At 40.2% G+C, this 143357-nt stretch overlaps 10 protein-coding genes and 2 pseudogenes across 12 annotated transcripts in view; 2 read left to right on the top strand and 10 right to left on the bottom strand.

Moving 5' to 3' along the window:
• Nucleotides 1-2277, bottom strand: part of LOC149107733 (uncharacterized protein F54H12.2-like) — a 2559-nt gene extending 282 nt beyond the window's left edge. The window contains exon 1 of the mRNA XM_089295865.1: nt 1-2277. This exon is cut by the window's left edge and continues 282 nt beyond it. Within this exon, the coding sequence (XP_089151991.1) occupies nt 441-1823 (1383 nt within the window). The 5' untranslated portion in view covers nt 1824-2277 and the 3' untranslated portion in view covers nt 1-440.
• Nucleotides 2278-10176: 7899 nt separating this feature from the next.
• On the top strand, nt 10177-11525 carry LOC149107732 (uncharacterized). Its single transcript, XM_089295882.1, has 2 exons — nt 10177-11155; nt 11229-11525. The coding sequence occupies exons 1-2, from the start codon at nt 11126-11128 to the stop codon at nt 11523-11525; spliced, it is 327 nt and encodes a 108-aa protein (XP_089152008.1). The 5' UTR covers nt 10177-11125.
• A 3719-nt stretch (nt 11526-15244) lies between these two features.
• On the bottom strand, nt 15245-16541 carry LOC149107731 (uncharacterized; annotated as a pseudogene).
• Nucleotides 16542-27087: 10546 nt separating this feature from the next.
• On the bottom strand, nt 27088-31122 carry LOC149107730 (uncharacterized). The gene is made up of 2 exons (XM_089295883.1): nt 31003-31122; nt 27088-27554 (listed from the first exon to the last, which is right to left on the bottom strand). Exons 1-2 carry the CDS (start codon nt 31120-31122, stop codon nt 27489-27491), a joined length of 186 nt encoding a protein of 61 aa, XP_089152009.1. The 3' UTR covers nt 27088-27488.
• A 14250-nt stretch (nt 31123-45372) lies between these two features.
• LOC149107729 (uncharacterized) lies at nt 45373-56810 on the bottom strand (annotated as a pseudogene). Its single transcript, XR_016209205.1, has 10 exons — nt 56736-56810; nt 55495-56091; nt 54384-54555; nt 53551-53808; nt 52649-52877; nt 51252-51506; nt 49250-49435; nt 48228-48350; nt 46618-46749; nt 45373-46231 (listed from the first exon to the last, which is right to left on the bottom strand). The product of XR_016209205.1 is annotated as an uncharacterized LOC149107729 (transcript).
• A 401-nt stretch (nt 56811-57211) lies between these two features.
• On the bottom strand, nt 57212-59961 carry LOC110050544 (beta-2 adrenergic receptor-like). The gene has a single exon (XM_020756470.2). It carries the CDS (start codon nt 59564-59566, stop codon nt 58676-58678), a length of 891 nt encoding a protein of 296 aa, XP_020612129.2. The 5' UTR covers nt 59567-59961; the 3' UTR covers nt 57212-58675.
• A 4483-nt stretch (nt 59962-64444) lies between these two features.
• LOC110050519 (adrenocorticotropic hormone receptor-like) lies at nt 64445-66370 on the bottom strand. The gene is made up of 2 exons (XM_020756444.2): nt 66286-66370; nt 64445-65519 (listed from the first exon to the last, which is right to left on the bottom strand). The coding sequence occupies exon 2, from the start codon at nt 65490-65492 to the stop codon at nt 64596-64598; it is 897 nt and encodes a 298-aa protein (XP_020612103.2). The 5' UTR covers nt 65493-65519; nt 66286-66370; the 3' UTR covers nt 64445-64595.
• Nucleotides 66371-70257: 3887 nt separating this feature from the next.
• LOC110050560 (uncharacterized) lies at nt 70258-76453 on the bottom strand. The gene is made up of 5 exons (XM_020756487.2): nt 76317-76453; nt 75485-75551; nt 75113-75227; nt 73250-74815; nt 70258-72673 (listed from the first exon to the last, which is right to left on the bottom strand). The coding sequence occupies exons 2-5, from the start codon at nt 75485-75487 to the stop codon at nt 71742-71744; spliced, it is 2616 nt and encodes an 871-aa protein (XP_020612146.2). The 5' UTR covers nt 75488-75551; nt 76317-76453; the 3' UTR covers nt 70258-71741.
• A 3557-nt stretch (nt 76454-80010) lies between these two features.
• On the bottom strand, nt 80011-112050 carry LOC110050516 (leucine-rich repeat serine/threonine-protein kinase 1-like). Of its 2 annotated transcripts, none has more exons than XM_020756441.2 (26): nt 111900-112050; nt 110036-110717; nt 108950-109231; nt 105533-105848; nt 104658-104900; nt 103781-104007; nt 102970-103079; nt 102424-102527; nt 101799-101942; nt 100970-101140; nt 100274-100531; nt 99459-99618; nt 98543-98766; nt 97685-97834; nt 96056-96307; nt 94723-94861; nt 92459-92891; nt 92135-92336; nt 91526-91750; nt 89917-90141; nt 88331-88503; nt 87621-87784; nt 86987-87195; nt 85490-85633; nt 84522-84695; nt 80011-83706 (listed from the first exon to the last, which is right to left on the bottom strand). In XM_020756441.2, the coding sequence occupies exons 1-26, from the start codon at nt 111922-111924 to the stop codon at nt 81931-81933; spliced, it is 7212 nt and encodes a 2403-aa protein (XP_020612100.2). In that variant the 5' UTR covers nt 111925-112050; the 3' UTR covers nt 80011-81930. The 2 variants fall into 2 exon arrangements, with proteins under 2 accessions (XP_020612100.2, XP_020612099.2); XM_020756440.2 differs by lacking the exon at nt 111900-112050 and adding an exon at nt 111606-111854.
• Nucleotides 112051-112142: 92 nt separating this feature from the next.
• Nucleotides 112143-134424, top strand: LOC110050522 (structural maintenance of chromosomes protein 5-like). Its single transcript, XM_089295856.1, has 31 exons — nt 112143-112365; nt 113302-113363; nt 115557-115636; nt 116377-116429; nt 117469-117634; nt 118320-118382; nt 118550-118621; nt 119138-119278; nt 119779-119940; nt 120246-120317; nt 120479-120540; nt 121117-121192; nt 121514-121631; nt 122704-122858; nt 123299-123412; nt 123793-123887; nt 125028-125160; nt 126147-126194; nt 127247-127308; nt 127848-127914; nt 128056-128157; nt 128851-129042; nt 129639-129761; nt 129845-129970; nt 130713-130808; nt 130958-131011; nt 131337-131398; nt 131529-131634; nt 131946-132131; nt 132971-133066; nt 133155-134424. Exons 1-31 carry the CDS (start codon nt 112214-112216, stop codon nt 133287-133289), a joined length of 3231 nt encoding a protein of 1076 aa, XP_089151982.1. The 5' UTR covers nt 112143-112213; the 3' UTR covers nt 133290-134424.
• Nucleotides 134425-135422: 998 nt separating this feature from the next.
• On the bottom strand, nt 135423-137722 carry LOC110050557 (uncharacterized). Its single transcript, XM_020756484.2, has 2 exons — nt 137253-137722; nt 135423-136841 (listed from the first exon to the last, which is right to left on the bottom strand). Exons 1-2 carry the CDS (start codon nt 137446-137448, stop codon nt 135691-135693), a joined length of 1347 nt encoding a protein of 448 aa, XP_020612143.2. The 5' UTR covers nt 137449-137722; the 3' UTR covers nt 135423-135690.
• Nucleotides 137723-138433: 711 nt separating this feature from the next.
• LOC110050556 (extracellular calcium-sensing receptor-like) lies at nt 138434-141899 on the bottom strand. Its single transcript, XM_020756483.2, has one exon. It carries the CDS (start codon nt 141824-141826, stop codon nt 139187-139189), a length of 2640 nt encoding a protein of 879 aa, XP_020612142.2. The 5' UTR covers nt 141827-141899; the 3' UTR covers nt 138434-139186.
• Between the last annotated feature and the right edge of the window lie 1458 nt (nt 141900-143357).

Genomic DNA, 143357 nt, shown 5'->3' with positions numbered 1-143357 from the left:
CGTTTTTCTTAAAACGACTCAAGAACGAGTTCATGTCACGACCTTCGGCTCGGTCGATCAGGAACATCAAGGCGTAGTCGCCGCAACTCTGACTGAACAGGGACTGTAAACTCTTGCCGTTGTAAATATGGTACTTGAAATGACGGTCCAACCACGCTTGGAGAGGTTGGACGGTTCCGTACGCGTCCAACGGTAGACCGTAACTGTCCAGGATCTCGCACTTGTCCTTGTAGGCCCACAAAGCGATCCAATGCATGCCCGGTTTGTCGTGAGGGTCCGTGTTCACGATGTAAGCGGTCGGTCCTTCTTGAGGGACTGTCCTGGGAAGACGATCGCAAGGGACCGTCCCGTAAAAGACACATCGTAGTGACGGATTCGTTCGTGCCAAATGATCCAATTGTAAATTATTCAAGGCTACTTTCTCCATTGTTTCTTCTCTCTCATTGATACACGTCGTAGGTGACCACTCGGTTCTCGTTGACTTCAAGCAAGTTCTCGAATTCAGCGTACAACAAGACGGTCAGGTTTTCTCCCGGGTTGGCTCCAAAATCAATCACCACACGCAGCTCGCCTGACTGCTTGGGGTTCAACACTGGACTGTCCAAACATCCGTTGGCTGTGTTGTCAAATACAAATAGGTTGGTTCTCTTGCCGTGACCCCAGTCCACTTTTCGGACCATGTTTCCTTTTCCACGACACAAGGCTCCCGAGGCTTGGAGGAATCTGTAGTAGCCTCTCTGATCTTTTTCGTCCCCATCGTGATCGAGCTCCAAGGTCTCGTAGGGGTATTCTTCACCTCTCACCAATTGTTTGATGGAGGAGATATTGAATCTTCCAAAATTGAACGGACTCTCCGTGATGGTTCCATTGAAGGCAGCTTGTTTCAACATCCCTACTACTAACCGATTAGGTAGCTGATTGTGGAAAGGATTGTTGCACTCGAAATGACGATCGTCGCTGGGATGAGAGTAAGTACGAATTTCTCCTCTGACCGTGGGGTAAGTGACCACTCTTCCACTTTTCATGTTAGACATGACTTCTCGGTACACAGAGGGAGTCACTCTCACTTGAGACAGGAATAATCTCACATTCACGTCGGGTTCGGTCAGTCTCAGAGAAGTGGCACCGCCCCATCGGATGGTCCACAGAGCGGGGTCATTGAAGTACATGTCTATCTGGATCTGCACGCCGGGTACCATTAACTTGCTGAGATGAAACACTTCCAGGTAAGGTTTGAACCTCAAAGTCACTCTCTTTCCACCGATGAACTGGACTCGTGCATCGACCAAGTTCTTGAGATCTTGTGGTAGCGCTTTGTAATCATTGTGAGCTGGATTTAGCTTATTTGCAGTCAATTGATCTGCATCTCCGTCGTCGGGTACGCCGAGACAATTGTACCACCCATTGGGTGCCAGGATCGTTTCACCGTCGTCTCGGTCGTAGTTCAACAGCGCTTCTAGGTAGGCTTTGTAGTGGTAAGTATCGGTCTGAGGGCTGATGAGAGTCCCATTCAATCTCACATTGATCTGTTTGAAGAGGGTGTTGGCAATATTGTTGGCGAGTCCCATGACATCCGCAGCCAGCAGATTCGAAGCGTCACTTTTCTTGACACCCCATTCCACTTCAAAGAAACTCTCGTTCAAGTCGATAAAGTCTTCCTGAGGGTCGACTTGAAACGTTACAGGGTTGATGCCCGTATTGAACGGATTGATTCTCACCACACGGCGAGACGCCATGCTCAGATCCGTGGGAGGGACACTGAACATGTTCAGGCGAGGGTTACGAACCCCCGCCGACCTGGCATGAGCCACCATGTCCGTCATCGTCGTCGTCTACGTCGTTTCCTTCTCACCGCGGACTTTACCCAACGATAGTTTGGAAGTTTTGAGCGTGCGCGGAGGATCGAACCACCTTTATACGTACGTACCCCTCCAGGGATACGCCTCACACGTCTCGAGTAGATGGGAATCATAGTCCAAAGAGGTCTTTTCTCACTCTTTTGGACAACGCCCGTTGGATCTCTTGCGTCGCTTTACGTTTCACGGCTCGGGTCGCTCCTCTCTTGACCCCTGCGAGTCCTCCTCTCCAATTGGGCTTTCTTCCTTTGCCGCCCGCATTTAAACCTTTCACACCCTCCATGGCAGCCTCGCTCAAAACGTCTCTTAGAATGGTAGGACCTCGTTTCTTGGCTTCTCTCCAGATGGGTCCGAATCCGTCTCCAGATTGCTTGATTTTATCGGGCTGAAATCGTACTAGGGTTCCACCGATCATTCTTTCTTGAAGTGTAACGTCACGATCGTATTGCCGATACCAAACTTCACTAGTTTACCAGTTGTCTCAGCCACTTGCACCTCTATAATGTCTAGGACGTCTTTGCGCACGGGAATATATTGAATGTGGTAAGGTTCAAAATACTGAGTACCTTCACCTTTTCGAATCAAGTTGACCTCTCTCAGTAAATCGGTGACTTGATTCCCCACCACGCTACTGCCTCCCACGTCGGAGTACACGAACAGGGGACGCGAAGTGCTCCCCACCACAGCTTCAAACGCCTTGTTCAGGTTCAGAAAACGCCAATTGCAATAGACGCTGAGTCTCATAAAAGTTTCAGTCGATACTTCCGTTAAGACTGTCCAAAAAACAGGTGATCCACTCGGGTCGCGTAAGTCACCTTGGGCGGCAATGTTGGGAATTTCATCTTTGAAGAATTCGATCTGCAAGTTAGGTCCCAGTTCGTACGTAATTGGGTACGTAGTTCCCTTCTTAATGAGCCATCCCATTTTAATAGCCAGGTCAACATTGAATTGTAATATAGGCACGTCTGTGGGTTCTCGTAAGGTATCCTCATTGTTTGTGACCAATTCATTGCCTTCCCACTTGAAGTCTACGTAGGTTCTCTTCCCATCAGACGTGACATATTTGGCGCCTAATTTGGGTCCATTGTCCGCAAAGATGCGTTGTCTCTGGAAAAAGGCGATCATGGATTTCATGAATCCAACTCCATCCACGTTTTGGAACACCTCTTTGAGAGCCTCCGTATCGAATCGTGTGGCTCCCAGATTATATCCGCTACTGCCGAGGCGTCGCCACAAGTAAGAGGCCAAGGTGACTTTTTTATCGTCAGGATCGGACGGCGACAAGGCTAGAAGCGTCACTTGATCATCCGGCAAGGTGATGCTGCTCAGACCCACTTTCCATCCTAGTCCCTCCAGGCGTATGGGATTAGGCAACCTGATCTTGAAATTGTTCGCCACGTTTTTAGGAAACTCTTTCTTACTGCTGTGACTGGGTAAGCTGACGTAAAAACTCATCCTTTCTTGAAATGCAGTGTGATCGTGGTCACGCCCGATGCAAAGTCCACCAGTTTTCCGTCGTCCTCAGATACTTGCACCTCGACAATGTCCAAGACGGACGATCGCACCGGTAGATATAGGATGTGTCTCGGTTGAAAGTCGACGACGTTCGTGTCGTAATGAACTTGTTTCAACAGATCCGTGACTTGATTCCCCGTCACCATGCTCTGTCCCACATTCGAATACACGAACAAGGAACGACGGTTCCTACAGAACGCCTCTTCGTAACTACGATCCAGGTTCGTGAACACCCAATTGATGAAACAACTCAAATGTAAGGCTCTCGCGTCGATCCTGTAAAAAATCTCGTCCCCATTATTCGTGGCCACGACCAAGTCCGTGGCATTGGGTACGACCTCGGTGGGAAATTCTTTTCTCAAGTTGGGTCCCATGACGTAACCAGGTTGTCCGTTTTGCAACGTTCCAAGCTTGATCCATTTCATCTTCTTGGCCAATTCCATGCCGATGGACATCTGTGGATACCTCGCATTATCATTGATCTTGAGAGTGGTGCACGTTCTCGAGTTGTCGATGACGCATTCTCCATGCTCGGCCCGACGCATGACCGTGTACAGCAATTCGGTGGGATCGTTGGCGTTGCTCTTTTTCTTGAACATTTGCAGACCGTGCACCGTTTGATCCCTCAAACCCATCATGTATCGATCTCGTATAATGTTCATGAACTCGGTACCGGTACTAGGCGTGAAGTCCAAATCACCTTCTTTAATCTGGATCGTTTCTTCTGTGTAGAGGTTGTGTCGAGGATTTAACAGCACCAACCACCAGAATTGAAACAGAATATTATCTTCATAGTCCATCTTACGCACCGCAGACGGAAACGAGAGGTCGCTGACACCCACTTTCCATCCCGGTTCTCTCAACTGCAACGGGTTCGGCAGACGGTTCTTGAAACTGTTGGCCTTGTTGTCCGGAAACTCGTTCGTGCTGGCATTGCTCATCACCTGCACGTAAAGTTCACGGGGAGACTCACCCATCCTTAAAGTGTAATGTCACCGAGGTCACTCCCGAGGAAAAATCAACCAGTGTTCCATCGTTCTCGGCCAATTGCACCTCTAATATATCCATCACGTTGCTTCGTACGGGTTTATATTGTATGTGGGTGGGTTCGAAGTTGACCTTGTCAGGGTCATGAGGGACTTCTCTCAAGAGATCCGTCACGCGATTCCCCGTGATCGTGCTGCGTCCTACATTCGAATACAAGTACATGGGTGGCCGAATACTATGACTGACTTGGACGTCACCCCCATAGTGCTCATCGTAGATCTCGTCCAGATAATCAATGCGCCAATTGCAATAGGGACTGAGCTGTAAGGACCCGTCGTTCGTGATGTTCCAAAAATTCGTGGATTGCACATTGAGTTGATCCTTCCAATCGGTTTTGAAAGCGGGTACCACATCGTCCTTGAAGAGTTTAACCACGTGATGACCCAATCTGTAATTGGATAGTCCAGGCTTTTCCACCCACTTGAGTTTCTTGACCAATTCAGGACCAAACCATATTTTCGGACGCAATAGTACCGTGTTACCTGGAGTTTCATCGAGGAAGGTATCCGTATTGTCGATGATTAATGTGTCCCCTTCCCATCGAAACACCGCGTAGTACTTCTTCCCGTCTGGAGTGCGTAGAGTTTCTTTTTCATTTTCCATGAAGTGCGTCAGACGATCTTGGTAACGACCCACCAAGTATCGCATGAGCGATTTACCACTCGTGACTTTGACTCGGTCCTCGTGCAGATCTGACCCACGGACGGTAAAAGTGTTACGGTACGGTCGTTGAAACCAACTACCATCGGAATCCTGAGTTTGTGATTCCATACTCCATTTAAATTCCAAAAGTTTGTCGTCGTCTTCGAATAGGTGGGGTCGGTGAGGTAGCTGTTGGAAACGTCGAGGGGGTGGAGGCGGATAAGAAACACTACTCAAACCCACTTTCCACTCCTTGTCGGACTCAAACAGGAGCGGGTTCGGCAGGCGGTTCTTGAAACTGTTGGCCTTGTTGTCCGGAAACTCACTGGTGCTAGCATTGCTCATCAAATGTACGTAAAAGTCTCTCATTGTTTCTTAGTCTTGGGCTTTTGGGTCACGTACAAGCCTTTTTTATCCACCCAACTGTCGTACTTGACTGGCCAACCTTTCCAGCGCACCAAGACTTTATCCCCTTTTCGTTTGACGATCTTCTCGATGCGGAACAGATCGTCGTCTTTCACGTTCACCTTTTGCAAATCCTGTGCGTAAAACGTGCCCTCGACCGTCGTGCCGTCCCATTCTTCCACTTTGTACGTGGTGACCTTCCCAGGACGCACTCGACGTATCACAAACACCTCCTCGGTCCAACCGGGTAAATACCCTTTCTTGAACTGACGGAACTTCTTGTTCAATCTCACACGATCCCCGACGTTGAGTGTCGGTCGTCTCGATGTTTTACCCTTTTTCTTTCCGTAAAGAGTCTCCCAGACGTCCTCGCTATTGTCTAAAGTCACTTTGTCAGGAGCCATCTTGATACTGCGATGATACGATCGATTGTACCCTCGGACTAGATCTTGTAACACAGGTACAAACTTCAACGTATTCTTCACGGTGAAGTACCGGTACAAACGTTCTTTCAGGGTCCGATTGAACCGTTCCACCACGCTGGCTTTCGTATCCCCCCGAGTCGAAAAATGATGAATGCCTTTCTGCTTCATCAAATCCTGAAACGTCTTATTGTAGAATTCCTTCCCGTCGTCCGTCTGGAGATTGAGTGGTTTTCTATCTCCTTTCAAGATCTTAGCCATACCCTCCGTCACCGCTTTACCCGTCTTGCTCTTCAAGGGCTGGACCCAGGCATGCTTGGAAAACACGTCCACGACCGTCAAGAGATAACGGTACCCTCGATTGTACCTGGCAATGTTGCTCACCTCGATCAGGTCGGCCGTCCACTGCTCGTCGATACCGAACACTACCACCGGGGCTGTGGGAAACCTACGACGTCTGGGTTTGTGCAACGTGTACCCCAAATCACGCTGCAGGACCTCTCTTGCACGGGGTACCGAGATCTTATTTGCCTTAGCGAATCGCGTCAGACCACCCAGACTACCGGGTCTGGAAGGATCCCTATACCGTCCCAGTAACGTTCCGGTCGAAAGCGGCTTTTGCTTCTTCTTTTGACCTTTCTTCATAGTCTATAAAGTTTGTACACGCACCGTCTCCACAACTCGAAACGTTGCTCCCGTACCTCGAGATACTTCTTAAATGAATCGGGCTGGCGTTTCAACCACAAGATATAAACGACAAAACGCATCACGTTGGGTTCGACGTCGGTATAGTCAAACACCTCCAAGGGAGAATCGCTTAAATCGTAAGGGATGGGTTCACCCTGCCCGTATCGTGCATAGACACTAGCGCACTTGTAACACAAGGTCGTCCAACACCATCGATCGGCTAGGGTCGTGCACATTCTCGAGATGAACCAACTCAAAGCATGAGACATGATGATCATTTTAAACCCAATTTTTTATTCAAACTTTCTTATATAGGTACAAAACGTCGTGCCTGATTGGTTCTTACGTAAAAATAGACTCTGATTGGATAACACGAAAAAGAAGGCAAAAATACCTAGTCTGAATCTGTAAAGTAATCAACGTGTTCCTTGATCTTAAGATCTCGTCCGTACTCATTATCACAGTCTTCCTCGTAGGTATCCATCGCATAATATTTACAATTTTTCCTGCAACATTCCCCTTTACCGGGTCTCCACTTCAGGGCTTCAACCTCGTTCCCCTTCACATAGAATGCTTGCCGCATACTCTCCTTACACTCACCACACAGGTCATCCTCATCCTCTTCAATGGCACGAAAGAAAAACCGATCCTTCCACAGATTACGTTGATGCATGAGATCGTAGATCAACTCCTCCAACTTCAGACACGTTTCCCTGTAATCTCCCTTTCTGAAAGTCAGTAACTCTGCCACCCTGGGACTCTCGTCGGACTCCAACACCCGTCGTGATAGGTCACGAGCAAAACGTAAGGGTTCAAACAGATCACGGATGGCCTCACTCATCATGAACGTGAGGTGATTCGTGGCGATCAAACAGACACGCTCAGCGTCCACGATGGGATCACGACAAGGAACGAATTTGAATTGACCACTACCACTTCTGTACATCACGCGACACCACTCACCACAGAACAAAAACACGTGTTCGTTCTTCTTCATCATCTCCAAAATCGTACCACCCCAGTCAGGACGACGTCTCATCAAGAGCTCAAAAGACCACAGACTATCAGGTATTTGACCTAAAGGCTCAAAGAGATTGTCAAAAATGTACATGTCCACTCGGACATCCTGAATGGCATCGAGATCTCTTAACGTGTGTACCTTCTGATCCAATATCTGATTCATGAGGTCACCAATCTGGTTCGAGTTGCTATAGTAATTCATCTCTGCACCCCCTCAGACAAACTCGTTAAACTTCTTTCCTTCTCGATCCGCTCGCTTCGTGATCTCCAAGCCAGACAAATGAGGATAGCAATCACGCACACCCCAGTCAATCAAGTGCCTCTGGAGCCTATAGTACAAAGGAGAGACAAGACGTGTCTCCAAATCAATGATCCTAGCGTGTAAAGGGTATTTTTTGCCTTCTGTTTCGACTGAATCCACTACGGCATAAGCTCTATTCAGCTGCTCTCTCAGATCTTCAAGGATCTCTTGCAAGTCTCTCTCATCCAAAATCCTAGGATTCATCACCGCGAATGATTTTCACTGCGTCGTGCGTGCTCCTTTTATACCCCACGCGTCACCTCCACATTTACTCAGTACGCGTACTTTCACGGATCACGCGCTCATTTTTAAACCAATCGAAATGAAGACAATCACATGACACGACTCTGATTGGGTTGTCAAAATTGCCTATAAATTAGAAACGCGTATTCCAACACGAGTCACTCTTCAACAGAAGTCGTCATGGATTCACTCACAGAACCCGTCAAGAAAAAGAAAAAAATGTCCAAAAAGAAACTGGAACTGCACTTACCCAAGAGAGTGGAAAGAGAAGGTAAACTACAATCCACTTTAGATAGATGGTTATTTAAAAAACCTCGTGCCAGACTCCGTTTCAAAGAACGCGTCCTACTCAAAGAGATCACCCCGGACTCTGTCAGTTGGGCCACCGTCCCTCTCAAAGGCTTCTCGGAACCCTTGAGCGCCTTTTCGATCCAACGCCAAGAAGTCAAACGCCAAATGAAAAGTAACCATGCCCAGCGAAGGCAAAGACTGACACTCAAAAACATTCGAAAAACCAGACACGTCCTAGAAACCATGCTAAGAGAAAACACCTTGATGGGATACTAACTCTATATTTCATCATATAGACAATGAAAAGCTACCTGCCATTCAAGGTGGATGCATGACCGTGATCAGTGAATCACCTCCTCGAACCGTGCAAGTCCTGGAGCCCCTGGGACTCGATAGGTTCAAGAAAGACAACCTCATAGAACTACCGCCTGAAGTGGATCACCGAGGAGAATCAACCGAAGTCCAAGTGTTGGAGGAATTCGATCCCGATCAGTTCCTGAACCAAATGACCCCCCAAGTTCCCATCTGCCCACGATGTATGGTACCCATGAAATACGGGTGTGTGAAAACCAAAGAAGGGGGTACCTGGTTTGAGTATTACCGATGTCCCTCTGAACGATTCTACACCAAGTGTTATGTGACCTGTGGTGTTAACGAAGGTGTGAGTGCCTACCTGAAACGCGTCGACGAACAGACCCACCCCTGCTACAGGAACATCGACCCAGCCCGTTTCCGATGTCTATGCAACAAGTCCCTGGTCTTAGCCACCTCCCACTCCCAGTCCAACCCAGACAGACTCTATCTCAAGTGTCCCAAGCGTATTTGCAAGTTCTTTCAATGGATCAACGAATACCCGCGCGGGATAGCACAAGACATATTGATTCATGGACAGAACCCCAACTAAGAATGGCAGGGTAGCGCAGTGGAAGCGCGTTGGGCTCATAACCCAGAGGTCCGAGGATCGAAACCTCGCCCCGCCCATTTTAACACAGACACAGTTTTTTTTAAAAACACTCCGTTTTTTATTTTTTCTACACATTAAGTAAACTATCATTTGCATCTATCATAGATCTCATTGTCACTTGATTACATTGGTTAAATGTGTCGTAATAAAAGTTAATTACATGGACATAGCGTTTCGCCGTCTTCTTTTGTTTTCGAGTCCACGTAGACTGGAACGGTTCGAAACCGTAGCATAACATCATTCGGTGGAACGTGATCCTGTCCACAGGCGGCTTTACTGACTGGTTCCAAACAAGGTTCTTGCGAATAGCCTTGATGGCATTAAACAATGTTCTTCCAAACACTTTCTCAGCAACGCGATATTGGCGTCTGCTGCGCGTCCAATTCTCCCGCTGTTCGTCCACGAAGCACAGGATCTGGTGCAACATCACCTCGAGCTGACTGGAGTCATTAAAACGAATGAACCACCGACGGCCCGACAACAAATCTCGGATCGGGAAATCCATTGCTTCGTAAAGGCGGGTCCATGGCTCGTCCATCATATAAATCGCCTCATCGTAGGTCACATCAGGTTTTCTCGGCACGTGGTTTTGCAGGCCAATCTCTCTCAAGGCCATGATAGCGCTCAATACAAGTTCAATGACTCAGAGTGAAGAGCGGACGAGGTCGATCCGCTTTATAAAGTCACAAAACAACCAATCACAGCTCAAGTAGATGTCACGTGGTCTGAGTAGACCCAGGGGATAGGGGGGTATCCCCCCAACCACGCCCTCCGGTCGTAGACTGGACACTATCTTGCCGTGACTATAAAACGATCTGACCGTTCACTCCAAGTCATTCAACTTGAATGGGAGCCCATTACAGAAGACTCTGGACCGTCACGTTGCTGTATCTTCTCAACGTCCCAAGTGAGTAATGGAATCGTTAGAGCATTGTAATTACGAGTTAAGCACCTTGAGAAATAGAGTGAGTGAGTGGATGGAGGATGAAGAAGAAGAGACCCCTTTGTACAGGGACCTAGAAAACCTTTTAGGTTTCATCGGGGTGGCTCTGGACGCAGTCGATCTTTTATCCCTCGAAGAGAGTATGACGGGCGCCGACGAGGACGATATAAATGATCTAGTGATTCATGTAGACTGGGTACGAAACGTCTACCGACAATTATTATGAAAATATTTTTTCAGACATGGAACACGACCATTGCTACGTATGCAAACAAAAAAGACCATGCTGCCGCAAACCAATCCTCGAATTGGGTAGAAATGGGACCCACGACAAATCAATACGCCCCGTCAAGGGACAGTTGAGAGAAGCCTGGGGACTAGGGTGCGTATGGAAAACCTGTTGCGGGGCCATCTATGGCATGTACATCGACACGGAAACTAACCGTTACGAACCCGTCTTCCTGGGAAACCACTATGCTGAGGCCCTGTCACGTGTCAATCATGTTAAATCGTTCTTGTAAATAAAAGGGCGCAGGTCACTAGGATCTTGCACACGTCCCACTATGTAAGTCGTGTCCAATAAAAATGTTGTTGTTCCATTTTTCAGACTCATGTCATTCGCTAACCCAAAGTGTCTATGGTGTAAGGAAGGATTCACCCCTAATCACAGTATCAACGACTACTTTGTGAGCATTTGTTGCGACCAATTCTATCACGGAACCTGTAGATCACGCCACTCGCCAACACACTGCCCTCATTGCAAAACCGTGAATTTCGGTGAACCTCACGATGACCTCCCCAAAACCAAGTCCTAAAGAGGTAAGCGCTTCAACGGTCTAAAACGGTTAAAAATTGATTCGTGGCCCTTAAAAAATTTTTATTTTTTCCCTAGAGACCCCTGGCCTGTAAAATCAAATTAGATGAACCACACCCAGGCGAAGATGTCACGCTCCTCTTCCTAGCCCAACATTTTCCCTACCCGTGGTACCTGAGAAAAGACCTCTCAGACCTATGGCCCTTCGGACGCGTGTTCGAATCCTCCTCAGGCCTTCACGGAGAATTTATTGCCCCACAGACCATGATGCTATCCCTCGTGCACCTAGGAACCCATGACGTGCAAGCCCTAGGCATGATGAAAGATATCACACAACAAACCATGTATATTCTCTCGTTAAAGGATCTTTATTAAAAAATGTTTTTTCACTCTGTGGGTTGTCGTGGTGAAATTTCCTTCACAAATGCTTGGTACGCCAACTCTTCTCTATCGGTAGCATCGCCCCTCCACTCCTTCCATCCTGCCAAAAATCCATCCGGCAAATTCTCCAAACACACAGGGTCATTAAACGATCTTGACGTGTCCGCAAGCATCTTATCAGACAGCATTCTTCGGAACCTCATCGCCTCATCCGCCAGCTTCGTCACTTCTTTCTTCAGGACAACATCCATGGCGTCAGAAATGGCAGTACTCATTATCCTTCCAAGAATACCCTCATGAACTGCATTCAACGCTCTCTCTGCAAAGTCTTTGTCGCTCGGCAACACCTCTTCAGCAACACTCTCCACCTTCGCCTTGATATCCCTTGTTGGCAACCTCATTCTTGTCGATACACAAAAAACAATACTCGATACTCACGCAAACCCCTTTTTTATAACTCCTATACGAACCTCGATTTCAGGCATTGGCTAGCGCCCTATTTGGACATGCACGTGACCTTCTATGCGCATGCGCGACCTATTTTATAAATAGGCGCCATCTTGTTTATGCAAATTAGCAAATCCTGCAATCTGATTGGTCGAGAGCCTTTTTTAATGAGATGCATCGCCTTCTGATTGGCTACGGCCCCTATGGGCGTCCTATACTACTAATATTCGACCCTTGCCGAGTTATTTTTTATTTTTATGGACAGGGACTCTTAAGACCAACGGTGGGCGATTTTTCTAACCTTTTTATGGCCTGACGTTAAATTAATACCCTGGTTCAGACCTGCCGTAGTTCTCTAGTTCAGAATGATGTTAAAGTTATTGTGAATGGCTTTAATTGCTGGTCTTATCGATAATGATGAAAAAAGTAGCTTCTTCTAAAAAACATACCTAATTCAAGACTAGAGTGCAAAAACCATACCCAGTTTGAGACCAAAATGGCCAAAATCGATGCTCTACTTCTGACTAAAATGTCTTTAAAAAAGCATGGCCCTATTGTGTCTGACGCTGGATATACCTATATAGCAGATATAAGGGAGCAACCCCCCTCCCCTAGGGCAGAGTCAAAGTGAAGTATCACAAGTAAAAATATTTCGAAGCGCGTTGACTGTAATAACTGATACAGGTATAGACAACTTAAATTAATTAGGCCTTCCTCTTTTACAATAGGTTCAGTACCAAACCTCACCTGGACGAAAAACACATTAGCACATATCCCCCTTACCCCAGGACTTTCATGCACAAGATATCAAAACCCCAGCCTTTCTCAGACTTTGAATGAATGTCTTTGCGGAAACAAAACACTATTTCTTCCTGAGAAATAGCTTCTTGTTGTTGTTTAGAGTTCAATTTGGCAGTCAGAGGTTTTGTTTTGAAGTCGCATTACTTGAGCAAGGACGAGACAAGAAACTTAACCACATATGGAGCCTGGTTTCCTATCTAAATTAAATTGAGACCAGACTGATGGGAATGAGTGCTCTAACCATACATACAAGATGCTCACCAAGTTTAGGGAAGTTAAAGGGTAATTAGATTGTAACACTACACCCATTCCAAAAGGGACAAAGAAGAAACATTACTATTGTTAAAGTAAATAGATACCCCAACAAACGCAAACCAACAATAAAAACCAAATCAAGGCCAATATCAAAATTTAAACATCATCAGTAGCAAACGCAGCAACAAAAACTACTTAGCTTTCTCTGATGTACTCATGAATCTATTTTAAAGTGTCCAAGCAGATTGAATGAGATCAGTAAAAGAGCTATACTCTGAACATAGCCGCATTTAAAGGTTAATTGGTCCAATATATGTCAAATTATATGTCTGATGTGTGACCTATTCCAGTTTTGCCCTATTCTGCTCAAATGATGGTGTTCTCTGTTTTCTTCGATCATCAAATTTGCAAAATTTTCCAGGGTTCTTTCCTTCCGTTGAAAAATTAAAGCGACTCTTAACAGTTTGTGAGATAAATTTAGCTAATTATGAATAACTAACACTGATTTGCACTCACTACTTTTACTGAGTCGCCAGAATGAAAAAAAAACCGTCGATAACGGGAGATTTACCTGTCATAATAATAAACAGAGAAAAGTAAAGCAGATTGATTTTTCTACCAACGGTTCTTGCAGTCAATCAATTATGTGACTTTATCATTCGCGTGACTTCTAGATTACGCTCAAAAACTGAAAAACAAACAAAACAAAAACAAAACAAAAAACTCTTATGCGATATTTATTGATGCAAATTCCTTCCAGTGTAAATTATAGGTATTATACATCGCTTACATATACATCTTATATGTGGATGACACGGTATCAGTCACCAACAGCTTACAGTTTATAACCTTACCGTGTTCAGTCTCTCGATCCTAGGACGAAATTGAATCAAAAGTGATAGAATCTGAAAAACAAAAGCAAGTGCAAATTAGAATTGAAAAAGTTTCAAATGTTGTGCGAAACAATCGAATTAAATCACTTCTTGTAAAGTATGTAACAGCTTTTGCTATCTCCGTTTTATTGTTAGATACTGACAGTGCAGTCCAATGCCTTTCAAAGGATATTGCGTTGTTGACCATAGTTAATAGATTGGAATGATTATGAAGCCCGACAAAGTTCTTCGCCGTATGTTTTTGTCCTCATTTTGGCCTTAACCATGCATAAAACACTTACTTACTTACTTACTTAATCCTCTTCGTTCCTAAGTGGAACATAGGTCCTCAACTAGCGCGCGCCACCTAACCCTATTTTGTGCAGTGCCTTTTGCCTCATTCCACGTAACATGCTTCGCCGCCAACTCTGCCATTCTCGTGCGCCTCCAGCTGTTTTGGGGTCTCCCTCTCTTTCGCTTCCCCTGTGGGTTCCACTCTAGTGCCCTCTTGACTACGTGTCCATCTGGTTTCCTCAGTGTGTGGCCGATCCAGCCCCAAGCTCTCTGTCTTATCTCTTCCTCTATCGGTCGTTGCCCTGTTTGACTCCAAAGGTCCTTGTTGCTGATTTTTCTAGGCCACCAAATCCGCAAGATGTTCCTCAGGCTCTTATTGATAAACACTTGCAACTTCTGCTCCAATCCCTTGGTCAGCCTCCAAGTTTCAGAACCATACAAGAGCACCGCCTTCACATTTGTCCCAAAGACTCTCAGCTTGGTCTTGGTTGTTAGTGCCGTGGATCGCCATATTGGTCTCAGCATCGCAAATGCCTGTCTTGCCTTTCCAATTCGTGCCTGAATGTCCTCGTCAGTGCCTCCCTTCTTGCTTACAATGCTCCCAAGGTATGTGAACTCATCCACTTCCTCAACCCGCTTCCCAGCTACCGACACAACATCACCACGTTTGGTACCAATACGCATCAGCTTTGTCTTGGTGGCATTGATCTTCAGGCCTACCTTCGCACTTTGTACCTCCAAGGCTCGTGTCTTATCCCTCATATCCTGTATTCTGTGCGACAGTAGGGCCAGATCATCGGCAAAGTCAAGATCTTCTAATGATGTCGTAAAGTTCCACTGAATACCTCTTTTCCTGTCAAAGGCTGTCCTCGTCACCCAATCCAGGGCGACCAGAAACAGCAAGGGAGATAGCAGGCAGCCTTGTCTTACCCCGGTCCTCATATCCAATGGTTGAGTCTTCTGTCCATTGTGTACCACCTGTGCGGAGAAACCCTCATAGAGAACTCTGATGATGGTGACTATCTTGTCAGGCAACCCGTAGTGCCGCAACAACCTCCACAAAACATCTCTACTGATACTATCGAAGGCCTTCTCAAAATCGATAAAGTTGATGTACAAGGAGGACTGCCACTCGATACTCTGTTCTATAATAATCCGCAGTGTTACTATTTGATCCGTGCAGCTTCGACCTGCTCGAAAGCCCGCCTGTTCCTCTCTCAGCTTTTCGTCCAACGCAATCTTGATGCGCTCCAGGATCACTCTGCAAAACACCTTACTTGCCATGTTCAGCAACATAATGCCACGCCAGTTTTTACAGTAGCTCAAATCACCTTTCTTGGGCAGCTTGATTAGCAGACCTTTTCTCCACTCCTCTGGTATCTTCTCCTCATTCCATATCCTGTTGCAGAGGCCCAGGAGAACCTCCTCTGATGTGTCCCCTCCCGCCTTAATTGCCTCTGGTGGAATATCGTCACATCCTGCAGCCTTCCCGTTTTTTAACTTCTTTATAGCATTCTTGATTTCAATACGTGTAACGTGACCTGTCCTGATGTTAAGCTCGTCATTTGGCTCCACCTCTGGCGGGTTGATCGGCTCCTCATGGTTAAGCACTGTTTGAAAGTGCTCCCTCCACCGGTGCATCTCCTCCTCTGCTGTCCTGAGCAACACGCCTGCCTCATTTCTCACTGGCTTACAAGTATTCTGGATCCTCCCACTTAGCTTTCTAGTGATCTCGTACAAAGTCCTTGCATCACCTCTCTTTCCAGCCTCCTCAGCTCTCTCAGCTTCTGCTTCCACATACGCCCTCTTGTCTCTCCTACACCTCCTCTTCACCTCCCTATTTAACTCTTGATATCTTTTACTTGCCTCTCTCTTCTGGTTTCTTGTTCTGGCCATGTTTATGGTGTTTTTTGCCACCTTTCGCTGCTCGATTAACTCCCAAGTCTCCTTGCTGATCCACTCCTTCCTGTTTGCCTTTGCCCTACCCAGCACCTGCTCGCAGGTCTCCACATAACCTTGTTCAATCTGCCTCCATTCATCATCCACTGACAGTTCCTCCTCCTCCATCAACTGCTGCAGACCCTCAAATCTGTTATGTAGTGCTAGCTTGAATGCGTTCCTAACCTCCAGATCTTTCAGCTTGCTGACCTCAAAACGCACTCGGCCACTATTCCCCTTTCTCACTTTGGCAATCCTTAGCCTGACTTTTGCCATCAACAGGTGGTGGTCTGACCCAACGTCTGCTCCACGCATCGCGCGAACGTCCTGCAGTGAGCTCCTCCATCTCTTGCTAAATGCCAGGTGGTCGATCTGATTCACAATACCACCATCAGGAGACCTCCATGTCCGTAATTATTTCTGTTTCATAGACTATGTAACTCAACTGAACGGGTTCGGTTATGTGACTTATGCATAGTGTATGATGGTAAAACGAAAGAGTAGTTAGAGTCGTGGACCTTCCAACATAAATCTTGACATCTTTGTTTGATCTTTTAAAGCTTGTCGGGCTTCAAAATTATCCCTCCACTAGCCATGCGCTAAATGAATACAATTTACATTCCTCGCCTTCCTATCATAGAAACTGACTGACTTTTCTGAAGAGAAATAGGACAAGTAAAGAAGCATGGCTTTTGCAATAGATCTGTCGCAATTTTTCACATTTATTATTTGTGAGTGATCATTTCATAATATACTTTGCAGGATTTCACTGATTTCCTTCTGTCGCCTTCTCATGGCAATAATATCAGTTCACAGAACCAAAAACTTTCCCATTCTTACAGGAAACGATTGAGTTTGCGATCAATCCTCGCTTTTTAATTGTCTGAATGTCGTGACTATCATAATCGGGGTATGAATACATATTATTCTAACTGGTCAAGATAGGAACCAGACGATGCAAAGTTAGCAAGAGCTCATAGGTGTACGAGCTGGGGTGGGGGAGGGGGGGGGGGGGACGAGGGGGCTGCAGCCAGCTACGGAAAGTTACGTAATTTTTCGGGGAAAACGGTCATGATTCGGGCAACGACACTTAGAGAAAACATTACAAAGTAATGCTGTTGATGTGATTTCCAAAACTCGCAAAAAAACTTTCTACTTTTTATGAAGCTCTGTGTGATTACATGTATATGCTCGACCGGGTGTCTGTAGGTCGTTGAGTGGTTTCTTCAGTGGGTTGGCAACCTGGAGAGAGAGGTGAACACGTCAGATTTGGCTGACCCTATGATCATGGCCATGATGAGGTCGCGGCGAAAGAAGCGGGCAAATGCACAAAATTTTCGAAAATGGCGGCGTCACCTGTAGTTGATGCAACTTTTTGAGGCGGATTTCTCCTATCATTCCGGCTTCAAATGGTGTTGTATTTGGGTCTCAAGGAGTAATTATCATTTTTCTTTCTTGAGAGGTAAGTAGATTTTAATTATAACTGAAAAATCTTGCATGAAATGTATTTAAAGTGTTACAGTCATCACTCTCCGATGGAAATATGTGGGGCAAAATTTTGACTATTCGCCCTGTAAAATTGCCTTTTTTTACGTGATCGATAACTTAAAGAAACGTGTAACGTGGTCACAGAAGAGCTTATATGTGTAGGAAAACATTGTAATTGAAGATGATTTTGAAGAATCGATAGTAAAAATGATCAGTCCACTTGAGTATGAAATATCTGCGTTCTCGTGCTCGGCACATATTCTGCAACAGGCCTAGCAAACAGAAATATCCACAATGAGGGAAATGAGAACTTTCACAAACAAGAACTTAGGTTTAATTATTTAAATAAGACTTAAAGCCTGCCTACTGCATAACGGTGGTTAAAATGCAGACAAAGGATAAAATAAATATGCAGACTGCAGACTTTTTAAGAAATATCCCATTTCCTTTTATAGAGAGCTAAGTGCTCCGGTTAGCCTGAAATATACAGCTCGTATTAGCCGATGTAAGGTTAGCTCATTCTCTCTATGACTGAAAATTGGAATATGACATTCTTAAAAAGTCCGCAGTCTAGTCTTGTTAGACTTTTCTTTAAACATTTTGACATACAAGGCCCTCTCTCTTCTTACATAGGCCTCTTTCATGCTGCTTAAACCGTAGGCTGGTAGTTTGGAGTATATTCAACTTCCCATGGGGAGCTTCTGTGGAGGAGAGAGTATAAGGCCCCATTTATATGGTCTTAAGTACTGGAGACATCCCTATCAGACCCTTCTGAGGCAACTTTATCAAGTTTTTATGTGAAATGAAGTTGTCCCTCCAGGATTACTTAAGCCCTTTTTCATATTCCAGTGCTCAGCTATCATTCTTTGTTTGGCTTCCTTTCAGTCATTTGATCACTGCGAGGTTTTGTGAGTTAATTTTGATTTCTTCATACGATGAGTTGTCCCAGGTAGGGCAGTCATAGTATTTTGATGAAAAAAGGTTACCAGGCCTACCAGGGTTACCCTGGTTATGTTGCCAAGGGTGACTTGTGTTTCACTTTCTCAACAAAATGGTGAAAGATGGCTCGTTCAGGGTCACTGGGGCAAGGGCTTTCTTGGTTACCTAAGACCAAATAAGGGGCCTCACTGTCGGCTGGAATCATGTATGCTTATATAACAAAATTTGAGTTCCAAACTCTGGTCAACTTGAGTTCCTATTGCTGGATCTTATTATGTTTACAAAACTGGCACAGTTGATCAGCAAAATTTGAAGTTTGATTTATTTCAATTCCTAAACAATATTGTAACTTTTCTCTATCTAAGGATCCAAAAATGCTTCATGCAGAGTGTTTGTTGTAGTTTGTTTGATACGCTTCAGAAATTTTATTTTTCCTTTGTGCAGGTGAGGGTGCTGAAAAAATTTCTTTATGTGAATCTGAAGACCTCAATTCAATGCATTGATACTGGAAATGAGCTATTCGATGTTTTATAAATTATGATATTAGCACCATGTACATTACCGCATTGTATCTGCTTGGACGGGACTTAGAAGGTGGATGGGGTTGGATTAATTAATTATGAGAATTACTTTTTCAATCATAAATACATATTGAGTTCCTGGTGCTAGATCTCATTAGGAAATTTATCTTTTAGTTTACATTTTCTGTTAAAAAGAGTTAGGGGCGATGTAAAGACCAAAGAGGGAAGGGAGGTGATATAAACATTTACTCCAATTTTCAACTGGTGATTATTAAGAGGAGTCTTATTTAATCTTTTTAAACCTTAGGTTACCATCCTCCACCACCTTTGCAAGACCATTCAAGCAGGCCCCATCTCTGGCAATACACGCAATCACCATGGAAAGCTATCCATTTATTGTCATCGTACTGTCAATTAAACATTTAAAACCCAATCTTGTGGGTTTTTTTGGTTTTTTTTTTTTTTTGTTATTTGCTGAAAATGTACGCTTATCATTCTCTTGAAGCCAATAATAAACTCATCAATACAAAAAGCAACAGGGAACCTGGGATGGATGGCGCTGGGGAGAAATCAGGCTTTGGGTTCATGGTTACAAGTAAAACCTCTGTGACACTTTTCTCTAGAATATTTCTTTGTAGGTCAGTTTAAACTTAATGTAAAATAATTGTTAAAGCTATCTTTATTTACATAAGATTTATGATGAAAATTAAAAGCATAAAGTATAAAGAAAATAACTGATTATCATTTCAAAGAGAGGCAATAAAGCTATTACAGTTTCTCAAGACAGATACTATTAGAAAACAAGGGGTTTGGTTATAATAAGAGATCACCTGATATTGATCTTTCCAGCTTTGTCTTAACCTTCCTTACCGGACTCTTTGTTTTGGCAACAAGTCATTTTCGCTTAACAAGTTTCTCCTGGATAAGGTAACTGTTATTGCCAATGGCTTAGCATAGGAAATGTCCCTGTTTGTATTTTCTTTCCTCTTTAATTCACTTGCTGCTTGGAACCAGATTCTGTATTTTTTAGTTCTTTCCATATAACATCCTACGCAGTTTTCTTTTACAGCCTATACAAGTTTAATTGAACTCACTGTGATATTAAAAAAAAAATTAGAACCCAAAGCACCAGTTTAGGATACCTTTCTTGTCAGAGGTGCGAGACGAGAAATAGCTTTGCACTGCATGCGGACACCCGAAGAAACAGATCCGCTCCGATCTCATATTTGACGAACATTTTGACATGAAATAACGCACCTTTCTGCCAAGAGGTCTCATCCATGTTATTCTGAATATCATCCGTTTCATCTAGGTCTCCCGTACAGTGATTTTATATCATTTTACCACTTAAAATATCCACACGTCTGCTCGGCTTGCGTCAGTTGGTTGGCCTCGCTGAAGAAAATGTTATCGTTGACAGTTTTGCGGATAATTTAGCGCAGAAAAATAATTCCTTGGTACATTATTTACTTTAATTTCTAACCCAGCATATGACTTGATAGTTCAAATGTCTTTGTAAGGGAGCATTTTCCATCAAATACTTTCTCATATTTCGAGGGATTCGAGTATTGATAAGCGTTACGTTATCGTCTACAAAATGAAGGGTTTAAACCCACTGATCATTTTTATGCATATGTTAAATGATTCGTTTTCATCACCATTCAAACGTTTTAAACCATATCAAGATCATATTTTTGCGTTCATGTTGTTCATTGTTAGGTTTTCCAGATATCGCCCATGAAACGAGCACAAAGTTTCACATTTAAATCACGTTTTCAATACACCGATTCCAGAAAAAACCGGAAGTTGCACGCAAGCGAGGCTTAATAGCCCTCGAGCTTTCAAAATGGCGGGCGAAATGCTGGGGAAGAACGAAAAAATTCGAATGTATGTAGGTTAGAGCTAGTTGTCTGGAGCAAATGTGGTAAAGAAAAGGAAAAGGGTTGGACACAAGTGTTGTGCGGCTGCAAACTCTAATAATCGAAGCAAAAACCGACCTGATTTATCATTTCCACGACTGAGTTTCCTTCGGACAAGCTAGCCAGATAAACAAAGAAGAAAAAAGTGGGAAACACATATGCAAAGGGGAGATGTCTATTTTACCTCGTAGGAAATAATTTTTGTTGTTCCGAGCACTTCTTGCCAAGTGATTTTAAACTGAGTACACTTTTTGAAACTGGAAGCCGTACCCTCGGCTTTCCCTCGGGCAAAAGTTGATGAGGAATCTCTGCGTAGAGCGAAATATGTCATGCATCTGAGTCTAGCATATGAATACCCATCAGCTTCAATCAACTTAGGAATTAATCAGTTTTCATGCCTCTGAGGTAAACAAAAAACGTTTCCCAAAAACAATGTTGAATGTGGAAGAACATTAGTGATTTAAATACAGCCATTGATGAATTTTGAATATTTTTTACTCGCTTAATATTTCAGCAAGATCTGGCTTTTAGGTTTAATGTTTAAGAACCAGCAGTGTCAGATAAATTATTGCATGGGCCAATTTCCTGTACTTAATGTTGGGGAGCCAGCCCATTAATTATTTACCTGAAGTTTTTTTAGGCTGAATTTGAAAACATAAGGTGCAGAATAGACTGCAGAGAGACAAAAGGTCAGACACCCAAGACCTGGACACCCAAAAGTGAGCTTTACTCTGAATTAAAGTCTGACAACACATTTTAAGGCCTTGTAGGAATTTTCCTTATTGTCGTAGATTTGATAGACAGCTTGTACTGGCAAGTAGGAAGGTTATAATCTTCATCCCTTCTATGCAACCGAGTAAATCAGAACTGACTATAATTTTAATACCAATTTTCTAAGGAAGACCGTTTTCCAACCATGAACCAGAACTGCAAATGAATGAATGGATGGCATATATTTGAGGGTGTAACTCCACTAAGGTTGTGTAGAGTTGTTAATCAACCCTGGATAGTGAGCTATTTGCTTGTAAACTGGCAGAAAAAAAAAGTTATCTGATGTTTATTTGTCATTTGGTAGTGACTTTAAACAGAGTACATGATATTGTTCATCAGTGGTAATTAAATATTTGTTGATTTCCACCGTACTGAAATTGTGCATTATGTGGCTTCATGTTCTATTTTCTGGCACAGGGTGTAACATAGAAGGACACATGTTAGAGCTGGTGTATAATTTTGACCTCATTGAGAATTTCCTACATTGTATGATCTTATAGATTTCCAATTGTTTTGAACTATTTTGAAATATTCATTCAAATATTCATTACCACAGAAAAACTAGAAGTAGCTGAATTCTCTCATATTAGACGCTGGACAAACTTTTTGGACCTTTGATATACATTATTTATTCTGGCTTTAGCAATAATCACATTGTGTAAGGCCATCTCTAAGCATTAGGTAAGCCAATTCATATATAATATATTTATCATAAATTGTTCAATATTCTTTAGCATCTCCTTCCACCATTCTATGTCCAAGGCAATTTGCTCATTAAAAATTTGCAGTTACCTCCAATTTATAGCCAGGAAATTCCAAAGTCTGTCCACAACAAAGAGTAGTTGTTGTACATGGTACATCATAAACTGAAGTTCATATAACTCTTGTTTACTTTTAAACCAGTGTCAAACATTTTGCATATTGATTTTATAAGGCAATCTTTCATGGTCTCACTATCCATAACAATGACATTCCTAGCTTAAATTATTTCATGAAGATTGCTCTAACTTGGGTCTGTAACCTGTGTCTAGCTGGGGGACCCTGGGGAGGCCCCCAAATTTCCCTTTTCTCTTGAACAACAAAAATAGCATTTTGTCACTTGCACCTTCGTCTATCCCTGTTGATGCATTATTTCAGTGTACTTGTCCATTACTAGTTGCTAGTTTTCTAGGCCATCTTTCATGCCATGTGACCGATAGTCTTTGTTACACTGTAGTACACTTCACTGATAATTTTATTGGTGATTTGACTGATGAATCAGCTTTGTGATTGCGTCCTACCCTGTAACGCAATGATGCTGTCACTCTATCGAACCCTTGCTTATACCATTCTTGGATTCTTGGCGAGTAGATCGTTGTCTTGTTTGATACTCTGATTAGCATCTTTTGAACTGAAGGATTTTCCTTTATTCTCTAACACCGATTGTTAATTTATGAAGAGAGATTGGATGTTCTCTACCTTGAGAAGACTGAAGTTGTCAGTGAAAAATGAATCAGCCGTAGGAAATTTGTTCAAGTGTTTTGTTGCAATATTCCCGATATCCGGCACAATTTTTAAATTTACTTCCCTATGTTCTTTCGAGCTCTTGCTTCATCAGTTTTACTACTTTAAGCTACTTTAGCTTTAGTAAAGTATTCTTCGGGTCAGGGTCGTAAACTTTTACAATTTTCATTTCATTCAGATTCTTTTTCCTAAACCGACCATGAACAAAGTTCTTTTAGGCAATAAAAATGGTGAGAGCAGGTTGTTTTTGCGCATATTGGAGATCGAGACAATCGAAGGATGGAAAACATACCCGTCTAAAAGTTCCTTTATTTTGCCCCTTCGGTTTATACGGCGACTTTTAAACCAGAATTTCGATTGGCTGAGTGTCAAGTTTTCAATGTTCTTCGCTCACACTGACGCCGGGAATATCATCAGAAGAGAGATCGGCCTTTCTTCTTCGTTCGCCATGTTGCTTTATTTACCGCAAGGGCTATTAAGCTTCGTTTCGGTACAACTTCCGGTTTTTTCTGGAATCGGTGCATTGAGCGATCTCGAAATTTTGCGTGTTTTTGAGCCTTTTGACATCTAGGTTTTGAAAACCAAAGTATTTTTAGACACAATATTAACAGGTTATCTTATTCCTGTGCTCTGTTGATCGCTTTCTTTCAAATTCTTTGAGTAATCATCGGATGAAAAACTTTTCTGGTGTCATTATTTTAGCGGCCATAGAAACTTCACTGGCCGGCTCACGAGTGACGTCATAATGGCCAAGATCATCGGGCGCGCAATCGCACTGCTACGCAAGCGAAGTTGACCTCTCCCTCCTGTCAATTCATGGGTTTCTTTTTCTTCCCTATATAGGTATGGGGCTCCGCTTGGCGGCCCTTCGGGCCGCCGGAGCTCCGCCATTAGTTACTCAATAATTTCATTCTAGTCGTCAACTGTAACAACCAGTGCTAAAATCAGTCAGTCCTTAAAATGTTTTGATAAGGAGTCTTCGATTTAGCAGTCACTCTATTATCAATTTGCCAAATTATATTCACTTTCTTAGCAATTAATTTATTTATCAAGACACTGTGGTCAGAACAGCAGAGTTTTTGTGCAGCATGTAAATACAAATTCATTTGACCTCTTGTTGTTTGTTGTTTTGAAATGGTTAGAGAAAATTTTGAACAATACTCAGCAGCCAGGCTGCATTTTCATTGTGTCATTCCATCCAAGAGATTTTGTCCAGTTGACTTCCGAAAAGCCTTTTAAACTACCACTCTAGGTTATGGCTGCTCTTAAGCCATATTATTTTGAGCCAAACATGCTCCAGACTCCGGAATGATAGCATTGAAGATAGTGAAGTGCAAATACATTTTGCTGATCTTGTAATGCAAGTCAGTTGCAGGTTTTTCTCCTTCCTGCCAATTTCGAGTCAGACGGAATGAAGTCACATAAACACGGCCCGGATGCCCAGTACAGTTTCAAAATGGTGGACTCAGAAGTCACTTCTTTTAAGACAAACTTCTTCAGGATAGCAGGCACTTCAGAGGCTGAAACTTTGGTGAAAGGAAAAAGGTGAATGTTTACTTGCTATAGACAAGGACAAAAAAATAAGCTTTTTGGAGTGACCTTTTAAAGTTGAAAACAAAATCCCTTGACTTCTGATGCCGAGTTTCATTTTTCACTAGCTAGAAAGGAAATTTTTGGAAAAAATTGTTCTTTACAATTCGACTGCAGAAATAGTTTAAAATATACATGCACATGTAGAACAAGAATGACTGAAATGATAAGTCATCTACTTTCAGAAGTGTTCCCACACTCGTGGAAATTTACTGTATTTCCTCAGTTGGGCCCCTCCCTCTGTTAAGAGTCCAACCTGCCCATTTATTTTTACTTGTTGAACATTCAGTACCCCTGATCAGGGATAAAAGCAGAATTATACCCTCCAGTGCTGCTTGCCCCACCCCCCACTCTGTGACAAAGATTTATAGACCCATCCATAGAATTCCCTCTGGACAACCTGTATTAAAGTTTAACTGCAACCCTTAAACTACTGAAATTGAAGTTTTGCAGGTTTTTTTTTTTTCTGAGGGCAAAAAAGCATACAATGTACAGATGTATGAGATTGTCATGTGGTAGTAAGCTTTTCCCCTCCCCCCAAATTACTCCCATGCCAATCTATTTTTTATTCTAATGATCTAAATGGCAGGGTGTTGTCTAGAATGTGAAACCAATCAGGGCTGCATGTACATGTAAGCGTAGTCCTGTATCCCTTAGCCCCAATCTCTTTCTTTTTCCTGTTTTGATCCATATGGTGGGTGATCATAATTTATTACAATGTAGAAGTGAACCAGCAGCTCAGCACTCTTTCAGCCATAAATTTCTAAGCCTTTGCAGTTGAGGTCAAAAAGGACAAGTTCCTGGTGGCGTCAACGATACATACAGATCATCTGATAATTTTGTACAATACCAATACTTTAAATTGGAAGTATTGATCCCGTTGAGTCTCCATTCTAATAGGTAAGTCTTTCAAAATCCCCTTTTCAACCTACAAATTTCAGTTTTGATATGCTAAATGTACAGTACATTACTATTAAGCCCTTCTCCCAAAGAGCTTCCCCTTCTTACATACATTTATGGGCAAAAGTCAGGAAGTCCAGCAGGGGTTTAAAGGAGGAAATACAGTAAAAACATAAAATATAACCAAATGAAATGTTATCCACCTTAAAAACTAATTTACTTACTGAGCCCATGAAAGCATTTTAAATTATTTACATCTCTGTGGTATTTCAAACTTAAAGCAGAACTTGGTTTACATCAAGGAATGCAATGACCAACTCAAAACTAATCCTTAACTGGGGGAACCCTGGGAAATAATAGTGAATCATGACAAGGTACATGTAGGAGAGTGGGGGGCAAGGGTGTTGGAGGGGGATTGAGGAAGTCACTCTGTCCCATTCTGAGGTGCCCAACCACAAAGAAAAAAAGTGGACGGGTTTCATGAAGTAGTTTGTCTGGTGTGAAAGGACTGATGCTTTGAGAACCTGTCAAGTCATAATGAAAAGGGTAGTAATCAGTGATCTATCAGCTATGGTCTGATTCAACTGGTTTATTTTTGGTGAAGTTTGTGTTGAGGCTGGTTGAAGAACACCATGTGAGTTCCGTTGAGGTCAAGAAATACCGTAGTGACTACTGTGGGTGTGAGTAGTTGTTGGTATAAGTTGAGTAGTGTCTGTTCTTTGTAAGTTTGGTGGTCACTTGTTGAATCTGTGTTGTTCTATTCTTGGCCTGCACTGTCACGCAATAAAAAAATAATTTCAAAACCATTCTGTGGATAAAGTTAAGAAATTGTGATGTTATAGGAGATTGGTAAAGAAGGCACTTCTCCAAGTTTTAAGTCTGTACGTTTTCCTAAACTTCAGATATTCATCGAAACATTTTGCACAAATTTACAGAGCCCAGTATGGAGCTGCCATGCACCTCCGTGGGACACCAACATGGCGGCCGGAAAATAGTGCAAACATCTGGAACTTACTTTGTCTATCTAGGCGACTGATTATCTGTACTAAACAAACAAGCATTTACATAAGCACTTTTCCTAGTACTTTAACTTCTCGATGGGCTAAAAATCATGAGACAAGTATATATTTTTTGACAAACGCCTTCGTAGCTTTATGTCACGCACCGTCATAACTCTGAAATTCAAAATACGCTGGTTTCCAGACGAAGCAAGCTACTGAGCTGAAAAGTTGTAAACAGATATGAATTTACCCCCTCTTGCATGTATGCCTGACGAGGATAAAAACTTTGGTGGCTCCTTAGGTTTAGATTTTAGAAAATGATGACATCACATTCAAGCCAAGGATAGGTGTTTATTTGAATGGAGTTAGTTCAGTAGTTTGGTCTAGTTTTTTTTTTTTTTTTCCAAGGTATACAAAAGGGAACCTTCCCATTTTCTCCATTTATTCCCTGAATTTTCTCTGATTCTGAAAAATTAAAAATTCCCAGGCTATTTTGGATCCTGACCTGTGACAAACTATAATAACAGTGCATCATTTAACAAAGGAAAAAAAGTGGCGTATTTTAATATTTTTCTGCCCTAACATTTGATGACTTGGGGTAACCTGCAGAGATGCCCTTGGGGGAATTCCCCTTAAGGAACCAGGTTAAGTTTTGATGTGATCATTGCATAAAACACAAGTGTTTACCTGGTCCTGGATTGCAAAAACAAAATAATCATTATTCTAGAATAAGCTTATGGATAATATCCTCCTCCTGTCTTGTCCTGAGGTATTTTGTCTTCAGCTGTTCTAAAGAAGAAAAAGAAAAATGTAGATACTGTACAAATGTTCATAGTTTAGTGGCTAACACTAAGTGAAATACACCGATGACACAACTGTTTTTGGTAAAGATATTTGGCCTGTTCATAAGCTGCTGCAACACTTTGAAAAGTGTTCTGGTCTCCAAATAAAGCGATCTAACTCAGAAGTACTTTGGTTGGGATCATTACGTCAGAGAAAATATTCCATTCTAAATCTAAAATTAAGCAATGAGCCTGTCTATGCCTTGGGTGTATATTCTTCATATGACAAGTGTAACGATAGATCGTTCACTAGGTTAGAGTCATAGTAACGCAAGTGTGTCACATGATTTTGTAATCGATATAACACCTTTTTAGATAGAATAAGGCGCTGTGTCAAGTGTATTCTAGGGAACACTCGATTCCATTAAAGCACTTTAAACAGTTTTCTATGATCTGTTCGATGTCGAAGCAACAAGGATCTTACCACTGAAAAAAAAAAACTTCTTTGAAAAGTTGCCTAAACTTAAAAAGCACTCAACATTTGAAAGTTTCAAGACAATTTATCTATCTGGAAGAGTAAACTTAGTCAAAACGTTGGCAATATCCAAACTAACTTTTATCTGCAGTGTGTTAGACAATCCAAATAAGTGTACCGATGAAGTAAACATTACATGTACATATGGACATACAAGAATCCAAAACTAAAAAAACCAACTATAATAATTAAAAATAAGAACAAGGGTGGACTGTAACATGTTAGATTTTACGTTATTCGATAAAGCATTAAAGATAGTCTGAGTAAAGCGCTTGTGCGCTTATGATAAAAGTGCATGGAAATTTATCCCACGATCCTCACATTCTAAGGTTGGCAGCAACCTTCTTTTCCAGTGTAACAATGATGTTCAATACCTAACCCCTGAATGAAAACTTACCAAAATTCTATCGAGATATAATTTGCCACTGACAGAAAATTAATAATGCTGAATCAAATAAAATGGAATAATCAGGTTATTTGAGTAAACAAGACATCTGTTTTTTTTTTCCCTGGTTGGAAAAAAGTTGGCTTTGAAAATCTCTTGTGCATTTTCAACAACGAAAGTAACACCTTGGTGCCTTTTAAAACTTTCATGCATAAATACTGTACAACGTCAAGAGTAATTTTTTACAGTATTACAGCCTTCTATCTGCAATACAACATAAATGGAAAACTATGCTAAAGCAGGAATGTCTCTACCATCGAATGAAATGTACCACTTTCAATCGAAAAGTTCACATGCAAAACAATTTACAATACTTTACTCAATCACCAGCACTTCCCTCACCAACTGCAACGAGAAGACTCACTGAATGCCGCTTTATCTTTCACGAAACGGTTATATTCAACTCTCTCGCCAGTTGAATATTTTGTACCTTTCAGTCCCTTCAATGCTTTTCCAGAAGAATGGTACAAAATATTAAAAACAAATATAAAGAAGAACTCTATCTTCTCAAAAGCTCATGATCTAATCCAAACTGATTTCAGTTTACGCATTGAAGGGGAAAAAGTCAATTTCCAAAATCTTCAATCAAAGTCGTTATATGACAGTTTTGTTTCAAAGATACATGTATCCAGTATACCAACAGTGCAAAAGAAATATAAAAGAGCTTTCAGCATGCACACATCCCAGTTAGACTAGGAAAAGATATATCTACTGCCCTTCAAAACAACACTGGATACTAAATTAAGAGAAATTCAATATAAACTATTATCAACAGGATCTTATACACAAACAAGATGCTAAGTAGATTCTCCCTTTTGAGATTTTTGTGAAAAGGAGTTAGTGACCGTAGAACATCTTTTTTTCTATTGTACAACGAAAAGTGTTTATGTTTTGGGACGATTTAAAGGTTGCTCTTAATTCTTTAATTATAACTGTTAGGTTTGATATCAATGATGTCCTTTTTGGGATTTTAAATATGGATAATACAAGCATTCTAGTCAACTACGTCCTTCTTGAAAGGAAATATTTTATTTAACGCTGTAAGTTAAATAAGGGATCTTTTTCTTTAAGGCTGTTAGTTGATAAATTTTAAAAAGTGATTCAAACCGATGTTTTATTGTGAATAAAAACAAAATCCATTTCAAGTGAACATTAAAGTTGATAGCCGACGTTTCTGCGTCATCGTGACACCATTCTCAAGGCAAAGTAAATAAATTAATGTAACAATTTGATTTCTATACTTTTATAGTCTCTACAAATTAGCATACTAACAAAGGATCACAAGTTCTTTAAGTGAATACCTTTGCGCAAATCAAATCCGTTTGCACGTTTAGAGATGGCTTTTCTATAAAAGGCATCTCCTTAATTAGGCAATCGTTTTATTTCTAAGATTCCCTTAATTACTCTTTATTTTATTTAAGTTGAATTAGTTAACGTAATCCTTGTAATGTAGTGCAGTGTAGTTTTCTTTGTAGTTTGTAATTAACGCAATTATGTGAAGTTTATATGAAATAATTCATATATGAACTGCAGTTGTAGATGAAAGTGAAGAATGATCGTCGCAGTAAATTTTCCAATTTAAGCAATTGGAAAGAAGAAGCCTGAAAAAAATCAGGGCTTCAACGGGATTCGAACCCGTGACCTCCGCGATACCGGTGCGATGCTCTACCAACTGAGCTATGAAGCCACATATTGGGAGCGAGGCCACTTAATTGAGTTCATATCTTCCCGTGAGGAGTGAAATGATGTGAAGTTTATATGAAATAATTCATATATGAACTGCGGTTGTAGATGAAAGTGAAGAATGATCATCGCAGTAAATTTTCCAATTTAAGCAATTGGAAAGAAGAAGCCTGAAAAAAAAAAAAAATCAGGGCTTCAACGGGATTCGAACCGTGACCTCACGGGTTCGAATCCCGTTGAAGCCCTGATTTTTTTCAGGCTTCTTCTTTCCAATTGCTTAAATTGGAAAATTTACTGCGACGATCATTCTTCACTTTCACTTTTAATTAACATAATTGTTGTAAATTTTGTAATGTTTGTATGTACCGATCTGTATGTTCTTGTACTATATGGTACCTCTAAAAGAAAGAAAGAAAGAAAGAAAGAAAGAAAATACAAAAAAAATATATTCACTTCCTTTTCATGTCACAAATAAGATAAATATTATCTGTGTTTTAATATCTACTGATGTCTAATACCCATGCGTGCGGAAATACTGAAGATACCACGGCTCAAGGGGTGAGGGGGCAACATTCGCGAAAATACTGTGGTAGGGGGGTACTGAAAATCACAACATACATGATGATGTTTCATACCAGAAGCATATCACCTAGGTGATATGCTTCTGTTCATACAGAACGACGTTAAAGAAGCTAGCTGGGACTCGATCAAAATGAGAAGAAATACAACTTACTACAGTAAACAATCTAAATAAATCAACTGTATTTTGTTTGTCCATAACGCTTACCTGCAATCCGAGTTCAATCGCTCGCCAACAAAGCTCTCCAGCTCCCAGCGAAGTTTCTTCCCCTGAATATACAACAGGTACATTGTGATAAGCAGAAAGTCCTCCATACGAACAAAGCATGAGAGTACTACAACGAAAGGTGTTAAATACACAATAAATAAGAACAAATTAACCTTTATGCCTGCCTTTTTTCAGCCTCGTTCAACTTTCGCGGTTCAACAACATGGACGAACTGTTTTGCAAAGAATGCTGGGAGAGTTCACTCACCTCGCGCGCTAGCCGCGCGAGTTGTTGTCGCTTAATCCACTTTCAATCATGTGCCTTCACAGATTGATATTTTAGTTGTGGACTGTTGTGACCGGACAGGACCTCCGACTTAGTACCTATTAGCAGGAAATTTCTAGGTAGTCAGCCATTAAGCATTTTAGCACGTGTAAAATAGATTGACTTTTTGTTAGCACGTGATTGCAAAACACGCAAGAGTTCTTCTCTTGGCCAAACCCTGGAGAGAGCTACAAGAATGAAGGATTCTATCGCACTGACAAAAACCTTCAACCTGTTCCCCTTCAATCTTCCGAGAAGCTGGTTGTAATGGTGTTTACCCATCTGCCGGAGGGGGTTTTCCACGAACATTTGGGTGGGTGTGTGCGGCGCGTCGAAAAGCCCTGGGTGCTGGTGGGATTTCGGAGGGGGGTAGCATACGAAAAAAATGGCTTTCGAAGGGGGTCATCCCAAAAAAATAAGGGAAAAAGGGGGATTCACGTGAAATGTTTTAGTAAAACTTTGAAATGGCACAATGTTTTAATATTTAAAAAAATAGCTGTAGAACAAACGTAGTAGACAGGATACAAGTTAAAAACAAACTTTCCTTCTACTTTAAAATAACGTTTGATGACAAAAGGTATTTGTAGCTACTAAAGAGAACTTTAACCTAACACTCTTATTTTCCAATACAACTTTCACTGGCACTCATCTTCGCTGTCGTCGAGCCCTTCTTTGTCGCTTGTGCTGCTGTGGGAGTCACTTGAAATCAGCAATGAAAGTGTAAACATACTTTCTGACTTCCTGTTTAAGGTTGGTAGTGTTGGTGGTGATTCTGCTTCTTGCAGCATTGGTGAAATAATTCCCTTCCAAGAACTGTGCGATGTATGGCTCATCTCGTCCAAATAACCGTGACAGGTGGACAAGTTCAGTTTTCCTCCATCACTGGGCTTCAACTGGTACCCTGGCATGGAAAACTCACTCGCCCTTTCTGAACAGCCATCCGCACATAGAAAGGTAGCTTCTTTTGCTTGTAAGATGTCAAAATGCTGGGATCGGTCAGCTGTAAACCTTTTCTTAAACGACTCGTCGCTTTCGCCATTATTGCACATTTTGGAATGAGCCTCTTTCATGATGCTCATGTATTAATGCGCTCTTTTCGCGTTAACAATATAGCCAAGGTTTGTCTTGACTCTGGGGGAGAAGCCCGTGGAAGAAGATGGCTCAAGTGATGTCATTCTTGCATTCATCAATTCCTTTATTTTAGCTTGCATTTATGTATATCTTTCTTCTTTTATGATAATGATATCGTCTTTAATGTAGATATTAATTTCAATTTACTTAGCATGCGGCTAACGCCAATTTATATCTACATGACAATGACCAACTCGAAAGCTCATTGACTACTTCGGTCACTGTACAAACTTAAATATTGTTTCTTCTAGTTAATTTCTATTTGTATTTATTTTCCCTATATCATTGTAAACCATTTTACGTTAAGTTGTTTTTCTGTAAATAAAAAACTGAAAACGGAAAACAGGCAAGGAAGATGCCAATGAGAGGCCAAATGCCACACGCTCAGGGCGAGCCTTAACTGGGAGATCCGAAATGACTTCTCTTTCTTTTGATTTATTGAGGCCCAATAACTGTATAGCTACCCGCAAGGGGCTAATCTCTCTCGCTAGCCGGAAAAGAGAGCGTGGACTGACCGGAGTGTGCAAACATTTTCCAGACCAAACAGGGTCAAATTCACACCAGAATGGCTTTAAAACTATATACTCTTTGAGGACCTATAACCATATACCTCACACAGGGGAGCACCCCATCTCTCCCTCGATCCAGGAAAAGAGAGTGTGAGATGATCGCACGGGATCTTGAGACAAAGAAAAGTTGAATGGGATCTAGCTAGTTAGACAACTCCACAAGCAGAAACACTGATTACGAGGTCGCTAGAATTTCACCTTTAAATTCGGTTTAACAAAACGTTCAAAAGAAACAGCGTTAAACCCAATTCAATAGAATCTACTTCACTACTGCGAACTGCTTTAAAATGGGTGATAATTTGCGCATGTGTTAGTAGATTCACGTTGCATTCCTCGCAGTCAATATTGACCATGTTCCTGGTTGATAACACAGGGAGTTTAGGTCGTATCTGTTGCATGTCTAGAACGGCTGGGTACGTCGTTTTTTATTCTTCAGCACGTGCAGTCACCTCTGTTTGCGCATCGGCTCTGTCTGTCGGCGGAAAGGTATGGCAAGGGTTAAGAAGCTTCAATATAACATCAGGAGCCATAATCGGGGACGGAGACCATAAGTCTTGTTATCCGGGCGCACCTATGATATGGGACAATTTTTCTATTTTTAGAACAAATTGCGTCATCCTGACGACAATATCCTCGTGGATCCACGCACGTGTCGTGGGTTCTGGTGTGAATGTTGTTACGTTGCGTGATCAAACGGTGAGAGTTGTGAGGTTATCTAGCGGATTTTTCTCAGCAATGGCGTTGAATAAGGCAGGGTCTAAGAACCAGGGCGTTTATAAGTAGTTTTATGCTCTGAGATAATAGAAAAGGTGAGTTTTTCAAGATCAAAAACAAGATTTTGCGCTGTGAATGAATATCTGTTCGCGCTAGTTGTAAGCTAACGCGTACGCTTTTGCGTTTGTTCTGACTTACAGTCAAACCAAGTGAAGCGTACCCCCCAAGATTACGGGCACTTTCCATTCGACCAAATAATTCCGGTATGAATTTCCGGAAATTTTCGAGGGCGAATGGAATGATCGTGGTGGTCGCGACCAAAAGAAGTAGCGCTGTATTGTATTGTGCTAACGCTGAAATGTGTTGACAGCCTAATCTATCTTTGAAAAATGTGCAATGAAAGAAATCCCAGATTTGATGGAGAATTTGCTGAATTTTCTCAACATTTGATTGCTTCGCGCTCCTTACAAAAGTTACTTAGGGTTAAACTTGTTATAAATCACATGTTTAAAACGCTTGGTGTTCCATTTTCTTTGGTAATTCCATAATGGTTAGTAGGTAGTTTTTAGCGTTTATTGCGCCTTTCATGCGAACTCTAAAATTCAAAGCTCAACGGACAAATGCGTTTTACGCTACCGTAAATCAAATGTTTAGCGGTTCTTCCCAGATTCCGACTATTACCGAGCGCGCGGTAATCAAACCGTTGAGCAAAGTTCAGACAACGACACAATGCTCGGCAGAAGTCGGAAGCTGGCACGAATCACCGAATATTTGATTGACGGTAGCGAAAAAAGTATTTGTCAGCTGAGCTTTGAATTTTAGGGCCCGCATGTTACTGAAAACCGCAATAAAAAGAGTTTAGGCATGACTCCTTAGCTATTTTACGAAAGCTTACAGTGCATACAATTTTTTAGAAAGCATTTTCACAGAAAACTTAGTTTAAAAAGCTCTTTCACATACAAATTAGTTTAAACGGAACAAAAAAAGTTTAAAAAAAAAACGTATCCATTCAAATTAAAACAAGAACGAAAAAAATTAAAGCGGAGTCCCCCGACTGTCGTCGAGCGTATATATGCCCTTCCGAGCGCACAGCAGGTCAGATTCGTAACCCACTGGGGACTCCTTGACAAGGTTAGGAAATTTAATAGCTAAATACGTCACACAACAATATAGGTGTTACTGGCAAACTAATTTTGCTTTAACCAATATGAATTAAGCAATATTTTCAGACCTGACACAGATTGGCGTCTCGATAACTTATAGCTACTCTAAGGATTTCCGTTCTTCTAACAATAGTAACTCGTCGTCTTAGCAAACCTTTCATAGCTGCCAAAGCTGAGGCCAACGTTTAGCTCTGTGCCATATTTAGTCCGATAAAGTTCTAATAAAACCATCATGAAACACCAAACGTACTTTAAACGGAAGAAAAGAAGATTGTACAAAAAAAAATTATCTATCGAGTTGAAAGGAAAAAGAATTAAAGAATAAAAGCGGAGTCCCCCGACTGGTGTCCAGCGTATATATGCCCTTCCAACCGTACAGCAGGTCAGATGCGTAAAATATTGGGCTACCGGGGGACTCCTTAACAAGGTTAGAAAATTTATTAGCTAAATACGTAAAACAACAATGTAGGTGTTACTGGCAAACTAATTTTGCTTTAACCAACATGGATAAAGAAATATTGTCAGACCTGAAACAGATTGGCGCCTCGATAACTTATAGCTGCTCTAAGGATTTCCGTTCTTCTAACAAAAGGAACACGCCGTCTTAGCAAACCTTTCAATAGCTGCCAAATTAAAGCTTAGGCCAAAGTTTAGTTCTATGCCACATTAAGTCCGGTAAACTTCTAATAAAACCATCATGAAAAATTTTAGATAATATTTCATTTTAATAAAGCCTTTTTTAAGTCGGTTAATAAACTTGTTATAAATTACATGTTTAAAAAGGTTGGTGTTCAATTAGCCTACGAACGCAGACGTATTTCTAGCTGTCGCTTGTCTCCGCCGAAAATAACGTCTGCGAACCCGAACCAGGAAACGATTTCTCTGACGTAGGAATTTTAAGCCAATCACAGTTTAGCTCAAGTAACCCCAGAACTACTGCGCGAGGTATTCGCTGCGAGGAGCACTCGAGTTTCATTTTATCATGGAATCTGATTGGCCAAGGGTTAACAAAAGTCATTACGTCCCAGAAATCGTTTCCTGACTCGGGTTGGAAGACGTTATGTTTCGGCGGAGACGAGCGACAGCCAGAAATACGTCTGCGTTCGCAGGCTAGTGTTCCATTGGCTCTGGTATCTTCAAATTGGTTAGTAGGTAGTTTTTAGGCCTTAAAAAGAATGAAGCCACGACTAGTCAGGCATTTTACCGAAGCTTACAGTGGATACCCTTTATTATAAAGTATTTTCATATCCAACCTACTTCAAACGGAAAAAAAGAGGATCTGCCGCATTAAGTCCGATAACGTTCTAATAAAACCATCATAAATTATTTTAGACAATATTTTATTTTAATAAAGCCTTTTTCAAGTCGGGTAATAAACTTGTTACAAATCACATGTTTAAAACGCTTGGTGTTTCATTGGCTCTGGTATCTTCATATTGCTTAGTAGGTAGCTTTTTGGGCTTAAAAAGAATGCAGGTATGACTAGTCAGGCATTTTACGGAAGTTTACAGTGGATACACTTTATTAAAAAGCATTTTCACATCAAACTTACTTTAAACGGAAGAAAAGAGGATTGTACAAAAAAAAAATTATCTACTGAGTTAAAAACAAAAAGAATTAAAGAATAAAAGCGAAGTCTCCCGACTGACGTCGAGCGTATATATGCCCTTCCGACCGCACAGCAGGTCAGATGCGTAACATATTGGGCTACTGGGAGACTCCTTGACAAGGTTAGAAAATTTAATGGCTAAATACGTCAAACAACAATATAATTCTTACTGGTAAACTAATTTTGCTTTAACCAATATGGATTAAGAACTATTTTCAGACCTGAAACAGATTGGCGCCTCCATACCTTATAGCTATTCTAAGGATTTCCGTTCTTCTAACAATAGTAACTCGTCGTCTTAGCACTGACCTTTCATAGCTGCCAAAGCTTAGGCCAAAACTTAGTTCTGTGCCATATTCAATCCAATAAAAATCAAATAAAACATTCATAAAAAAATTTTAAATAATTTTTCATTTTATTAAAGCCTTTCTCAAGTCAGTTAGATAAAAGCGCCAAAATTGGATACTTGCGCCGCTGTTGGAAAAGTGCGCAACACTTGGATAAATGCACCTTACCTGATAAAAATGCGGCAGCCTTAAGAAAACGCGGCACACTTGGAAAAATGCGCCACACTTAATAAAATGCTGCACACTTGGAAAAATACGCAACACTTAAGAAAATGGGCCACACTTGAAACAATGTGACACACCTAAAAAAAATGAGGCACATCTGGAAAAATGCGCCACACTTAAGAAAATGCGCCATACTTAGATAAATGCGACTCACGTGGATAAATGCACCACACCTAAGAAAATGCGGCACACTTGGAAAAATGCGGCATACCTGGAAACATGCGCCACACTTGGAAAAATGCGCCACACTTAAGAAAATGCGGCAAACTTGAAAAAATGTGCCACAACTAAAAAAAAGCACCACACTTAAGAAAATGCGGCACACTTGGAAAAAGAGAGAAAATGCAGTACACTTGGAAATATCCGTCACATTTAAGAAAATGCGGCACACTTGGACATATGCGCCAGACTTAAAAAATTGCGGCACACTTCCAAAATTGCGCCACAGTTAAGAAAATGCGGCTCACTTGGATAAATGCGCCACACTTAAGAAAATGCGGCAAACTTGAAAAAATGTGCCACAACTAAAAAAAAGCACCACACTTAAGAAAATGCGGCACACTTGGAAAAAGAGAGAAAATGCAGTACACTTGGAAATATCCGTCACATTTAAGAAAATGCAGCACACTTAAAGAAATGCGACACACTTAAGAAAGTGCGGCACACTTGGATAAATGCCCCAAACTGAAAAAGATTGCGGCACACTTGCAAAATTGCGCCACAGTTAAGAAAATGCGGCTCACTTGGATAAATGCGCCACACTTAAGAAAATGCGGCATACTTGGAAAAATACGGCACACCTAGAAACATGCGCCACACCTGGAAAAATTCGCCACACTTAAGAAAATGCGGCACACTTGGAAAAATTTGCCACACCAAAAAAAAATGCGGCACACTTCAAAAAAATACGCTACACTTAAGAAAATGCGCCACACTTAAATAAATGCGTCTCACGTGGATAAATGCGCCACACTTAATAAAATGTGCCACACTTGGAAAAATGCGCCACATTTCAGAAAACACGGCACACTTGGAAAAATGCGCCACACTTAAGAAAATGCGCCACACTTGAAACAATGTGACACACCTAAGAAAAATGAGGCACATCTGGAAAAATGCGCCACACTTAAGAAAATGCGCCATACTTAGATAAATGTGCCTCAGGTGGATAAATGCGCCACACGTAAGAAAATGCACCACACTTCGAAAAACGCGCCACATTTAAGAAAACACGGCACACTTCGAAATGTGCGCCACGCTTAAGAAAATGCGGCAAACTTGGAAAAATGTGCCACACTTAAGAAAATACGGCACACTTAGGAAAATGCGGCACACTTGGAAAAATGCGCCACATTTAAGAAAATGCTGCTCACTTGGATAAATGCCCCACACTTAAGAAAATGTGGCACATTCTGAACAATGCGCCACACGTGGAAACATGCGCCACACTTGGGAATATGCGCCACACTTAAAAATATCTGGCAAACTTGAAAAAATGCCCCACACTTAAGAAAAATGCGCCACACTTGGATAAATGGGCCTCATGTGGATAAAAGCGCCACACTTAAGAAAATGCGAAACACTTGGAAAATGCCCCAAACTTAAGAAAATGCGGCACACTTCGAAAAATGCGCCACACTTAAGAAAATGCTGCTCACTTTGATCAATGCCCCAAACTTAAGAAAATGCAGCAAACTTTAAAAAAATGCGGCACACTTGGAAAAATGCGCCACACTTAAGAAAATAAAGCACACTTGGAAAAATGCGCCACACTTAAGAAAATCGGGCACACTTGGAAAAATGCCCATCCCTCGAAAAACTGCGACATACTTAAGAAAATGCGGCACACTTGAAAAACTGCGCCACCCTTAAGAAAATGCGACTCACTTAGATAATTGCGCCACACTTAAGAAAATGCGCCACACCTGGAAACATGCGCCACACTTAAGAAAATGCGGCACACCTGGAAAAATTTACCACACTTAAAAAACATCTTGGAAACTTGGAAAAATGCGCCACAATTAAGAAAATGCGCCACACTTGGATAAAAACGCCTCACGTGGATCAATGCGCAACACTTAAGAAAATGCGCCACAGTTGGAAAAATGCGGCACACTTAAGAAAATGCGGCACACTTGGAAAAATGCGGCACACCTAGAAACACGCGCCACACGTCAAAAAATGCTCCATACTAAAGAAAATGCGGCACACTTGGAAATATGCGGCACACCTAGAAACATGCGCCACACTTGAAAAAATGCTCCATACTTCAGAAAATGCGGCACGCTTGGAAAAATGCGCCACACTTAAGAAAATGCGGCACACTTGGAAAAATGTGCCACACTTAAAAAAAATGCAGCACCCTTGGAAAAATGCCCCAAACTTAAGAAAATAAGCCACACTTGGAATAATGCGCCACATTTGAGAAAATGCGGCACACTTAAGAAAATGCGGCACACTTGGAAATATGCGGCACACCTATAAACATGCGCGACACGTCAAAAAATGCTCCATACTTAAGAAAATGCGGCACACTTAGAAAAATGCGGCACACCTAGAAACATGCGCCACGCTTGAAAAAATGCTCCATACTTAAGAAAATGCGGCACACTTAGAAAATGCGGCACACCTAGAAACATGCGCCACACTTAAAAAAATGCTCCATACTTAAGAAAATGCGGCACACTTAGAAAAATGCGGCACACCTAGAAACATGCGCCACGCTTGAAAAAATGCTCCATACTTAAGAAAATGCGGCACACTTAGACAAATGCGGCACACCTAGAAACATGCGCCACGCTTGAAAAAATGCTCCATACTTAAGGAAATGCGGCATACTTGGAAAAATGCGTCACAGTTAACGAAATGCAGCGCACTTGAAAAAATGTGCCACACTTAAGAAAATGCGGCACACTTGGAAAAATGCCCCAAACTTAAGAAAATAAGCCACACTTGGAAAAATGTGCCACATTTGAGAAAATGCGGAACACTCGAAAAAAATGCGCCAGACTTGGATAAATGCGCCTCACGTGGACAAATGCGCCACGCTTAAGGAAATGCGGCACACTTGGATGAATGCCCCTCACGTGGATAAATGCGACGAACTTAAAAAATGCGCTACACTTGGAGAAATGCGCCACACCTATGCAAATGCGGCACACTTCGATAAACGCGCCAAACTTAAGAAAATGTAGCATACTTGGAAAAATGCGCCACACTTAAGAAAATGCAGCGCACTTGGAAAAATATACCACACTTAAAGAAATGCGGCACACTTTGAAAAATGCGCCAAAAAATGCGCCACACTTGAGAAAATGCGTCACATTTGAGAAAATGCGGCACACTTGGAAAAATGCGCCACACTTTAAGAAAACGCGGCACACTTGGAAAATTCCGGCACTTATGGAAACATGCGTCACACTTGGAAAAATGCACCACACTTAAAAAAATGCGGCGCACTTGAAAAAATGTGCAACACTTAAAAAAATGCGGCACATTTCGAAAAATGCGCCACATTTAAGAAAATACCGCACATTTGGAAAAATGCGCCACGCTTAAAAAAATGCGGCACTCTCGGAGAAAGACGCCATACTTAAGAAAATTCGGCACACTTGGAAAAATGCGACACATCTGAAAACATGCGCCACACTGGGAAAAATGCGCCACACTTAAGAAAATGCGGCACACTTGGAAAAATGCGACACATCTGAAAACATGCGCCACACTGGGAAAAATGCACCACAATTAAGAAAATGCGGAACACTTGGAAAATGTGCCACACTTAAAAAAATGCGGCACACTTGGATAAATGCGCCTAACGTGGACAAATGTGCCACACTTAAGAAAATGCGCCACACTTGGAAAATTGCGCCACATTTAAGGAAATGCGGCACATTTGGAAAAATGCGCCACACTTAAGGAAATGCGGCACACTTGAAAAAATGTGACACACCTGGAAACATGCGCCACACTTGGTAAAATGCGCCACATTTAAGAAAATGCGGCACACTTGGATAAATGCGCCACACTTAAGAAAATGCGGCACACGCTGAAAAATACGCCACACCTTGAAACATGCGCCACACTTGGAAAAAATGCGCCACACAGAAAATGTGCTACACTTGGATAAATGTGGCACACTTGGAAAAATGCAGCACACTTAGAAAAATGCAAGACACTTGGAAAAATGCGGCTTTCTTGAAAAATGCGGTACACTTGGATAAATGCGCCACACTTGGTTAATAAACTTGTTATAAATCATGTGTTTAAAGTGCTTGGTGTTCCACTGGCTCTGGTATCTTCATATTGGGTCGTAGGTCATTTTTAGCGCTTAAAAAGAATGGAAGCTTAAAGTGTATACCCATTATTAGAAAGGATTTTCACATGAAACCTACTTCAAACGGAAGAAAAGAGGTTTGTACAAAAAAAATTGAGTTGAAAGGAAAAAGAAAAAACAGAATAAAAGCGGAGTCCCCCGACTGGCGTCGAGCGTATACATGCCCTTTCGACCGCACAGCAGATCAGATGCGTAACCCATTGGGCTACCGGAGGAGTTGTTGAGAAGCTTAGAAAAGTTAAAAGCTAAATACGTCAAACAACAATATAAGTGTCACTGGCAAACTAATTTTGCTTTCACAAATATAAATAAACAAATGTTTTTAGACCTGAAACACATTGGCGTCACGACAACTTATAGCTACTCTAAGGATTTCTGTTCTTCTAACAATAGTAACTCGCCGTCTTAGCAAACCTTTTTATAGCTGCCAAAGCTTAGGCCAAAGTTGAGTTGTCTGCCACATTGAGTCCGATAAAGTTCTAATAAAACCATCATTAAAAATTTAAAATAATTTTTTATTTTAAGAAAGCGCTTTTCAAGTCGGTTGAAAAACTCGTTATAAATCACATGTTTAAAACACTTGGTGTTCCATTGGCTCTGGTATCTTCATATTGGTTAGTAGGTAATTGTTAGGGCTTAAATGGAATGAAGGCATGATTAGTCAGGCATTTTACGGAAGCGTACAGTGCATAGCCTTTCTTAAAAAGCATTTTCACGTCAAAATTGCTTTAAACGGAAGAAAAGAGGATTGTACAAAAAAAAAATATCCATTGAAGTTGAAACGAAAGAGAGAGAGAGAGAGAAAAAAAAAAGAATAGAAGCGGAGTCCCCGCCTTGCGTCGAGCGTATATATGCCCTTCCGACCGCACAGCAGGTCAGATGCGTAACCCATTGGGCTACCGGGGGACCCCTTGACAAGCTTAGAAAATTTAATAGCTAAATAGGTGAAACAACAATATAGGTGTTACTTGGAAACTAATTTTTCTTTAACCAATATGGATTAAGAAATATTTTCAGAATAGAATCAAGGCATGACTAGTCAGGCAATTTAAGGAAGCTTACAGTGGATACCCTTTCTTCAAAAGCATTTTTATATCAAACTTACTTTAAACGGAACAAAACAATTTAAAAAAAAAAAATTGTATCGTAGAGATTCAGATTGAAACGACTGGTCATCGCAAACACGTGGTTTTAATTGAACAATTACTGGACGTTGGCAAAAAGTGAACCCAGCAATACGAGCGGAAGATGATCCTGGTACAACTTGCAGCAAGCAAAAAACATCAAAGAGGAAGAAGATTAAGAGCAACGACTGCAACATAAAGCCAGCCAAGTGAAACGTGCGTAAGAGGTGGGAGAAAAATTTATTTAAGGACTATGCGTAGTACCAGAGTCAAACGGTGGAAGAAAGACAGACTGTTCAAAGTTTAATATGTCACGCTATTTTGTTACTGTTTTTTTTTTCTAAATAATGAAATTTTATTAACCCGTGCAAATCTTTCATTATTTGAACAGGGTACAATATTTACTATTATCTCATAATTGTGACAATGAAAATAGACAATGTGCAGACTCCAGCAACCAGTGTCCGTAAAGCGGGGTTTACAATATATGAGAGTGACTCGGAACACAGAAAAGTGTCCGTTGTCCGCGTTAGCCGGTGTCCGTATAAAGCGGGTTAATTTTAGAGAAATTATATGAGTTTTTTGCTGGGACAAACGAGACTGTCCGTTATAAGTGGGTGTCCGTAGAGCGGATTTCCACAGTATAATCAAGGCAAATTACACAAAGCATTTGTACATTGGTCTTTCACTGACACACAAGCCGCTAAATACGGAGTTGCGCACTATAAAAGAGCTCACCATTCCCAGACACAAAGAGGACGCCATGATGATGATGTCACGAGAGTCCTCGTCGCCGAATAATGACCTCACGATTTTTTTAAAATAAATTCTATTAGTTTCAGTCGCAATGCATTATGGGAAGAAATTCATTCTTCCTCTGACGGATAGCTCAGTTTGTTTTGTTCTTCTAACAATAGTGGTTCGCCTTAATATAACATTTCAGGCCATAAGTTGGCCGAGGAAAGCTTCAAAAGCTTATAAGGTTCATTTCTGGGCTGAGCTCAAAAGAATTAAAACAAAACCCTTCAAGGGGCTGTCATGGTTAATCTTCTGTATCCTTATTCATCCTTGTTCCTTTATGGTTTATCATTGTCTCTTCGGTGTTTTTCTATCTTATTAAATTGTTATTTTCAGATTTTCTACCGTTTTGTGACCAAAATAACTCAAAATACCGTGACTGAGCTCCTTTAAGCCTTTTAAATAGCCTTGCATCAGTTATAGAGTTTTTTTGAAGTCCATTATTGAATCTTTTCCAAACCGAAAAGAAATTAAGTTCCTATTGTGATGCGTAATTTTAAAGGTTTTTTTTAGTAGCCAATTTTGTTCCATATTTAAATGCGCACAACATGGGAATTTCTCGGAAATCTGGCAAGGAGGTCTCAGTGGAGTTAACCATTAGTCGTAAAATGGGCCAAAAATTTGGCTGTTAGAAAATTTTAACCGTTACCCGCAAGTCTCAAGTCTCAAGTCTCACGATTTCTTGTGAAGACATTTTGTGTCTCGTCTTGTAGCTTGGATAGGCATTTATAACCTACTATATTAGTCTACAATTCTTATAGTAATAATAATACCTTTTTCCATCCCGAAATGGTCATAAGACTTTGAATATGTCTTACAGTAATCAATATTAAATCGATAACGGTGGAGAGAGGGTACAGTCCGATATGCCGTCGATATCATCATTCCTTTGAACTTTTCTGCCATTAAAAAAAGCAACTTTAGCCAAATGAATTCGTGATGTCCTTCAGTTTGCTGGGAATACTCATTGAAAGGTTCTTTTTAGATTTTTAACTGATTTTTCTCATCGCTTTTCGAGATAAAAAGTTACTTAATACCTTAAGAAAACAAAACAAAACAAAAAGCAGTATACATTACTAGTTCTTTTACAATTACCTTGCTTCCCGAGTCAACTGACAAATTTTTCAATGGTAGTTACACCAACAAGCCGGTACCGTTTTTTATCTAGCTGCTTTTCCACTAGAAAGTAACAAAGGAAATCTCTCAGAAGAGAACAGGATCATCAACGGCAGGCTTTCCAGAACAGGACGCACCAGTGAAAATGTTTTTGGCATTCTGTCAAGCAGGTTCAGGGTATTTTCTACCGTTATGTGTGTAAAGCCAGAGGGTGCTGTCAAAATTGTCCTCTGTGCAATAGCTCTGCACAACTTCGTGAGATAAAGAGTTCAAGACAAGTAATTCGTCATGTCCTTCACTGAACTGGAGATCATCATTCACAGGTTCTTATTTTGACGTGTCATTAGATTGCTAACGGGTTTCGTTCAACGCTTTTCGTGATGAAACGTCAACAAAAACCTCTACAATATAAATAACAGTATACGTTACTTGTTCTTATAATTACCTTGTAAAGTAGACTCAAAATCCATCTCGACGGAGAATAGATCTTGATTTTCGTGTTTGCAAATTTGGCATCGTTGCAGTTCCATAACAACTCCAGACAGAAGCGCAGCAACAAACTGAATGCTTGAAACTTTTTCACACCCAATGGCGAGGGAAAAGAAATTTATACCAGTTTAAACATTGAACGTGCACATTAAAGAACGAACGTAAAGCAGCAATGTGATTTGCAATGTAAATATAAAATTTTTTTTCCAAACACGCGTGTGGTTCTCAAAGAGATCATTTGAATGTTTAGTGTCTTTACTGTATTTAGTTCGCAACACCTTATTACAATTCAGCCCTAGGAGAGTGCCATTCCTTTGATCTTATATATGGTGGATAGTCATACTAAAAAGTACGCGCAGAAAGACATTGTTGATGGAGTTGGCAAATTTATTTATCCCTACTGTGTTGTCAAAAATTGTGGACTACAAAACATTTTTATCCTCTGTTTAATTCCTAGTTAAGGTCACCATCGTGCGTTAGTTTACAAAGCTATAACGAAAACATGCAACTGTACAAACTAAATTTTGAGCTCTTTAATTCTATCAGTCAGTTAATCAATCAATCAATCAACTAGTTATTAAGTCAAGTAAGTAAGAACTATATTTAAGGGTCAATGTATTTAACCCACGTGGGCTAATTGGGGACACTGTTTAACTCTACCTAAAAATTTTCCTTAGTAGTATTATAAGATTCCCTTTAAAAAAAAATTAAAATTGAAATATTGGCAAACAATGACAGGAAATAAAAGAGTATATGCTGTCCGAAGAAAATTAATTAAAAACTAACTAATAATTAACTAAAATTCTATATTAATGTACATTTAAACTTCTAAAAAAATTCGTCCTTTCTTCTTAATGGATGGGCGAGGTCTCTTATTTCGGGCGAAAAAATTTAATGGCCGCGAGGGTTGAGGCAATTGCTGTTGTTACTTAGATAACCCGTGTAATCAGTGTATCAACCAACCAACTAACCAACCAACCAATCAATCAATAAAGATGTTCATTACGTGCTGCTGAAGGTAACCTTCGCTCAGCTGAATTCACGTTTAAACAAAAGAGTGTACTGTCTTAGCGATACCAGTATTCATCAACAAAGCTTCATATGTAGTGTACAATGGGTTTCGGTTGTTTTTGCCTGCGGACTTCACTGGTTCTTTGCCTCGGTTTTCTTTGGTGGATTCAGGATGACATCACAACCTTCTTTTGCCTTATCCTTGACGTAAGCCACGTACTTTTTCACATGATCGGATAAGTAAGCAAGTGGCGAGGATCCCTAGGCAAGAACCTAAAGAACAGTGAATTTAGCTTGAAACTTAAAACTGATAACACCGCCGCCTCCTCTTCTAAGATTTCCCCCTATGCAAACACCCTGGGCCTTGGATTTCGTTTGCCTCACAAGGCTTGATACATAGGATTACAGTGAGTGTTTTTGTTGTATAATTGAGCTCCACATATCTTTATACTACATTGAAATTACGCCCAACGGCCCATCTCCGTACCCCAGCACTCGTTCCCTATTTCCCCCTTTTTGGACCCCATTCGTAGCTACAGTGTATGTTGCACATCTATGACATGAACTTATTTGACCGGCAAACAAGCTTTCTGATCTGTTTATCCCTCTCTCTTCCTTTAAAAGTCTCTAAAAGAGAGTGCAAGTAAAAGCAAACGCACCTGATGGTGAAATTCTCTGAGACTGAAATCTTTGCCCAGAGCTCCCTCAGAATAACTTCTGGCTTTCTTTACCTCCAGCTGACCAATCATGTAAACGATCGCTTGTCCGGGGTCGCTCTGGTACCGAGTCACCTGACGAGGTTATAAAAGAACATTGCTCGGATGTGTTCAAAAATTGCTTAACAACAGATGTGAAGAGGACAACATATAAACCAACGTAAACTGAAAGAATGGATTTTAGTGAGAAATGAAATGATTTCACACATCCCGGCAGGTTAACTTAGGCTCCACTGGTATTTGAACTTATTCTTAATCAAGTTCGCTACTGGGCCAATACGTTCTGACCTATTTTAACGTTTAGCTGATTAGAATAATTCAACATACTCAGCTATGTAAAGTTTATATGAAATATTTCATATATGAACTGCGGTTATAGATGAAAGTGAAGAATGATCATCGCAGTTAATTTTCCAATTTAAGAAACTAAAAAGAAGAAGCCTGAAAAAAATCAGGGCTTCAACGGGATTCGAACCCGTGACCTCCGCGATACCGGTGCGATGCTCTACCAACTGAGCTATGAAGCCACACATTGAGAGCGATGTCAATTAATTGAGTTCATGTCTTCCCGTGAGGAGTGAAATGATGTAAAGTTTATATGAAATATTTCATATATGAACTGCGGTTATAGATGAAAGTGAAGTGATCATTCTTCACTTTCATCTATAACCGCAGTTCATATATGAAATATTTCATATAAACTTTACATCATTTCACTCCTCACGGGAAGACATGAACTCAATTAATTGACCTCGCTCCCAATGTGTGGCTTCATAGCTCAGTTGGTAGAGCATCGCACCGGTATCGCGGGGGTCACGGGTTCGAATCCCGTTGAAGCCCTGATTTTTTTCAGGCTTCTTCTTTCCAGTTTCTTAAATTGGAAAATTAACTGCGATGATCATTCTTCACTTTCATACTCAGCTATGTCGAGAGGTACTGGATCTGGTATTATTGTTCAACTTCTCAGTAATCCGCCGATCAGCCTTACGTCATGTCTAGTTGAAATACCTATTGTTTATTGTCGTTTTGTAGAAACTGTTTGGTCTGTAGAAAGTGTTTAGTCTGAAGAAACAAAACCATCTTAGGGATAATTAACTGCGATCTTAAATCATTATTCACGTAGACATACAGGGATGGCGGAAAGTATTTTGAATTGGGGCAAGGGGGGGGGGGGGGGGTGGTGCTTACAAGCGAGCGCCAGAGGCGCTAACTTGTAGGGTGTCTGGAGATATTTGTAAAATTATGATTTTATGTATTTTCTGCTTGAAATTGGGGGGAGTTAACCCTCCCAGTCCCCCCCCCGGCTCCGCCGTCCCTGATATATAGAGTTTCTCCCGAGCATGAAACCACAAAAAATATAACCTCCTCTCCCTCCCTTCTCGCTGCGAGTCGTTGATTGTACTTTTAGTAAAGAGTTGTGAATTGCTGGGCCATATTTTTTTTTTCAACTCTTGCGGGCTACAAATGAATGGCAGCGCTTCAAGTGTAATGCTCACTTGGTAAAAAAGTGAAAATTTGTTGCTGTCAGTATAGACTTAGAGCTATTTTCTCACCTCCTTCTTGGCAAGGTCTGTATTTTCCCACACGTATTTACTAAAGTACTCCAGGGCCGTGTCTCTTGGGAAACCTAAATAGTGCAAACCAGTGTCCACGATCAATCGAAGAGCTTGCCATACCTACATTCAGAAGAGTGGTGATAACTACAAGGAAAACAGTCGTTTTTGGAACAAAATAAGAGATAACTGCGACCACAATTACGTTCTTAAAGGAGCTCAGTCACAGTAGTTTAAGTTATTTTGGCCACGTACGAAATTACTTTTAAATTGAAGGGAACCTGAAAGTAGTAGTTGACTAAGATAGAAAAACACTAGAGGGGTAATAATAAACTATAAAGAAACAAGGACGGTTAAGGATGGAGAAGATTGACACGGATTACAAACGACGAACTTGAAAAATTTAAGCTAAACTTTTCAGGATGGGCAAAACGTGACGTAGCTCCTTTAAGAGTGATGGTGTTGCAATAAAACAAAACAATAATTAAGGGAATTAAAACATAAAAACGTCTGCCATTGAGTTCACGAGGCATGATCTATGGCGTCATTTTTCATAACCACAGAAGTTGCCTCTTTCTGTAGAAAGCTATCCAGATCTATTCTTGTATTGTTAAATAATCTTAGCAGTTTCGTTGCCTCTTCGCGTTTTAGACAAAAAGCTGGTACAATTTGATGGACGATCTTCAGTACATTTTTGATGACGGCGAAAAACTCCTCTTACAATCATTATGTAACGTAACGTAACAAAACATAACGTAACGTAATATAGCATAACGTAAAGTAACGTAACGTAGCATGAAACACATGCAACATCTAGCAAGATGAGTAACCAATAAAGAATCAGTAGAAACGAGCTAAAACTTAATGATGTGTGACACTAAAATGATAAACTAAAATTTGAGCCTGAGAGCCCTTTTAAATGCCAAAGAGTAGCTAGTTTGCAAAATGCTTCAGGATTAGCCCTTCTTCAGTAGATGAAAAATGAGTAAACAATAGCTTTGATTGGCCTACTGTCTCTTTACCTGCCACTTCAGTATTTTAAACTTCTGCATGGGTTCATACTTGTAAGTGTCAGTATCTTCAGCTATGACCGGATTCTCAGCGTATAGAGCCCTACCTTCTGTAAACGCCGTGTAATAGGTGACGCTGTCAAGCCAACTAATCACACCGCCGCAGCTGTCACGGAAATGTTCTGTGTTACCTTGAACCTGTTACAGGAGAAGAGGAACGTTAGGAATAACTATGAGTGCGACTTTTCTATGAGCAAGCGACAACCGACGAGGCACAGTTTCGTTGATCACCAAATCCAGGCAGGTTTAGTAAAATAACTTGACAGGAACTCAGAACTAGCACGAGCTGTTGATATAATGATAGCGCGAGCAAAGAGAATCTACATTCTGATGATCAAAATGAACGATTTTTTTTTTTGGCGCGGTTTTTTCTAAAAGAAATAGAAAACATGCTCTCCGAGTTTCTATCGAGTTATAGGGGCTTGTGTTCCCACAGCATTTCTCGTCCTCCCAAACTTTCACTTGTGTTTCTCCCAAACTTCCTCTTGTGTTTCTATAACTAAGTGTTGCTCATTGTTGTAGAGCAGTTTTCATAGCAAAACTGAAGTAATCATTATGGCCAATTAAAAATTACACAGACAATCCAGTAAACCAATCAGAACTCAAAGCAATACATGTAGCCAATGGAAAGCGCGGGAAAACGTGTGGAAGCGAGTCACGATTGGTTACTTCTGATTAGATGACAAAGTGGCACGTGTTTTTTAAGTAAATTACTTAGCGTCACAGTTATGCGCAACTAAACCAAATGCGAATGGCTTTCGATAATCAAATGAAAACGGCTCTATATATTTTTCAGTGAAAAAGTTCGGAGTAGTTTTCCTTTCGTTACGAGAAACATTAACCTGCGGGCTGTTGGGTTTTATTAGCGAGTTGACCTCACCAAGAGAACCAATAAGCTTTGCTACTTTTTGGCTTCAACAACGATCACCTCATAGAAATCGAGAGCGAAAAATCCAATCGTTATTTAGTGAACAGTAGTTGAGGTGTGTTGCACATCCGCGAACAATTAAACCGCTTTCAACCTCTTTTGGTGAGTGAACAGTGAGTTACTGCCACTACTGCGACTCGTTGACTGTGTGTAACTGCCGTTAAATTTTTCAAGTAAAATAACCCTTTCAATATAGGAACTTATAACGTTACTTCTCAAACTCATTAATAATTCATCAAGTTAAAACAGAGAAAATAAAAACCGTGAGGGAGGTGTGGATACCCGGTCTCAATTAGCGTAGATTTTGATGATTTTACATGTCTGTTTACTCCTTAGTTTTCGTTTCGATTTAGAAGATGTATCAAACACTCTAGACAGTGTTTCATCGGCTATCCAAACACCTCGAATTTCGTCAACAATACTCCGCTGTGCGTGGTATTTTCAACTCTATTCTCGGTGTTTGGATATCCTGATGAAACATCGTCTCTCGTGTTTGATATATTACATATAATGTTATAATAAAAATTAGGTGGTTGTTGTAGATAACTCTGCCGTTGAATTCTTGTGCCTCTTAAATGTACTGAGGTGGCAAGAAGTTTCAGATACATAAAATGTAGTCTGCTTCCCACAGTGAATCTGAAAGGTACAGCTAGTTATGCAACACTTTTGAATGGTATACCATGGAATATCCCACGAGTCAACTGCATTTTCTCGATATACACACGAGCCTTTAGGCGACTGTGAATACCAAGAAAATATAAGTGACACGTGGGATATTCCATGGTATACCACGAGAGAGCGTTGCATAACTATTTTATACCATGCCATAGAAAATTCAGTGGCCACCACAATCAATACGACGTAAAACGCAGCGCACGATGGAAAGGTTGAATGCAATACCGTCGAATATACAACGGCTTTCCTGTATTCTGATTGGCTGCATTTTCTATGGCATGGTATAAAGGGTAATACTTAATTGCATTGGTAGAAAATTATTTAATAAACTAAGTCTAGTAACACGCTAACCTGTGTATGGTGTCCACGCCTCGCCTCATGAGCATTGACGCTCCATTCAGAGAATCTGGCACCCAGATTTCCCAGGAAAAATGGAAGGTTGTATTTTGCACTTCGTGTGCAATCTGCGCCAGCAATGTGGTAACTTTGAGCTCCACTCGATGGGTTCAGGTTAAACTGCATATCAACTGGACAGACGGATGTGGTAGCTTTATCTCCAGTAAATTGGAAGGGTGGAATAGTCTTAGGTGCAAGCAAACTCATGACCTAAAAGAGTAGCAAAAAAATTATTAACTGTTCTGCTTATAGTGAGCTCTTCAAAGACAACACAGCCCACTTCCACGGCATTTGGGACAGTTCAGAGATAGAAAATAATACATGGGCATGTGTAGCTATGGAATTTCTCTTCAAGTGTTCAACTCGATATCTCTCAAGTGAGCACAACGAACGAGTGAGATATAAAGTTGATTATAGTTCGCCACTAAATTTTCTCCGATTCTCATTGGTTTAAATTGATCATGTGACGCAATAGTGTTTGTCCGCGGAGAGACACTATCAACCCATAGTGCTCGTCCAAGGAAAATACCCGGATGGATAGTACTCGTCCGTGAAAAATTTCTGTAAACAAGCGGACTTATAAAAAATAAACAACTGAAATTGCATTAAGTGGGTTTTTGTTTGTTTCCTTTTTAAAGTTTTACATTTGGGTTCACGGTTTTAATCTAAAAAAGTTGAAAATAATTCAATGTGAATTTTGAACTGGTGCGCGGAAGAAAATTTAGTGGTGAACAATAAAGACAATATGTCTCGGAACTATCGGTCTGATGGTTGCCCCTTGGAAATTTGATGTTCTTAAAACTGGCATATTTGTTTCAAGAACATCAAATTTCCTCGGGGCAACTATCAGCCGATATTTCCTCGACAGAAACACTCTATTGTTAAAATACGAGAGGAGTAATTCCATATCTACAACGACCTACAAGCAACCATGTATTATTTTGTTTATTATATAACATACTATTAAGTAACGACATTTTTGACGATTTTGCGAAGATTTCCTATGATTCTCCAAAAGTTGCCCGAAGGCTCTCGTACATTTCCGTACATTTCCCGAAAAGTTCCGAAGATTATCGAAGACTTCCGAAGATGTCTCAGAAAGATTCGAAGATGTTTCGATCATACACCAACAAATTTAAGTCCTGTTTAAGGCCAGGGTCAAACATGATATCAGTGAAGTCATCAATATCTTCACCAATGAAGATATTGACGCCACTTGAGTCCCGGATGTAGTTTCACATGAATTTGGTGTATTTTCGCATGAGTGGTGTATTTTCCAGTTAAGCCTTTGTGTCGATATAATAAAAAGGGCCCTCACACGAGCAAGCGATTATCAAAACGACGAAACTTACCTTTCTTGATTCAGCCATCCACAACTCAAAGGCAGCCCAGCGCTTTGGACAATATTTCTTCGCTCCCTCGATATCACTGCATTTTTTGTGTGCCGCTTTATCGGACTCGTTTTTAGGGATTGGCTCCGCGTTAAAGTAACTTTCAGACGAATTCAGCTTAGCTCTGAATTTCGCTACAGCGGTTTGATTGTCTGGTTCTCCAGTCACTTGCCTTGCGACTTCCACAACCTATCAATAAAAAATAGAGATCATGAAGAATGGTATGCACTGGAAAGAGAGGAAGAGAAAACGTTTTCGGTGTTACTTGCATGCTATGGAACTGGCTGCAATTAGCCATTCTAGAGAGTTCCCCCTGTCTTAGTGCTCTTACGAAAAGCGTAAGAAACGCCTTTTTTTAATTTCAAAGTAATAATGATAGTTTTCAACGATTGGGCATACTTTTTCATTAACCTCATGGATGATTTTAGATTTCAATATATAATTTTTAGTGTAATTTTCTTGTAATATAATGCAGAATTGATATTTAATTTTTATCGTGTTTCTGTGAGGAGTAGCACAAGATCATTAGTGTAATCAATTATTACGTGTTACCTCTCTGAACAAAGTCTGGATCATGTCGTAACATATCGTATCGTTTCGTTTTTGCCTAATATAGATTAAAGATGATGCAGTTACAAATTCACTATGGTGTAGATATACCTACAGTATTGTGCAGTTACTGAAAGAGATTCAAGATGGAGCAGATACAAATTCAAGATGGCACAGATGCAGATTCAAGGTGATGCAGATACAGATTCAAGATGGCGCAGATACAGATTCAAGATGGCGCAGATACAACTTCAAGATGGTGCAGACACAGATTCGACAACAATCTAAAAATTCATATGTAATGAGACTTACCAATGGGATAGAGAATGCTGAGCTGCTTTTTGCCGAGTTCATGAACTTCCCCGGGGGTCATGGCATTTGTTGTGAAATACGTCATGATTTGGAAGTAGGCCTGCGATCCATTCAACGCTTCACCAGTGGGTAGATATGGGTCTGTTGGTCAGGACTTGTTCTCTATACCATCGAGCCAAACATACTTGAGTGGAAGTTTGCCCAAGCCGCTGGACACATTGCTGGGAACGCAGTGACGGATGTGTTCAAATTCCACATAACTAAAAATAAACATCGGAACTGTGAGGATTTTCAAAATGTTGAAAGACAAATGGCGTCCCTTTGGAGAATATCTTGCCGACTGAAAAATAATAATCGATTAAACGGTGAACAAATCACTCGACACGATATTATCCAGTTTAAACACAGGTATACCACAAGGGTAGCGAAAACATCGCTGATTCCTGTTCGAGTGAAAGTTTATTTAAACATGCATGCTAAATGGTACGGTAAATAACGTCCATAATAGAAAAATGAAAAAGGAGAGTAGTTAAGTTCACTTCAGAGGATAATGTTTTTTAGGCCGATTACTTGGAAACTTCAAAGAAACTTCTATACCAAACTGACAAAAAATTATTGCTGGGAATTATCGCTGAATGATTAATATATGAAAGCAATGCTATGAATGCTTATTGTGCAAGTCAACAGCACTGTTTTCTCGACTTGTCAGTCCTCATACTCAGAATGTCACATTACTACACGCTCGTCTTGGCGTCTTAACACGGTAGAACTTTGTTAATTCTAAATTTGAAGCGGAATAAGTGAACGGCTACTGCTTAACTTCTATTAACAGTACCTTAACAGCTGGCTGAGTGCTTCTCCTATGTAAGTCACAAGAAAATCCTGGATGGTTTCGCTGACATTTTTTCCACTGTGCGTCTTCTTCCATTCGTTATCAGTGTCTTCTGTGATGTTACTGTAGTAATCAGGGTCCAGCAGGGGTTTGACAAACCAGCTTTGTAAGACACCTGCAAAAACGAAACCAATCTTCTATAGAATGCGATCAATGTCGCTATTTGGAAAACGGGGGTGGCCAATACGTGCTGGTTCAGGGTTTCCCTTCAAATATTTATACTCAGCCACTGCCAAATACATAAGTCTTTGAATCGGCAGACGCATTCACTTGCTTCGAGCTTTGTAATTAAACAAAATACAGAACAGCATTTGCACAGATCAACATTATACTGGAAAAAACGATGACGTGTTTGTCATTTTATCATTGTAACTGAACCCAGAAAATCACCAGACAATCAAGAAAAAAAGTGCGTACTCTTAGGGTTTAACTGTAAGATGTTGTCACGCAACCAAAAATAAAACGAATTGCCCTAAGAAGAAAGTTTTACAGACAAGAAGCAGCCGTGAAGACCTGGCCTCCATGCACGAAAACAGCCCTGGTTCTTGCTGCTTGAATTCTCGTGATTTCCATTTTACGTGACCGACGTTTCATCACGTGACTATAGCGAGGACTATACGGGAACGGGACAACAACATATCAGTGGACGTACGATTGGTGATCAGGGAATTTGTCAGGCAGCTTTTCTGATTTTCCTGGCTTCTTTTGCTAAGAACAGTTCACGTGTTCTGCAAGACGAGCTCCAAATTATATGAAACAATGGTCATGTATTGTCTAACAGTCAATACTCGTCAATCAATTTAGATCTAATCAGAAGCTGGCCGCGGAAATTAAACGAATCAAACGCCCCAATCCCTAAATTTCTTAGTTAGTCTGACTCACTGCTACAGGACTCGACATGATCTTTTTAACCGACACCCAGCCGCGACCTTGCATTTCCAGTCGAAAATATCAAATGTTTCGTTGTTTGAGTCAGCGATAGATAACCGTAGCGGAAAATTAACGCAGATTGTTTACACGGTGCAAAAACAACAATTACGCAACATTGCCTTACCTGTTGAGTTGTACAAGGAAATATTCAAGTACTGCCTTTTGATTGTGTTAATTCCAGCTTCACATTCCTCCACACTGCGAGTAATTCCTTTCAGCACTCCCATCTTCATATTTTCAATGTATTGCAAAATACCTGCTTTGTGAGTCTTCAGTTTCGTTTCAATCAGCTCCACATCCGATGCGTTGTAAGGTTTTTGATAGAGGCCCAATCCGTTATAAACAGCTTATCCCTGATAGCAGATTTCCTGCCAGCAAAACAAATTCGGTCCCATCATCCAATCCTCAGCGTAGTAATTTACGTCATACGGCTGACCGAACACTGGTCGAAGGCAATACTTCACTTGTGCAAGTGCTTTTCTCTCGCGGAGCTTAAACGAGTCCTTGTTGATCTTCTTTCCTTTGATCTCGCTCAAAAGACCGAAGCAGTGTCCGTTCGTTTTTTGATCACGAATGGCGTAGGATCATAACCAACAAATTCCGTTTTAATCCTGTCCTCAGTTACATCACGATCCCAGTATACATCATAGGGATGAAGTTTGAAATATGTTGCCTTGACACGATCGAGGAATTCACCAAGTCCCACCACAGGCGGCCCAAGCTCTCAATGTTATCTTTTTTTTTTCCTTTTTATGCGAACATTTAGGCTAACGTGACATATGGCATGTACTATTACATAACGAAGGAATTTGACCACGCGAAACATGCCTCTCGCGTTGCAGCATATGGAGGTGTTGTGTTACAACGGTTTGGATTTATAAAGGTTTGTATGGGATCGGAATGCAACGGCTTTGCTTGAAAAGCCAATTATTCTTATATTTTGTGAATAAAATCTACTAACCCTGTTGCTGTGTTGTATTCTTTGTTGTTTGCCAGCTCCTCGGGCCGATCTAACGCGATTTCGGCAAGTTATCGTTCTGCGGGTTTCCACTACTAAAAGAAAGACAAGGCCGGACACTGATTTCCGGAGTGCCCGCCGCTCGAAGCGAATAAATCCACTGAAAATAACCCTGCCGGCTCAATTCCTCCGTAGAATCGAAGAAGAGATGTTGAAGTTCCATGTCAGTTCACTCGCTTCGCGATTCCGTCCACAACGCCTTCGCAACTATACATCTATTTCGAGATTGCTTCGCTCGCAAATTCGAAAACAGCCGCGTCACAAAAGTTAGGACACTTTCGCGGTGTTGGGTAACTATAATTAGCCCGACCGGGGGGTAGTCAGCAGCGATTTGTCAACGGTCAAACCAAAATGCTCCCCGGGTAACCGGGCACTCCCTTTATGGGTTTGACAAATAAAGCACGAGGGTACCCGGGAAGCATTTTGGTTTGACCGTTGACAAATCGTTGCTGACTACCCCAGGTCGGGCTAATTATAGTTACTCAACACCGCGAAAGTGTCCTAACTTTTGTGACGCGGCTGTTTTCGAATTTGCGAGCGAAGCAATCTCGAAATAGATGTATAGTTGCGAAGGCGTTGTGGACGGAATCGCGTAGCGAGTGAACTGACATGGAACTTCAACATCTCTTCTTCGATTCTACGGAGGAATTGAGCCGGCAGGGTTATTTTCAGTGGATTTATTCGCTTCGAGCGGCGGGCACTCCGGAAATCAGTGTCCGGCCTTGTCTTTCTTTTAGTAGTGGAAACCCGCAGAACGATAACTTGCCGAAATCGCGTTAGATCGGCCCGAGGAGCTGGCAAACAACAAAGAATACAACACAGCAACAGGGTAAGTAGATTTTATTCACAAAATATAAGAATGATTGGCTTTTCAAGCAAAGCCGTTGCATTCCCATACATGCCTTTATAAATTCAAACCGTTGTAACACAACACCTCCATATGCTGCAAGGCGAGAGTCGTGTTTCGCGTGGTCAAATTCGGTCGTTATGTAATAGTACATGCCATATGTCACGTTAGCCTGAACGTTCGCATAAAAAGGGGAAAAAAGGATAACATTGAGAGCTTGGGCCGCCTGTGGTTCCACTCGCTTCGCCTCCACTGAAAAATCGCATCTGCTTGAGGAGCTGGTGGTCGCGGTTGGAGGGAGAGTGGATTTTGGAACGCCGATTGTTGTCGATGGGATGGACTCCGTTATTTTTTGTTTCGTTTCCTCAGGAACGAAACAGTATTATTTTCAGTTCAGGGGTGAACTATTTACATAGTGATTTGTAATATCCAATCAGAGTAAAGTTCGTAATTGTTAATGTAAATACGGCGGCAAACTTTCAGCCAAAACTCGGTGCATCGCAACAAAATGTGTCATTTGCAACATTTCAGTGAAACTCTCGTTTCTCGGTATTATCTTACACAAGAAAACTGCGAACTGGACTTGATAGTGATAGTGAAAAAGAAATATATATATTTTCGAAGTAGAGACACCGCCACTCCACGCGATTTGTCCACCAATGCGATATTTTAAGCCGATGGAAGCAGTTAGTTTAAAAAGGTCTGGGAATGTGATCGTCTCGACAAATGATCAGAGTTTAAAGGGGATAACACTGGTATTTTGTTGCGGTGCTAAAATTTTAAAACTCTGACTGAGCAGAGACGCCAAGAACACTAATTAGGGTATTGAACGATTTATGTAATTTTTAGCGGTTTTCCAGAGGAGTAAATAAGTAAGTCTGACAAACGATAAAATTTCTCTGGTTTGTCAGACTTCCCTGAACAAGTGTAGTCATTTTGATTAATCTAGGCAATTTTTTTTTAAGGTTTCACCTACTGTGAATGTTGTGGTTCATTTTAACCCTTTTACAATCTACTTTGATATTTCGTATTTCCCTTTCATTTTAGAACATTATCATAATGTATTACCATACACAAAAGCAAAGGAAAATACTAAATTGACCTAAATTGTACGAAGAGCTGAAATTGAACTACGACATAACCATGCCTAAAGGGGCTCAGTCATGTTATTTTGAGTTATTTTGGTCACATACAAAATTACCTTTTAATGGTAGGAAACCTGAAAATAACAGTTTAATAAGGTAGAAAAACACCAAAGAGATAATGATAAACCATAAAGGAACAAGGATGGCTAAGAATGGAGAAGATTAACACGGATCACAAACGACGAATTTGAAAAATTGAGGCTAAACTTTTCGATATCTGCAAACCGTGACTGAGCTCCTTTGAAGTTTTTGAGAAGTTTTGAGGTATCCCGGTAGCTGCAGTGACATTGCCTCTTTAAGAATGAACACTAATCACTGATTTGAAAAGCTTTTTCACCGACTTACGAAACTTCTCACTCCGGACACAGTAAATAAAAGGATCTAACGCGGCATTTAAATAATACACGGTGTTGATCCAGAAATGCATTCTGGGATATAACCAGTCATCCGTTTGGACCACAGAGTAAAATGCTACGGAAGGAACCCAACAAAGTGCGTACACGCCCAGTACGATAGCCATGGTCTTGGCAGACTTGCGTTCCCATGGGAGTTGAGCGTTCCGAGGACTAAGACTGCTCTGCATTGCAGCGATGTTTTTCTCGTGCTTTAAGGCAATGGAGAAAATGTATATGTAGAGGAAGAATGTAACAAGTATTAAAAGTATGCAGTAAATAATTTGAATGTATACAATGTTCAAACCGTGGAAAATGCCAGTAATTAGTGTGCCCAAGGTCCAAGTTAGGACAGCACATGTAATGGCACGCTTACGCGTGAACAATGATTTGTAACGAAATGGAAAAGCAATAGCGATGAAGCGTTCCATGGCGATGACAAATAGACTCGTTGAAGCAGCGGTGACCACAAACTGAGCTAGTATACGATGCATCAACACTAACGTCTTGTTCACGTGACAGTACCCCATTCGATCGCACACGTGCCGGTAGATATCACCTGGTATTAACGCGAACGCAGTGAGTAAGTCAACCAAAGCCAAATTCGCGATTAAAATGTTGGAAACGGTGGAGAAACGAATGTGAACGAAAATTACTGTTAATACAAGCACATTTCCCAGCGTTCCTACGATTGCAATGAGTCCGTCAGCTGCGATAACTGTTGCACCAGTCAATAAACTCGGTATATAACGGGTAACATTTGTTGACGTGACATACGTGGCGTTGGAGTACATTATTATGCCAGATCTGAAAACGGAAAGAGGAAAGTATTTTATTCGTTATACTAATAGATGGCCACTGAAAAGACGTTCCTGCCGAATTAAAAAGTACGAAACCCACAGTAAATGAATGTCCATACCTCTTTGCTAAAATGAAAATAAGTTTCCAGTTCAGTGGTTTAAAAGTAATGGTATGAAATAAGTTTCCTTTATGTTAGTTTTGGTCGTCTTCGCGTCGTTTTCTTGTCTTTTGAAGAAACATTTTATAGCGGAATTTGATTGTTCTGGAGTTTAACAATCGTGCCGTGTTTAACTTTCTCTGACAAATGTTATATTGCCAGCGCCCTTGACCGCGGAAATAACCCCGCAATATTTTAATGTACATGGTAGTTTACAAAAATAGCTTGTTTTTCCTTTACATAATGCTTGACTCATTGATATACTGGCCGAATAATCGACAGATTTGCTTGACTTCACTTGTGTATATGAGAAATTAAACATCAACAGACCAAACCGTTAAGGACATTAATAAATCAAACAAGGCTGTAGCGATCGCACTGACAAAGCCCCGTTTTCGTTAACTTTACTGCCGTGGTCTGATCAACTTTTTTGAACTGTTCAATTCTCAAAATGACAGGAAAAACTGGTTTAGGTTACACGGATGAGTAGAATAGAATAAGTAAAATTATTTGCTTCAAATAACCATGATCATAATTACTGACAATGCAATGCCACACGCGTAGCAAAACCCAGTGAGGCATTGAAATCATCCATTAAAAGTCCACGTCATACGACGGTAGCTAGCTAACCATCAATAGAAACCTCGTCTTACGGTTTAAGAGCGGGTTAAAAGCAATGTTGCTCGAAGCAAAGAATTTTCACATCGATGCATTTTATATTGGATAGTAAATCAATATTATTTTCTGTTGGCGCCAACGCAGAAGAGCAGTTTGTTCTTTTTAATTTCCTGTTTTATTGTTGCATTAAATAATCCAAAAAACAATAGATGTCAATGTCATTAATCATTAACCCAGCCTTGTGAAACAGTGTTTACGGCGCGCGTGGATCACGGAGACAATTACAAAAGATATTAATAATTTCATGCAAGTCTGACTTTTTTGAAAGCAAATCATAGGGTGGTGAACAACTTAAGTTGTTAAAGTAAACGACAGAGCAATCTTTAGTGTCGTTAGATCAATGGTGGTCCCATTACAGGGTCCTTATTAAGTACGCTATGCTTTTGTTTACCCTCCAGGGAGCCACGGGATTTACCTCACGTGCGTCACTTATGCGAATGCAATGACCTGAACTGATGCGTAATATCCCGTTTTATCGTCGACGAAAGTTAAGCTGACTGAAGAATTGTTCGCTTTACTACTTCACAGTAGGTAGTTTTACATGAGAGTAGTAAGTTTTGAACTAAAAACTGACGCCTTTATCAATTTATAGTGCCAACCTTATGATAACATTTTTGTTAGTGAGTAAACAATTAGCAATTTGTCTAATATTGAAAAGGCATTTAAATTAAGGAATTAAGGATTTATAAACAAAGGGAACTAAAGCATTAAAGAGGTTTCTAAAAAAATGCAACAATTAAAGCAAAGAAAAAACGGAATTTCATTAAATTGTACTATTTATAAGATTCTAAAGTCCTTTTTGGTCAAAGCTGCTAGTCAATCAGAGGGTTTCGGCTGAGAGAATCAAAAGAACACGTAAATCGCTTTTGAAAGAAATATTACCTAAACTTCATGTCTTCATTCATACCTCTGGAATAAACTGGTTATTATTTTGTTTCCCTTTAATGGCTGGTCAGCTCACTTCTTTTAAACTTCTTTTTTAAATGAGTGTTCCTAACTGTTTTGCTAAAACTGGTCACTTTCAATCGTAATTTAAATTTCAAGATGTATACGTGACATGAAGGAAGTAACAAAGAGAGAATTCAAGAGAAACTTACCTACTAAGACTGACCGTGAAAGAACTGGACAGACTTGATTTGCCCGTAGGTGTCGCCGCTCTCCTTTAATTCTCTAAATCAAGCACCTCCTACTCGCCAAACGTTGAGTCCGACTGACATTGAACGAAACATCACGTAGCGCCTCAGCGCGTGCAATAGCAATATCGTTGTTTTTCATGAATCTATGACTTGGTTAAGTAAGCCTATATTAACCTCTTGGCTTTGATTCTCCACAAACCGCAAAAATGACAACCAAGTAACGTCTTTCAAACTCTATAAATCTGCTATACATTAACTTGAATTACCATTGGTAACTTGCGCGAGGATTTTATGCTGATAAAAAGAAAACCAACGAAACTTTACTTCGAAACTGCATTACCGTTGAAATGGTTTACGTGCATTAACTTGGCACCCTTCTCGAGCTACGTAAAATTTCGCCAGATCATCAGCAAAAGATTCTCACTTTGTTTTCAACACTTCCCCAGAATAAGCTTTTGGAACAGAATCCTGGCACTAAACCAAAGCTACAGAAAATTAAAGGAAAAGTTAAGCGGTTTGAAGTGGTAAAATTAGTTGGTTGCACTTGGTCAAAATACTGTTTAGAGTCATATATTTGTTAATAAACGCTTATATTGCGCTAATAACGCAGTTACACATTCAATATTTTCCGTTGGCTGTGACCTTGAAAGTTTGGGATTTGATAGAGTTTTATTTGCGACGAGTGTGAGAAAAATACTTTGTACAAATTTTGACTTACGTTTGTTGCGCATGTCTATTGTCTTATGTCTCCTATACACAGAAAATATTACCACTTGTGCCAATGAGGCATTTCTACGGTTAGACCTACCGCCCACACTAATCCGTCACGAAAACGGAAAACGCTCTTCAAACCGGAAGAATTTGAGAACGCCAGCTTTTCATTGTTGCGTGGACTGAAAACATTTTGAAAACGGAGCTTTTCGAAAACGATGGTGTCACGGTAATCATGTGATTTGCCCGACCGAGGTTTCCTCAAACACAAATCCAAAATGACGGGTGATTGTTGCGTTTTTAACTTCCTCCAGCGGAATGTAAGCGGAAAACATTTGATGCGTTTTAAGAGTGAATCCTCCGTTTTTTAATTCCTTTGGCGCAGTTTGGAGGGGCTGAATATGGGAGTTATATCGAAATGGATTATTAACGACATCCTGGAATAAAGCTTTCGTTAATCAGTGTTTCAAACACTGACTTACTTGAGGAAAGCATTTGTTTCTTTGGAAGTTTTAATGTCTTCTCATATATAGGGTCCATTTCTTATTCCTGGTCCCCGAGTGTCCTCTCCGAGAAGCGAAGAGACTCTTAGGCAATGCAAGGGAGGGCCGCGAGCTTCTCCCCCGAACTGCTGTGGTCTGTTATCGAGCCTTTCTCACGTACTGATTTTCAATAAACCTTTTTCGATATATTAAAATTCTAACATGGCTCCGAGGCTTGAGGGAATAAAACAACAACAAAAAAATTGAATATTCATCCCTCGACCTGGATGTGATTTAACCTCTTTTGTTTTATTCCCTCAAGCCTCAGAGCCGTGTTAAAAATTTAATGGGGAAATTGGCCTATTCTGGGTATTCTCTCTCGTGTTTCTCTCACATGATGTTTGTACAATTCTAATTACAGTACACTCAAACACAATCACTGCAATCTAATTGGTTGAGCTATCGGACACAATCAGCCATTAGCGCACAGTGGCTGGAGATTGTCACTCTACAAAATGGCAAACTTTACTCGTTGTTCTGAAGTCTCGGAAGAGGATTTAGAAATATCACTGGGTAATTAAATTCCTGAGATGAGAGCTCATAATGTGACTGTTAAGAGCAATTTTACTGAAAATAAAAATAAAATAAAATATAAACTCTTTGCTATTATCACACTTCAAATAATAACTAAAACTTCGCTGAAGCTTTCAAGATGTGCCTCTGTTACACATCTTTAGTTCAATAAGGATACCTGTTTTATTAAGCCTTGCCGATATCTGTCATCTAAAATTAAGCTGATTGGGCGAGGAGATTCACACAAGTGCAACAGATGACGTTATTACTTAACATCTCGTTGCACTTTTAGCCGATGGTTTGCTTGCAACCATCTTAATCATGAAGTGATCATTAGCAATTTTTTTGATCCCACGTAATTGTGAAGAAAAAAAATATTGAGGGTGTCCATCTTTGATACAACCTTTTAATCATTTTAAAGCTCTTTATATATATGCTTTCTAAAGGCAAACGGCCATAGTTATTGCTAAAACCATAAATGATAAACGATATTGTAAATATTTTTTCTTTTATTCATATATTATACGGTGCTGAACAATCCAACATTTTATCCAATTCTGAGGACTACATAGAGCGGGGGAGGCGGTTTGTTCCCTATTTATAAATTCCACTGTTCCCTTAATTTGTTTGTCAAAGTTCCCTTTAATGGTAGAGATACCCCTTGTTCCCTGAGATTAATCCCAAAAATATCCCTTGTTGCCTTGAAATAAATACCCATGTTCCCCTGTTCCCCCTAAATGACCTTGCATACGGCTTGTGCTCCTGAAATTTGAATTGACCGATCAGGATTTAGCAGGTGGAAAACTGTACTGTCTTGATGTCAATGTTTGTTAGCTGGAAAGGCACTGAAAGCGGGCAACTTTTCTCACCGGAGACGGCGTTGAATATCAGCGAAAAAGGCTTTATATTTCCAAAAACCAAATCAGATTTTAAAAAGTGAAAAATATGAAACATTTTGTGTCTGCAAGCTTTTAATTTGGCGCCAAACATGGGTCGACCGCGTCCGGTACTCGCTCCTCGGCTCCTCGAGTGTCGCCTAGTATGATGATAATTGTGTTGCTTTGAACAAAATATGTTGTTCCTCGTCAAATTAAACCCAGAATTCTCGAGTGAAGTACTAGAAGAGGCCAAAGAAACTTTAGCATTGTCTTTATTTTTGTTAGCCGCGATGAAAAGAACTATTATCGTGTCCTTTCGGTAGGACAGCTCGGTTTTGACTGTCGCTCCAAGTTACTGCGGGTGCAGCCACCGTATGGAATAAAACCACTGGTTAAGAGGCCCTCAATTATGGACTAAACCGTATCATAGTAGACTTTACCAGCTGTTTTACCCTCTTACGAAAGTTCACACTCCGAACACAATAAATAAATGGATTTAAAGTAGCATTCAAGTAATATATTGCATTTATCCAACTTTGAATATCGGGAAATCTTGGATCCTCTGGCGAAACAACTGCATAAAACACCACTGCCGGAACCCAAGAGGCAGCAAAGACACCCAGAATAACTGCCATTGTCTTTGTCGACTTGCGCTCGTGTAAAAAATCGGTGGTCCTTTTTACATTTGTAATCTGCAAAGCAGCGATTTGCCGCTCCTTCTTCAACGCAAACAGGAAGATGTGGATGTACAGTGAGATTGTCACCAAGATTAATAAAATGCAGTAGGCTGATTGAATGTAGACAAAGTTTAGGCCCATGAAAACAAAAGTTATTACTGCCCCAGCTAGCCAAGTTAGGGAGATGCAATATACTGTGCGGCGTTTTGTCATCATAGATGTATACTTGAAAGGAAAAGAAATGGCTAAAAAACGGTCCACGGCGATTGCAAATAAACTCGAGACGGCGGCAGCGACAACGAACTGTCCAAGACCTCGAAAAGCTAATACAGTCATCTCGGACAAATGGCAAAAGCCCAGTTTACGGCAAAATTGTTTGTAAATTGAACCAGGCGCGACGAAAGCCATGCAGATAAAATCTACTGATGCCAAGTTTGCGAGAAGAAGGTTTGATGGTGTAGCGAGGCGAATGTTGACTGAGATAACCAGTAATACCAGAAGATTTCCGAGTGTTCCAAGGAGACTCAAAAGAAAATTTATAACAATGACTGATATGCCTGAAGCGAGATTTGGCGACAGTGAAGGGTGCGTTGTAATATTTCCATGCTCTGGGTTGCTCGGCAGCATGGTTTGCAGACGTTTGGAAGGATATACCTGGAAAGGAAAATTCAAAAAAGGTGAAAAAATGGTAATATGATTGTTGCTAAATTTAGTCTTTTTTTTCCCTTCAGGTTGCATTACGCTGATATTGAAATATGCGGAAAGAGCTTCCTACACATTGACCACCTCCGTCTGATTTCCTGTATTTTGTATTAAAATATCATCCTTTTATAACAAAGCACTAAAAATAACACCATTTTCTCTTTCCTCCACTCACTGGCAAACGAAGATTAAGCATGAATCTCAACGAACTGAGTAAGAAAAATGTCAAAAACACCTTTGTATAACTCTTTTTTGTGTGTGTTCAGTTAGCATCAAAACAGCTGCGACCAGCCTATCGCATAGGACTCCGAGATCATTACATTAATTCTCCAAACTGATTTGAATACATTTACTTTGATGTTGTTTTGAGAATTCGATGATTCATCAAGAGAGTTCGCTAGCAATCTGCTCTGATCACATTGCACTGGTATTTGCGGGAGTTACATTGCGATTGTCTTTTGGAATTCAAGTGTGGTAAAAAAAAGACGTATTTTTCCTAATTTATCTCTTACAGAAATAGGGTAGAAGTGTTTTGCTCAATTATAGCTTTAAAGTAGACAACATTCTAAATTTGAGCTTCGTGTAAGTTACCAAACAGAATTTTAACAACCAATTCATTTAAATACTTAAATCCCTCGTCAAGTTCTTTAGCAAATAGCTTTTTTAGTCTGTTAGATTTCGTTCTGATGTATTTAGGTCATATATTGTTACAACTTACCTGGAATTCAAAGAATGTTTAGTGAATATAATTTTTTTGTGCTTGATGGTTTCACAGCTGAAAATAGTTTCTTACTTCAAACGTCTAAGACCACCTATAATACGCGAAATAAATTTGAAGGTCAATGCCTGAACACGTTTGTTTCCGTGAATGAATCCTTCATTCCATGTCATATGATTGCAAAAATTTGATCCATACGAAAGTAATATCGTAAGAAACTACACATTACCAGCTTATCTTAACAATGCCCTAAACGTTTCATAAAGTTTATAATTCTAAGTTACGGGAAGGCTTACATCCACATTCAACCTTAATAAGTGAAAAATCTCTCTATCCAGAAACGTTCCTTAAAGAAAGTTTGAAGTTTCGCTGTATTCTGTTGTTTGTTTCTTACAGTCTGCGAATCGGTTTTTTTTGTCTTGTTTTTTGTTTTGTTTTTTTTTTTTCATCCCTTTGTCTTAACATTGCCCGATGAGTAAACCCAGAACAAAGTTAACTTATTAAAAGATAAACAGGCTTCCAGAGCAGTCAGAATGAGAGAACTTACCATATAATGCGCATAAGCCTCCAAGCTTCTGTTTTTGCTCTCCGATAAAATATAACTCTGTGAAAGAAAAAGCACAATCCAGTTTTGCGAAGAACCGAGCGATCGGCGTGAAAACGAACTTGAATTTTTATCTGTAGAAAGAAATGGACGGTTGGTCTATTGATTTTCTCCCTTGGTCAGTCTTTCGGAACGAAGTTACACGCTTAATAGAGTCTATTCATTGCGGAGAATACAACTGAACTAAGCCCAAACGACAACAGGAAACCCGATTGAATTTTTTCTCAATCGTTTCTTTTGAACTTCAACTGCGCTCTGCTATTTAAACATGACATGACCCAAGAAAGGACTGATAAGCGAACGGATAATCTTAATATATACTAAATATAATTTATGTGAGCCTGTGCAAGCCTGTTTAAAGGCAATGTTTTTAATAGGTACTGGGTCTAATAAAGATACGTGCTAAGGAAATACTTGTAATATCGGACCCTCTGACCAAAGCCTTAAAGGCGGTTTAATTGTTCACCTTTCATTCACATTTTTTATTCTTTTGTGAATACTGAGCAACAAAAGTTGTTGGATTTTTTTTTTTTTTTTTATGAAAATAAACTTTGTGATTTCCTGTTCGTTTGAGAGCGGTACACCGCAATGAAACCTTCATTCAAATATGCCAGCGGCAACGGTTAATTTGTGGACTATTTTTAAATGCCAAGTCCTACGTAGTAACGTGCTTTTTCTTTTGTGGCTAACGATATATTATGATATTTTTAAATTGCTTCCTATTAGGTCGGTGAAAATCCCAAAGTACGCTTGAACAGACAGCGCTGCGTCCAAAGTAAGTCTGTGTCAAGAGGTGTAATTAACACTAGAGAATCTGGTTTTTGCTTTTTTTTTTTGCGAGGCTTTACTTTATGATTAAGTGGCATACTAAATTTTTTCATTACAAATGTGTGTTGGCCTTCCCAAACAAACACTAGACTTTATCGGCGCCCTAAATATTGGAATCCAATGATATGGGACTGCTTGCGCTCAAAAATAACACTTTCGCGTGATTAAGGCCTAAAACATGTCTTACGAACAACAGCAGCCACTGCTATTTTGATCCGTTCAACCTTCAATAATAGCCCAATGCTAAAATCTCTGTACCTTAACAGTAACCCTGTATAGCAAACAAGTTTGGAGAATTTTGAAAATGATTGAGAAACCCTAAATTTGATTGGACTGAGACAGTCTGAATTGACCAACTAGGGACGTAACAGTTTTCAAGAGGTACTTTTTTTCCTATTCTCGGAAAACGATTAAAATATTTCGGAATTTTGTTTCGCCGTTTATCTTTTCCACTTTTGTGGCGTTTTTATCTTTCCCTCTACTAAATATTTGCTTTGATATTGCGAGCAAGTTAGAGAAGTGACAATTAACAGGCACCTTCGTCCGTCGATATTGTAGAAGCGGTGTGAAATTTTACGCAAATTGTCTTTCCTGTTCGTGGAATTCCAAAAAAAAACCTTTAGTGAAATATTTGAATATGCGCTCTTCCTGATCCGGAAGTTTCACAATAATACGAACAATGGATTGCGTATCAAATTTTCAAGGGACGCACGTCTGAAAGGGTTTGACTGTATAATGAGATACAAAATCAAATATGGATATTATTATAAGAAGTTAATCATGATGCACAAGAATGGGATAGTAAGATTTTCAAAGTAAATTCCGTGTGGAAGAGGTGGAGGAACCGCGGGGGAAGAGGTGGGGCTTTGTTCTTAAAGGGAAAAAAATGCCCGCTGAAATACCTGTGGGGTGGAGGTGTATGTCAATGGTTTCTTATATACACCATTGGACTGAAAAACTGCGAGAAAGCGCGCGTAAAAAGCTGTACTGAAATAACTCGTGGTAATTGTAGAAATATCACGGGCCATCAGCGAAATGATGTCGCAAGTAAAGAGAATTTCCAATTCGAACCTTCGTCTCATCCTTTTTTTCTTTTATCTCCTTTTTTTTCTTTCTTTCTTTCTACGGTGTTTTCTGGAAAAAAAGGAAACCATTTTCTCCATGTTTTAATGGAAACGAGGCTAGATGTACTAGCGTTCTATTTCGAATGCTGTTCTGTTATTGGCTGCCCTGCTCACTATGTGTTTTGTTGTAGATAGTGAGTAGCCTAGCAGTGTGCGGTTGTTAACAAAATGGCTAGATAGATAGATAATCTTCATTTATCCACGGTAAAACATTCGTCGGCTAAAAATACTTAATACCTAATAACGGCCGAAGTGTCTGTGAAGAGGACTTAGCGAAAGTTTTGAACGACTAGTAGATTTACACCAAAACAATTAGATTACTCGCTCCCTGATAGAAATCACGAGCCGGGTCATAGTCTAATTGCTAAATAGAAACATTGGTGAACGTTTGGAGGTTAGATTATAAGTAGAAACGTCCTCGTTTGGGATGACATCTAACGTTTCCTTTTATACTTTCTCTAACAAAATAAATTTTCACTGTATTGATTGTATCCCGCATCAATCTATTTCCAATTACTTGTGTCACTTTCACGTTCAGCGTTAAACGGAAGACTTGTAAAAAGTTGCTTGAAAATGCTTTGTCTGCTCCAAAAAAAAAAAGAAAAAAAAAGCTGGATTGAGACACTTCTTCACTTCACTGTAAGACTCTCGCCCCATCAATAATTTTAAGAACTTAGTACTCCAAGTTTTGATATCCAAGATACAAAATTCGGCATTTCCTTCCGTGATAATCAACTTGCATGCTAACTTTCACTTGTGTTTTGCGCTAACTGTTATTGGGTGCAATCTTGAGTAGACACTAGCAGCGTTACTCATCGTGTAATGCAAAACAAGCAGAAACGAAAAACAAACCAAAAACAAAACATTTCTTTTCTTTTCATGGGACAGCATTAGCTATTAACAATTCATTTTTTGTAAACTTCGCTATACTTTCCGCCCATTTTCACTCGCAAGCGTTCTGTAACATTAGCTTAGAAATGTTGAAGAACATTTGACAAGAAAAATTTAAAGGTTCTTATCACATGTAACGGTTTTCGTGACAAGGCACCCATTGGCTCCTTGACCCTTAGCTCATCCCTCCCCTGTCTCCCCCTGCCTTCTCACTGTCATGCAAGGATAATATCTATGTATTTAAAGACAAGTGAGCTTTGTGACCATTTTTCCCGGCTCCGCGCAGTTTTAAAAGGTTTCAACGAAGACAGAAAGTTGGGGGTGAACTTGGAGAAAACTGTAGTAATGTAGTAAGTAATCATTGCCCCGAGCAAGCGATTGTCAGTGATCCTACTCTTAGCTTTTGAATTTTCTCTTTAGTAAAAGAAACTTTACTGAAACTTAAGTGAAACAGGTTTCAGTCACGAAGAACCAGCATAACAACCTTCTTCACTTATTTAAAGCGAGCATGACACAAACATAAAAGCCATTCATCAAGTGTTTATTCAAAGCTTAAGTCTATTTTGATTCTTGACTTCACTTGTGGCTAGGAAACATAATTTTTCGCACAGTCTTTTAATATCATCAACAAAAAAATCTATGAACTTTCCCCCTATGATGTTTCCCACTACATCCTTTAGAAAATAAAAGATAGGACAAAGACCGGGGCCTTCCCTATAAGCAGCAGTAGCCTACGTCTCGCAAACGTTTTGAAACGTTGTGTGTAATACAGGACGTTTTAAAACGACCGGCCGAACCCTAAGTCGTTCAAGCTATTTTGAACCAGTGTATTATCAAGATCCAGATCTGAGCCCTTTAACCGTGACTGGCTTAAAACTGAACCGTTTCTTGTCCTAAGGAAACTGCTTTGGATGCAACCCAGAAAATAAGTACTACCATGGCCTTTACTATGTATGTGGGAGCACTTTATCAAACAGACAAAATGTACTACAATGTCGATCTGTGAAGACCTCGTCTTATACCACACATAGCTAGTAAAAAATAAAACGCCGAACAATGCAATCCATCGACAGGCATCTGAGCAAAAACAACGAATTTCAAAACTACCCAAGAACAGAACAAAAACTTGTTATAAAATCAGAGAATTACTGGCTTATGCCCTTAGGAAAGACTGTGCTTTTGAATTATCACAAAGAATTTTCAGTGACCACAAGAAAGAGATCAGTGGCGGATCCAGACCTTGAGCTAAGGGGGGGGGGGGGGGTGGGGGTGGGGGTCTTTTGCTTGCCCTGCCGGCTTTTCTTCCTTCTGTGATTCTTTTTACCCAAAATAAGGGAGCGGGGGACGGGCCACCAGGCCCCTCCCCTAGAACCGCCTCTGGAGATATCTTAGTAAAACAGGAATTCTTCATTTTACGGGCATTTTCGATACGGTTCTTTGCGAAATGATCAAAGATATTCACCCAATAAATTCCTTAGAGTGGTTTTCTAAAGACGTTCTTGTAAAGGAAACGAATTAAATCATTGAGCCCGAAAGAACCTAAGTCAGTCCCCGCCATTTTCGATGCCATCGATGTTATTGACATTGCATGGTGAAGCGACATCTTATTGCTTTACCGCAAGTTGTTTTCCTGAAAGTATGTTTAATTATCTCAACTTGATTCGCAGTGATTTCTTTCGTTTCGACATGCTCCGAATAAAATATAATAGCCAAACTCTCGCTTGTAAACAAAAACAAAGGTGTAGCTAACGAGGCCCCTTTTAACAGAAAAAAAGGCGAAACTTGAAATGACGGCAACAAGCGACCTCAAGCTGACTGGCCCTTAAAATGGCCTTCTTCTCTGGCTTGAATCAGAAAACTGAACAAAACACATAAAAGAAAATTTTCTTCGGAATAGTATCCTGAAAACCACCCTATTCAAGAATCAAATGCTTAGTACCTAATGCAAAATCAATGTTCGTTGTAATCAGTGTTTGTGTTCCATCGACAGCCATGCGTGGGTACCTGCGTTACTCGTACCTAAACTGGTACTTCAGGACCTTTCCAGTATCGTCATAGCCTTCCTCTGCAAAGTACACCATGTCACCGTACACGGAGAGGACGCCAAGCTCCGACCCATCTTGCAGGAAGTTATCGGTCAGCAGGTGTGATCCGAACTCCAGCCTCTTCTCGTTTCTCAGCCAATGGAATGCCGACATCATGTCGGTTCCCACGCCAGGCTGAATCTGCGTTCCCAAAGCTATCAGCGCATTTTTGTCATCTTTGAACAAGGCGCCGCAGGCCAGGGGCATGGTCCATCTGAAGTCGGCAATGCTGTCGTTGTAGCTACTCTCGCTAAACACTTCCACGACCTTGAGAGTACTGGCCGTTTTAGCGTCAAATGAGATGGCAAAAAAGTTGTCACTCAGGTGGACTGCTGTTTTCAGGTAGTTTGCCCAGGCAGGTTGCAAGTTCAGTATCCGTCTGGCTGTTACTTGTGCATTGGGGATGCAAATGCTATCGATCTTCCACAGCTCGACCCAATCTACTTGCCTCGCCAACAAAAACCCGTTCACGTCAGCATAGTAGGTAAGCCTGTTAAAGTACAAATCGCTGATGTCTTTCTGTGTCATTCCGATGCTAAGGAGGTCTTCGTCTCTATCTTTGGTTATGGTCTTACCGTCGCCACTGATTTCGTACATTTCGATGCGGGCGTAGGTCTCCCTGTCAGAGATGAGAACACCCAGACGGCGACTTCCTCGACAGAGCACCATACCATAGGCCATGTCTTTGTCGATCAGCTGCTTGGAGGCCAGTTCTTCGGAGAGCGATCGAATGGAAAGTGTCCAGCTTCTCTTACCATAGACCAGCGCCATGGTGTTTTGGTCAATCATATCAATTCCGATGACTTGACTGCCGGTTGTAAGCAACGTGGTCAGACCTGGACCGTTAGTGGTAAATTCTAACAATGGAGAAAAAGTATCAAACACTTAATAACAAATAAAAATTGAAATGAAACTGAAGCGGTAAATGGTCCATAAAACAGGTAACGTCCGCTATATTTTAAAGTGGTGACAAACTGGTGCCCATAACCCGGAACTATTCGTCCTGTTTGAATCGATGAATTTATGTTCTGTGAGTACTCTGGCTATTGTAGGCGCATATACAGTGTATAGATGTCCTAATTGATATACGTGTAGGTAAGGTATGGTTCCTTTGCTTTCCTAACATCTTCCCGTCTGGTTGCATCATGACTTGTAGACGTCTATGCACAAGAATCAACTGACATTCATTCTTTACCCCTACTTTTCCATTATGTACATTCGAATACATTCTCAAACAGACACATGCTGGGGAAGTCCTGATGCGTTCGCCACCAAATGGTTGAAAATACAATAAAAGAAATGTACTGGGAACCAGTAAACAAATGCAGTAATACGACTGAAGGGTCAAATGCGTTTGAATGGAAATGTGTCCATAGCTAGAGATGCTTGCAAACATGACGCGCAATTTTGACCATAAAATAATAATAAAATACCTGTCGGTGGCATGCAATCTTTTGCTTTTCCCTCATCTACAAGCTTTGAACAGTACTGGGTCAAGTAGTCTATCAGAGGCTTCCTCAATTTTTCGTAGTCGATGCCGGTATCACCAAGGAATTCTTCAGTCATGAGTTCTGATAATGCTGTGATGTCCATATTGATTGGCATGGGATCATCAGAGCTCTTCGAGGCCCAGGCGGTGGCACTACCGTTCGAAGGAATATTAGAGCCATATGAGTAGCTGGTCTTACTTGTACGGGCTGACTCGAATCTTTCCCTTTGCTGTTTCTCTGAAGCAGTCTCAGTTGTCACGCCTGCGGAAAATCTGCCAGAGTACCCAGCAGCCGTTCCCACGTGAAGACCCTCGGACACCATCTTCTCGTACTCGTCAGTGGCTATTTTGCTTTCCTCGCCATATTTAGATCCCATGACGACATCCGTTAAGAAGTGGGTACCAAAGTTGTCAATCAGACTTCTAAAAGAGTCCTCTGATAGGTCCTTCTCGCACTTCTTCAGTGACGCTACAAACTCATCCGAGGGTTTAGGAGGCAAATCCATGAAGACGGCGCCAGTGTAAACACTACAAACAGCTTCAGTGATCACGTACGAGTAACTAACTTTCCTCAGTTCTGCGGTCTTCTCTTGCATCTTTGTGCTTGCTTTAAAGCCAAATCCCAGAAAAGAAGCTCCAGCTCCAACTGTATTAGCTAAGGATTTGATGTAAGCTTTCTCGCTTCGATCCTGGGCTGAGTTGAAGTCAATTCTGCAGTTAACCGCCTTCAGAAAGGACATGCCATCTGGAATCAAGTACCTTTGATCAGGCGTTGTCAAGCCTCGGTCGAAGGTGGCCTGAAAGATCGGCATACGAGAGACTCCAGGGTCGCGTCCTACTTGTGGGTCAACAACAGGGTTTCCATGGAGGAAGTTGTAGCCATGGAAGATGTAGTCGATGTTGGGCATCGGTTTGATTTCTTTCACTTCTGGAGGTTTGGTTATGGGTAGTCTGGGTGGAAGCTGGATCGCCTTAATTCCACAGTGCGCCAGATGCGTCAGGTGCCTCTTTTCTTCCACGTTTCTTCTAAGGATAGAGAAGACCACCATAACTGGTAACTTCAACACTTCTTTTATGTGACAAATCTGCAAAACACCTTGATGAGTTGGGTGCAAGCGTGAGTACATCAGCATGGCCTTGCCCTGCTTGTAAGAACGTAAAGCACCGTTGAGTGTAATCTGTTTGTGGATGAAAAATTCTGGGGGGTGTCTGGCGTCCATTGAACGGGCCACAATGTAGTTTTGCGTCTTTTCCGATATCGGGCTGACAATAAGGTTGACGTCAAGAAGTGGAGTCGATGGTCCTTTGGGTCCTTCAGGGATGTACTTGAAGTCAGTGGTCTTCACGTCCTTTAATTCTTCATCAAGAAGCCAGAGAGCACTGAATTCCAATTCTGCACGACTCTGTGGGGCAACGTTTGGGACTTGCCGTTTCAAGAACTCTAGAAGGTTGTAAGGAACTCTTGAGAAAAATGTACTCAGAGGACGAACTACTTTCTTCTCACCACACGCTGCAAAATTAAGTACAATAAAACAGTTACATAATTATATTCATTGTCGAGACACGATGAATGAAAAGTTTATTTTTTAGGGGACAAGAGAACATGGGAACACGGGAACATGGGAACATGGGAACATGGGAACATGGGAACGTAGGTACACGGGAACAAGGCAAGAAGGCAGCAAGGGAACAAGGTAACAAGGGAAAAAAGAATCAAGGCAGCAATAGAACAAGGCAGCAAGGGTAAAAGGGAACAAGCGAACAAGGTAGTAGTAAATGAATTTTAATAATAGAGACATGTACTCACTTGCTATTTCGCATGTTTTCGGATCACTGCCATGAGGGTCTGTCACTGATGTTGATGTCACGTACCAAGCAAGCAGGAGAAGCACGGCCACTGAAAATAGCCTCGACATATTGATCTAAGAACAAAACAGATGTACATCAAAATTTTCGATCTTTTTAGATGTTAATTTTAGAGCTTATATTTCAAATTCAAAGATTGTGCAACCATTACTGCTTCACTTAGGGTCAAAAGCTCACCCCGTTTATCTGATTACTCGCGAGAAATAATCCTTCGCTAATTTTGGTGGCACAATGAATATTCTGGACGAGAGAGGCGCTAAAATGCATAAACAAAGCAGTGTCGGAATGAAATTAACCTTTTGTGGTTACTTACCATAAGATGCAGAGCAGCAAAGCGAGTTTGAAAGCTTGTCGACGCAAATCACTCAAGGCGAGGAGACCTGAAAGGACACACCCCCAAACGCGTGACTAAATAAAGAGCAACATTCTTTTTATTATCTTGCGGAGATTGCAAGTTAGCAATATATATTTTAAGCGATAAGAACTACTTACAGACTGCCCGCGAGGGGTCAATCAAAATATTAATTTGCATTGCTAAAAAATATTCACTGGAATCGTCAGGACAAAACTTTTAACAAGAATTTAGATGATTAAGATGAAAGACAAAAATTATGTATTTTCACTACAAATTATATATTTTCGGGGGCGTTGTTTCACGCAAGCTTTGAGTATTCAATGGAATCAATTTTGAGCCACATCGTTCCAACTCCCTTGCTCTAAGGCTTGGAAAAAAAATCAAATTCCTTCTGCTACTGCATAACGAAAAAGCCCATCGAAAATGTTTCTTTTCTTAAGATTTGCGGAGGGACAACTTTCTCGGAGGCTGAAAATCAGTGTTGCCTGGTTGTTTAATTTGCGTGGGGTGTGGCAACTAAGATCTGTGCAAAACCTTTACTACCGAGAATTTTTTTAAAACAGAAAGATCTTGAAACGGAATTCTACGAAACTGTGAATTTTACTTATCAATTTATCGAAGAATTTTCGTTTGTTTAGGATTCTAAGCCTGAACGAGTTTTTTTTAATTATGATCAAAATTTCCATTTTAAAGACACACTAACGAATTAAAAAAATGTAATCTCCATTTCCGTTCGATGAAAATATATGAAGTTTGATGCAAATAAAGCTGTGTAATTAATTTCACTTACCGTTGTTGCTGGTCCGAGAAGATGACCTTTGTTGAACGAAGATCGTTTCAACAGTAAAATTTCGAGGAAAGCGCACTTATTTATACCTGGTAAACAACGTGATCAGATTGCAATACGTGCCCGGTGTCAGTGAGGGAGATAATTAGAAGTTAACTTCAGGTCTTTAGAAACCAAAGACAATCTTATCAACTCAAGAGTCCTATTTATCGATAATGGAAGTTGGCTAGACTTGTTGATTCTTTAGTCAGCGAACAATCGCACTTTATGCTAAGTTTGATATGACTGGGGGTGGGGTCGGGTTAGAGGATTGGGCTGGGCGCTGACAGTGATCAACTAGTTCTTTCTCTTTACAACATCAGTTTATTATCAAGCAGGGTAGAAACAAGAATTAACAAAATAATCTGCTTGTGGATGTGTTCCTGATGTACTAACAAATTCTTAGAACTACAAATTAAAAGAAATGTATGAAGGTTGATAATGAGAGTTAACATTTTGATCACCATGTTAGATTTTTTTGCGGAAAAAAACCGAGACATGGAATTAACCGCCACCTTTGGGTGAAAGATCGAAGAAAAAAACATAAATTTCTTTTATTTGAGGAACTACTCACATTTTGGTTTAGATACTTCGAACGGAAAAGCGACAACGACAAGAGAAGAAAGGTTTGTCAATCGAAGTACTCCCAAAGTGTAGAATTTTTGATTTAACAGAACAGACAGCTCCTCTCACCTCCCCCGCTAAAATAGCTTCATATCGGTCTTTTTATTTGGACATCCTTATGTAAAATTCCCGTCTGAATTGCCGTCTAATAACAACTACCCCCGTGCGTGTCCAGAGAATACGAAAAACAATAGCAAGATTATCTCATTCCCGAAGCTTTCACGTCAAAAACATGCTGCTGAATTAGGTTGTGATATTTTCGTCGCGTAAGCATTGAGACAAAGCTATTGGTTATTTCCAGAGACCATTCAATTGCTTCATCTTTGATTGACATGGTCACGCCACGCGACCAAGCGACCAACCTGTCAGACAATCCAATGACCCACGTTTCCGGAATGAATTTGTAACTTTACTTTTTACAGGTGTTTTGGAATTCTCTCACAAGTCTGACATTCTACGCAGATCAATTTTACTTGTCAAGGAACAAGACTGCATCAAACAATTGAAAAATTATATTTTCTTCGTTTCGTGATTGCCTGTGGTTTGCCTACACAGAAACCGTTTTTTTCCATCTGTGAGAGGTCATAAAGGGCAGCTTTGCTAAGAAAAAATGTGAAACAAAACGTGCGTTTACCTCTACTCACACTAACAATGTTTTCCTACGAGCTGAAAAGGAACAATCAGCGCTAGAAATATGGAATTAACTCTGTATTCAGCAGATTTGTGATTCTGGGGTAAAAGTTTCAAGAATGAAAGTCTTTTGTTTTGTTTCGTTTTGATTTTTTTTTTTGGATAAATCTAGCCAACAATAGATGTACTACGTGCTGAGATAAAATTCGCCTTATCTAATCTTTTTTTATATGTGTATATAATAGACACGACAAGCTATTTATGCACTATTACAAAGAAGCTTAAAGCTCGCAGGGAAAGGTTTCAAGAGCTGCTTTTTTGTCGAGTCATGGTTCAGATTGTCACAGCTATCTTTGGAAACGGGATCATGGGTAGCAAACTAGAATCAATTATCTCAAGTTCGCTCTAGAAAGCAAATACAATGGAACACAAAGAAAATATGTACTTCTGGAAAAAAAAAAAGAGAAAGAAAAGAAAAAGCATGCTTTAAGGGAGACAACCGATATAATCTTTGTCTTACAGTATCACAGAAACGCATCACTCAAATGACGCTGTCTTACTGATAGGGAAGAAAGCAAAATTAAAAACAGGGGCGTAGCTAGGGGGAGGTTCTGGGGTGCAAGTGATCCCCCCCCCCCCTTTGTAAGCCTTTTTTAAGCAAACAACCTACAACAGGTGGCGAAAACGACATGACAAGCTGGTCAGAACCCTCACTTTGATACGATGTGATTCCCCCCCCCCCCCCACCCCCCTTTGAATAATCCTGGCTACGCCACTGGAAAAAAAAATGAAAAAAAACGCAACACCAACAAAAAAGCCCTGAAGTGGCTTAAATTTCACACTTAAACTGCTTGCCAAAGACTGTGCTGTAATAAGCAGTGTTATGGAACAGAGCATTGTGTAAGGACAATCATCAGCAAACATTTCATTTCTTTTCATACACCATCCCGACTGTTTTTTCAATTCTGCATTTTATGTTACTACCAGTCAACAACCCTTCTAAAATAATGTCACACTGGGTTTTTAAATACAAAAATTACAAAGCTTGTTTTGACAGAAGAATTTAAAGGTTGCGAGTGGCTGTTTACGGTTTTCTGTAATACAATTAAAGATATTGTATTTTATCGCTGCTTATGAGTCCAAGAAACATCTTCAGAAAAACAAAATACTCGAGAAAACGTTTGTACAACATCTAATTTCTCTTATATCTTCTTGCCCTCACCACCAGTTACAAACCAATTATATGCAGTTTTAAATTTTAGTCAAATTTTGTTCAGCATTGATTTTGTTTCCTGACAACTTGCTGTAAAATCACTTCTACTGACATTGGAAATAACCTAGCGTTAAGCTAAAATTATCCCTGCAGTGCCTCAACTGTCCATCATATCCGAAAATTCCACGGAATTAATGTCCCTCACATCTAGACAGTTTACCCAGTAAAAGCGGTATCGAATACATATTAGGCTGATTTAGCAACAGGACGGGAACGTCAGATGACGACTGCAGGGCGCGCGAAATAACCTGGATTCTGTTCTAATTTGACCATATTTGGGTATTTGTACTGCGCGCGCCGTCGTCAAGTGACGTTCCCGTTCTCTTGCTAAATCAGCCTATTCTCGATTTAGGGTTGCTCGAGAGGGTAATTCGTATCAGATGGAGATAAAGTACGTTTATTCTTCGGCTTTGCGGGATCAAACCTTTTGTGTCTGTTTTGAGCGGCTGACTATCGAGAAGTCGAAAAAAATAAACAAGTGCAAAGTTTTATCAGTAGTAAACAAGTTGAGGAAGCAAACTAACACTGGACGTCTGAAATGCCAGTATTTGAAGCCACGTGTACTTCCAGGTTACGCTTTAAAATCAAACACGCGCGTGACTCCGTGTCGCACGTCACGCACGTGCATACACTCCTATCACGCGACTGGGAATTTTCGTTCGGGATGAATGTATTTCCGTTTGACGTTTTCCCAAAAACTTGCATTCCTGTTTAAAGCCAAAAAGCCTTGAACTTGAGTGATATCCATTTGGAACGTTCACATTGGGAAAACGAATAAGTAATTTCTTGTCAGAAGTTTCTACCGGTGATTTTTTAGAAGGGGGCGGGGAGAGGGTGGTTCGGGGGACATCCTTGATATCCCTCGATATAAAATCATTGACCGCATATTGACGGAATTTTGGCCGAGTTTTGCTACGATTAATACCGCATGTTACCTTTTGGTGCAGTTCAGCGGAATATCTCACTCGTTTGGTTTCACCATGGGTATTCTGGCTCAGCCAAACTCGCTAAAATTAAACCCATGGCTCGAAAAAACTCGTCTGATATGCGAAGTATACCTGAACAATACGATTAGGTATAAAAATCCTATCGTTCGTTTATAAACTTGTGGAGCTAAAAACTAAACACAACCATACTTACGAGTTTATTTTTGAAAAGATTCAAACAATTTAATATTGAGGAAGTTCTCATCTTAATTGCTGTTTTTTTTTTTATTATTTTGATCACATAATCGTAAGTTTCTTGTTTGAAAATAGCGTAATCGAGCAAATTATGGTATTTTATCATTTAACGATGAGAGTGGCTTTTTCCATTGTACACTTGCAGGACGTCGTCATTTGGCTAAATGACACCTGGTAGTTGTAGTCAAATGACGGCATTGTGCAAATCACCTATTAAACATCATTTTAACTAGCGTGACCCACGAATCGACTGAAAATAGACCTTTATATGCACGGCTATTTAAAATAGCGTGACCTATAGAATCCCCAGACAACAGCGTGACTGTGTGTAACGCAATTACCTAACGAGAACTTTTACCAGATTAGTTTGTATCTAAAATTAAGTGACTTCACAATTGACTAAAAATAGCGACCTTTTAAAGATCAATTTGTATATAACACAATCATATATAACACAATCACCTTTTAAAGATCATTTTGTGCCTAAACCAATCACCTTTTAAAGATCATTTTTGCAAGTAACATAATCACCCACAAACACACAAGAACGAGTAAAAACACAGACCTTTTAAAGATCACTTTTGTGAGCCCACTCCAACCCGGGTAGAAACTAACGTTAGTCAAAAACCTTAAGTTTTCGTCATTATGTCATCTTCAGGGCGATAACATCTTATTTCAACAATACAAGCTTAAACGGGGCAAATCACCAATGAGAAATCTTAATTCTCCTTACTAGAACTATAAGACCTGTAATGAAACCAATGAGGATAACCTACCAATCGACTACTTATGAGAAAAGTCCTTATGTGACCCTTTACAAGCACTGTTTTCTTTTTTGGTATTTTATCTAAAGATCTCGCAAATTGCACGTGTATCTTATTTTCTGTTTCTACGAAAATTCTCTATAACTAGTTTCTCAAAATTAGATTCATTGCATATTAAATATCTAGTTTAAAAATGAAACGGTTTAAAGTATTTAGTATCTACAAAAATCTACAAAACATGAACTGGCTGATTGATTAGTTGAGCGAAAGTCTCTAATAACAACATACGTTTTACAAACGAATGCATAGTTATGTCATAACAAGTAAAATGTTTTTATAAGTCGGGAATTGCAACTTTCTAGTTGATCAAATTCAAACGAGGGGATCATACGAAATTTATTTTTAAAGGCCGGGGGAAACCTTCAAGTAGTTTCTCAGCTATAAAGATATACGCAAGAAAATGTATGGGTTATTGAACAAGCGTCAGGTCAAGATGGCTAGATATTGACCACGAGGGAAATATCGAGCGATCTTTGCCGACCAAGCTTGAACAATTTAAGATTCATTACATAGCATAAAGAACACCATTTTCTAGCGAGATGCAGTGGGTATTCCCGAGCGGGCAAGATGGTCCTTTGTTGTCCACTTGGGTAGCCAATCATAGTGCAGGATTTGGTCCATATTACCCACTTGCAGAGCTAGCCATATGATAATAGTAGGTAATGATAGAGGAACAGATATGGGTAAGGTTGCTGGGGATTGAAATGTATACATACAAATCCACACATTCAAAAGATGGATTTGTTTTGATGTCCTCCGTAAAATTTAGAGTCGTCCCTACTCTTGTTTAAACATTTCTACAACCTAAACTTAATCCCTTGGTCTTTGCGTGCTTACGTTTGTCTAAGCAGGTATGTTCGGCTTTCAAATCGTCTATCACACATCGGGCGATTCTACAATAGCTTTGTTTACCCTCTTTGTTATCCAAAGCTTCGTGTTCTAAAAGCCCAGTTAATTTAGCTTAGTCTAATTAGGGGAAGTGCTGTCCCTCCATGTATCCGGATCTCAACTCAAACTAACAGCAACTTGATCACACACAAAAACTATTACTCAACTAAAGAGTTGAATTCGTTCAACTGCCTCGTGAATTTTCTAAATTCCAAGTCGCCCCAGGCCTCCCACACGACTATCTGGTAACGCTCCGTAAAGCGATCTTCACTGGCCGCGTTCTGTCGCGTGGGCTCAAGTCGTCGAAGGCAAACAACCTTGTTGGTGCCGCTGTTGACAATTTCATCCACTTGACCATTTTCGTAACCTAGAAGATTGTCGCTTTCAAGTTGGGCAAAGACGTAACCTAATGGAAGGTCGTTATTGGCCGAATTCACGTTCACTGTTAACACGTCACCAACTCCTCGACCAATCCACAACGAGCCATTCACCAACAGAAGCGACGTCACCCGATTTATTGAGCCCGCGAGTATGCGTAACCTCGGCCTCGCTGCCCAAGGTTTGGAAGGGGGCGATTTGTTGTCTTCGTTTGCCTGCCGTCGCTGCGATTTTCGTCTCTTTGAACTCATCAGCGACGGAGCGCGTGAAGGAGAACTGAAAGACAATTGGAGAGACGCCATAGATGCGCACTGTTGCGCACTTGCGCTTTCCAGATGAGCGCTTCGTCTACTACCTTCGATGAAGGCTTGACGAGTCTCTTCACGATCTACAAGCTCAAACTCACTTTCACCCTGATCGCGGTCTTTGCTGTCATCAACTTCTTCATGAGCCTCGCCGGTTTGGCTCCTCGACTTATCTTCACCGAGATCTTGTTGGGTTTTGTTCCGATCTTCGGCGAAATTCGAGGTGGAATTACCTTCTGTGTCTAAAGTAACTCGTATTTCTTGGCCTCTTGATTGACCACTTCCAGCAGCTAGAACCGCAGATGACTCATCACTGGTCTTATCCTTCGAAGTTGCGCCTACATTTGATTCTCTCTCCTGCTCAATAATGCTTTCACTGAGGTCAACGGACACCTTGACGCTCGGAACGTTTCCGGAAGTCACCGAAGTAGAATCCTCGTCAGTTCGTGAATCTTCAGCAGCAATCCGAGCTGCACCCGAAGTAGTTGTCGTATTTGGGTTCGCTGTGTTACTTTTGGTCGTGCTGACAGAAGACACCCCACTGTCACCACTGGAGTGGGTTTCCGCTGATAGAGAGCGAAAACGAGACAAAATGCTTTCCTCCGTCTCTTTCTCATTGAAAAACTTTGCTTTGGAACCAGGGATTGTAACCGGTGGACTCTGAGTTGATGATATCGAATCGCTATCTTCGGAACTCTCAAAGGTGCCGCTTCTTTTAACCTTAAGATCGATACTAGAGGATGATGCAACTTTACGAGGAAGCGAGTCATCTCGGCGCGTAGATTCCCTTCCGTCGCCTTCGGGGTTCCCTTCAGACGCCATCGCTTCCCTGAACATGGCCTCCGTGTAAGACGGGTTAAGATTTCCAGGAGGGTCACTAACTGCTTGGTTGCGCCTAGAACTTTCCGCCCCAGTGGAGAAACGACGGGAGTCCTTAACATCTGTGCTTAACACAACACCTACGGGGCTATCCGAATCGCAGTCGAAAATATTCGTTAGCTGACGACTACTCACAGCCCATTGCAAAATCTTCGTCGATCTTCTGTCAGCACTCCACACTCGCAAGCCATCGGTGACCATGATCCGAACATGTGTCCTCGAAGTCTGGTACACAGCAATCTCGTCCAGTAACACCAGCGTGCTGGTATCGACTATGACGATTTTGTTACCGCATCCGACCCACAATTCCTTGTTGTCACGTACAAGGACCATGCTTTTAGCGGGCATTCCGTGTTGGCCAAGATTGACGACCTGGAAGATGGACCATAATATAACACTACTGATGAGCCCCTTACAGTGTAGGAGAGAGAAAACGAGAGTAGTCTAGAGTTTATACACTCGAGGCCAACTCTCTTGTGTTCTCACTCAATGCGAACCTTGGCCTTATTTTCAAAAGGCTCTCTAATGTAGGACACCTCAAGTCAATGACAATTAAAGAGAACTGTCGCACTGATACTGTACCTATCACTCTAGGCGAACATTGCTCTCGTTGGACTCGTTCTTTGTGACATCCCTTTCTTGGTTTTCCATTAAAACTATGCAAAGAGTCAATGTGGGATCTTCAGATTTCGAGAGCTATTTCTTCTCGACCCTAACTATACTTGATTTCACCATTTCTAAGACAAAAACCTGATGTAATCTTACACAACAAAGACCGATTTACGTTGCTGTCTTTTTTGCTACTTTGCGAGTAAATACGTTTTGATAACGGTTAGCTTTGCTAAAATGGTTTCTTATTGTATGAGTAAGTGAACACGTTACTAACCATAAAAGATAACCAGCCATAAGAACGTATAACGCAAACATGGTGAAAAATGGTGAGAGCATAAACTATGAAACGGTATATTGAGTTGTGTTTTGTGATATAGAAAGCTACCTAAGAACCAATCAAAAGCTCCAAAATAAAACTTATTAGAGTAAAAAAGATAACACAGCAAGACTTGACAAGATTTTGAGAGATTAGGATTACAGACTGCAATCGACAAACTTGAAATAGTTGGGGTGAAAATTTCATGACCCGCCATCTGAGTGATGGGTCCTTTCACGATGAAGGATAAGTGACATACCTGAAGGTTGGACCATTTGTCGCTCTCTCTTATCAGCTGCTCGTCTTCCTCCTTTTGTACCAAGGTGACATCATTGTGTGAGCACCTCCGTGCGGTGGAGGCCGTCTTTGGAGTGAACACCACTAGAGTACCATTCGCAAGGGACGCGTACACATTTTTAACTATTGTTTCACTCTGAAATACAAAGAACAAGAACAATCAATAAGTTAAAGTTAGTCATTAGTAATTCTTTATTAAGCTTCTTCCTATTATGATCGAATAATTTTACACCTGGAAATGGCACTCCGCACAGTTTAAGGTCTATATTGGTAACAGGAGAATATACAGAAAACAAGGAAGAAAAAATTATTGTAACGTGCAATACGCAGTCGATAATTGCTAACAAAACAAATTCCACTTACTACTAGATAATAATTGTTTTGGAGTTTTAAGAGTGGGGGGCGGGCGAGAGAGAGAGAGAGAGAGAGAGAGAGAGAGAGAGAGAGAGAGAGAGAGAGAGAGAGAGAGAGAGAGAGAGAGAGAGAGAGAGAGAGAGAGAGAGAGAGAGAGAGAGAGAGAGAGAGAGAGAGAGAGAGAGAGAGAGAGAGAGAGAGAATAGCGTTTGCTAGCCTTTGAACAACAAGATCTTTGCCTCCATTTTCAGGGAAAGGATAACACATAACAAGAATATTTCACTTTCGCGTAGTTGACTTTGTTAACATCTATCCACGGGAAAGTGATCTATATTCTTCGGTGGATAGCGTTCACCAACCGTCGAGCAACTGTGACCTGGGCGGGCAGAGGCACTGTGAGAGCAAAGTGCCTTGCCCAGGAACAACACAATGATCAGTGTCGAACCACTAGACGACCGCACCTCACACAAAAACAAAAGCACAATTATCGACGACCACATCTCAGAAATGGTCATTGTTGACAAGCAGCATTGCAGTGAAAAGAAACCACGTTAAAAGTAAATGACAAATGCCCACCTGTGGTTCTGACGTCTCAAAGGAATCGGCTTCTGAAGGCGCATATTCTGTCAACAGTGCCAGAACTGGGGCCTTAGTAATATAGGACCACAGAGTTGAAGGCAAACGCCAGGACCTGCGTCCGAACACCTCCACTGTGCACCCCTGAACAAACAAGGCACTTAATTATGTTTATCCATCACCTGGAATTTACCTACATAATAAGAGTTACTAAAAGTCGTTTCAAAACAATGATTAACTTCAAATTTCTCATTACCATGTCAGTGACTTGTCTGGAAGACAGGAGACGAGAGGAAAGGAATTCATCAACTTAGCAGTGATATCGTCTTGATGTACCTATAATTTCTCATCACAATTACAAAATACTGTTTGGAGATGAGTAGGGAGAATTAATTACTCCATCTTTCGATTGTAAAGGTTAAGCTGATTTAGATACGTTAAAAATTAAATGCAGTAGTTGTTGTGATAACAGTGAAGAGAATAGGCCTTTCTTTAGACATGTGATAGAACAATTCGTAGCGCAGAATATGTAGGGGACTTTATTAGCCAGGTCATGGCTTCCTCGTTAGTGCACCACTTTGCATAAATACGAACAGAGTTAAAACATTTAAAGAGCTTGTGTTCTTCCTAATTGGCGAAATTTTTAACGTATACTCAAAGCTTTTCTGGAAAGATTTTGAATTGCACTTTTACTCTTTATCAAAAGAATTTGTTCATCTTAGCTTGCAAGATGTATTAATAGGCATTATAGCTTCAGAATGCCCCTAACTGAATTATTTCTTATTGATAGCTAAACTATATCTATGCGATTACAGAAGATCTCAAATACTTCCAAGCTTAGCTGGGTTTAAGATAAACATCAAAATTAAATTTGAAACGAGAAAATATATCTGCACGAAGAACAAAAGTTTAGATCAATTTAACCAAAAATGGGGGACAATTTGTCCTGTGTAAACAATAACTGTATTCTAACTATTTATTGTATCGCTTTCTTTGTAACTTTCTATTGCCGTTGTGATTGTATTTTAACATAAAGGTATTGTACAGTATGTTTAAGTTAGTATTGTAAGCTATGTAACGATATTGTAAGTAATGAGTTATACGGTTTATTTATTAAGGTATGTTAGTAAGTATTGTGAGTATTTGAATTAGCTGTAGTATTGTAAGTAGCGTAAGTGCTCTAATAGAAAAGAAATAGCTCTTTGGGTGTAATATTGTAGGAGATATGAGCTTTCAAAAACGGCAATTTTTCTGCGTGGCAAAAGCGCTAACTGAGCCTGTACATTCTTTGTACAACGTAGAGATTTAAAACCAGCCCCGCACAAAATATACTCAATAATACTTCTTGGGACGGTTAACCATGTCACACTCCTTCAATATTCAGAGTTGAATTTAATTTTTGTAGCTCGTTCAGAAATTGAAGCGCGTATGCCAGTGAGGCGAATATTGTAAACAAAAATTCCCCTATACCTTCTCAAAATTACGGATTTGCCTTACCTCCGTTCCCAGCCAGGTCCGATTGCCCACCCTGGTCATACACAGCACTCTGTGACCGGGACATTTTTGTTCGTGCGTATAGAACACTCCTGTTTCGCAGTTCACCATACTGTAGTAACGGTTTTCACGTTCTCGACTCCATAGTAACACAAAGCCGGATGTAGTTTCGGTCGAGGGACTGTCGTTGGCCTGGGAAGCCATAGGATTACCTGAAAAAGAGGAAAGAAATTAAAATGGCGACAAGAAATAACGAAGAAGTGCAACATGAAATGAATGAATAAATAAGGAAATTTAGCAATGTGAGAGGAATAGAAGGTGAAGAGACAGACAGACAAACAGACAGATAGACGTACAGACAGACGTAGACAAACGACCAGACAGATAGACAGATAGACGAACAGACAGACAGAGAGATAGACATAGAGACAGATAAATCATAGTAGACAGAGGGAAGGGCAGTGGGAGGGAATAATGTGCAGACAATATGAGCGACCGACTGAGAGAACGAGCGCGCGATTGCGAGCGAGCGAGTAAACGAACGAACGAACAAACAAAAGAGTTAAGAACTAGGGAGGGTACAAAAGTATACACGTTTTTTAGTCGCCTTCTCAATATCATGAACTCGTTTTATTACCAGTGCCAGCCAGCGATAGGCCATGAATCGTTGTAACTTTCTCCAGCAAGCCTTCGCTGGTTGAAGGCACGAGTCGACATTGACACAAGAACGAAGGTTCCTCCATCAGCTGCAATATCTCGCTGGCAGGAGGCCGTTTCTCCGGTAACTGATGCCAGCAAGACCTGCAGGGAATGACAAGCCAAGCTGTTAAACCAATGCAAATTAGGAAGGAACTTGTATGGGTTATGGAGGAGCTCGAAGTATGCTCTCACACGGAAAGTTAGCAGGGACGTCATACGATGAGAGGTTGAGAATACTTGCTTAGAATAACCCCGAGTCAATTAAGGAGGTCTTACCTATTCCTGCTAGAATATAAACGGATTTCACTGCGCTGACATCTTTGAATTTTTTTCTCATAATGAAACAAGGGCAAACCATTCGCTTAAGTTAAGATAACCAAAAGCTGCAGCTAACTACTGTTTTCACTCGTTTTTCGTCAAAATAATTAAAGAGTGGAAGGGGCTCCCTTAAGGAACATAAGTTGAAGTCGTTTAGCTTTAAACTGTATTTGTAATTGTATTTTATGACATTTGTATCATTTTTATTGATTGTATCATATTGTATACATTGACCCCAATATCTATATTGTAATAATGTTCACTTCCAATACAAGCTGATTTTATTTCCATAAAAAGCTTAATGAGACCTCAAAGGGATAGAAATTTTACCTCATAAGACCTTCAAGTCGTGGTATCTGTGTATCTAGATCACAAGATTCAAGCGATGGCCGGACTCCTCGTCGAATAGCCTTCTTTATGTCAATAATGTTGCGGTATTCACGAAAAGGGCGACTTCCAGACAAAAGCTCAAACACAAAGATTGCAAAGGAGAAAATATCCACCTGAACAAAAAGCAAGACTCTGATTAGTGCAAGATGAATAAGCAAACGGCTTCTTTCAACTGTACCAGCTAGAACTGAAGTCGAATTGGCATTAGGCCTAAAATAACAGTTTTGAAATACACAACTTGAACGAACACGAATACATTTCGGATGCGCCATCATTAACGCATCACATTTTTATTCTGACCTCGAGGAAAACGTGTTCAAAAAAGTCGAAGAACAATCACCTACTAAGAGCAATAAGGAAAAATCTACTAGCGTTCTATCACGAATGCCGTTTTCTTATTGGCTGTGCTACTCACTACCTATTCTGTAGATGGTGAGTAGCGTAGCAGTGTGCGCTTGTTAACAAAATGGCGGCCGCTTCTTTGCGTTTTCGAGTTGCCTGTGGAGAGTATTTAGATAAAGTTTTGAACGACAAGTAGATTTATACTAAAACGATTAGAATATTCTAGAGCTCATAATCTAATTGTTTAATAAAACAAGCTGCCAATGATAAGATCTACACCTTCCGCTAAACAAACATTTTTCTCTTGAACAATTCAGCTACAGTCAAACCTCTTCTTAAACGGTCATCCCCAGGAAATAGCTGGGTGACCGATTAAAAGAAGTTGACCGTTTAAAAAAAGGGCGATCAAAATTTAGCGAGATATAGGGCAAAAATTGAACAAGAAAACAAAAGTAAGCCTGTAATCTACATTTATTGTTCGTAACAACGGTGATGCGAAACATACGCAGTTGCATTTTCTAAGAAGTCTACGCACTAGCCAACAGGTTTTATAGTAATGTTGTTCGTAAGGTTAACGTCTAACATGAATTAGTGAAAAATATCAGTCATGGTCGCCTGTGATTTGGGGATACTTTACTTAATTTGGAGAAGCATGTCACTGACTTATGTTTAGCGCCAGCGTAAGTTTCTGGTGACCATAAAACTGTGCTCCGGTTGACCACCTGATGTAGCAAGGTGACCGTTTAACAGAGGTGAATTACAATAAAATTAGCCAACTGGGAAGTTTACAAGATGATCGCGTCCGTCTGATAGAGGTGACAGCCTAATGGAGGTCAAATATATCGTAAATATTATAAGGGAAGCGAAAATCGGGAATTTGAATACTGACGTCTTAATAGTGACCGCTTAACTGAGGTTTGACTGTATTAAGAGAAGTAATAATAAAAATTTCTTCACGTTTGGGTTGAAAAACACTCGAAGACTAGCATTTTTGTTTGGCCACATTTGATCTCAAAATGGCTGTACGAACTACTTTAAGCAACAAGACTCATTTATTTTTAGTGAAACCCAGGAAACACCAGGTTGCCCTCGCGCGCCTGCGCAAATACACACAGCTGCTGTACATCACGGTAACGCTTGAATAACCTGACATCATTTATCCCGCAACTCTCCCGTTCCATTACCTTTTCATCATATCCAACCCCGGTGCGAATCTCCGGTGCCTGATAGCCGGGCGTCCCTTCCTCTCCGGCAACCCCCTGGGGGGTGGCAAAGCAGGAGATACCGTAATCGGAAAGTTTTACGTTCAGTAGACTTGACTCGTCTAGTGACCATACCAACACATTGTCGCCTTTGAGATCCCGATAGATGATGTCACAGTCGTGAAGATACCAAATAGCACTGGCGACCTGAGGTAAAAAAAAAAAAGCAAAAGTTATCATAACATAGCTTGCAAAGCGGTGCTATCAAACTCAGTATACTTGTATACGTAAGCGTGCATCATTTAAGCAATAGAGTGCTTGTCCGTGGTTACATAGCCTCATCTGAACACGAGCGAGATTGGGAGAATCCGAGGAAGTTATGCAAACCCGGGATGCAGTCGAGGGTTTGCATAACTTTGGAAAATTCTCCCAACCCCCAAGTGTTTTGATGAGGGTAGTAAACACAGAAAAAGTGCTTCATTGCTTTTATGAAATATTTCTAAAAAGCACGCGTAAACCTAAAACGTCACAACCGTGTTTACATACTCGCATCTAAACACACCTATCGACCAATGAGAATGCGCGTAGTATCTCACTTGTTGTATAAAATCCAATGATGTACTCTCATGGTGTGAGCAAAGGAAACTTCGCTTCGCCATGAAGCATTTCGTTCCATAGTCAATCTTATAAAACGATTGATGAAGCCTTTAGCTGTGCAGTTAGGAGCACTCTTTCGCTTATTTCTTGCTCTCTAGTCTTCCCGCGTGTACCATAACTCAATGATGCACGCCAAAGCATAAATCAAGAATTAATTTATTCATATTTAATATATTTGTATGCAATTTATTCATACCTAGCTTATTCATACTTCATTTGTTCGTATATAATTTATTCATACGTAATTTATTCATATTTTCATCACATGGATTACACTGTTTTGTGAGCATATTTATTTTCTGTCCGGACACACGCACGCTAGGTCTCACCCTTAGCTTCTGAAGAAACCCAAGAGATCGTAACAGCTTTTCACAACGGCTAAGAGCTTAGCATTCGTCTTCTCTCTGTTTTAAAATTAACACCAAGCAGTACACCAGTAAAATAATCTTTTGAACTTCGAGTCTGCCTGTACACCCTCTACTCGAGCAAGCTCCAATCAAGAATTCCTTATCCCAGTGGCGTACATTGTACAGTGATCAACTTCTTCATCATGAAAAAGCAGTCCGAATATCCCTGTTTCAACAACACTGTTAAATCCCAGGGGGACTGTCCCCACAGTTCCCCACCCCACAGATAGGCATCCCGTAAACAGCTCCACTTCTACATGTAGGAGTCACGTCGCGGTTTGCGTAACTGGAAAAGTTTATAAGTTCGTCGTTTGTAATCCGCGTTAATCTTCTCCATCCTTAACCATCCTTGTTCCTTTATGATTTATTATTATCTCTTAGGTGTTATTCTATCTTAGTAAACTAGTATTTGCAGGTTTCCTTTAATTTAAAGGTAATTTTGTATGTGGCTAAAAGAACTCAAAATGATGCGACTAAGCTCCTTCAAAAGTCTTTTCTGAAAAGTTAAAATATATCTAGAAATTCACCTGATATGCGATCTTATACGACAGCTCACGGCCAAGTATGGCCTCCCTGGCCCTGGACACTACCCCTCCTTCAGTTTCTAGAGCTTCGCGTTTGGACGAAAGTTCATCAAGAACTGTAGCTAAGCTGCCATACGGAGCAAGCTCTAACACAAAGCACAGAGGGTGGAGGGAGACAGCAAGAAGCCGAACTACACAAGGGTGATTCAAACGGCATAGGACAGCAACCTAAACAAATAAACAAAGAAAGAAACAAAGTAATCAAAAACGCCATATTTAAGACGGAAGGGCCATAAATTCGGGTCAAGGCTACGTAGCCACTTTATACCGGCGCGACTGCCAAGCATCCTATCCAGCGGCTAGTAGCAATTCTACAAGTCACTTCATGTTTCAATAGCCTGGAAAAGCTCGCGCAGTACATTGGCCATATTGGCCAGAGTGCATAATTTAGATTTACAATGAACTTTACATTTCCAGTCAACAAAATCTTCTTTCACGTTAGTTCATTTAATGGCTAGTAAAAAACTGACGCTTTCGACAGGCAGGAAACGGCAAAAAAAAAAAAAAAAAAAAAAAATGCCCCTGATTTCGTTTTCGTATGCTTGTTCATACCTCTTGACGCAAGTCCCAGAATGCTTTGACAACCTTGGTCTTCTCCAGTTCCTCCTCCATGTCACCCTCAGAGAACACGGATAAAACTTCTGATCTGCGCATGCTCGAGCCCTCACTTCGATGCGCCCGTGAATGCAAAGAGCCTAAAGTCCTGGATCCGGATGACGGCCCAGTATTCCCAAGTCCGCTATCTAGGAGAGAACTGGAAACGAGCGCAAAGTTACGATCTAAGTGCGTTCGTAACGATACTAAAGAAAGTCTGTGAAGGAGGCAAGACGTTGTATTGTATAAAGAAGAAAGTACACATAAAGTGTCGGTGATTACCCAGCCTGTGTCGTAGAATGAAATGTTTTAACAGCTACAGCCTCGTTGCGGTAGGTCCCATGATACACCTCACCCGACCCCCCACCGCCAATTCTCTGAGATTCTCTCGCTTCGAACTTGAACTGGCTTGGATCCACCAATAAATGACGCGGCAGATCCGCCATCAGGAGGTCTGGGATTAGGTGCTGCAGCGACACAACTTTATCAGGGTGGTAGGGACAGGCAATTGTTTCAAAATTCAGTGCTGTCGCAGCGCATGTCGGGAGCGTGAAGCTGTACGGTCGTGGAGGCTGCGCCGCGTGGAAATTGGGGGGAAACTCCATGGAAACGGATCGCTTCATTGAATGACGCTGCGTCATCATGTTTGTGCAGAGTGGACAAGGGATAAAACGGCGAACTAATGGCAGCCCATACATGTCCATCTCGTCCAAACCTAATGAAAAACAGGTATGTCAGTATGTGCTGGATTGCTGAAGCTTCTAGATAAACCTATGCCTTGAATGTACTGATCAACATACAATAATCTTGATTTATTATGTAGACTCGAGTGTTTTACCGGAAAATACACCACTCGTAAAACTCATACGAAACCACATCCGGGACTCGAGTGGCGTATTTTCCATATCCTCACTGGTGAAGATATCGATGATTTCATGATATCAAGTTTGTCTCTTAAATTGTACTTAAATTCGTTGGTGTATCATCGAAACATCTTCGGGTCTTCCTCGAAGGCCTTCGGCAATCTTCGGTAATCTTCGGAGATTTTCGGAAAATGTTCGTCAACGTTCGTGTGAACTTCGGGCAAGTTTTGGAGAATCTTCGGAAATCTTCGGAAAGTGGTCGGAAATCTTCGTATAATCGTCAAAACCGCCGTCATCAGTATGTCTATATAATAAAAAGAACATTACACGTTAGCTCGAAGATATGAATTTTATGTTCTCGTGGCAAGAACAATATCTCACTCGGCCACTGCGCTCACTTGTAAGATAATGTTCTTGCCACTCGAATATAAAATTCATATCTTCTCGCCACCGTGTAATATCCTCTATTGATTCTTCGTGAAATCAATCAACTACTCAGTCCAAAATACATGTAGAAGAACTCAATACGCAACCAAACTGTGAGTATATTCCGGGACGCTTTTCATTCAACAAAACATTCCAGGACTTCCGATACTGAGAAATATTGTTCAGACATTTTCTTGGAAAGTTTGCGAAAAATTCTAGAATTTCTCAAATTTCCGAAACACAAACCATTCAATCGAGAATTTCGGAAATTCAGGGAACAAGATCAAAAAGAACGGAAATTCCTTTTTCAGTTTTTTTTCGAAAATATGGGCATACATCACGAGGTTATCCTATTTTCCAAAAATCTCGGAGAATACTGCTCCACGAAATTCAAAAGAGGTGTTCATCAAGGCCAACGAGTCTCGATTTAAGGAGCTTAGTCACGGTTTACACATTTTGAAAAGTTTAGCCTAAATTTTTCAAATTCGTCGTTTGCAATCCGTGTTAATCTTCGCCATCCTTGACCATCCTTGTTTCTTTATGGTTTATTATTATCTCTTTGATGTTTTTCTCTCTTAGTAAACTATTATTTTCAAGTTTCCTTCCATTTAAAGGAGATTTTGTACGTGGGCAAAGAAAGACAAAACATCGTGACTGAGCTCCTTTAAACACTGCCATTCTCACAGTGTTTATTGTCTGACATTCGTTCTTCCGCTACAGTCTCGCTGAAGACAGAGACCGGTAAAAACTATAATACCTTTGATTTATTTGATGGATTTTCATGTTTTTCATGGATAATATCTCACAGTAGAGTGAGCGACTGGTCACTGCTTCAAAGCTTAGCCTGTGAACAAGCTCCGGCTGGAAGGGTCTGACCGCGGAAGAAAGCGCCGAGAAGGTACCGGCTGAGAGTAAAGTGGCCAAGGGGATTGGGTGGAGAGATGGGGCGGCGTAATCTCTCCCCTCCTCCCCCTCCCCTCCTCCCCCTCTCCTCCTCCCCCTCCCCTCCTCCCCCTCTCCTCCTTTCTCTTCTATCCTCTTTCTTCTTTCTTTCTTTCTCTTTGCTTCATCCTCGACTAGAGAAGTCTGCTCATAGGCTATTTAAAGCTTGGCATTTGTCTACTCAGCTCTAAGACTTTAGGTATGCAATCTCTTCATATTACAACTGGAATGGGCGAACATTGAGAGCGAATTTAGTTCTTGCCGCACATAAGACGATAAGTCAAGCAATTCCAGTTACTAATTTTTCATATTTACCTGGATACCATTCGGAGATGAGAGCGTCAACTTGGTCGACAATGAAACCAAGAGAAGAGAAGTCGCGTTGGTCTGACCAGACACTGATGGCAACGCCGTTGATTTCTTGAAAGGCAACCTTCCCTTGGTTGACAGGGATCTGGGAAGGAAAGATGTTTAGTTAGATTGGATTATTGACATTCTGAACATTTTGAATAAAACATCTAGAGAAATGAGATGGGGGGGGGGGGTGTACTCCCAGAAACAGGGGTAGAGGTATGCGGCCGGCTTGCAGAAACCCTTAACCTATTTCAAACCAAAACTGCGATTTTCCCTACCCTATTTCTGACCGACCTGATAGTCCTGACCAATGTAAAGAAAATGTTTACATGCCTTCACTAGGTTTGAGAAAGGCTGAGAGGCCAAAAATCAAAAGAAAACGGTAAATGTACAAATGTCAGGAACCGCAAGAATTGAGTGGGCATGTCAACCCCATTTTGCACACAAACCATACTCTATTTCAGACCAAAACGGCTGAAAACAACCCCCTTTAGGACCGCACATACCTAGAAAGCCCATAAAAAGGAGCACTCACCCACCCAAACTCATACTGTCACAAACGTAACAGTTTGATCAACTTAAGTATGTAACGCTTGAACTTCGCGCAGAATTTTCACGATCGATTTCAGTTACATATGTATCACTTACATTTTTGGCAATTTCACAGCTCAGTAAAAATTTCAACCCATTTCTCAGCTAATGACTATGAGATCTAGGTATGAGATCTTGGCTATCAGTTAAAATACGCGCAATATTTTAAGCTGACAGTTCGAATTTTGACCTAGAAACCTCACCCAGAAACCTTAGGGGTACTCACATACTCCCTTAGGGGTACACCCATAGGTCGGGGATGCTCCTCGTCTCGCTTAGGGGTATAAATCAGGGATTCTGGTCTCACTTAGGGTATTAATGACGGAACACCACTATTTTTAGCTGTCAAAGTATCTTTTAGGGTGTACTAGAAGAAATAATAATAAAAGAAACGCTCTCATTTCCGCTTTTAGGCTCGATTTCCGCCTGTCTCTCGAGTCCGGTCTTCTAGCGCGGGCTCGCTTTCCTGAACAGCTGAAGCCTGTTCTGTTTTAAGTGGGATCTTGTTGGGGTCAAATAAAGCTTGAACCACGCCCAAATTGGCCAACATTAGGGGTTTAATTCAAATTTTCTGACGAGCATCCTAGACCTTTTACCATGGGAGTCCCTCACCCCGGGTGCAGAACTTCAACTTCTCTATATGTGCGTGCTCGCCAAACAGCGTAACGCAACACGAGTAACGCAACTTCGTCAAACAACTTACCAACTCCTTGTAAGATTCCACCAGGAAATGCCCACCTTCGTACACGACCCCAATCCCCTCGCGCCAATAAACCAACGAATAGCTCTCTTCCTTGATCTGCTCAATGGCGCGCCATCGTTGAACCGACACCATGAGCCTGGTAATGAGTCGGCTCCAGAACCCGCTGGGTGTGTAGGCCATCTGGTAGTTTCTGCGCACTGTGCTGACGCTTCTACTATCGTATGAACTACCCCGACTGCTGGATAACTTAACCTGATTGTAAGAAGCCAAAAGTAGTACGTAAGACCTTCATTTTGATAGTATCTGTGAACAATTGCTATACAAAATTACCCAAGTCTTTTTGCCAGAGGTCAGAATGCTTTCGGTTAGCCCTCAAGAAATGTTCAGAGACCATTATTGAAATCGAACGCATGCCTGCAATTAACAATGGTAATAGGACTGTATGGAGTCCACTTCGGTCTGTAATCATACGAGTGATTAAAAAAATCGGACAATCGCGAAGTGGGAGTCCGATTTGTTAATCACGAGAATGATTACAGACTGAATTGGACGACACGATGTCCTGTTACCAATTAATCATAACCATTACAATTTCCCACAAAAGTAAAAGTTTCATTTGAAAGAGCTTTTAATAGTCATTTTTAAATATCATAATTAAAAATATGGAGAACAGCTTGCAAATTGGCTGTTAAGTTTCTTTCAAAACAGTCACTGGAGACTAAACCTGCACAATTTTACAAAGTCAGTCCCTTGAATTGGTTACTATAGTGATTGTAATCAATGTCGTGATTGGTGGATTTAGAGGAGAGGACTTAAAATGATTGGCTCATGTAACTGTCCGATTACAGGTGTCCGATTACAGCCAACTGTCCGATTACACTGTTCGATTACAACTTTGCAGATTAATTAGAGAAAAATACAGCAGTTGTTTGGTTCCTCCTTTTGATTTTGAGCAGAACGTCGCACATTTAGTCACCGCCGACTCTATACGCGTGCGCTCTGGGGACAAGCCAAAAGACTTATTGCACTCTTTCTTCGAAATTTGAAGTCCTCTTTAAAAATTGTACAAATCGGTTAAGTATAACGGTGTGACAGATCTGTCTTGACAGGGACTTGACCCAGTAATGAATATAGGCGCAAGGCGCCGCGTTTCAGACAGAAATATGACTAGAAACAAACGGCCGGCTCTATCTGACTAAAGGACATTTGCAGAGTGAACGCTGTCCTTGACATCTCCAGTTAAATCCTTTTATTCTTTTATTATCCTTTTTATTATTCTTTATTCTTTTTATAATAATAATAATAGTAATAGCAATAGCAATAGCAATAGTAATAGTTATAGTGATAGTGAAATAATAATAATAATAATAATAATAATAATAATAATAATAATAATAATAATAATTAAACAAGAAAAGCATTTGTAACTATTGATAGACTGGCCCGCCTAGACTAGCATAGCTATCCGCGGGCCAGTCCAACTGTAAAATGAACATTTATTAAGAAATAAAAAAATGAATCATAAAAACTGACAAAAATATTCTTCTTTAAAGTTGTTTCTATCAATCATGCTTTTTTCACGCGATATACCATGCCCTAACTGGTTAATATTTTGACTTCTAAATATACCTTATCGACAGACTTCCTTTTCTTGGCGATTAACTTTTGAAGCTGATGAAGTTGCATTCCAGGTTTCTCTTTTGGTAACATGGATGGAACTAAGAGCTGTTCGTCGTTCAAGGAGAGAGCGATCTCGAAACGCTCCATTAGCTGCAGATACTGAAACATTAACACAGTCAATCAATTACCGGTAATTAATCAATCAATCAATTTATAACTAAATTAGTCAGTCAGTCAGTCAGTCAGTCAGTGAGTCGGTCTGTCAGTCAGTCAGTCAGTCAGTCAGTCCGTCCGTCCGTCAGTCAGTCAGTCAGTCAGTCAGTCAGTCAGTCAATGAGACACTCTGTTACTCTGTCCGTCTGTCGGTCAGACAGTCAGCCACTTAGTCAGGAAGTCAGTAGCCAGTCAGTCAGTCTGTCAGTCAGTCAGTCAGTCAGTCAGTCAGTCAGTCAGTCAGTCCGTCCGTCCGTTCGACTATCTTACTCTTCGTCCGTCAGTCAGTCTGTTCTTCTGTCGTCAGTTTGTCTGTCTAGCAGATTTGTAACAGTTTCTCGAAAGGAAAGTGTAACGCTGTTATCAGATTTCAATGGCTCGCCGTGCTTGAATACTAGCAGGGAAGCTAAAGTAATTTTTCACAATTAAGTTTCAGGACCACATACACACTCGCGAAAAAAATAAAAAATAAAAAATAAAAAAAAGTAAATAAATAAAAAAATAAAAGACATACTGAAGACACTTCTGTACACATCAAAATACGTCGAGATATTTGTTTAAGACTATAGAACCTCTTCCGCGAATTTTAATGATTAACGCTTCTAATAAGATAACGATCGAGAGAAAACACGAAAATATTAAAGCTTGACCTACCTGTGGGATAAAATCCTTGGGAAACTTGGGGTCTCTCAACACCAGTTCCAAGTCTTTTTTCTTCATAACGCCGTTCACAATAAAAGGGTTTCTCTCTCGAATTGTGACCAGAGTAGCGATAAGATCACAAACCCAGGTTGGATCGATGAAATAAAGATGGTTTAAACCACGAAGCTGGTCATTGTAGTGAAGTAGGATGCCGTTCTCATGAAGAAACCTGGTAGCTAGAGAAGATGGTAGGGTATTAGGTAAAGCAAGGGTTCTTCTACGTCGAACGTGAGAGAAACGGCGTAGGAGAAATCAACTAGTCGCAGGGTAGATAAAGATGCAATTTAAGGGTAGATTCAATTTACTGGATTCTTAGGTTTAAAAATACGGTCCTTTGGGGAGAGAGCATGGAGATTGAAGTACCACAGTCAATTTTGAAGCGAATGATTTTGAGTGTGACGTCTCTGGTAGAGCCGTTATTGTGGAAAAAGAGTTCTAGAAAACTTGTTCTTTTTTCTGGCGACTTGGTGGTGTATAAGAAGGAAACGAGCTTTTTTGTTGAATTAATGGATCCAAATCTAAATATGTTTTCAATGTCAGTTCACTTAGTAAAGGACTATTTCAAATAAAAAATATCTATAGTTCAGGCAAAGTCATAACTCACAAAGGGTGAAAAAGATCATAAAACATTTGAAAATCAGGGGTTCGCCATAAAGGTTAGGGAGAAACTACAAACTGCTCAAAAAATTAAACGACGAATTTTCAATGCAAACAAAGCACAAACCGCCGAAAGTTAGCAGGCCAGCCTCGTTTCCAAAGACCACGGGAACGAGTTGCTGTCACGTCATCTTGACGCCATCAGCACAGGTGTCTTTACTTAGCAACATGCCGCTGGCAGCTACACGCAGGCTCAGTCAAACAGATTTACCTAGCGTCAGCTCCTCTGTGTCCAAGATGTCGTTTTGTGGACTGGACTTAGCGAGTTGCAAGATTTCATCTTCCAGCAGTATTGGCGGTTCACCAGTGGATCTTCGCCGCTCAGCTTCTTGTATGACAGCCTGCTGTAGGTCTGTGTAGCTTTGTGGGACCTGCCGAACACGAATTACTAATTCACCACATGTGTAGGAGATTGTCGCAAAACATTCACTATTTTATTTTATCCACTGCCTTATTAGATTACTGTTGGCGAGGAACCTTCGCTTGGCGAGTTCGTTGGTGCAAGATGACCGGTAACCGTTTGACTTTGTTGCTATGCGCACGTGAACAAGCGAACAATCGTCATCTAAGCTTCTCAAACATACATAGACTGAAATGGTTCTTCGAAAACGTTTAATAACTCGATAACAACTACGTAAACACGAACACTAATAGTTGGGGGCGAACTCGACGTTCAACAAAGACTTGCCACAAGACCACTTAGCGCGGGAAATAAACGACGAGGTCATATAACGTTTACGCGGAAAACCAGAAGACGGACTTTGAGGTTCGAGATGGCAGCGCGTTGATAATTGACTTGCTTTGCCTTCCCATGCCAACTTTGGGCTCGTCACGCAATCTTCCTCCTCCACGAAGAAGATTGCGTGACGAGCCCAAAGAACGTCTATGTAAGAGGTTACATGCCTAATTACTCACACGCAGATTAGCTTTGGTACTTGATAAATTCTTCCTGGTATCTTGAAGAAACTAAAATAAAGAACATGACCGTTTACAGTTTATATACAAGGTAATTCAAGGCACACTCACCCTCCTACCAATGATATTTTCTCCGAGATCCTTCACTTTCAGCGCCTTACTGTAAATCAGTTCCTTCAGCTCTTGGATGTTCTCGCCAGTGGTCGGAGACACGACGATATTTCCGACAATCTTCGGAAACCCTTGGTTGTCCAGATACTTCACCGCGAGACTGTGCCTCAATGCATCGACGCGGGCTTGTCGGTTCTTCTTCGGCAGTAAGTCGAGGTGCGTTCCGACAATCAGAACTTCGGAAAAGGGAGCGCGAGCCTGGAAAAGAGAAGAAGAGAGTGACTTGGTATTAACTGTGTGTCTAGGCAACGGATAAGAGTAAACTTTTTCGTGTCGCTACCCGAAGCATTTTATAAGGTTAAACCAACAAATCGCTGGTATCTTTTTCTTTTTGTTCTTTTGGGTGGAGAAAGGCACTGAAAGAGTTAAATGTCTTGCCCTAGAACGCAACATAATGACAATGGCCAGGACTCGGACTAAGATAGCCTGATTCTCAGACGGTCCAGGTCGCTCGAGCAAACGGCCGCGAGCGACCTGGACCGTCTGCGAATCAGGCTAGGACCCAGATCGCTCGATCAAGAATCCACCGCCTTATCATGGGCAGTTAGGTCTGGTTTAACGTGACTGCAACGGAATTATTCGCAGGATTATCTCAGTGCGTCCTTAAAATTAAATCAAAAGGATCAAAATTATCACCTGTATGTTTAGAAGCCAGCGCCGCAGACTCTCCACTCCTTCTTCTCCGTGCGTCACGTTCCACACAGCCAGGTAGAGAGTGTTTGGCGAGAGAAACATTTGATGCGCGGCATAATACACATTTTGTCCCGCCAAATCCCAGGTGCTGAATGTTATCAATGGCGCGTCACTCTACAAGGCAAGAAAGTAGTACACAACATACACTAAGTAGTGGAAATTAAACTAAGAAGGGTTTCAGCGCTGTGAGGAATTTCGTTCATGTTTAGATACAACTAGACGAGGTAGAGAATTCAGAATTCCACGACAATAAGACAAAAGACGAATGTGTGTTGAGCGAAACACAGGGACGGTTTGTACGTCATAAGATAGACTCTCCCAAGCGTTCAGTTAGTTAGGGCGCAGTGGGAAAAACGGCGAGCAAAAAAAAAAAAAAGGAGAGAGAGGCCTAGTGCGAAGAGCGAACGAACAAGCCTTCCCTCACCTACTCACGCCGCGCTTCTTCCCTATTTCTTCGCGCTGGGCCCCAGCTAGATGAACGCCTGGAAGAGGTTCGACAGAGGGGGTTATGATCATGTAACAATGCAACGACTTTTTAGCTTGTTGGGAAAGGGCGTAAAGGAGGTAACGATTTTTTTCTCAATTGTGTTGAGTTCGCCTGGCCCCGAGTGTATTAACTAGAAGTTGACACCGACATTTCTCAACGTGTTTGTTACAAATATTCACGTGCAGAGTTATGGCACGAAAACAGCCAGTAGTTAACGATCACACCACTGTCGCATAAACCTTAGCACTGTATGGAGATATTAGTTCCTGATCAAACAGTCGTTACCTGTGTTAAGAAGCGCTGTAACGTAAACCTTGAACTGGAAGCCACCTGAACCTGCCATTCATCGATTACAATCCCCACAGTGGATAGATTCGGTGGCAGCTTCTGACCTTTCAAAGCAGCTAACAGGGTTGTCTTTCCGCGACCCTAAATGGCAAAAGTGATATCATTTATGACTTCAGTTTCCCCAACCCCCGTCCAAAGTGTTACGGAGTTTATTTATTAACAAAGATGCCTAGTCTAAGGATATTCAGCAATTCCTAAAGCTCGACACGTAGAGAAACTGAAATTCTCTGTTCTGATTCGCATACTCCCAAGCACGCAAAATTTGGTCGCTTTCTGGTCTCCCATGATTTATTCTGGCCATCTGATCTGCAGCCACATCATTTATTTGCAGCCACATCATTTATCACACAATTTATTACAATTTATTTACAATTTATTTACTCTTGCCATCCCACCTGCAGTCACATAATTTATCACATAAGTTATTCGTCACATAATTTATTTTGGCCATCTCACCTGCAGTCACATAATTTATCACATAATCTATTTTGGCCATCTCACCGGCAGTCACATAGTTTATCACATAATTTATTCGTCACATAATTTATTCCGGCCATCTCACCTGCAGCCCTATCACCATAAGCTTCATACGGTAATACGGCACTGACTTGCGCAGAGTAGCTCGTAAATAAGCTAGAGTGTCTTTAGATCGAACACCATTTTCACCTAAATGAAAACATATGCGGGTTGGTGAGGTGAGATCGAGATACACTGTGAAAGGAGAGCGGATATTCGACCTTTGTTTTGTTTATATTTTACCTTCGAATTTCGCAGTTGTCTAGATCTGTTCAGAGCGTCTTCTGGTCTCAGAACTTGCTCAAGCTAAATATGCAACGCAAGTTTACAATTCCAAATGAAAGTACGAAAAATAAGCCGTCGTCTTTCGGGTTCTCCAAAATACGGAGAACTTAGTCATTTCACGTTGTTGTGCAGAAACGGCAAAGAAATGTGCAAAGATTTATAACGCACGTGCACGGCCATTGTTTAGCTCATTAAACTTTTTGTTTGGTGGCAAGACTTCGCGACTGAATGATAAAAGAAGTGTCTACAGTCTAAGGTGCACGACAGAGAAAAACTGTAACCTATTCTTGCAAGTCACGCCACGTACCTGGTCTCACGTGCTTCGGGATCCCTTGAAGATTTAACTTGTTTAATCTAAGTTGCCAGCACTCACGCAAGTTGCCAAGTTCAGGAGGAAGTGTTCGCATGTCAGGATTACTGCAAAAGGAGGAACGGTATTAATGCGAGACAAAGATATTACTCAAAGTATTTCTGATCAGTGAAGTGTCAGTTGAACGATTTCTCGACCAAGGCTGTGTCGTTTTAGATTTATGTTAGGTCGAGTACATGGTAGTTCTATTGTACTGGGTCAGTCCTACGCCCTCATTAAACACCTAAGACAAAATAATGTACATTTAATAAGTTGACAGTTTTTCATGCGTCTGTCCTGTTATTGATCATGAATTCCGTCATAACATTGTTAAAATAGCTGTGGATCCACTGGGCGATAGCCGAGTGGATCCGCAGACTACTTTGACAGTGTTATGACGAGATTCATTGTCAATAACAGGACAGACGCATGAAAAACTGACGTCAATTTGTTTTTTCCGATAACAAATTGTCCGCTCTCGCTCGTTGACGCATCGCATAAATTATAAATTCATGTGTCTGTCCCGGCGCTTATTGACAATGAAAATTAGCCAATGAGCGTGCGAGAATTTCTGCAGTTATCGTAAAAAAAGAAAGGACAGGAGAGAAGGAATGCGGAGAGAGCATATAACAAAGAGAACGGGAAGTCAAGGGGAGGATGGAGGGAGGTATGGAGAGAGGGAGAGAGGGAGAGAGGGGGGGCCGGCCCTGCAAGCAAACTACATGTGCCTCCAGCATCTGACAATATATTTATTAATTTGTTTCCTTACTTGCTTAAATCCAATTCAATGAGGCTCATTAGACCACAAATACTCAAGGGCACCACTTGCAAGTTGTTGTCGTTTAACAAAAGTGTTTCTAGCGTGGGAGAGAACAAAGCAGACGGGAGCTCACAATCCGTCTTGATGTTTTGAGCATCCTCTTGTCCGGTGTTTCTGAAGAACGGAAAACGCTTTGGAGAGCCAGCTTGTGAGTCCACTAGGGGTTTCGCGGAGAGCTGAATTAAAAAAAAATTAAAGAATCATTTTAAAAGTGTCTTCGTTCTGTTTACCTTGTGTAAAGGTAGATGTAATTGTCATGTTTAAACAAAGGAAATCAACATCGTAACGGTGTTTGGATATCTGATCTTCGTTGGCATAGATTTTAACAATTTTATTTCCCCATTTTCTCCTTCGTTTTCGTTTTGATTGAGAATATATATCAACCACTTGACAGTGTCTGACCACATTTCCAAACACGTCGAAGCTCGTTAAAACTACTCCGTTGCGAGGCGTAATTTCAACCCTCTCCTCGGTGTTTGGAAATGCGGTCAAAGACAGTCTTTCGTGTTTGATATTTTATGTACACACTACTGTAACTGTATAATCTGGAGCGAAGTGGCTCGCCTGTGCTGCATGCAACACTTGAGATACCAGACCTCCTCGCAACAGCCCACAAAAGCGAGAAACTCGTACAGTTTAACGTGGAGAAATATCTTCGCACGTTCGAGCGATCAACGGCGATTATATGACACCAACGCGCAATTCCTTTCATGTTGCGCTCGGGCTTAAATTCAGTTCCGTGTCGCTAACATGTACAACTTAACGCAAACCATTGTCGGGTATTATAAAAATAAATAATAAATAAAACTCGTTTGCTACTCATTACCTTGTTATAGGAGAGGTTAAGCTTGTGTAAAGTGGTACTTTTCCAGAATTCTGGATTGGGTAGTTGCCTTAAGGCGTTGTGACTTAGATCCAGATCTTGGAGACTTGATAATTGACACACGTTCCAAGAAATGCTTCCCAGATGGTTGTTTGAAAGGTTAAGTCGCTTCAAAGAGAATGCCCACACCATTTCCATGTTGCAGGTAAAATGGGAAAAATCGTTGTGGGACAGATCGAGGCTTTCCTATAAATCGGAAGAAGGAAAAAACATCCTTGGTTACTGAAAATAGGGGCAATGACAGCAGGTTTTCATTAGCAACAACAATAACAACAACAATAAGGCCTGGTTCACACTAGCGACATAAACACATAACGAAATCGTCACGAACGACATAAAGAGGACGTTATCTCTACGTAACAAGGACGTTATGTTTGTAGTGTGAACATGTTGACATAATGACATATTAGCAACATAACAGCATGAACATAACGACATAGAGATAAAACTGATCTTTTCCTTATGTCGTTATGTCGCTAGTGTGAACCAGGCTTAACGCCTAGTTGACACCAGCGACACAACGACATAAAGGCATAAAGACATTAAGATATAAGGAAAAGATCAGTCTTTTTCCTTATGTTGTTATGTTCATGCTGTTACGTTGCTGTTATGCCATTATGTCAGGATGTTCACTCTGCAAGTATTTATGTTTGTAGTTTTGTTTGTGTCGTTATGTTGTTATGTCGCTAGTGTGAACTAAGCCTAACATGACAGCATGTTTCCATTTCCAGCGACAACAACAACAACAAAAACAACGACAACGACAACGACAGTAACAAAAACAACATGCAGCCTTCGTCTGCGTTCAGCAAACTCACCAAAGGACATTTCCAAGGCATGGGAAAGTCTCGCAATTTATTGTTGTCGACCAAAACCTTTGTCAACCCGAGGGCTCCCTGAATTCCTCGTGGTAAATGCTCTAACTTATTGTTCGACAAGTTAAGGACCTTCAGGGCTGTACAGCCCCATGTTTCACTGTCGGCCATGTTTGAGTTTTCGTCGCTTTCTTCTGGGTCGCCGGACAAGGAAGTGATGTTGTTTCCCGCGAGATTCAGCTTCTTTAAAGTTGGTATCTGTAGTATTGCCGCCGGCACGAATCTCAACTCGTTGTTGTTTGCAGTCAGTTTTTGTATTCTGATGTAAAATAAAATTAACAAAGGGAGTTATAATGGAACATTAGGGAGTTTAAGGTCGGCGCTGGATGAATTTCAAACCGGAGGTTTCACCCTGAAAACGTAGCAAATGTTTTCCGTCCACACTACGCCGGAGGAATTTAAAAACGTAACAATCACCGGTAACTTTGGATATCACATGATTACCGTGACGCCATTGTCTTCGAAAAGCTTCGTTTTCAAAGTGTTTTCCGTCCACACGAAAACGAAAAGCCGGCGTCTTTCAAATTCCTCCGGTTTGAAGAGAGTTTTCGAAAAGCTCCGTTTTCGTGACGGATTAGTGTGGACGGTAGGCCTACTAACCGTAGAAATGAAGCTGCGGTTTCAAATTCCTCCGGCTTAGTGTGACGCTGCTTAAGAAAATCACAACGGCAACGGGAACGTCGCTAAACAAAAGGTTTAATGAGCAGAAGAATGGCTGTGCACGTGCGTTATAATTCTTGGTACATTTCGTTGCCGTCCTCTGCAAAACAACAGGGACCTTACGCATATACGACGGCGACGGCGAGGACGACGCCTAGTAAAAAATGTGTTTCTATTTTACTTTGGAATTTCTCATTTATTTAGATCTATTCAGTGTGTTTGTCGGTATTAAAACTTGCCCCTGCCGAATATGCTACAGATACGTTCAGTTCCAAATAGAAATACGAAAAATTAGCCGTCGTGGTTCACGTTCTCCAGACAACGCAGAATTTGGTTTTTTCACGTTTATGTTTTGCAGAGGACGGCAAAGAAATGTACCAAGAATTATAATGCACGTGCACAGCCATTGTTCTCCTCATTAAACCTTTTGTTTGGTGACGTTCTCGTTGCCGTTGCCGTCGTGTTTTGCGTAAGGTCCCTAACAACGTAAAAAGACCAAATTCTGCGTTGTGAGGAGAACGTGAACCACGACGGATAGTTTTAAAAACTTGCTTTTCGAATTTTACGCCGTGTTCCATATTAATTCAGATTCGAGATGTCTAGCCCTCTTTTTTTTAAGGCCCAGTCCACACTACGCCGTAGAAATTTGAAAACGCAGCTTTATTTCTACGGTTAGGCCTACCGCCCACACTAATCCGTCACGAAAACGGAGCTTTTCGAAAACGCTCTTAAAACCGGAGGAATTTGAAAACGTCGACTTTGCGTTTTAGTGTGGACGAAAAATATTTTGAAAATGGAGCTTTTCGAAAACGATGACACCACGATAATCATATAATTTGCCTGCCAGAGTTTTCCTCCAACACAAATCCAAAACAACCGGTGATTTTTGCGTTTTTAAATTTCTCCGGCATTTGATGCGTTTTCAGAGTGAATTCGCCGGTTTCAAATTTTTCCGCCGTAGTGTGGACGAGACCACAAGCTGGTGCACACGAGGCGAATACAAGTTGGCTCATTTCTATGTTGTAGCTGGGCAAAGTTTATTTGTAATTGTAGTGCACACGACGCGATATTAAACATTGAGCTCATTTCTTCACAGCTTCAGGTCGCAAGAATTCAAGTTTACCAGCTGAATTTTATTACACATGCTGCAGGGAGAAAGTTTTGTTCCCGCAACACAACATTTTTCAAAAAAAAAAAAAAAGGGGGGGGGGGGTGGGGGCATGTCACACAAGGAAAACTGTCGCTAAAAAATGTCCTCTTGTTCAATTGTCCCCGCAACATTTTGTCGTTCAAACTGTGCCGCAACAAAACTGCGACACATTTGCATAGTACAGTACACTAACAGACGTAACGTAATTTAATGCGACAGCGCCTTATCGCACAGGAAACTTGGATGAAAATAAATCGGTTCCTTCGCAAAGCTTTTTGAAGGGTTGGTTTTTCTTCAGCGTTAACGTGGTTTCATTGAACACTACTAAAATGAAACGGGAGGTTTCAGTGTCGGAGACTCAAAGCGGACTGCATAACAGTCAGTTAACGTAAACATAAGCTATATTGCACAATCTTGCTATAATTAAGTTTGTTTCGTTCTAATTTAAACTTCGTGCAATAGAAAAAGGTTAAACGCGAATACCTATTGCAACAAAACTATTTGTAAATTATGTATTTGAAGGAACAGCAACTTTTAATAGCTGCCCACAATTGCTAACGTAGAAAAATAAAATTTTCACGAGCACAAACAACTCAATTCCGAGAAAAGCGAAATTCAATATTACAGGTAGTATCGTTGAACAAATCGAGTTTAAAAGTCACGACAGACTCTGTGATGTCTCCGGACTGATCATGAAAAGCTGTAAGGCCTGCCACTATTTTGATAACATTTCTGTTGTAACCAGTTGTCTCGTCTTGGAATGATTCTGATGTTTCTGAATAAATACACGTAAATTTACGTGTAATTCACATTTTCTTAGATCAAATTTACAAGGTTTTACCTCTTAATGTATGTATTCATATGACAGCTAGCCGTCAAAATTATCTGACAGAGGTTAAGTTAACTGGTATCCTTTCGCCTTTACATGTAGATCTACTCCATCAAAGCAGTCTTTATTATCTTCCAGTGTAAAGGTTTTTTCATGTGCATTATACAGTCATCTATATAAATAATCCGTGTGATTAATCTCAGTTTAGATCAAATTTCGAATTTATCAAAACTGCATTGGTTTGCATTATTTGTCATGTACTCCATTCTCCACTGTTGGCTAAAAACTGTTTCCACGGTCCCTACAGTTAACATGTACTCTGTTTTTTGTTTTGGTTTTCTCTTTGTTAGTCTCTTTCATTCCTAATCCTTACAGCTTCAGTGAATCACTCTCCTGGGGTCAGGGGGGAGGGGGGAGGGAGAGCATATTCATTTTACACTGATGGTAACCCAAAATTCATTGAGTGGGTCAGGGTTGTAAAAAACGGGGTTGGGGTGGTGTACATGTAGGACCAGCCTCCCACACAGACGCTCTTAGGGTTCATCGCGCGTTGGAGAAGGAATAAGTGATGAGCCCTAAGAGCATCTGTGGTGCGAAGCTAGTGAAGGGAGGGCACAATTATAGATGAAGACATAAATGTAATATTATACAACATTGCATATTTAGTTATAGGACAAATCACACATCCTCAAACGTACAGTACAGGTATAATTATAAATACCTTGTATAGCTGCTTATAACTTCTGGTAAGTATTCTAGTTTATTTTTGGACACGTCAAGCACTTCCAAGGCAGGCAGAATGTTAAACAGCTCATCCGGAAGCTCTTCAAGGTTGTTTTCTGACAAGTCAACACTCACAAGTCTTGCAGACAGGTTCACGAACCAAGCCTTGTGAAGTGCGTACAGATTTTTTCTGCTCCATGCTGCAGAAAACATAGTGACTGATGGATCAACTTCGAATGACAGTGTTGTTTTGCGTTTGTTTCTAGTTTCCTTTGTGTACCTTCAAAAAATAATTATAATTAAAAATAATTTAAGAATTAAAATACATTAAAATTTCAATCAAAAGATTCCCAGGAGTGATAGGCATCTAGCTAATATTATTGTTTCCTTAAAATGAAAAATTTACTCGATTAGAGGTGATAAGGATGGAGAAAATCAATCATTGCACCTCAGCTAAATAATGATTAAATAACATAACTGGAAAGAAAAGTTCTTTCTACATGCATTGCTCAAGGCAAATACAAATGGAAAAAATAAAAAAAAATAAATAGTTACATTAGATACATGATCCTCAGTTAGTTAAAAATCTACAAATAATAATTAAAATTAAATTGTTACATTAATTTTAATGTTCTTTTTTCCCAATATAGATATACCCCAACTGTACTATATGGGTAGTAAAATTTTTATAGGTATAAAAAAAAAAAATGAAATAACTGTTACATCAACCAGTCCTGTACAAGTTGATAGCGATAGAAGTTTAGTGCACTGTTACAGTTGATACTTAATATCATGGAACCAATTTAGCAATAAAAATAATCATAATTATTATAGTAATAACGATGATGACAGGAGTGACAAATGGAGATGACAATTAAATGGCGATAACAGTAATCAATGGTGACGGGAATCAATTCCTGGTTGCATCATGGACGATAATGAGAATGATGATGATGAGGAGGTGTGGTGAGGAGGAAGAAAAAGAAAGGATGGAAAAGGAAGAGAAAGAGAAGACACAGAAGAAGGAGTAGGGACAACAATGATGACGATGACAAAAGACAATGAAGGGGAGGAACTTTCTTACCTCATCAGTGCTTCTCCAATCAATTCCCAGTATTTATCCACAATGTCACACGTCACATTAGCACCGTTTTCTATGAGATAATTCACAATTGCAGTCTGCCGACCAACACAAGCACCTTGAAGAGGACTCCCTGGTACTCGGCTACCCTGAGAGTCTAACAGCGTTTGAGGTGGGTCCACATCCACACCCTTCTTGATCAACAATCTCACGACCTGGGCATGTCCAAGTCTACAAGCCTCGTAAAGTAGCACCTGTCCATGTGTCCGCAAAAGAAGGGGCTCCTCTGACAGTAAAAACTCCATAACTTCAGACTTTCCAGATTTACAGGCAAGTAAAATAGGTGAAGAGTTTCCCAGCGCAGGGTCGTGCACTAACGCACCTTTTGAAATCAAAAATTGTGCAATGTCTGCATGCCCTTCCATGCAGGCAACACATAAAGGTGTTCCTTTCTCATCTGATATTTGATTGACATCTGCTCCGAAATCTACAAGCTGACGCACAACATCTAAGTGTCCATTCTCACAAGCAATATGTAGAAAATCTCTAGGTAAAGGATAGTCATCATCTGCTAATTCTTGTCCACAAATGAGGTCCTGCACAATATCACGATGACAATAGATTGCTTGCAGCAGTGTGTCAAGGTTTCCTGTCCTGCATGCCTCGTTAAGCTGTTTAATAACTCCTGAAAACACAAAATGAAGACTGTGAGGAATTGGAGTACGTTATGCTATCAAACGGCCTGCTGTAATATAACCTTTATCAAAAACTGGATCATTGGGTAATACAATTCCAGAGTTTTCATTGGCTCAGCTAAAATTGCTTAGCTGTATAATTAATATGAGCCATTATACCATACTCTACAAATATGGTCAGCGAATGAGTAATTTTGGGGGGCATTCTTGCTATTATTTTAATTTTATTAGTTTTCGATATTTTGGGGCATTTTGCATAAAACATTTATTCCACTCATGCATGTTGGATTTGAAATGATTACTAACAACTCAGCTTATATAGTGATTAATAATACAACAGGAAGTACTTGTCAGAACTAAATTGTTGCAGTTAGCAGAAACAGTTGTAAATTCTAAGAACTGGCAATCAGAAATCACAATGGCCACATTATGTTATGATAGTTTCGAACAATACATGCACATACAGCGGTACAAACTAATAAATTAAAGAACTTAATGAATACATTTACAAAGTGCTTCAGTTCTTCGATCAAGATGATATTTGACTAGGCAAGACTTTCCTTGCGAAATTAAAAAGAAAATAAACGTAAGGATTCACGGAGATATTATTTAAACTCACTATACCATTTCGTTGATAATCGCATGGTAAAATTACTTGCCAAAACACTGAAATCGTAAATAATCATATTCAGCGCTAATAAGCAAGATTGTTGCTACATAATTAATGATGGAACCCGGCCACTAACTAAACTGCCCACAAAGTTATACATGTCGCGCAAATGCTAGCTTCAATTAAAAATCCAACCTAACAGAACTGAATTAAGATATTTATGCTAAGTTTTCACCGTCCCAAGAGAATAGCAGAACAGCTGACTCACTCTCTTTGCTTGATGTCAATTCGTCTTCGTCTCTCACGATCATTCGCGAAACAAATCTTTTCACTTTGCAAATGCAAATTAACTAGTGCATTAGAACGCGTTTATACTTCAGTCTCAAAATTTGCCTTGGGGAGAAGGTCATTGTGAACTGACTCGTTGGCGAAACGACCAGTTAAAGATCAAGGAAGGCTTCTAGGAAAAACATTCAGACGTGAGGCCCGATCGGTTCAGACAGATATAGGCCTATTGATATTTGCATGTCAGGTCACGTTTCCGCATGCTAAAACAATTTACCTTTGCTCATGGCGTATTTATACATGCACTCCTTCCAGGAATCATTTTGCTATCAACGCCATTCCACTAAAATCAGGATGAGCGGTGAAAAATGACGGCAGACATCATGCCCATCGCGCTTGGTGGACGCTTCTTGTTTCCAGGAAATAAACTAAAAGATTGCGTGACTTCCGTCATGCTTTGATGAAGAAGTCCAAATTTGGATTGTCTACTCTTTATATGGGAATGCAAGGTCCCGTATGCTAACACACACACACACACACACACACACACACACACACACACACACACATTTAGCGGGAAATTTTAGCAAGATGGCGTCGAAGAGACCCAGGTCCAGCTTAAAAAGTCACTTTCATTCAGATAAGAAAAGTAAGTCCGGCGCTAATGGCGAACCAGATCAAGAAAATGGAGACGGAGGTTTCGTGGATGGTGCAATAGTGCGAGTTAAGATGCGAAATTTTGTGTAAGTTCAAATCGTAGTTTAGTGCGTTGCAATTGATGCATATGGGCGCAATTCCTTTGCAGAAATCTTCATGTGCGCGTGTGTATATGTGGTCTCTACTTTAAAGTTTGTATCTTTTCAAAGTGACAGCCATATTGCATTGCATAATTGTGGGGCTATACGGGAATCCAAAATAGCTGCGAAAACAGTTCCAAAACAACATTTAATACATGCAAGATTTTTTCGTTGCTCCGATCCGGCTCAATTAGTAACCCCAGGGGTACAACCAGCGTCCTAGGGGATTCCACTCCGTGTGAAGTTCTCTTGAAATTGAACTCAGATATATATATAGGAAGTGTATTGTTTTGATAAGCCCCTGAACATACCCTTAGCCTACAAACATTGTCTATTTTAGTGACACTCAGCCAGTCCACATTGAAAATTAGCCCTTACCCAAAGTTGAAAAACTCTGTTGGCTTCTGATTCTCAACCTCCTATAAATTTTGATATACACTCTACTTTATCTTTCAATGTAAACCATAGACATAGTGCATAAATGGTGCTGATATTTGAAGAACAGTACTTATGCAGAGGAACCCCGCCTTACTGTATGTACTGCCATCCAGTTATTATGGCCACCTCATGATTATGGCCACTTTATTCTGGCCTGAACAAAAGCTCAGTCAGTCTTTTTCAATTTAAAAAACCTCTTTGATACGGCCACCTCATTAGTACAGCCAGCTTGTTAGTACAGCCAGATTATTTGGTCCATTGGTAACTGGATGAACAGGGTTGCACTGCATACATGTATCTCAAGCCTCACATTCATGTGAAAAATCTTTTGACTGAAAACACTAACACGAGGCTTAGGATGTACAATATAAAGTATTATTGTTATTCAAACTTAAGCACTATTTACTTAAAGTGTGTCTTATTTTACTTTCATATCTCTCTCAGGACATATGGAGACTGCGAGTTTCGACCAGGACCTCACTTAAATGTCGTCTTAGGACCAAATGGTATGATCAAGCACTAAAGCACTCTACTAATAGCTATATATATATACGTATGTGTTGTAGGTCAATTTGTTTTAAACTAGGTTAGTTTGAACTAGGTTAGTTTCCTTTCTTTTTGACTGTGTCAAGATGTCCAGCAGCCGGACAATGTTTTTAAAATACTTGTGACCGTGAACGGGAAAACGTACCTTAACGCTTATCCGTTAGATGGGCAAAAGCGTTAAGCATCCGTTAGTCATCTGTTAGAGGCGTTAGTCCAACCGTTAGACGTTAGCATCAGGCCATTAGAACGGAGAGTGCAACCGTTAGCAAGAGACATGTATCCGTTAGCCGTTAGCATCAGACCGTTAGACGGGCCAGCATAACCGTTAGCAAAAACTCTGTATCCGTTAGCATGGCTAGAGAAGCCGTTAGGATCCGTTAGAATAAACTAGCATCCGTTAAACGGGTAACGATTCCGTTAGAATGGCATGACATGCATTGAAGTAGAATGTGGTAGCCTAACATAGTGTGAAACGAGAGCAGCTCTTGGCTTCCATTTAGTTCAAAACAATCATGAGAGATAACTATCTTTTGACGAGAAGTTTGGCGATTATTATTTTTTGACGTCCTGATTGATAAATACAACTCGAATGAAATTCAATAAAGCCTTCATGCTATAATTGTTATACACGATCCAAAACAAAACACGTTTGCCGCTTCCACAAACAGCCTGACGGCATGTAAAATCCTAACTACGATCGTCATTATATGAACTGTTTTATTTATTCGGCAAAGTCCGGTTGTTTCGAGAGCTTGTAATTTGTTACTGTAATTTGTGAACAAACGAAAGTTAAAAATACTTAACAAATGCCATAAACGGACGAAACAAACACGGAGAAAACTCGACCAAAATGGCCATGCGATGGATAAAGATGTTCTACGAAGTAAACACTGATCACGTGTCAATTCACAAAGTGTGCGGGTTCAAAAATTTGCATAAAGTTGTTTACATATTCTAAGATGTGAGAAACGGCCATATCCCGGCGGAAAGTTTGATGAATATTTTGATAGACTGTTGTCTGACTCTGAATCAGAAGAAACCAATTTTAAACTACATGTATGTGACAAAAACAACTTTATCGGATGGAACCAGTGCCAACAAAACGCCTGACGCTTCGAGACTAGCTTCGTGACCTCAGAAGGTACCGCTTTTCGCATGCATGCTCTGTCAAGAAAGCCTAATCTCTCGCAAATCCACAGCTGGATAAAACAGTTACTTTTACAAAACTCTAGGCAAAGTCATCATGTAAAAATTAGTACAAGCGACAAGTTCATTTGAGTAAAACAATAAAAAATGTTCATCCCGACTGGCAAGTTAAATTGTTCACACACGGGTCTAGCGACGTTAGGTTCACGTCCCACATGATAATGTCCAACTCAAATTCTGAGTTATTCTGTCTCGATAAGGAAGTGATAGTTTACATCACTGAGTTTTGTTTTCAATGCTCACCGTGGAAATAATTTTATTAATGTTTGTCTCGTCGACGACTGATGAAATCGGCACTTTGTGATTCGTTTTTTCTAAAAATTGTGAGTGTAAGACTAATAATGGTTTAGCACGATTATGTGTTTCTAACATCGGACTGAAAGCTACGCTATTCGTTCGTTAGAAGTCCTTAGATGTAAACTGTTAGACAACCGTTAAACGTCCTAAGATGTAAACCGTTAGACAACCATTAAACCTCTTTAGATGTAGACCGTTAGACAACCGTTAAACGGCTCCAGTCATCCGTTAGAACAAATTGCGCAACCGTTAGAACGGTTTCTTCATCCGTTAGGCATACTTAGTTAGCCGTTAGAACGTTAGGAGAGAGCGTTAGAATGCTTTGATCATCCGTTAGGCACACTTAGATAACCGTTAGACCGTCAGGACAAAACGTTAGAATGCTGTGAAGACCGTTAACTATCCATTAGCTATCCATCCGTTAGTGTCCGTTTAACGGATGAGCGTTAAGGTACGTTTTCCCATTCACGGTCACACTTCATATCTGGTTAGCCTGAATAGCATTCTGGTTTGCCTGAATAGTGCACCAGGTAGCCTGTTTGTGGTTAGTTTTCAAGAATTGTAATGGTAACACGATAAATGCATAGTCGTAAATGGAAAATTTTATGACAGCCCTGTTATACTTTATTTACTGAAAATTGTGTTTCCAGGTACTGGTAAATCATCTATTGTCTGTGCAATGTGCCTTGGACTTGCTGGTCCAGCAAAGCTGCTTGGTCGAGCGACTGAGGTAAGGATGAGCTGTAGTACAAATCAATTCATTTCAAAGCATGTACACCTGTACAACCCTAATACTTTCTCATATTTCAGATCTATTATTAATACCTACATGTGCAATCAGATGACCTTCCATTGAAATACATGTAAAATTGTACATCATCATTGTCACTCATCTTCTTCACAGCCCTGTCAAAATGTTTCGTGCTAGCAACAGCAAAATTTAATAAAAGTAGTTCTTACATGTGGGGAGCTTGAGAGTGTTTTTTTTTTTGTCAGCTATGAACTCCAGGTTTAGGGACCTTGCCTTATTTCACAGTCAGGAAAAGGTCATGGGAAAAGCAAAATTTCAAGTTCCAAGAAAAGTTAGGGAATTTTATTTTGAGTCAGGAAAAATTGACATTTTGAATAACGTTAGGAAAATGGATTATGGAAACTGTAACATCACTGATTTAATATCACTGAAGGCTGGAAGAAACATTTTTGGTCACTTGTGATCTCAACGATGTTCTTTCTGAAGGAGACAAAAACTATGGAAAACTGATCAGTGTAGAATTAATGGGTGGAAAAGATGGCTGTAAGGGAAGGCTGGCTTGGGCCGCTACTATATTCTGACATTTCATGTTTATTTGGTCAGGGAAATTTTATATTATTTTATCAGGGAATAGTCAGTGAACTCTCAAAAGTGATACATGTACAATGAATCTCTGGCAGCCATGACAACATTAAATCAACTCGTTACTTTATCCTTAGGTTCGAGATTTCATTAAACATGGAGCATTTCAAAGCATGATTGAGATTGAACTGTAAGTAGCCTTATTACAGATAAAAGGTGGTGGGTGACTATGATGTGGGACTGGAAAGTCATAGGACTCAATAATTTCATTTTCCAGGCCTGAAAAGTCATAGAATTTAATTGTTGGTCATGGAAAGTCATAGAAAATAATAGTTACTGTAGGTCCACAGGTGTTAAAACCAGAACAAAATAAAATTAGCCTTCCACGCAGATGCTCTTAGGGCAATTTGAACGACAGGCATTTTTGGCGAACACCAGAGGTTACAAAAAATGTAAGGATATATGTACTTTTGAAAATTTTCTAAAGTGACTGCTGACCCTAAGGTCATCAAAAATAGGGACAGGTCATGGAAAATCATGGAACTTGATGAGCTCAAAAGAGTACAAACCCTATAATAGCCAAAATGTCTTTAATTTATTAATTAAAGGAAAAATGTAACAACGCCAAAAAGAAGTACATTAATCTTTTGTTGGTGTCAAGCTTGATCTTATTATTTCGACAATTCAGACAATGGAAAGTCATGATGTCAGTTCCTTTTTTGCCTTCAGTACTGTTTAAGTTTACAGGGCTTCACACTAACTTGTTACACCACTTTCCACTTTGGAAGGTAGATTTCAAATTTTACTTTCCATCTCGAAATTTTACTATTCAAAATGGAGGCCAAAGGAGGAATCCAAAATAGTGAATTTGATTGCACCATACCACATGTAGTTATCGCACCCAGACCTACTCAGCAGCTCTCTCCATACTCCAATATGGTGGATCGGTAAATGTTAGAATGGTGTAAACTCGTCCTTTTGAAGACAGAAAATCATTGTCCGATGATTATTTTTATCATTTGATCATTTTTCATACTCACAGTTTTCACTGAAACCTTTTTACTGTAAAAGTTACTTTCCAGCGTAGCCCAAATTTACTTTCCAGATCTGGTAAGTATTTTGGTTCATTGTCAATTTTTTACTTTCCGAGAAGTAAATTTACTTTCCAATGAAAAGCAGGCAAATGTTGATGTCAAGCCCTGGTTCAGGTATTTCATCACTTTTTACAGGCACAATTCAGATGGCAGGAATCACACAATAACCAGAGATATATTCAGGGAGGACAATCGATCCACCTGGAAGATTAATGGCAAAACAACCACCATGAAAGAGGTTCAAGAGTTGACAAAAAAGTTGAATGTACAAATTGCCAACCTTTGTCAGTTCCTGCCTCAGGTATGAAGAAATCTACAATCGCACACAGTTTATACATGTAAATTATTCATTCTAGTATTAAGAAGTGCAGTGTACATGTTTGAATGCACAGAAACTCAAAGGTTTGTATTAGACATTGTACTAGTTGCAGTGGGCATTTCTTTTATCTATAACGCTTACAAATTTGTATACAGTACTTGTATATTTGACTGACTAACAGACAGACAGACAGATTAAATGACTTACTGACTGACTATTGCTTGACTGACTGACTGACTGACTGACCGACTAACTGACCGACTGACTAACAGACTGACTGATGGAATGACGGACACACAGACTGTCTGACAATCAGACAGTCAGATAGATTAAACAAGTTTAACTGACTGACTTCTGATTACTGACTACTGACTACTTACTGACTGACTGTTTGACTGACTGACTGACTGACTAACATGCTGACTGACTGACTAACTGATGACAGACTGACTACTGACTGACTGACTGACTGACTGGCTGGCTGGCTGGCTGGCTGGCTGGCTGACTAGCTGACTGACTTGCTAACTGATGACTGACTGACTGACTGATTGATTGATTGATCAAAATGATTAAATGATAGATAGATTGATAAAATAATTTTAAATAATGTTGTGTAATTAAATTTGTATTCTTCTCTTCCTTTTATTTATTTCACCCTCATTAATAGGACAAAGTGGCAGAATTTGCCAAGATGACTCAGCAGCAACTCTTAGAGGCCACAGAGAAAGCGGTAAATACAGTGTAGAAGGGTCATTCATTTTGCATGGTACATGTACAAGATCCTTTGCATTTTTGTATCTGTTATCTGTGGTTGCCTTCCAAGAAAAGGTTGTTACATTATTCACTACTGTACATAACAGTTTTCATACATATCGTATTTTTGTGTACACTGTACAGGTTGGTCCCCCAGACATGTTTGACACCCATCAACAGCTCATTGAACTTAGAAAGCAAGAAAAGGAGCTTGAGGTTATAAGTTAGAAACTTAATGATGTTATTGTTGTCTTGAAAACTCACTAAGAACTTTAAAATAATTTTGTGTATTATGCAAAAACTCAAGCTGAAGTACATGTAGTCCACCTGGGCAGCAATTATCCCAGTTTCATAGGAAGGAGTTATTTGGAGTATATTGCTACTTCCCCTGGATGGGAAAAAGATTTCTTGCCTGCCAAGTAACCTTTTATTCTCACTTGCCCGATGCACAAAGGTCCAGGCAAGTTGTCTGCTGTCCAGATCAAAACAATAGTAAACTAAGACTTAACTTGGGCAAGCAAAATTTGATAGCTGCTTGTCCGAAGGGCAATCTGGAATTCAATTTCTTTAGTCTTGCTCACTCCACATTGTCCACTCAGAACTCAGAACCACTCAACCCAGAGTGTACCGTTCACATGCACATGTAATCTGTTGGCCATGATGACCCACACCTCCCATGTTACTACACGATATGCATTATAAATTTTTCTTATTCTTGACTACCCTCTGTAGGTTTCACTTAGGAACAACAAAGAACATCTTGAGAAGTTAGAACAACAAAATGAACGGCTTGAACATGAAGTCAAAAGACATCAGGAAAGAGAGAGGCATCTGCAGAAAGTGCAGATATTGGAGAAGAAAAAGCCTTGGGCAGTAAGTCATTGATTGTAAAAGTTTCATTTAATTTGTTTTTAGCTGCAAAGTACATGTAAGCATGATATAGCATATTCATGTAATTTTAAGGGCTCAACATGTCGCAAGCTCAACTTATAAGATCCCTTGCATTTTTGTGAATGTCATTTCTCGGAAGTGGCCTGCCCAGGCACACGGGGAAGGAGGGCATTTCCACATGAAAAGATACATGTAGGGGATGCGTGTCGTCTCACCTAGGGATATAAATCACAGATGTTCAGGACGAAACCTTACTATTATTTTCTAGCCTTCAAGGTGCCTCTTAGGGTTGCACTTGAACAAATAAGAAATAAACAAAGTGATGTGCTTCAAAGCTTGAACCACACCCAGATTGGTCTCCTTCAGAGGTTTAATGCAAGTTTTCCAATGAGTGTCCCTGCTGTAATTCAAAGTTAATTACATCAAGACATATTTTTGGGACTGGCATTTCCTGCTGTTAATGACATATTAATTGATTTCAGGAATATGAAGCAGCCCGTAAAAAGTTTGTGGAGATCAAAACTGAGAAGGACAAGGTGAAGAAAAGGCTGGAAGAAGTCAAGCGTCAAAATGCTCCAATGCAGAAACGTCTTGATGAAGTAACAAAAAAAGTTCGAGAACTTGAAAACTCTACTAGAGAGTTGGTAAGTGTAGTTAGAGTGTTTTTGCTCGTACGGTGGAGTTTCAATGTTGCCTACATGTACCTCCACCTCATCGTCGTCATCGTCATCGTCATCATCATCATTCTTTTACGCCCCTAGGGAAGATAGGTATCAACCAGTAAAACCACCTAACCATTAGACCACGTAGCAGATTGAACTGAATTAGTTTGAAAAATTAATTTTGTCAATAATTTACATGTATTTCTCCCACCTTTTTTGCTAAGGGAGCAAAGGATTGTTTTGAATGATTGGGAACTTCAATTTGTTCTCTTCTTTTAATTTAACAGATGCAGAAAGGCAGTGATGTATTGAAAAAAGCCAAGACAAAGAGTGAACAGATTGAGAAGAAAGGAGACAAGGTAGGTCTTTCATCATAACAGTTTTGGTGTACAGCATGTAATTTAACATTATGGTAGTTTCTTATCCTTGAAATCCGGAATGATTTTAGTAGGACATCATCTTTCTTTTCTGCTCTTTTTCTCTTTTTTTTTTTTTTTTTTTTTTTTGACATTTATCTTAGATTGAAGAATTACAGGGAGAACTGAAAGATCTGCAGGATGAAGAAAAGAAAAGGCAAAAACGGTAAATCCAGTGATATTGTGTTAGATCATCCTCTATCAGCAATACTTAACATCAGAGAAGAATGCTGGACTAAGCAAAGGGTACAATGTAGTTTCTAAAGAAACTTGGTCAACACTGCATGTCTAATGTCTTAAATCTAAATGCACAGTAAGTCGCTGAAAAAAGTTGTGTGAGTGCTGTTGTTTGTTGCAAATCTCTTCTATGTGTCAAACAAGATTGCCCCACTTTGAGTATTTCTTTGTTCATTTGGCTTACAACTGTAGTTGTCACTTGAATATGCAATTCTGCAGATTTTTAAGATGTACCTTATGTTAGTGAGTGGGCCAAAAACCACCTGGCATCAAATTGTAATGGCTGACCTCAGTGAAGTAAAACTCACTTGGGTGAGACACTACACGTCACACAAAATAGGGATAAGTGAAGTGGGATTATTGTTGCCTTGCATGTATTTCCCAAAGGGGACAAAGTTGCATGTATGTTAGTGAGTTCCCCTACCTGTACCTGCAACAGAAAATTTTAGTTATAGGTCGTTGATGGTACAGTGCTTTTATTGTATATTATTTGTCATACTTGTAGGATGAGTGATCTGGAGAGGACGATACAGGGACTTCAGAATGAACTGGACAATCTACCAGACCCATCTGATATACAGGTACAGACATACATGTTCAGTTACATCTACCAAACCTATAGTAAAATAATGTTGTTCCAGAGCATATCCAAAAACTCCAGTTTCAAGAGCTTCATAGACATACTTTCCTTTTATAATATCTGGCTGGCCAGTGAGATTGCAAGTCATCATCTGCCAGTTGATTTAATTATTATTAGTCAAAGAGCAATTTTCAGTTGAGTATCATAAAACCAAAACCAAAACCAAAGCAATTGCCTGATTACTCTTGACACTCAATTGAAAACCACTCTATAATTACAAATTCAGTAATCAATATTTTTGTTGTTCTTTTTCTTGTTTAAGCCTCGTATAGACAAGATCAATACTGAAGCACGCCAGAAGAACCGCGAAGCGATGACGATTCAAAGTCAAGTTCAGGGAGTCCGTGATGACTCAGATCGCTTGAAGGCATCAGTTCAAGGTGACTGACAAATGTTCCTGTACTTTACAGGGTAACTTGATTGCTTGATGTGAGAAGAAGGCCTTCTAAGGTCTCTGCTTGCAAACTTCAAAACACAGCGTAGTATGTACACTTAGAACAAGGGCCAGTAACTGGCTAAAACCTCTTGCTAGTAAGCCAATTTCGGTCAACTACACTTTCATCTCATTCTGCCATTACTGCTGTTGAAAAGTCTAACAGTGCTGTTGTTGAAGTACGTGTACAATTGAAGAAACTTGTAGGGCATCTGTTTCTCAGTTTGATATCACAATCAATGCATATTTTAACAGGTTTAGATATCGCACAATTGTAGTTTTCTTGATGTTTGTGTAAATGTCATGGAATTCTTGGGACATTTTCACTGTACACTGTAGTTTACCAAAACAACGCTGCAGCTGCATGGTTGCTGAAACTATAGATTTCAAAATTTTCTTTGTTAGGTGGGGGGGGGGGGGGGGGAGCATGTCCTACCATGCCCTTCTTATTATTTTCGAAAAAAAAGCAAGCTCAATAAAATGGTGTTTGATTAAAATAGTATTTACTTACTGAATTGAGTAGGGTTGCACTACAGCCTGAAAATAATGCATGAGCAAGAACTTCTTTATGCATCTGCAAGCCGGCAACTTCTTGCGGCTACTTGTGGGTTGCTTGTGCTTGGATCCTGCAAGATGCAAGAACTTCTTTGCAGGCTAATACATTGGTGTGGGGAAAAAAAAGCTTATTTGGCTTAAGGTCAATAGGCTGTGATCTCCAATATTTTCCTGTCTGCCCGGACCCAAATTAGTTGATCAGTTTGTAGTAGTCTTGACAGAGCTCTAACAAGTTCAGGGTACAATATCAGGACATCAGGACATCAGGACATCATTAGTTTTCATTTTATTTTTCCCGTTGCTGCAACCCTGATTATACTCTTTTTTTTTTATGTTGCCTACCGTGTGGTTATGCTATACACCTGTTTTGATAATACAACTGTGGCAAGTAATTATGAAATTGTTTCCTACTACATGTATTTATTATAAGTGTTTTTTTCTTCTCGCCATGTTGTTTTTCACAGATATTAAAAGCAGAATCACTAAGTTAGAAGACATGAAGAATCGTCGGCTGGAAATTCTGCGGAATAGACATAAGGATACTTACAACGCTGTGATTTGGCTGCGGGAAAATCAGCACCGGTTTAAAAGCCCTGTCCATGAACCAATCCTTCTGCAGGTAAGTAAATGGGTGTCTATGGTCAAGAATCTTCCCCTTAAGCCTTAAAGATCTACATGTACTCTAGTCTTATTAAATAGACATCTGTATTCTTATAATAGTGACCTGTGTACAGGTACATTGGGGAAGGGGCCTGGCTGTCTGAATGATTTATGTATATAATGTATAGAGTACAGGTGAAGGGGCATATACAGGGGTTTGATTAATGTTTTCTGCAGAGGGCAATTGATTTTCACAGGTGGGCAAAACTTTTTTAACTTTCCTCTACAGTAAATCATCCTGGTCAAAACCAGGCATGCAAAACCATCCTCTCTGCTGGTCAATCTCCCTGTGCCCAGCCCTGAATGAAACCCCTGCATATGTTTACCCAAACATTTGTGTATTATTTTGCCATCAGTATTTTGTTAATTCTGTGTAAATTACTGTTTGGCTTTTGACAGGTTGAAATGAAGGATGTCAGAGATGCTAAGTTTATTGAAAGCCTGATCAGCCAGAATGATATGCGGGCATTTGTTTGCAGTAACAGAGACGATTTAAAGCTTTTTCTAGCTGAGGTACATCTGCATGTATATAATATTAATTAGGATTTATAAATTTTTTTTATGATTACTTTTACAGCTGGCTAAACTTATGACAGTGCAATCACCATCTAAGACAAGGGAAAGAAAATGTACATCGTTGCAGTAAATAATGGAAATGTTTGAGGACTTCTCAGAGCTTGACATTGCGACTGCTGGGGTCGTCAATGAGACCAATTTTTTTCACTGGCGACTAACTTTCCATGCTTTTCACTGATTGAAATACTTTTGCTGGTGACTAAATCTGAAAACTTAGGGGCCAGCTGGCCCCAAGGTTTTTTCCTGAAAGTTGAGCACTGCTACTGTTGTAAGGAGAATTGGTATTGACTGTTGATTTTTTTTTTTGTTTGCCACAGGTGCGTGACAGGCAAGGGTTAAAGGTGAATGGAGTGGCACCACCAGATGAACCTCTTGAAAGTTTCAAGCCATCACAGTCATTAAAAGAATTGGGGTGTGTTAAGAACCTTATTATTGTTTTTAGCTCATAAATGGGTGCGCATTATCATGATGGAGTGGCAACAACTGTCATGTGTCTGAACACTTATTTTGAAAAGCTCTGTGGCTTTTGTCTGAACAGAAACAAAACCATGCCATTACTCTTAAGTACTGTGTGCTTGATTAGTTTGTTTTTTGTAATTCAGCCTCGCATACTAACTTGCATGTAGGTGTATAGTGTACATGTACCTGCTGGTGGGTTGAAGTGGGGTGTTTACAATTTGATTAACTTTCTATTTAGAGTATTTCTTTTCAATTAACGTGCAAGTCGCTAGTGGAGGGAAGGAGCCTACGAAGCCCAGGGGCTGCAACTGCACTCACATCCCCAAGGCGCTAGAACACCCGACTGGTCTGTCCAACCCACAACCGAGCCACCCCCATGCCAGGCCTCCTACAGGCACCCGTCACACTCAAGCCAGATGGCTCAGTGGAAAGAAAAAAAAAACTGCTGAAAAGAGGTGGGGGGGGGGGGGGGGGGTAGGGGGTAGGGAGAGAATGCCGAGAACTGCTAAACTACTATAATTCAACCCACAACGCCACGCTAACAGAGCAATGAACACACTGCAAGCACATGGGACAATAACGCATGTACTAACCAAGAATACCACTGGACAATCTCAGCCCCAGGGCTCCCACAACCATATGACTGCTGCAAACATTACAGAACACACCAAACGCTTAACAAACGCTAACAGACGGCCAAGACACTAACAAACGCCTACAAAAAACGCTACTGACTAGACTAGCTCCTGGTCATAAACTATGTAAAATGTCATTGAACTATATCAAACGCTACAGAATGCACCAAACGCTAAACAAACGCTAACATATGGCCAAGACACTACTTACCAGACTAGCTCCTAGTCGTTATCTATGTTAAATTCCATTTAACTATATTTTATATTGTAGTTATTAATGATTAAATCTATAATTAATATTACAATAATAATGTCCTGGTAGATTTAATTGGGCACCCACAGTAACTTGTTTTGTTTTTGGTTTGCTTTGTTTTGTTTTTATTTTACTCTATTTCATTTCATTTCATTATTTTCATTTCTTTGTATTATGTTTTACTTTTTTGTGGCTTTGTTTTCAGAAAGTGGGGTTTCTACTGTTTTCTGAAAGACCTGTTCACTGCACATGATGATGTGATGCGGTATCTTTGCCAGAATAACCGTATACATGACATCCCTTTGGGAAATGACTGGACAACCAAGAATGCAGATAAGGTTGGAATTTACTCATGATAGTTGGATGTATATGTGTACTTTTATTTGTCTGTTTCATTTGTCCTTTCATTTATGTATATGATAATGTGATTTTTCAGTAGAGCCCTTTTCAATTGAGTGTCATAAAACCAAAACCAAAGTTATCACTCTAGCCAGTCACAAAGGACATAGACAATATAGTGAACTGATCAAAACTCAAAATAATTATATGTGGCTGACGCAAAGAGTGGGAAAACAAGTGTGGATGAGTTATGATTGGTTTTGGTTTTACTTCTGATCGGATGAAAAATTGGCGCGAGATTTTTTAAGCCAATCTCATAGGGTAGTAATCCAAAACCAATTACTTTTTGACACTCAAATGAGAACCACTCTAGTGATAATCAATAATGATAATATAATATATTTTTTGACGATAACAATATTATTGTGAGTGATTGGTGTAAACACATCTTGTGAACTGGAATTGAAATAGGGGAATATTATGTACATGTAATTACATTATCATCCGATTGATATCCCAAGTTTCAGAATTACACATGTACACATCACATTAGGTTTTTGTCTCAAAAAATGACTCAAGATACAGGTCACAATCTTTGCCTTCACTGTAAAATAATATGTAGCTTCAGAGCAGTTTTCCCTTGAATGTCAAAAGTAATTTGTAGTTGCTTTGGTTTCACGTTACTATACTAAGCGATTGGCTTAGAAGACTTGTGTCACTTTATCATCCAGTCAGAAGTAAATAAAAACAAAAACCATGACTCAGTTTCATGTTTCCCACATGTTTTCCTGCATTTCCCGGCATTTCCTACGTGTTTCCTGTCATTTCACATCTGCCACATGTATTTGCTAGGAGTTTGGATGGGTTCATTGAATTGTCTGTGTTCTTTGTGATAAGCCAGAGTGATAACTTTGGCTTTGGTTTAACAACAGTCTATTGGATACCACGCTATCCTACTGATTAATGTCAACTTTACCATTTTTAGGTGATCGAAGAATCAGGTATCACAAGTTTCTATACAGCAACTTCAAAGGTGCGGTACAAACTGTACTTGTTGAGTGCACTTTCAAATGTATACAATACATGTTCATGTACACTCACTGTGTTGGTACATGTCTGACTGCTTTCTCACACAGGCATGAACATTTAACATTCCCAGTTACTTGTAGAAAACTTTTAAAAATATCAATCGATTAATCAATCAATTTTAATTTTCAAATGTTGCCAAAAAATTGTGAAGTCAAATTTAACAATTTCATGAGTTAAATGCAGTTGAATGGAGTTAACAATGAAGGGCGCCTGCATTCCTGTGGTATTCAGCGGTGTTTTTGATACTGTATGTGTATGTACCAGGATTTCATGTGCTCTTGGACTGAGACATGTTGGCAGCCTTCACAGCCATAACATTTGCAGTGAGCATTGTTTTGCAATTTGCATGGGAGCACATCTTCAAGCATTCCCCCTTCCTTTCCTCCCCTTTCCACTGTTGATTCAGTGTGACAATAGGCTCTTTGCACAATCCGGTCACATGGTATGGAATTAATTATGCTGGGACACAAGTTACACAGTGGAACATTCAAAACAAAGGAAAGTCGGGCCGGACTGGTACCAGTTCCTTTGTTTTGGAAATCCCACTGTGTAACTTGCGTCCCAGCATAATTTATTCCGTGTCATGTGATTGGATCATGCAAAGGGCCTATTGCCTGTATCCCCTTCCACGTTGGGGCTCATGGCTCGGTTTCCATGATTTGCAAGCCATGGGAGCAGTCTCCATCTAGGAGCTAGCTGCCAATAGTGGAAGCTCCTGGGTGTCTCAGGCACCCAACCTCCAGTTAACGATGCAGTGGTTAACTACATGTAGTGTTACCAACTATATTGTAACACCTAGAGTGCAGAATCTTGCCAATAATAGAAGAACTCACAATCCTACTCATAAAATTTTGTTATTAAATAATTATGTGTACACTGTATCTATAAGTACACTGTTTACTGATCACTTTATGGTAACAGTTTTTCAACTACTTTACAAAGTTCAGTACAGAATCCCACAGGACTCATGAAAATATATTTGTTATCTATATCTAGTACACTGTGAGGCGTTCACTTTATGGCAACAGGGAGAGGTCAACTGTGGTTGATCACATAAGGTAAAGTAGACAATATGCTTGTTGAAGTGGTAAATAATTGTAGTAATGCATGTAGAAGTTATGATGTAATACTGGTAATACAAGTTATCATGTCAGTGAAAGTGGGCATATGTTTATCAGGTGATTATGCACAGGGTACATTGAAGCGAATCAGGATCATAAACAACTGTAGCTAGACAATGGTATTCAGTGGCATCATATCAGTTAGAGTGTGTGCATTGGAGGGGGTGGGAGGGTCTGTTCAAGTCATTTGGGGGGGGAGGGGACAGACTGATTATTAATGCTACAAAACTGTGATGAACTTTTGCTATTTGAAAACAAATCAAGCTGGTTTCTAGACAATGTGAGGCCATTTCTTTTGGGAAGGGGAGATACTGTATTTGCAATAATATTCCTTCAGTTGTGGCTATAAGACTGTGACAAACTCTTGTTCGTGAAAACCAAATCCGGCTACATGTGATTTACTGCAGGTGTTACACTGTTGGTGTCACTAATAGTGTACATGTACCAATTTTATTCTTTTTTTCCCTTTTTTTTAGAGATGCCAAGTTGTTTAACATTGCTGTTGATGCAGAGAAGAAAAAACAACTTGAATTGGAGCTGCAGGTATTATTTTGTTCTCTTCTTGTACTTTGGTTCCCTTGAGACATTTTGCTTTTTTTGTAGAATTGTTTTGTTTTATTGTTACTGTTCTATTTCTTTCGAGAATCACAGATGTTAAAATACAGCTGTTGAATAACTTTACAGGACATCAATCATCAAATACAACAAAAATCAGAAGAGTACAAACATTTGAGTGAGAGGGAGAGGTCCTTGCAGAAGGAATTAGAAGCAATGAGAACTGAAAAGGTTTGTTGCTATGTAGACTTGCACATTTGCAATTTGTCTTAGGGCGATGATCTTTTGTTCGCAATTTTTGTTCACTTTTAAAAACTTATGGTGCAATTATCAAAGGGAAATTTATCCACAAGTGGCTGCAAATGGTTCACCACACAGGGTACCTGGTTCCCCATGATATGTCACAAAATATAGTTCTGTACCCAATTAAACTTGTGGAATACAACTTAGCTCATGTACTCACAACCCACTTGAACTCAACAAATCTTTGTTTAATTCTCTTCCAGTTTGTCAGTGTTCTCTCGGAAAACCTTATTGCATAATCACTCACATCTCTGATTACCATATTTACAAATCTCATCATCTTAAGCTGTCAACTATGAAAATTGCAGCAAGTTATGGGCTAGATTAGAAAGTCATAAATTGCCAACAATGAATGAATTATTTTTTTCAACTTATGAGTTTTTCACTTGAGGCACTATTCTGAGCTCTTAAAATGGTTGATATAAGAATTTGAATTAAGAACTGGTTTCTTGTCAGTATGTAAAACTATTTTTTGGGTCTTTTCAGGGTGTGCTCATGATTATGCTAAAAAATGTATTTTGTCGTCTTCATATAATATTGTGATACCTTTCTTATCATGCTGTCGGCATGTCATTACCAGTAACCTCTGACATTTACATTGTGTAGCTTTGATCTCAACAGAAAGAGCTGTCCTCCCAAACACAAAGAAGAAGAAATTTAGAGAACCAAGTGGAAGCCAAGCAAAAGAACCTGCAAACAATGCAGAGAGCTGCACCTGACCTAGAGGGAAAGTCAGAAAGGATTAGACAACAGATTGTCACAATTAATCAGCAGAGAGCTCAACTTGCTGTCGACTACAAAGATTCTGTTCGTGTAAGAGTCACGTACTATATACATACATGTATGCAGTGATGGTTGGTCAGACAGAGTTGAAACTTGGTGATGTACAAGGGCATGTGTTCATGAACTTATAAGACTGTGGGCAGTCTCTTGTTTGCTCAAACATCTGTGAGGGACGAGTGCAAACCAGCAAGCAGAGGCAAGCACCAAAACTGCATGCCACAAGTAGTGTGGGTAGCTTCTCTGCTTGCCTCTGTTTGTTTGTGTTCTTTCCTGAAAATTTTTTGTAGCAAAAGAGAGACTGCTCACAGGCGATTAACTTATTTGTATGCATCGTACATTGTGTATCAAACTTTAAGTTCGCAATAATATCATAAATGTATCAGTAGCTATATGTATTAATAACATTGGAAACATCATAATTTTACCATACGTGAACTTCTTACACCTGGGGAAACTTTGGTTAGACTTATCACATTCTTCATCTTAAATGTACAAATGAAATGAATGTGTTTATCATGAAATACATGTATGTCCCAAAAGTTGTTATAATTCTACATTGTAATTTTTTAACATCTCTTTTTTTCTTCTCTTTTTTTTTTTTCCTGATGGTTTGTTTGTGATGACAGGAATGCACAAGGGTTGCAAAGGAGAGACTAAACCAGAGTCTACAGCAGGTCCAGACAACAATTGAGAAATCCAAAGTGGAGGAACTGTTCCGTGAATCATCTCAACAGCTCAACATTCTAGAGGTACATCCCTTCAATAACTAAACATTACTTAATTTACTAAAATAGCGAATTAAAATAACTGATGATGTTTGTTGTTCTTTCAGGCAGAATATCTGAGAATAAACAACACTTTAGAAACTCAGAAGAAATTAGCAAAAGACCTGAAAAAGGTTGCCAATGAGAAGACGGGAATCCCAGATGGTGCTGACTTACCAAATGAACTTAAGGAGGTTGGCCACTTTGTTAGCAGTTTGTGTATGACTCTAATATATAGATTTAGCCAAGTCTAAAAGTGCAGCTCCTGATTACAGTAGGTCAACCTGTCTTGAGCCTAAGATCCAATTGAAAACCAGTAACTGGGCAGCAGTCAACTTAAAAAAAAAAACATGTGACCTAAATGAGCTCTAAACTTGAGCCCACAATATGGTCACGGGATACTGGTCAGTGGATTCCTTTTTTTGACAGGTGTTTGTTAACATGACATGGATGTCCAGTATCAAAGATATATGCTGTAAAATGAGCCTGCATTTTCTGGGTCAACCTATCAGCTGGAGTATGACCACCATGTTTCACGTCCTCATCGTCGTGCATACGTGTCTATTAGCAATACCACTAGCCAAGTTGACCATGAGAAAAGCAATTCATGGGTTCCTATGAGTATGGTGCTCTGCTTGGCAGCCCTTCAGGCCACTGAAGCTCTGCTATAATGTATAATTTTGCCAGTTCAAATTTTTGTAAGGCCTTTTTCAGGAGGGAGCCACAACTTTTCCTAAACAAAATTTTTGTCTCACTAAACACCATTGTTTTTATCCAGCACCAATAAGATTAATGTAAAAGTTTTTTTTCTGTTTTTACTTTTTATCTTCTTCTCCAGAAAAGAGAAGAAAATCATTTGATACATTCAGTGTGTAATGTACAATGTCATGGATTGCTTGAAAGTGAGACCTTTTCTATTTTGGTCTCATTTTGAAGGCATTTCAGCAGTACCCTGATACACTGGAAGAAATTGACGAGATGATTCATGACGAGAAAGCCAGGATAGAGTGTCAATACCAGAGCAATCCACAGGTACATGTACATGTAATGGTACTATTAACACCTTTTATAATCCATCAAATATTTTTGACCATAGTTTAAAGCTACATGTAAGATGGCAGGTGATGAGAATATTGGAAATTATGAACAATATTATTAATTAATCAATATTATTTTTATAGGTGGTTAAAGAGTATGAAAGACGTAAGAAAGAAATTAGTGAGCTTAGTGGACAGGTAATGTGGTCTAAATAGATTAACTCACTCTATAACTTTGCAGTTCAAGGGAAACAAAATATTGTTCCTGGTCACAACTGTATAGAAGTATCAATTTTGAACAAACGATGAATCTGTGATGTCATTTTAGGGTTATTATTGATGGTATGTTCTGAATTGTTTGTTTATTTATTTGTTTGTTTATTTGTTTGTTTGTTTGTTTGTTTGTTTGTGAGGAGTTCATTCAATTTTAAGCTAGTCTTTTAAAAAATAAATATATAGTCCCAGGTTCTAGCCTTGAATTTATAAAAATACACAACATATATTTAGTCCATATTTATTCAAGGTTGAAGGACAAGAGAAAGATCTGGAACATGAACAGGGACAAATAGCAAGTCTTAAAGAAAGGTGAAAATGGTTTACTCCTCTTTAAAAAAAGAACCTTGAACACTTACTGATGCAAATTGCTGGCTGGCTTTTTTTTTTTTTTTTTTTTTTTTTGTAAATTGTGCTAACCAATGTCGACTGGCCTTTCAAGGTGGCTGACGCCTCTACAAGAATTGGTTTCGCGCATCAATGAAAAGTATGGTGACTTCTTTCGGATGATGGGTTGTGCTGGAGAAGTTGCTCTTTCGTCAGAACAGGTTTGTTCAGTGGCCTTCTCTGTCTATATGTAGTAGCAAGCCTGGTTGCATTGTTTTCAAACAGTCTGATTTCTAGTCATTCTAGTTTCTGTAATCCAGTACTCTGGTTTTGGTTTTCAAACTTGAATCTGGAGTGCTGCAATAAGCTAAATGGAACATAAAAATATAAAACTATGATGCTGTGACTGTACGAGGCTGTAATGAATGTAATCTATTTAAGACAAGCAACACCACAAATCATACACTAAAGAGTATAATTTGCTAAATTAAATTACAGTGTATTCACCCATTTGCTCTACTTTATCTGACAGGGGGAAAATAACTTTGATAAATATGGCATTCAGATCAAGGTGAAATTCCGTTCAAAAGACAGCCTCCACGTCTTGACTCCATTCCATCAGAGTGGTGGAGAACGGAGTGTATCCACCATGTTGTACCTAATGGCACTGCAAGAACTTACTAAATGCCCATTTCGGGTGGTGGATGAGATCAACCAGGTACTGTCAACAACATTAAGCTCTTAATGACTGGCCTTAAGGGAAACGGTGCTTCCCCAAGACACTAAAATAATGCTCCCTGAGGCGAGGGCAGCATTGAGGATTGAAGGGAAACTAAACTCACTGTTTCCTGTGGGGCCAGTCATTAAGTGATTGTTATACTTTAAACATGAAACAAATTGCAAAAAATTATCTGCTTGACTGCAGCTGCTACACAAATTTCTCGCTGTTTCAAGGTGCACCACCTGATCGCCTGCAGTCGAAAGTTCAAGTTGTTGTTTCCCTAGGGAGTTAGTGCGTTTTGACCAATGATAGTGACACATTCTCCTCCAATCAGAAAACATATTTGATTTGGGAGGTGTAAATAATATAATTGTCCATCGACCTCCCAGTAGTACAGGATTGTGTACTCCAGTAAAATCAAGAACACCAAGTATCTTGAATTCTTTAGTAATTACATCAATGGATTCCTGAAGGTAACAGGGTTGAGCCATGGTACTCATTGTTGAAAGGTTGCCTCTTTAAAACCAGGGGTTAATTTATATGTATAGCTTACCCACTGGTTATTCACATGTAGATACTTCAAACATTTGTAATACAAATGTAGTTAATTCAGCTATAGGTCCATCAGGCTGCACAATGAAGCCCTCCCTCAAGGTATTGGTGTCTAGCTCAAACTTTCTTTTAACCTTTTCAATGCCGAGGTCTATTAAAGTATATTATTATCCTCATCACCTTATTATTAATTTTGATGTTAAGGAGAGATCTTTACATCTAAGATATGGATTAATCTCAAGATCGAGGAATTTGATGTAAGGGTAATTTATATCTTTTTTTAGGGCATGGATCCCAACAATGAAAGAAGAGTGTTTGAACTTGTAGTAGAAACAGCATGCCGACCAAACACTTCACAGTACTTTTTAATAACTCCTAAGGTGAGAATTTCATGTATTGCTTCATTTAAAGGTCATGTTTGCAACTTGTAAATATGCACTGAAATTATGTACATTTGTTTGGTTTCAGCTGCTGCCAGACTTGACATACAAGGATAAAATGACTATTCTGTGTGTCTTCAATGGACACTTCATGGTTCCACATACTGGCTGGAACCTTGGAAAATTTATACAAACAAAGAAAGACCAGAAGAAGAGAGGTTGATCTTTCCATTTCATCACTGGAAGCTGCTTTTTGGGTGGTTTCACAGAAGGCCAATACAGTTTATAATTGAACCACAAAGTTCTATTGAAGACATATTATTGTGTAAAGAAAAATGTGACTTACTAATTTCTGTGGCATGCTAGACAGTTTTGTTGTAAGAAAACCCTTTATACATTTATGATGTACCATGGTAACATTTCTTGGGGGTAAAGATTATAGAAATTATAATTATGTTAAATTAGCATTGAGTTCTTATTAAGCAAGCTGGAGGAGAATCTTAACCGTGGTCATGAGTATGGACCGAACGTAGTGAGGTCTGTACATATGACCGAGGTCAAGATTCTCACATACAGACCGACTAAGCTCAGTTAATAAGATGTTTATTAAATGGCAAACAAGAACAATTTAATTTGTGTAATGTAACTGGTTTGTAGGTAACTGACATTTTGCTTGTGAACAGCGATGAGCTGAACTTAATTCTGCCAAAGTTTGCTTGTCCTCTTTACTTTTTTTCTCATCAGGCTTTTTGGCACTTCAATAATTAATAAATATTGTCAGAAGAAAGTAGTCGATACTTTTGTATTTTAGTTTGCAACTTTTTCACCACAAAACATTTACCGGTCTAGATGCCGGTCTAGATGGGAAAATCTAGACCGCTTTCACTGTTGATTTCGGCTAATCAAATTTGTGAATTCGGTAGTTCCCAGTCCTTGTGTGACACATCCTTATAATAAGAAACTTATAGAAATTGATAAAATTAATAACACCATAATTCACCTAAAAGCACAGTGTCTTTCACTTTTCTAGAAAGGTTAGAACTGACAAGTTGAAATAACTGCAGTACCATAGACCTATACTGAACTAAATAGTGTTCTCTGGATTCAGGGCTAGCTTTCTTTGGCAGAGCTTATGTTGCTTGGTGGTACGACATACATGTATTAACTTTAGCAGGAAAGGTCTGCTGCAGCAAAAATGTAATCATTGTCACAGTAAAGAAGTAGTTTATATCCCTTAGGTCAGACTGTTACAGTTATTGTGCAAGAGTTAAAATTATTTCATTTTTGGAAATAATGGCTTTTTTGATAATGATGACTAATACATATTGTTTGCCAAAATAAATGACTATTAATAATAATTTAGTTGGCATTGTTAGTCTGTAATGTGATGTGGTATGACCTGATAGTGAATTTAATTAGCATAGATATTTTCAATGCTGCTTTTCAGTTTTCTCATTACTTTTGATTGCAAACATACATCCAACACTAAAAACAGTGGCTCATTGCATTTCCAAACAATCTGATGAGAGGTTAGACTATGGCTTGAAGTGATGTTTTTGATGAAACGTGAGGTGTGTTTAAAAGGCATTGAAAAATTGTCTTGATTGTCTGATGTACCTTCTCAAGCAAAAAAAAACAAAAAACGTAGGAGTAAACTGAGAAATCTTTTAGTAAACAAGATCAGACATGCAAATGCAGGGAGCAAACGAGTCCTATTGGACCATATCTCCCGTTAAATTCACCCTGCAGTACTGCAGTGCAGGTTGGTCTGTAAGTGATTTAAATCACTGTACTGTATACATGCAATCGTGCTATCCATCTGTTGAAACCCTATCAGCAAGATGAAAGCTGCATACAACAATGACAGTGTTAGTCACTGATGGTGGTCAAACCACCTTTGCAGTTGTTATTTCCCATGCATTGACTTGATAAAAACGTTTGTGACCCCACAAATGTTCAATGCCCAGTTTCCCAACAAAGAATCATTACAAAGTCAGACATATGGGTCATGAGAAAATACACATTGATCACCAATGTTCTTTTTGGGTGGGTGTGCAAAATCTACAATGAAGCAGTTCTGTTTCCCATCAAAACTATTTGTCAACTTGGCAATTGAATTCAAAGGGTGGACTGTTTTCTGTGTGGGCTGATTTGTAGCTCAATTGGTCACATTTTTAGAGTTACTATTACAATACATGAAAGTGTGAGAAAACTTGAAAAATGTCTGGAACCACTTTGCCTACAGCTCGTGTTTCTCAGAGAGCATTATTTTGTTGTTCTCCCGAACTTCACTTGTCTACAGAACTCCATAGAAACACAAAGAAATAGAACAATGACTCCATCATACAAACAAATGTACATTGTTAACTTGTTTATTTCCCACTCAGATACATACAATTATTAAAAATGTATTAATTTATATAGCTGAATCACATAGCTTATGAATGCTAAAATACTGGGTAAATAATGAGTATAGTTACAAAATTGCTCACTTGAAAGTGTGACGGAAAAGGATTACCACAATTTTTTTTCTCACTTTTTTTTTATCTTTCACTTTTTTATCGTTTTTTTTTTTTTCCTTGCTTCTACTATCAATGCTCATACTTTTTCATTTTTTTTTTTCTTTACACTGGACAAGCCACCCCACTTAATTTTTGTACAAGAACTTTCCTCATCGTAGCTGTAAGCTTTTCAAGTTCCTCAAGTTGCTTTTGCAACTCCGCATTGCTTTTCATTAATTCCTCTTCTTGCTGAAACAACTCTTGTTCTTTCTGCTTCCTGGCAGCACGAGCATGCTTTGATGCAACGTTATTCTTCAATCTCCGTACTGTTCGTTTGTCAAGAACATCTGCAATGCTGATTTTGCTGGCATCGTCAAACTTTACCTTCTTTGCAGGTGAACTAGTGCATTCTGAAGAACATGGACTCTTTCTCTTCAGTTTAGCTGGAGCTTTCACAGGATTTTCTGACAAACTTACAACACTTTCACTACTACTGCATGCATCATCGACACTAGGTGTAACTAAACTGTCAGCAAGTCCAAGAGAATGCGAGAAAGAGAAAAGTTCATCCAAGTCAACTGTCATAGTTGTCAAGCTTTCAGAGTCTTTGACCAATTGCTGTTCCTCTGAAGGGGTCATCAAGAGACCACTGGCATATGAGGAAGACTGCATCAATTCTTGCGTCAAGAGAGTCAAGGCATCAGATGTCTGAATCACGGTGATCTCTTCACAAGTGTGTTCAGCTAGGTCACAGTCAAGGGTGACATGATAAGCACTTGATGCAAGACTAGCAGAGTCTTCTTCCACAGATGTGACATCTACAACACTCTCTGGAGAGAGAGTGACATCAGATAAGTCATCTGTTGATATGGGTACCTCAGCGTCGTTATCAAGTGAAACAACATCAATAACTTCACTACCAGGGGAAGACACTTCCACGTACTCGGGCCCGCTACTCCCAGTCACCACTGTCACTACATCTGACTGGCAAATGTCTGAAGCGGCGACCTGGGAGGTCTGATCCACTTCAAACTCCAAATTCAGAGTGTCAAGAGGGGGCAGTTCTGGAAACAGCTGGTCGAGATCCATGAATTGCTCAAAGAATGGATTGTCCATACAGCTAGATGACTCGCCCAGGTCCAGTAAATTTTCTAGTGGAAGGCTCCCTTGCTCTGATTTGATGTGCAACTCGTCAAGGAGGCCAAGAGGGCTTTTGGCATCTTCTGGACAAATCTCGTCCAAACTTTCAGTATCTTTCAGAGAATGCAGTATATCTGTAAAGGAACAAATTCAGTTCAGTTTGCGTGACAATCATAAGGACATTGATCATGATAACTGGAAATAATTCTACAACGAAAGAAGGTCAGAACCCCACAAACTACATGTACAAGAAACCACACTAGTAGAAAGTTCTTCATTGTTGTGTTCGGGCAATATACGATCAATTAGCTTATTTTAAGGTAATGCTATTAATTTCGTGTATAAAGCTTGCTTGCTGACCTTTATCAACCTCGATTTCAGCGGAATTTCATTTTGCAAGGAGACTTCGTCGAACACAATGCAACTTCAAATAGCTCATTTCGATACTAGCAAGGTTTTCAACATGGCAGCAATACTATGTTTACAGGGATTTTCAGTGAATTTATACTACGTAAGTTAAATTAAATTGTCAAATTTCATCTTACCTAGATCATCAAACAGGCCACATGTACTCAGAGTCGGGGGTTCGATTCCAATATTTTCCGTCGTTTCCATTTTCGTTTGGTTGTTCACGCCAGCTTCGATTGTGTAAACAATGTTCTCCTTTCCTTCGATCGAGTCGACCTGACGGTCGACTCTTTCGAATAAAAGGCTGTGAAGGGTTGGCTCGATTATTGCCATAGAGGATGTCTCTTGTTGCGACTGCTTTAGAACTTTCCATTTTAAATTTTTTGAAGATGAAAGGTTTGTCGAATCTGCCGTCGTGTGGCTAAGCCTGGAACGTTTTGGAAATTCTTCCTTTGGACGCCGACGAGTAAATATTCGGCGCCAACGCTGTCGATTTCAGTCGCGGGCCAACCCAGTGGAATTTCGTAGGATCCCTCGTTTATCCTCGAGGAAACTATCGCAAGAAAGGTAAACTTCACCGCAAGATTGCAGTATTTCTGCAGTTGGTGGTGCAATACTTGTGCTAAATTTTGCGTTTACGTCAACGTTAGCCAATCACGGAGCGCGTAACCTAAGGTGGTGATGTCACTTTAAACCAGTCATATTTTATTTGCATGAATTATTTAAAGTTGTCAATGACAACTGAATAAATTACCAACCGCATTGTTTCTCTTCCGAGTATCAAGCGGCCAAGTTTGTACGAGTCCAAGATGACGTAAAGCGGTAAAAAGAGTAGGGAATATCGTTCATGCGTCATTCGTGGGGTGTAGAATTTAAAACTTCACGAATGACTGACAGACTGACAACTACTGGAAAACAGATAGCCAAAATTCCGTTCGCCGATTACACAAACAGCTATTGAAATTATGCCGTTTAGTTGTTTTTTGAGTGACAACTTAAACTAAAAGCCCGAGGCAAAATGAACATATTTTGCCAATTATTAAATTAAGGAGACGCAACTCATTCATGTCTTTTAAAAGATACGATGTATTGCTAGTGTAGAGGGAAACATGTTTCGCAATTTCCGTCTCTCCGCATACCTTTTCGATCTGCTTCAGATTTTTTTTTCCTTGATCAAACCGATCGAATAATTAGTCTAATTATTCAGTATGGCGCACAGGGAAAGACAGGAAGATACATCCAGTACAATCCTCCGATGTGGAGATCTAATTTTTCCAATTCCGCAGATAACAAGCAAGGTGATTACACTGGATACCAGATTTCTGATTTTTATTATTTTGCAGTATGTACATATAAGAAAAGGAAAAAAGGTAGAAATGATATAAAACAATTAACATTAAAAATACACAAATAACTACGCCGGAGAAATTTGAAAACACAGCTTTATATTTCCATGGTTAGGCCTACCGTCTACTCTAATCCGTCAAGTAAACGAAGCTTTTGAAAAACGCTCTTCAAACCGGAGGAATTTGAAAACACAGCTTTATTTCTACGGCTAGGCCTACCGTCCACACTAATCCGTCACGAAAACGGCACTTTTCAAAAACGCTCTTCAAACCGGAGGAATTTGAAAACGCAGCTTTGTTTCTCCGTGTAGGCCTACCGTCCACACTAATTCGGTCACGAAAACGAAGCTTTTCAAGAACGCTCTTCAAGCCGGAAAAATTTGAAAAAGCTTACTTTGCGTTTTAGTGTAGCCTGTTAACACAGACGTATTTCTGGCTGTCGTTTGTCTCCGCCGAAAGAACAAGCGACAGCCGGAAAATACGTAGTGTGGACGAAAAACATTTTGAAAACGAAGCTTTCCGAAAACAAAAAATATTGCCCCAGCAAATTGAAACGAAGTAAAACTGGTTGCAGGAGTTATTATCATCCTCGGCCTAGGTAGCGTTTCGGTAATCTGCTACCCAGACCTCACTCTGGCTGGGAGAGGTCTGGGTTTCAGATTACTTATCATGCTTGTTTCATTGCGGTTCATCTTGTTATATATATACTGTACGTTTGCCAAGTTTCAGTTTGACTGACTTGTTAGTGCCGAGGGCCACGAGTTTCTGAAAGTGTAATTGGACACCTGATCCCTCACCGCCGCTGTTGTGTTCTGTTCAGGATGAAAAAGTATGACGTACAGCTTGGGAGCGAACATACATCCCAGCAGGCCGTAGGAACTCACAAGTGTTGTGACGCATGTCACAATGGTTACGCTCCTATTCTCTAGGCCCGCAAAATCCACTGGGAAATAAGCTATGCTGGATAACAGAAGAATATACATTGCAAAACCGATATATCTCGCTTCGTTGAAGTTTTCAGGTAATTTTCTCGCTTTAAATGCATGGAAAGTACAAATAAGAGAGAGCAACACAAGGTAGCCATTTATTGCTACATGCAGGCCGAAACCCAGATTGGAGCGATGCGGACGACAGGTGAAGAATATGAATTCACCTTGTTGTGTGACACTGGCCATGTAAGGAGCGTCGAGAAGAAACCAGACGGTCAAAAGACCAAATACAGCAGAATTCAACAACATTACTAAGGTGGCTTGCATTTTCGTCGTTAGGATGCACTGTTTGGCTCGCTTTTCGGTGAGATTGGCGTGGAATGCACTTAATATGCGCAAGGTTTTGATCATTAGCGTTGCGACGCAAGTTCCTTGTGCGGAGTAGTTGAAACAGTACGCCAAACGACAGACTAAAGTGGTTGGTTGCATCAAACTCAGAAATGCCTGCGCAAAAAACATAGCGATGGACATCAGCAAAATGGCGCTGAGTTCACGGCTTGAGGCCTTGACGAGCGGTGTGTCTCGATATTTTATCAGCACAAGGCAAGAGAATATTGTGAGTAACACCCCTAATGATGTGAAACCGGTTGTAAGATAACCTGTGGTGTCCGTAAGTTTGACGTTGACAATTGGCAAGTTTTCGCATTCCGTACGTTCGTTATTTGACCTCTGACCTTTAGGGCATTCAGAACAATTCCGAGACCCGGGGTATGGATTGACGGAGCCCAGAGGACACTCGGTACATTCCCAGCAGCAGGCAGTTGTGACTGATTGTGATGTCCCAGGAGGACATGTTAACGAACAAGCTGAATTGGGAATACTGGAATTGGAAAAAGATCCTCTCCATTTTATCTTATCCACCGCGATGAGTAGCCTTTCTTTAGAAGCCTTGTTCCATGATCCTACAATTTGTTTAAAATCTTTAGTAACGCCTTTTTCATGACGTCTTTGAAAGTTTATCACTCCATATGAAGAAGTCAGAGGGTTCCCTGACTCGTCAAATTGAACCTTTCCCATTAGTCCCTCAAACGAAACATTTCTTAAGTACAAGTCAACATCTAGTGGATGTACGGAGGGGTGCGTATCAGGACATCTCCCCCCTGGAAGCAGACCATGAGGTTCTGTGCAGAAGTACATGTTGTGAAGAGCATGCGCCACGGCGTAAACCGCTTCGATGACGTAAGGGAGGAACGCGTCGTACAACTTTTGAACAACGTTTGAAGACAGAGTGACATTGTGGTCGCACCTAAGGAAGTTCTTGGTATTCAACACGGAGCAATTGAATTCTGACATCCAAAGTTTATCCCACCAGTAAGTAATCCGTTTATCCATTATGGTCTCCGGAGTAAGCTCCGTTAAATACGTTTCAAATTCTTTACTGTGGTGATAAAGTGGTTGTATGCCAAGAGCTCCATCAAGGACGTTAAATAGTGACTGAATATGCGTCTCTGGTTGTTCGGCTGCGAGTGCATCGCTCAAAATCCAGGTACGATCTAACAAGTTCTGTTTTTCTGCTTCTTTAAGAAACCCTCTTCCATAGCCACCGAACAACCAAAGAACAATCACTTTGACATTGGTATGTCGTTTTAACTTGGAAACTACAATTTCAATCTTGCTCATGTAGTTTAAACGTGGGATGTATTCGGAAAGAGCGATGCAAAACGATTTTCTGGTGAATGATTCCTTTTCCAACGCCCAGACTCCGTATCTTCCGTACGAATCATCGACAGCAACAGCACCCACGTAACTCCAATGAAAAAACTCAAAAAGATCGGCCATTGCGCTAGCCTGTTGCTTGTCCGAAGGCACGGTGCGATAAAAGTGCTTGTAAAATGGAGAACTTAACTCTTCACTGGTAGCGGCGTAACTGATCGCTGGAATACCAGCAACTTTAAGCAAGCTTCCCACAAGTATTGAGCTGCCGGAATCTGCGGGCCCAATCAGAGAGACAATAGGACTAGGTTGCTCGACTGCGTCGTTGTTTTTTAGTGTCAGCGGTGTAGACTCGTGTGAGCATGCGAAATGCGAGTCCGTGCCTTGGACAAAATGGTAGGTAGCTTTCATGGCAAGCGATGCACTCTCGCAATGGTCGTGAATTTCGTAACCAAGTGATATATTTGGAAGTAAGTTAGAGTGATTATTAATCTTCTCGATGGCATAGATCATTGCCTGTGCATGCCCTAATCCAGGGACGTTGAAATCTCCACATTCTTCATTGTTGATTCCTTTGTAGTGAAGAAAAAACAGGCCACCCAATGTAACGTTGCCTTGTTTCTTGCCTGGTATCCCTGTGCTCGTATCGTGGCTGATGTTTGCCAAGATTAGGTGTGCTTGAGCCAGCAATATGCAGACATGTACGGTCAGCAGACAGGTCATGGTGTCAAATCGTAAAGTCTCGATATGCTACACTTTGTCTTTCCCTTTTACCATCTGCATTAAATGTCTTCAGAGATGACTGTAAGAGATAATCACTAAAATTATACATGTCAATCTATTTAACGTTCAACAAAAACAATAGTCTACCTTAAAAGAAACGTTTAGGTAGTAACTTTTACTTGTAGATATGAAACGCTTTTAAAACCGAACTAAAATATGGGACAAAATTGTTGAGACATTTTTGCAAATCGGACGTTTTCGAACCGTACTTCCTTGGATAGCTTTGACGACGCTGTTACGTGGTTACAACAGTGGAAAGAGGGGAGGGGGACGAAATATGAGAAGTGCGGATGGGACAAATTACACTTAAAGGGAGAAAGTTTGCTTTCGGGCAGTGCCTCAACTAGTTTTGCCCCTGATTGTAGAAATCACTCGGTTACAGTCATGTCTGTTTTCTCGACTACGATGAAATTTCTCATATAGTTTTTCCGTAGGTTCTTTTTATCGCTTACATTATCTCGGCGAAACTTAAAACAGTTTCCGAAATAAAACTATATGCCTCTGATTACATAGAAGACCAACAGGTTTAACCAAATCAAATACCACTTCGATAAGTTGTTAAACTCGATTCCAACCGGATCTAATCGCAGATTTTTTTTTGTTAAAGAAAAAAAAACATTGAATTCAATACGAACACAAATTGAAAACGTCTAGCTTGTTTTACCTTGACAGATGTGAGCTTCGTGCTTTTTACAAGACTGGATTTGTGGTGAAATATGACCACCTTACGTTTGTGCCTCAGATTTTATGAAAATATACCACCGAAACATCCAGGTTGTTTACGAATGATGAAGAATCTTACATGTAGCTACGATGGGTCGATTCATTTGCAAAATAATTTCCATACTTTATTACCTTCAGCAGATGTCCATCTTTTATTGGCAAAACGCAACATTACTAAACTATGGCTTTTCTTACAAAATTAAATGATTTGGTCATTAAATGATATATTCTTTTGTAAATTTTATGGTTGATGTATGCCGTAAATTGCAGTCGTTTCATATATGAACTTTTCTAATTTCCGTTTATTTTTCTACTGGTTTATTTGGTTTTCAGCTAGCAAAGACTATAACTGATGATATATCCCATGTCATATTGATTTTCAATCCTTTGGTGCTAAGCACGTTTTGCTTATCTCTCACACACACACACTCAGAAAATTAGGCCCTGTCATGTTTAGAGGCATTGTAAACTGGCAGGTTGTTTACCAAAGAATATTATGGTCGACTTTATCCCAAGATAACGTAAATTAAATGAAGCCTAATGGAGAAAAAGATCTAGAGTTATTTATTTTTGCTTTATTCTTCTAGATTCGCCTTTCCGGAGCGTTTACAGAATATCTAGCATATTCGAAAAGCAAACAAAAAAGAAAGAAAATCAATTAACATGCAAAGCTGCAAGGTCCGGCCAAAAATAAAAACCTCATATCATCCAACTATATTATAAAAGCAAATGCAGGGCCGTCCAACCG

This window comes from Orbicella faveolata, unplaced genomic scaffold (assembly GCF_042242905.1).
Source record: "Orbicella faveolata isolate gen_17 unplaced genomic scaffold, um_ofav_v1 contig_26, whole genome shotgun sequence".
Taxonomy (NCBI): Eukaryota; Metazoa; Cnidaria; class Anthozoa; order Scleractinia; family Merulinidae; genus Orbicella; species Orbicella faveolata.
This window is presented reverse-complemented; position numbering and strand designations above follow the sequence as displayed.

Excerpts from the sequence above, each read along its gene's own strand:
- LOC149107732 (XM_089295882.1), top strand. The coding sequence starts at position 11,126 with ATGACCTCCCCAAAACCAAGTCCTAAAGAG. Across the intron at positions 11,156-11,228 it reads CAAAACCAAGTCCTAAAGAG|AGACCCCTGGCCTGTAAAAT; the intron begins GTAAGCGCTTCA and ends TTTTTTCCCTAG.
- LOC149107730 (XM_089295883.1), bottom strand. The coding sequence starts at position 31,122 with ATGCTTTGTTCGTATGGAGGACTTTCTGCTTATCACAATGTACCTGTT. Across the intron at positions 27,555-31,002 it reads CGATTGAACTCGGATTGCAG|CTGAAGACAAAATACCTCAG; the intron begins GTAAGCGTTATG and ends TCTTTAGAACAG.
- LOC110050544 (XM_020756470.2), bottom strand. The coding sequence starts at position 59,566 with ATGTACTCCAACGCCACGTATGTCACGTCAACAAATGTTACCCGTTAT.
- LOC110050519 (XM_020756444.2), bottom strand. The coding sequence starts at position 65,492 with ATGCTGCCGAGCAACCCAGAGCATGGAAATATTACAACGCACCCTTCA.
- LOC110050560 (XM_020756487.2), bottom strand. Across the intron at positions 74,816-75,112 it reads GAAAACATGCGAAATAGCAA|CGTGTGGTGAGAAGAAAGTA; the intron begins GTGAGTACATGT and ends TTAATTTTGCAG. Across the intron at positions 72,674-73,249 it reads AGATTGCATGCCACCGACAG|AATTTACCACTAACGGTCCA; the intron begins GTATTTTATTAT and ends CTCCATTGTTAG.
- LOC110050516 (XM_020756440.2), bottom strand. The coding sequence starts at position 111,648 with ATGATCGTGAGAGACGAAGACGAATTGACATCAAGCAAAGAGA. Across the intron at positions 103,080-103,780 it reads ATTGAATTGGATTTAAGCAA|TAATCCTGACATGCGAACAC; the intron begins GTAAGGAAACAA and ends CTCCTTTTGCAG. Across the intron at positions 88,504-89,916 it reads GGGTTGGATATGATGAAAAG|GTGGATATTTTCTCCTTTGC; the intron begins GTAATGGAACGG and ends CTTTTTGTTCAG.
- LOC110050522 (XM_089295856.1), top strand. The coding sequence starts at position 112,214 with ATGGCGTCGAAGAGACCCAGGTCCAGCTTAAAAAGTCACTTTCATTCA. Across the intron at positions 127,915-128,055 it reads AACTTGAATTGGAGCTGCAG|GACATCAATCATCAAATACA; the intron begins GTATTATTTTGT and ends ATAACTTTACAG. Across the intron at positions 129,971-130,712 it reads TACCAAATGAACTTAAGGAG|GCATTTCAGCAGTACCCTGA; the intron begins GTTGGCCACTTT and ends CTCATTTTGAAG.
- LOC110050557 (XM_020756484.2), bottom strand. The coding sequence starts at position 137,448 with ATGGCAATAATCGAGCCAACCCTTCACAGCCTTTTATTCGAAAGAGTC. Across the intron at positions 136,842-137,252 it reads TGGCCTGTTTGATGATCTAG|ATATACTGCATTCTCTGAAA; the intron begins GTAAGATGAAAT and ends GTTCCTTTACAG.
- LOC110050556 (XM_020756483.2), bottom strand. The coding sequence starts at position 141,826 with ATGACCTGTCTGCTGACCGTACATGTCTGCATATTGCTGGCTCAAGCA.